Source organism: Culex quinquefasciatus, chromosome 3 (assembly GCF_015732765.1).
Source record: "Culex quinquefasciatus strain JHB chromosome 3, VPISU_Cqui_1.0_pri_paternal, whole genome shotgun sequence".
In the NCBI taxonomy this organism is placed as follows: domain Eukaryota; kingdom Metazoa; phylum Arthropoda; class Insecta; order Diptera; family Culicidae; genus Culex; species Culex quinquefasciatus.
This window is the reverse complement of record NC_051863.1, coordinates 99,676,366-99,820,544: the sequence shown is the minus strand read 5'-3', so window position 1 is coordinate 99,820,544 and position 144,179 is coordinate 99,676,366. Positions and strand designations below refer to the sequence as shown.

Below are 144,179 nucleotides of genomic sequence, written 5' to 3'. Positions count from 1 at the left end.
TTTACCTGTCATGTGAAAAAACACTGAAATAAAATTCTTAGAAGAATGGTGTATGCACGTAAATATGGATGCACATACGGATCAACTTATGAAATAAATGCAATATATTTGGAGTGACCACCTCGTGCAAAATGGCCATTTTCATCACCAGTATCAAAATCCAAGAAGTTTGATACCCATATTGTCCCGTCTCGTATGGCCTTCCATCGGAACACCCCTGAGGGTTCTGGCCACTCCGGGTCTTGTGGCCAGAATATTCCGGCTGGCCTGCCTCCGCTTGGGCTGCTCCATGCTCCAGGCCAGCTGCTTTTCGGCCAATTGCTTCTGGGCCTCCAGGCCATCTGCTTCCAGGTCCAGGTTGTTGTTCACTCCTCGGCGTCCAGCGATAGAATGATTTTCTAGGGCGGATCGAGCGGGGTTTATATTGGCTCGAAATGGTGACGCAACAGTGCCTTGTTGCGTCGCAGACCTCTTCCCCAGTACCAAGCATGCAACATTTTCGTAACGCGCGACATTTTTCGTTTTTCTGGATTGACACCTCATCAGAATAGAGCCCTTAGGACAAAGTTCTTTGTCAAAAATATTTAAATTCAAGAAGATTTGAAGTAATCTAATTATAAAGTTTGTTTGTAAACAAGTTTTAGATGTATGCAGAGTTAGTTAAGAATAAAAATGACAAATATATTTAGTCTTTTACTTACGGTTTTTAAAAGTCATCGGTTGACCAGGGTAGGCGTTTCCATCAGCGCCAAGGGCTCCTACAATAGGCGGTACTGCCATGTCCGGAATGATTCCGGTGTCGTGAGCGCATGCCGCACTTCTACTATTGATTCTCTTACTGGTCATTCGCAAATTGGTTGTGTCCCTTTCGGTTTTCGGCTGAAAAAGTGCAAAAACTCAAAACAAATAATTTTTAAACGGAGCAATTAAAACTCACCTTTGATGCTGATTCTTATGGAGCGAATAATAAGCAGACGTCGAGATTTACCGTCGAGAATCGGCGAGTCAGAACTTAAGGTTGATGATCACCTTAAAAGAGTAAATATGCTCACTGGGAATACTGACCGGTAGGGAATGGGTTTCGACTAGCGGCGTGCTGGGTTTCTAATCCAGAGGCCGTGAGTTTGATACTCGTACCGGGATGATGAAGTTTATCACGATGTGTTGAAGCCTCTTGAACCCACTTCCGGATTTCCGGAGCTCTCAACGGTGCAGGAAAAGATCGTGTGCTGTTGAACCTGCAGTTTAAGAAGAACATCAGAATCGCAATTTAAAGCAAAACACAATCACGACATTTTTAGCAACTCCAGCTGGTGCTGCTAGCCACCGGTGGACCGATTCCTAAAGGTAGCATCAGCAGGGGGACAGTCCATCCTCCAGCGTAAAAAAACCCTGAAAAGCAATCCGAAAACTGATCTGTGCACCGAACAGCACCAAACCAACTCAATGAAACGAAACAAACCAGAAAATTATAATCAAAACAAATCAAAACAAAAACAGGTATTACACGCTCTAATAGAATCATGCATAATCTAGCTAAACGAGCCAAATTCCCTTATCCAAGACACAAACCGTACTACTGAAGTTCACGTTTATGTCAAAATACAAAATAAGTCAAGAATTTTAGTAAAGTTTATTAACCAACTTCTCCGTAACGTGTACTTTTTTGGATTTTTTTGGTCAATTCTTTTGATTTGTTTTCTGACTTCATTGACTGAGGATCAAAACTTCAATTTTGATTTTCTAGCAGAGTGTTTTGTGTTCAATTGTGTTAAAAATTACGGAAAATAATCCTCTAAAGTCTCTTTTAACTTGCTAAATTAAACCTGTATTGAAGAGCTAACATAAAAGATGCGATCCGGAAACCTTTAACTCCCCTCGGAATAGATTAGACTCCGGTGGAAGTCATTTCACCACGGACCGCCATGGACAGCAACTCCCACACACCGGCCAAGTTCAGCGCACCAAACACCACTGTTGGTTTGTTACGGTAGATAAATCTGGTTCAGGGTCTGAGGCGAATCACAGCAAATGTCTGTGGGAGCGTTTCCGGTGACAAAGCTTGCCCAAGCTCCTGCTCAGCTCAGTTCCGGAACCATTGTTAAGTCTGTTAGACATACTCCTCAAGAGATTTGTTGGTGGCAGCGATTTCGTGACGTAATTTTCTAAGAAGTGACTGCAATTTGAGAAGTTTGTTAATTTAGATATGGGTCATTACATCTGAAGCGGAACAGCATTTGAAAATTACCAGAGCTGTTGAGACTATCAAAACATGCAAAAATCCCGAATTTCATCCAAATCGGACCACCCTCCATTTTGTACCCTCCCAAAAATCGACTTTTGGCGATTTTTGAGCGAAACCCTATCTTCAAACGACGATAACTCAGGAACCACAAATCTTAGAGGGTCGGTCTTAAACACAATTTTGAATTTGTGATCAAAATTCAGATTAAAATATTTTTCTACCTGTATTGCGCAATTGAAAACTTTAAATGTCCGTATCTCAAAACAGCCCTATTTATTTTTCAAATTTGACCTCACATCAGCTACACTCGCCGCATCTGCTAGAAGCACTCAGTCGTGCTGAACAATAATTACTACCTACACCAGGTAAGATGAATTATTTTTATAATTTTATACGATCAATACCTTGAACAATCTATTTATGTATAAGTAAGGCTACCAACTCTTGCTGAGCAAAAATCCGTACACTTTGCCGATATGACACCATGGTATAACAAAAACTGTCAATGAATTATTTATATAAATTAAATTTAATAAATTTGAGAATTAAAAACATAAAACTGAGTCGTTTTTACAGCTAACAAATTTCACACGTTGCACGTTTAAAAGTATTCATAAAATAAACCGTGATTTGAATCAAATCGTTATGTTCTTCAATGTTTTTTGTTAAACGTTTTAAAGTTTACAAAATGTCAAGTTTGCTTTTACGAATAATACCGTTCTTAGTGTTTTCACGAACACTTTTCCAGAGTTTTTTTTATTGAAAAGGTCCTATAACATGTAAAACACAACTGTTTATAGGACCTTAAAAAACTCTAGATTTGTTAATTCACATGTTCAAATGTTTTCACAAGTTTTAGAAAGCCTTTGGAAATTGATAAATATATATAGTAAGGAATTTCTAAAAGAACAATTCTAGAGTTTTTTTAAAGGTCCTATCAACATATGAAAGACAAAACTCTAGAATTATTGATAATCAAGTTTTAATTGAGGAAACCCAGGAAAACTCTCCCTTTTAATTCAAACTCACAGAAAAATAAAAATTTCTACACACAAAAATATTTCCGAATGTTACATCATTTATGATGTAACACTTTTGCACGTCATTAAACATTTAAATTTAAATGCAATTTGATGTAAATTTGTAACAAATTATACGTAAAAACATGATTTTACGTGTGATTCAACCGTTTACGTCGAATCTTACGTTAACATCAACTGAGTTTACATGTAATTCATTTTTTCCGTGTCAAGTAAATTCACATATTTTTTCTGTGTAGTTAACAAAAGCTTCAACCAAATCAAAAAAGCAATTCAATGATGAAAAAGTTGTTAAAATTCCGTAAAAATCCGTATTATGCGTAAAATTCCCTACAAAAATTCCGGCCTGTTAAAAATCCGCGAAGAGGTTCGAAAATCCGTATGGTAAGGAAAAAATCCGTACAGTTGGTAGCCTTATGTATAAGGAATATTTATTGGATAATTTTTAATGCAATGTTTTTCCTGATCTTCGTGTCATTGAACCATATTAAGTAAAATTTGAAATTTTCATATTAATTTGCAAATGCTACAGAGTTTTGCCTTCCTCACCTTACTGAGGAAAGGCTATAAAATCACTCGGAAAATGAACTTCTTAATTCGACCTTGTAGACCCACCTTCACGTATACCTATCGACTCAGAATCATGTTCTGAGCAAATGTCTGTGTGGATGTGTGTAGGTGGGTGGACAAAAAAATTGTCACTCGATTATCTCCGGACTGGATGAACGGATTTTGACCGTAGTAGTCTCATTCGATCCGTCTTGGGGTCCCATAGGTCTCTATTTAAAATCAGCAAGTTTAGTTAAGTACTTCAAAAGTTATGCTAAAAAAACGATTTCGGCGTATGTCCGGAAGATTGTAAAAAAGGGTGGTTTTTGCAAGAAACCCTATCATGTTATACATTTTCAGAAAGGTATTAAAAATACCTTTCCAATGAGCCCAAAACATTGAAGATCTGATAACCCTATCAAAAGTTATTAGTACTTAAGTGTTATTTATACACTTTTTGGAGGCCGGATCTCAGATATTTCAATGATAATGATGTCCGGGTCCATCATGCAACCCATCGTTAGTTAGATAATCGAAAGACCTTTCAAATGAGCCTAAAACATGTAACCAGTTTATCTTGGTCACAATCATCTTTACACTTTACCATTACACAACTTGAGTAGAAATGAAAAAAAATGTAAATAGAGTTAGTCAAAATTGTCAGTAAATGTCTGGGTATTTATTGAACGTGTTTCTCCGTGTTTACATGTTCGAAACTTTGTTGAATAAATACTCAATAGCTGAATGGTTGGTGTCTTTTGGTGTTATTTATTTATTTATTCCTATTAGTTTATCTTTTCACTTATTTATTGCTTGCAATTACAAAAATACCTACATTTATTATTCCATTAAATTCGATACCCAACCCTATCATCTGAGTCGACATTCATTTAAACCAAGACACCAACCCAAACATTGTGATCGCTGTGATGTTCGAGCTTCTACTGTCGTCATCGGTCATCGCCAGTCTGTCATCGCCAGCTGTCAGTGTCATCAAGGGGAACCGGACGTTTAGCCCGAACACGCGGGATTGGCGTTCGGCAAAAAGCTATAAAAGCCTTGAACGCCCTCATCTCGCTCTCTAGTCGCAAGACGAAAACCATACCCGTCCGGAGAGTGAAGACCAGGTAGCCACCCGATTCATCCATCAACACATGAACGGGTGAAGTTCCGCGGATTTTAAAAAATCTAAAAACGTTTAAAACTTACGAGCTAGTACAGTTAAAAAACAGTGAAACGCCATACGAATTAAAATCTAGCTTACGAACTAATAGTACGGGTCATTGTGAAGTGCACCACGAACGGTTAAGGGTGATCTAGTGCTGAAGACACACCCACGTGAAAAGTCGATCCCTAGCCGAGCTACCTTCCGTGGCCAAAACGTACGACCTGTCCGAGCGAGCGTGGTGAACTTTAGCATGCATGAAGAAAGTGTGGTCAGAGCGGGGCGCAAGATGTACTGCGGTACAAATTGCATGAGTGTGGCGTAAGTAAAATCTGACCTCCCCCGCTCGTGAACTGGTGTGTCCTCGCTCGGACTTGACCACAGAAGACAGTGCGCGCGCGTGTGAACCACTCTCCGGACATCGGAACGACCGCCATCCGTTACACATATGGCCTGCTACCCCCAAAACTATCGTGTTCGCTCGTCAAGTGTGTGAACCAGTGGCCCTGCGGGGTGAAGCTATCCGTCTCCGGCGGTGCGCCGAACGACGCCGTCGCGGCGGCGAAGAACCAGAGACACTGGCGGTGACCCAACCCGGTTCGAGGTAGCAGGAGAGCAGCACCAACAGCAGTAGCAGTTTCAACAGCAGCAGCAACGGCCGCAACGATCCCTTAGCCTTCACCATGCTGAGGAAGAATTTAAATAAAATTTGCGCAAGTATTTAACCACAAAAACCTCTCCTTTTGTCTCTTTCCCTTCTGGAATGACCCCCCTTTCGAGAAAACCACGTGGAAATCCCTGAATAAATATGTCTGGTCTAAATCTACTTCAAGTTGTGTCGTCTTTCCTTAAGTTATCGAACCAAAGTCTTGTAGTATTTCCCCTGACAATGTGCTGATTCCCTGGTAAGTGTAAAGTGAAAATTTGTAGTTTGTGTAGAAATCTCCGGAAGACACGTGCCGCCCTATGGAGCAATCCCCCTAAGGGACTCCATGTGCTCATCTCAAATCTAACCCCAGAATAGTTAATTACTATCAATTGGCGCCCAACGCAAAATTTTTCAAAAAGTAATTTTCTTCCATAGACCAGAAGAAAATTCCTTTTGACGGTCTCCCGGAGAATTTCAATAAATGTAAATTTATTTCAATAAAAATCAAGGTCAGCAGATGAAACCTACGAGACAGAAAGTCAACAACATGATCTCCCAAGCAAACTCTGTCGTACATGATGATAAAAACCTCAAATTATGCTTTCTGTTTCATTCGTGAAGTGTGAACATGAATCAGTAACAGTCCGTAAGAATTAGTTTCTCGACCGTACTGAAAATAGTTCAATTTTGTGATTTTTCAAGTCAAATTTAGTCGTTTTGTATTGATCTTGAATTATTTGTTCAATTTTGTTGTTAATTTATTTGCATGATCGATTCATTTGTCGCTTATTTATTCTTCAATGTTATTTATTTATTTATTCACACCAATATTTATTTAGGTAGCATTTATTAATAATTGTGCATGCCTACACGAATTATTTTCACATTTGTATTATCGTGAAACAAAAATTTTAATTTGTCATTCATTCATTGAAATCATGGCGGATTCATTCACTTTTGATGAAGCCTGTACGCTTTTGGGTAGGTGGTATCATCGCATGAGAGTGGAAAACTTAGCCGATGATGAAGTTTTGAATGAACTGAAAGCTAGAAAAGTCATTTTGAACCAACATCTCACAAATGATCAACGACGTGAGATGCTGAAGAACAGGGTGGCACAGGAGCAGTCTGGCGAGGCGGAGATCGGACTTCGTTACGTGATAGGACCTCCAGAGGACGAAATCGCCACGTGTACGGACAGATACGAGCTGCTGAAGACATTGATGACACCTGATGTAGACGAGGAACGGCGAAACATAGTTCAAGACCGACTCATTCACCTCGGGATACGTTTGGTTGCAGTCTTACGTGTGTCGCGAGGGTCGCCAAATCTTCATGGCTCGCTGCAGAACATGGTGGTGGAGTTGACTTCTCTGCTGTACGCGTTCTACGAAGAGCCACCACAAGAACCAGAGCCCCGACCGTACCAAATCCTCCTGTGCCGATCCCATTGAAAGAGGTGGGATCCTTGTTTACACAAGACGACCTGGATTACATGCACGATCTACAAGCGAGAATTGCGCATTTGGAAGGGCAGTTGGCGTTTGAAATTCCAGTGCGCGAGATGGGAACACAAACTCCAAAAGTGACGTTTTCCTCAAATCGTGATCGTCAAAACGAAGATGTAAATCCCAATCCTAATCCTAATCCTAATCCCAATCCCGATCCTATTCCACCTCCTAGTGAGCATTCTCATTTTGATTTCAACAACTCCTTTTCGAGTTTTCAAAACAACATCCCTTACGGAAACAACAATAACCCCAATAATTACCCTTTGGTTACCCCCACAAAATCAACAATATCCTCCACCCCCACAATACCCTTTAATAACAACAATAATAATGGCCACACTGGAATTATCAATTCAAGAAATCCACAGCCAAACAACAACAATTATCCCAACCAGCATAACAACCTGCATAACAACCAACATAACAACCCACCCCCACGAAATCCACAACAACGTAATCCACTTCCCGAATATCCCAATCAATACAACAATCGTCGTTCTCTACCGGTCTCAAGATGGGACATCCCCAAGTACAGTGGAGATGACCAAGGTTTGAGGTTGAACGAGTTTTTAGAAACTGTTTATGGTCATGCTCGAGCTGAACATGTGTCGAGCCAGGAGCTGTTCGATTCGGCCATTCACTTGTTCACCGGATCAGCCCTGAAATGGTACATGACCGAATGCTCGTTTGGTCGTCTCATGAACTGGGATCATCTTGTCTTTGAGCTGCGCAGGACGTACATGCACCCTGACTTGGACGCCCTGATGCGGATCAAGATCTACGGGCGCAAACAGCAAAAGAACGAGTCCTTCCACGACTACCACAACGAAGTCGAGAGCATGTTCCGTTCGATGCAATACCAACTCCCGGAGTTCGAAAAGGTTCAAATTCTGAAGCAGAACATGCGAACCGACTACAAGAAGCAGCTCACTTTCGTCCCCAAACAAACCCTGAGCATACTGGTGAACGCCGCACGCATGCTGGACGCACACAGCTTCCCAGCCTACAACAAGGTGTTTGGTTTGGAGCGAAATGTGCACGCTGTGAGCACCACGAACCAGTCCAACAAGAAGAAGCAGAAGGAATCAGCTGGGAAACCGTCAATGCCGTAGGTCAACCTGCACGTCCACCTCAGAACCAGAACAACAGGAATCAGCAGCGCATTTCTACATCTACTCCACAACAACAACAACAACAAGCTGGTCCATCTGGAAGTAACACCCAGAGACCTCAGGGAAACCAAATGGTCAATCCGGCCAACCGCCGAGACCGACGATGACCCTGGACGACTTAGTGAATGCTCACGCTCCTCCTCCTGAGAATTCGTGTTTTAATTGTGGTCGAGCTGGCCATCACTTTGTCATGTGTCGCCAGCAACGTGCACTTTTCTGTGGCAACTGTGGCCTGCGCGGATTTCCGGCGGAGCATTGTCCATATTGTTTAAAAAACGCGAACGCTGCGAACCAAAACCGCCGTTCGTAGAACCGTTTTTGCGTGACCCTCCAGAATTCTGGGAGCCCGCGAACCAGCAAGATTACGAATCCTCTGCTGAAATTTGTCAAATCACATATCCTTTTCTTAACGATAATCGTCCTTATGTAAATGTTAAACTATATGAAATTCAAATACACGCCCTCTTGGACAGTGGCAGTAATCACACCCTTATTAGCGAAAAACTTTTCAAATTATTCAAAAATAACAAAATTCAAAAATTGTCGAAACCTATCACGCTTCGTTCTGCCAGCGGTGATGAGCTCGAGGTTCTAGGTCAAATTCCGATTCCGTTCGACTTCCGCGGGTCCACGAAAGTCGTGACCACGCTGGTTGTGGCCAACCTCTCAGTTGATTGCATCTGCGGTATGGATTTCTGGCGTAAATACCGGATCCACCCGACGGTGAATGAGACCAACTTTGAGAACGACCCCCAGATGGTCACGACGATCGAACCCCCACCCACGGGTTCAATTCTGACGGAGGAGGAGGAGCAGGTGATCGAAAACATCAAGAAGAAGTTCATTCCCGCGTGCGAAGGCCAGCTGACGATTACGCCGCTCGCCGAACACCGAATCGTGTTGGCCGATGAGTGGAAAACCAAACCACCTGTCCGGCAATTCCCTACACCATGTCCCCGAAGACGCAAGAGCTGGTTGCTATCGAGTTACAGCGGCTGCTGGACACCGGCATCTTGGAGAGAAGCAACTCGGATTGGTCCCTGAACTGCGTTCCGGTTATCAAACCCAACAAGGTTCGGCTCTGTTTGGACGCTCGCAAGATCAATGAGAGAACTGTGCGTGATGCGTACCCGTTGCCGCACCCTGGTCGCATCCTGGGCCAGCTTCCCAAGGCCAACTACTTGTCCACAATCGATCTGTCCGAAGCCTTCCTGCAGGTTCCTCTCGCAGAAGAATCCCGGAAGTACACCGCGTTCAGCGTTCAAGGAAAGGGGCTGTTCCAGTACCGTCGTATGCCGTTCGGGCTTGTCAACAGTCCGGCAAGTCTCGCCAGATTGATGGACAACGTTCTTGGCCACGGTGAGCTGGAACCCAATGTTTTTGTTTACCTGGACGACATTGTCGTCGTCACAGAAACCTTCGAACATCACGTGCAGCTTCTAGAAGAAATCGCGCGGCGTCTGACAGCAGCCAACCTCAGCATCAACCTGGCGAAGTCCAAATTCGGCGTAGCGGAGATTCCGTTCCTGGGATATCTGCTGAGCACGTCCGGTCTCAGGGCCAACCCGGAAAAGACACGTCCGATTGTCGAGTACGAGAGACCTACGACTATCACAAAGCTGCGCCGGTTCCTTGGGATGGCCAACTACTACAGAAGGTTCATCTCAGATTTCAGCGGAGTGACGGCTGCCCTGACAGACCTGCTGCAGACGAAGTCGAAAACAATCCAATGGAACGAAGCCGCCGAGGAAGCCTTCTGCCACATCAAGGAGCTGCTGATATCGTCGCCGATCCTTGGAAGTCCAGACTTCACCAAGGAGTTCGTGATCCAAACCGACGCTAGCGACGTGGCCGTTGCCGGAGTTCTTACTCAGCAACACGACGAAGGCGAGCGAGTCATCTCGTACTTCTCTCACAAGCTGACCACGGCCGAACGGAACTACCACGCTGCCGAAAAGGAAGCGCTCGCAGCTCTCCTGGCGATCGAGGCATTCCGCGGCTACGTTGAAGGTTACCATTTCACGTTGATCACCGACTCCTCGGCGCTCACCCACATCATGACGACGAAGTGGAAGGTTGGTTCTCGGTGTAGCCGATGGGCGTTGGACCTCCAGGGCTACCACATGACCATTCTTCACCGGAAGGGTAAGGAGAATGTTGTCCCGGACGCCTTGTCTCGAGCCGTTGCGCAGGTGGATGAGCCAGCCTCGTCCTGGTACGCGACCATGAAGGCTAAGGTGTTGGCCAACCCCGACGACTACGTTGATTTCCGCGTCGAGAACGATCAGCTGTTGAAATTCGTCACTGTGCAGGACGGCCCGTACGATTCCCAGTTCGAGTGGAAGGTTATTCCTCGACAGTCCGAGATCCCAGCGATTCTACAGCAGTGTCACGACTCTTGTTTCCATCCAGGTTACGACAAGACGCTGGCGCGCATCCGGCAGCGGTACTACTGGCCGAAGATGACCGTCGAAATCCGTCATTACGTGCAGCAGTGCGGTACCTGCAAGGAAGTAAAAGCAGCATCAGTTCCGGTGGCACCAGAAATGGGCAAAATGAGGGTAGCCACAAGACCCTGGCAGATCGTATCGATCGACTACGTCGGGCCCCTCCCCCGCAGTCGCCGCGGAAACCAGCACATGCTGGTCGTGTCTGACTACTTCTCGAAATGGGTCATGATCCAACCCGTGCGGAGCATCAGCAGTTCGTCCCTCGTCTCGATCCTCAAGGAGCAGTGGTTCTTCCGAAACTCTGTGCCCGAGATCGTGATCACAGACAACGCTTCTTGCTTCTTGTCCAAGGAGTTCAAGGATTTCATCGACCACTTCAAAGTTACGCACTGGCTCAACTCGCGTTACCACTCACAGGCTAATCCTGTCGAGAGGGTAAACCGCACGGTCAACGCCGCCATCAGAACCTACTGCAAGGATGACCAGCGGATGTGGGACACTCGCGCGGTTGAAATCGAGATGATTCTCAACACTAGCGTCCACGGATCGACCGGATTCACCCCGTTTTTCATAACGCGCGGGCACGAGATGTCTGAAGTCGGAACCGACCATAAGTTGTCACGACACGGCGAAAATCTCACTGCCGAGCAGCTGGAGGAACGTAGGAAGGAAAGGTTTCAGGAGATCTACCGGATCGTCGTGAAGAACCTCGAAAAAGCACACGAAACATCCCGCAACACGTACAATCTTCGCCACCGTCAGTTCGCAAAATCGTTTGTTGACGGCCAGCTTGTTTACCGTCGAAATATGAAGCCGTCAAATGCCGCGGAAAGGTACAACGCGAAGTACGGCCCCCAGTTCCTTCCCTGCCGAATAAAGGCCAAACACGGTTCTTCGTCATACGAGCTGGAAGACCTCAACGGCAAGAATCTTGGGATTTGGCCCGCCGCACACCTGAAACCAGGATAAACGGCTTTGTTTCACTAGTTCCCTCCATCAGGTCGTCACCAGCAAACAGCAAAAACACGCAATCATCGGAAAAATCATTTTATTTCCAACTCGTCATCGTCCAAAAAGGTGGCCACGAGTAGAAGTCCGCTTCGGCGACTTCTCGTTGAACGATTTCGCCAATCCGCACACCGCCCGATTCGGCATGGCCCAGCAAATCATCAGCCTCAGCTGTCTGCCCAGGTGCGCAGCATAAATCACCTGGAAAACATAGAAAAAACGACAAGATTAGCAGCAACATACTCACCTGGTCCACCTCGTGCAACTTAATGTTGTTTTGTTTTGATTAGCCATCGTCATCGCAAGGTTCAAAGTGACAGTTTGACAGTTCAGCGAAAGTGGTGCGAAGCCCGCAGGGGTGTGCTGACGAGCACGCACGCAGCCACTTTTATGTCGACTAGTTACACTCTCAATGTGATTGATACTCTCTGTGCATTTCCAGTTTTTTTTCTAGATAATTATCATGAAAGTTTGTTAAATGCATTTGAGAAGTTCCATTCACAATTTAGTTAATTAAATCACTGAGACTTCGTACGTTCAGTCTTCAAGTGATGGTTTATTAATATAGGTTTGATATCGCCTACTATAATTTAGCTTTATGAATGAGTGAATGAATGTTTTTGAATGAATCTAGAGGAAATGAATGAATGGATGAGTGACGATGAATGAAGATCATGAATGGTAGAAATAGAGTTAATAATTCTGGTCCAAGAATATTCTTGTGACATGGTTGTTCAAATGAGATACAAAATTTGTTTGATCTCAGATCTATGATTAGGTTAAGGTCTAGATTCTAATAAATTAGTCAAACTGACACGATAGTTCGTGGTTTTGATTTCACTTTGCGATGGAGGTGGTTAGCTACATTTGAGATTGTTCTGATACCCCAAAATGGGAACGGTTAACAAAGGGTTCTGATCCTCTTCGAGTGACCAGTTGACAATAGTTGTTTGCTTTTGTATTTCATGTTGTTGGCTGATGAACTGTGTTGAATCTGGAAGGATCAATTACAAGATTGGTATGTTTTCGATGTTGTCTATCGTTAAAACATAAAACATTTATGTCTGTGTTTACTTTACTCATTAATGAGTGGTGGTCCTTAATTCTGACAAATCACAATGATTTAGTGAAGCAGAGCTTTCCTTCAATGGTACCAATCACTTTAACTAAATCAATGATTTGGCTGAAGCTAAGGATCCGAGCAATGTCTAGATGTGTATGTGCCTAGAATAACAAATTATTAAAAAAAATCAAATCATTAAAATATTGCCCGTGAGTTTACTTTACTCTTTGATGAGTGGTGGTCCTTAATTCTGAAAAATCACCATGATTTAGTGGAGCAGAGCTTTCCTTCAATGGTACCAATCACTCTAACTAAATCAATGATTTGCCTGAAGCTAAGGACTCGAGTAATGTCTAGATGTGTATGTGCCTAGAATAACAAAAAAAATAACTTTGTCATTTTTTTTCTCCCAACACCGGGAAAATTGTAACCAGTTTATCTTGGTCACAATCATCTTTACACTTTACCATTACACAACTTGAGTAGAAATGAAAAAAAATGTAAATAGAGTTAGTCAAAATTGTCAGTAAATGTCTGGGTATTTATTGAACGTGTTTCTCCGTGTTTACATGTTCGAAACTTTGTTGAATAAATACTCAATAGCTGAATGGTTGGTGTCTTTTGGTGTTATTTATTTATTTATTCCTATTAGTTTATCTTTTCACTTATTTATTGCTTGCAATTACAAAAATACCTACATTTATTATTCCATTAAATTCGATACCCAACCCTATCATCTGAGTCGACATTCATTTAAACCAAGACACCAACCCAAACATTGTGATCGCTGTGATGTTCGAGCTTCTACTGTCGTCATCGGTCATCGCCAGTCTGTCATCGCCAGCTGTCAGTGTCATCAAGGGAACCGGACGTTTAGCCCGAACACGCGGGATTGGCGTTCGGCAAAAAGCTATAAAAGCCTTGAACGCCCTCATCTCGCTCTCTAGTCGCAAGACGAAAACCATACCCGTCCGGAGAGTGAAGACCAGGTAGCCACCCGATTCATCCATCAACACATGAACGGGTGAAGTTCCGCGGATTTTTAAAAAATCTAAAAACGTTTAAAACTTACGAGCTAGTACAGTTAAAAAACAGTGAAACGCCATACGAATTAAAATCTAGCTTACGAACTAATAGTACGGGTCATTGTGAAGTGCACCACGAACGGTTAAGGGTGATCTAGTGCTGAAGACACACCCACGTGAAAAGTCGATCCCTAGCCGAGCTACCTTCCGTGGCCAAAACGTACGACCTGTCCGAGCGAGCGTGGTGAACTTTAGCATGCATGAAGAAAGTGTGGTCAGAGCGGGGCGCAAGATGTACTGCGGTACAAATTGCATGAGTGTGGCGTAAGTAAAATCTGACCTCCCCCGCTCGTGAACTGGTGTGTCCTCGCTCGGACTTGACCACAGAAGACAGTGCGCGCGCGTGTGAACCACTCTCCGGACATCGGAACGACCGCCATCCGTTACACATATGGCCTGCTACCCCCAAAACTATCGTGTTCGCTCGTCAAGTGTGTGAACCAGTGGCCCTGCGGGGTGAAGCTATCCGTCTCCGGCGGTGCGTCGAACGACGCCGTCGCGGCGGCGAAGAACCAGAGACACTGGCGGTGACCCAACCCGGTTCGAGGTAGCAGGAGAGCAGCACCAACAGCAGTAGCAGTTTCAACAGCAGCAGCAACGGCCGCAACGATCCCTTAGCCTTCACCATGCTGAGGAAGAATTTAAATAAAATTTGCGCAAGTATTTAACCACAAAACCTCTCCTTTTGTCTCTTTCCCTTCTGGAATGACCCCCCTTTCGAGAAAACCACGTGGAAATCCCTGAATAAATATGTCTGGTCTAAATCTACTTCAAGTTGTGTCGTCTTTCCTTAAGTTATCGAACCAAAGTCTTGTAGTATTTCCCTGACAATGTGCTGATTCCTGGTAAGTGTAAAGTGAAAATTTGTAGTTTGTGTAGAAATCTCCGGAAGACACGTGCCGCCCTATGGAGCAATCCCCCTAAGGGACTCCATGTGCTCATCTCAAATCTAACCCCAGAATAGTTAATTACTATCAAACATCAAGGATCTGACAACCCTATCAAAAGTTATTGGCACTTAAGTGTTATTTATACACTTTTTGGAGGCCGGATCTCAAATATTTTAGTAAAAATGATGTCCGGGTCCATCATGCGACCTGTCGTTAGTTAGATAATCAAAAGACCTTTCAAATGAGCCTAATACATCAAGGATCTGACAACCCTATCAAAAGTTATTAGCACTTAACTGTTATTGATACACTTTTTGGAGGCCGGATCTCAGATATTTCAGTAAAAATGATGTCCGGGTCCATCATGCGACCTGTCGTTAATTAGATAATCGAAAGACCTTTCAAATGAGTCTAAAACATCAAGAATCTGACAACCCTATCAAAAGTTATTGGCACTTAAGTGTTATTTATACACTTTTGGAGGCTGGATCTCAGATATTTTAGTAAAAATGATGTCCGGGTCCATCATGCAACCTGTCGTTAGTTAGACAATCGAAAGACCTTTCAAATGAGCCTAAAACATTAAGGATCTGACAACCCTATCAAAAGTTATTTGCACTTAAGTGTTATTTATACACTTTTTGGAGGCCGGATCTCAAATATTTTAGTAAAAATGATGTCCGGGTCCATCATGCGTCCTGTCGTTAGTTAGATAATCGAAAGATCTTTCAAATGAGTCTAAAACATCAAGGATCTGACAACCCTATCAAAAGTTATTGGCACTTAAGTGATATTTATAACTTTTGGAGGCCGGATCTCAGATATTTCAGTAAAAATGATGTCCGGGTCCATCATGCGACCTGTCGTTAGTTAGACAATCCTTTCAAATGAGCCTAATACATCGAGGATCTGCCACCCCTTTCAAAAGTTATTAGCACTTAAGTGTTATTTATACACATTTTAGAGGTCGGATTTCAGATATTGTGATAAAAATATTGTCTGAATCTTCCATGCGAACTATCGTTGGAATGGTTTTTTTTGCCGATGAGCCAGACAAATTGAAGGTCTGCGAACCCTATCAAAAGAAATTAGTAATAAAGTTGATTTGTAAGACATGCTTGTTAAGGGAATGTTGCTATTTTTACTGAATGTATTGACTTTATGAATGTGAGGAAGGCACCAACCACCTAAAGGTGGATTAAGTAACGAGAGTTTTTTCAATACAATTTACAATAATTTATCATTTTTCTATTATTTTCTTTTTTTTCCTAATTCCTCATTTCTTCCAACTTTATCAAATTATTTCTTCTATTTCTTCTTTTATTTGAAGCGAGAACACATGTAGAGCTGGCTGTAGTAGATGAAATAATTCTCATGGGTTCTAGGGCTTTTGCCATGTGCGGTAGCGAAATAGTGCCATTCAGCAAAAACCCCAAAATCTGCCTTACGGTTTGAAAGATTGATCATATTATACCGATTTTTATATTCTGAGCCAGTTTCATCTGAATAATTGATGATTTTTTTCAATTCTGGTACATTAATTTCAAAAACAAAACCATATACTTCTGATACAGTGGACAGCAGCTGTATCGTCTTCCAAGATTTCGAAATTATTACAAACAAAAAATTATATTATTGTTCGGACGGTGTCGAAATCAACACAACTAAATTTGATCTTAATCAGATAGTAAATCAGATTAATCTTTGTGATTTTCATACATTTTTCAGTTTTATACTTTCCAGAAATCCTCCTCCTTAATCATGCTTCACGAGAGTTTTCATTCATGTTAATTCATAATTTTTAACACGATAATGTATCATACACTTTTTCTTAAGTGTTACTTACAAGATCAATTGCAATTTCCTGCTAGCTCTGCGGGAATTCAATTCTGCCCTGTATTGCGTGTCGTTCTTGCTCTGTCCTGTGGACTAGCACACAAATTCACCGTATACTATTTTTTTTTTTAAATTAAGATTATACCTCAGTTTCCTACAGTGGTGTAGGTATATTCAACTTTTGCCTAATTTGCAAATGATTATTTGGGATGAAATCTTATTTCAATAAATAACCAGGTAGCAGTTATTGATCAGCGTGCCCGAGTGCTTCTAGCAGATGCGGCGAGTGTAGCTAATTTAGGTAATCTCAAATACTTAAAACTTTAAAATTCGATATCTCTAGAACGAAACATATTCCTTTCTGTCGATAAGTGATTCTTATGTAAAATTGGCCTGGGAATAAGATGGTGAGGTCAAATTTGAAAAATAAATAGGGCTGTTTTGAGATACGGCCATTTAAACACTTCAGGTGGAATGACCCATATACTTTTAGTAGTGTAGAAACTTACATCACAGTATTGAAGATACTATCGCTAACCGGAAACTAATCAAACTTCTCAAAAACCTCGCCCGGTTTGTACTGACTGCGCAAAAATCTCACAGAGAATTGAAACCTCTGGCATCCTGGCGACGTTCATGGTATCCCGTGATCATTGGAACCCTAATCCGCTTCCTTCCGATTGCCGTCATCCTTTTCGGCGGGACCAAGCGTTTGCACCGTTAAATATCCTCCAGGATGTCGCCGTTTGGGTCGTCCACTTAAGAATCAGACCGCGAGTGGAGGAAGATTCCGGCTCCGGTGCTTTGGAGAGACTGGTTTTCTTTGCCGGGTGACGGCAGCAATCCAGTCAAATCCATTCCCGGCTCTGCGGATACTTAGAACTAAAGAAGATGCTAAAAATAAACAATGTAAATAAGCACTTGAAACAAATCAAATTTACAAACCTCCAGCTTCAAAAAATCAACACACTCCGATTGTTTTGATTTGAATCATTTGAGGAGCGGCAATATTGCTTAGTTGAAGCCGCAATCAACTGAACCCGTTCAGGAACGACCGTTTCCAAACAACAAAATATTGTACGATCAGTACCTAGCTGGACTCGGTCACTGGAAACGACCGGCGGCTCAGTGACCGACGAAATAGGCGGCGGGCCAGATGCGGGCATAAAAATGTCAAAATCTCTTCCCCCCTCACTTCGTCTCACCGTCCAGCTGCAGCTTTGTTGACAAACAAACGGAGCACGCGGTCGCATGATGGCGGCATCGAGCCAGAATTAGGGGTGATCATGTGATTAAAAATAAAAGTGTTTTCAAGAAAATAATATTTTTCCGACCGAATAAAAAATTCCGAGCATGTTCAAACAATTATTCCTGATGTCGGAGAAGTGATAAAAAAGCAAAATGTTAATCCATATTTTTTCTATAAATTGATTTTTTTCACTCCAACTGGGAACCCCTACACAGAAAAAAATATTTCTGTAAATTTACATTATTTATCATGTACCAAAAGGTATCATGATAAATGATGTATATTTACATTAGGTTCATTGGAAATTGACATTACATTCATTGGAAATTTACATCAGTTTTGAAAATTTACATTAGTTTTGGAATTTACATTACTTTTGGAATTTACATTAGTTCAAATCCACTAATTCTGATTGGCCAATGGGAATGAGAAGCTCGACTTGGATTGCAGTAGGAAAAGGGTGTGGCCTATGTTCTATTTTAAAATGATTGAAGCGGGCAGCAAAAGGAAATTCGGATTTTAAAAAAGTTGTTTCACAGGTAGGGGACGCTTTCTCGTAGAAGGCCAAGTTGAATAACGCCGGACTGGAATCGAACGAACGACGGGTAGAATGTTCGGTGTTACTGATGCTACCCGCTGCCGACTGAGCCATCTTCGCATTTTATAAACGATCGGCTAAAGCATCACCTTGTTCAGGTCGAGGCTCAGGCAGTGGGCCAGCGAAGTATGAGAGCGATAGAAAGAGAACCAAATATAACTATTTTTAGTTCGGGTAGTTTTGAAGTCAACGTTTGGCAGAAATACATTGGATATATGATTTACATTAAATAGGAATTTACAGGAAGCTGAACACGGGTAGAAATTCATCAGATTTGAGTTTCCATGCTCAACGTTTCCATTAGATTCATGATTTACATTAGATTTAGATTTACATTGGAGTAATTTCCACGACTTTTTACTCTTTACATCATATTTCAAAATTACATTGAGTGAGTTTACATAAGAAACAGTAATTACGTGCTGTGTAAATTTACATATTTTTCTGTGTAGGTCTATCCACGAACGTTTTCAATGATCGTGAGAAGATGCCAGAAAATCCAGCTACGAGCTAAATCCACAATATTCGAACTGTTATATTCTGATTAGCTGTCACTCGGTGAACAGCGGTCGCAATTACATGCGTTTCTCATTTACATTGAATGATTTTTACATTAGTTTCAAGATTTACATGATTCAGATTGAATCATAAAAGCCTAATTCAATTCCATTTACATGAAATTTATTATTTACATGCAATTTTATTTTACATGATTGCATTTTACATCTGATTTAGCATTTTACATACGATTTAATTTTTACATGTTCCAAATTTACATTAAAAACATAGTTTACATGACGTGGAAATGTACATATTTTTTCTGTGTAGGCCACAACCGAGGCCACACCCTTTTCCTACTGCAATCCAAGTCGAGCTTTTCATTCCCATTGGTCAATCAGAATTAGTTGTCCGTCGGAACGGCAATTGTGGCCGATGTTACTGGAGTGATTGACGCCACCGGAAATGTTTCGGACTTGGCCAACGGGTCGTGGACCTATGCCGATTGTGCCCCGGAGATGTACTAGTACGGATTACACAACTCGTTCCAGGTCATGGAGTTGGTGTCTGGTCCGATCATCTACACGGAGAAAAAAGAGTTCCCAAAATCGTGAACAAGCGTTCATGAAAATGGGAACCTCGAACAAAGTGTTCAAATCCCATGGTACGATTTTGAAAAACGTACCATGAAATTTGAACACTTTGTTCGTGGTTCCCATTTTCATGAACGTTTGTTCACGATTTTGGGAACTCTTTTTTCTCCGTGTACACCGAGTACGCCGAAAAGGGTGTCATTTATTTCCGGCAAAAGGCACGGCATTACAAAGTGGTGAACAGTGGAATCATTTCAAAAATGTTAAAAAAGTATAAAAAAAAAGTTTGTGCTAATTAAAATTATTTTTTTTTATTTCCATCCGAAAAAAATAGAAACTAAAACCAGAAACTACTACTATAAAGTTCATATAACGTTTACTACAACATACATGTAGAAATCATCGATTGATTCATTTAGCTTTTACGTGTGAAACACGTAGAATCAACGTGAAGGGATCTGGCCAAACAAATTCCGTTTCCACTAGGGTCACCTCGTAGAAGGTACGTGAAAACCCTAGTGGAAAAATACCACATAGCTTTTCACGTAACTTCAACGTGAATATTTTTTTGAGTGTAGTGCGGCGTTGGCAGCAACCATTTTGTTCACTCCGGTGACTACGCCGGGTGTGTGTGTGTGTGCTACTGTAGCGGATCGGAGATGCCGTGCCGCAACCAAGAGGACCGAGAGCGCAAATTCTTCGGGTAGTTCTGGTGCCGGGATTTGCAACCGGTGGGAGGATTTCGGCTGGATTCGGCTGATTGGCTGCGGAGGTGCGGTAGTCGGTGGAATTTCACGCCATTTTGGACGCTGACTGGTCGGCGACGCGACACGGCGAGTTTTGATTTTCTTTTGTTGTTGGAGGAGCTGAAACGCAAGGTAAGGGCGATTGGGGTCAAACAAGCTCTTTTTGCCTTTTTATTTAAAAAAAAAGTGAAATTTCCTACGCAGTATCACCAAGGAAATTTTTGTTTCGACATTTTGGTGTACTAATAATTAACATTTTGCCTTGTGACAGTAAGTGTGTGTATGATTCTTTTGTTTAATAAGAACAAAAGGTCTCATTTTTATTTGATTATTAAGAGAGTTTTTCTTTTTATAATTGGGTACTAAAGCCCTATGTAAATTTTTATTTGCAACGATAAAAACACGATTAAAAACCATTTCTGATCACTTTTTTCATTTTAATGCAGATTTTTTTGAAAAGACAACATTTTTTCGATGGATCAACTATGGTCCCCTTGGAACGAGCTGTCAAGTAGGAGCTTTTCTGTCAAGAAGGACCGCGAGGTTAATTTTTCAAGATTGATTTAAAAATCCATTTTAAACTCTTTGTGGTCGTACAAAGGGTCATTGTACTTAGAAAATGAGCTTTATCGCTGTAAACAATAATATCAGCAATCTAAGCTTCATTTTAGGACCCAATTAGTGGGGCTTCTTGGCCACGGCGGAGTTCCTTCTGCTGTTCCGGGCACTGACGATTTTCGGTGCTGGTGTGCTGATCGAAGGACGAGTCATCTACTGGGGTTTGTGTTGCTTGCTGGCAAAGGCCGGGAAGGAGATCGGTGATTTTGATATTATTCGTGATTTTTTTTAAGACATGGGTTCGAACGGGATTTCTACCTCTATTGAGATGTTTAGGAAGGATACGTCATTTACGGATTGGTCCGATCGACTAGCAGGGGAAATTGGGGCGCATGGGTCGCCACACGTTCGATTCTATCGTCAAACGCCTTCCCCCGTGGAACCGAGTACCGGAACTGGTAGCTTTCACGTTTACCTACCGCCGTCATAGTCATTCCGGAAAGCACAGATTGCCTTTTTCAATCGTTTCTCTCGCTGGCTTAATTCCTTGTAGAACCGGTATAAGACGGTTGCAAATATTTGTCAAAGTTTTTGTATCCCCCTTGGGTTTTATATAAATAATGAAAATTGTATCCATAGTCACCGAACTAACTTTTTTTATTTGAAAAGTGGCACTGCAGTAGAACACAGAAAAGTACACAAAAGAGACAACAATCGGAACAAGAAGGTTATGAAGATTTTAGCATTTATTCTATCTCTGTTATTATAACTTCAAAGTGTGATATTTGTTTATTTATTCACTTTTTTACTGCAATAATCGTTAAATGACTGTTACAGAGTATGATGAAATCGAGTCAAAAAAGGTGCCTGTTGTAGTTGGTTTTCGGTTAGGTTAAACTATTGTAGACGGTTGTCGTTTAAATTAAAGCTAGGATTGATTCTTGGGTGGAGCTATAAATAAAAAAAACATGTTTAGTTAACGTTCTCAATCGCTGACCATACACGTAAACTTACGCCTAGTAAATTCCTCGGAATGTAGCCTTCTTTTCCTGTGCAATTTTTTGCCCACCACCATTCTCTTTCAGATTCGTCTCCTTTGCGGATGATTATCAACTGGTCATTTAGTGAGAAACCCAACTCATCAGGTTGTTGAGCTTCATACGAAAATACTGCATATACCTCTCCATTGTGTAATATTCCCAGTTTTTCTTGAATGTCTAAAAAGGATTTAAATCATATGTTAGGCAAACACGTCCATTCCTTGCAATTTATATAAAAAAAAACATACTATATAGATACTCGGAGCAACCATCATAGCCTTCTTCATCTTCTTCACATTTCTCTGCAGGAGTTTCGTGATCGGATAATGTAGAAGCAAACAAGCATGCACCAGATTCCACAAGAAATCTCACCATCGACAAATTGTTACAACTTGCTGCGCAATGTAAAGGAGTCCATCCATCTGAATCTTGTGCATTTACATCGCATCCAAATTCCACTAAAAATCTTTCAAAAGAAAACAGTAAAAATGTATCTTATTAGAATAGGTGAATAAAGTTCTTATCACGTACTATCAGAATTCTGTATCATTTAGCTATCACGTGTAAAAGGGTGCATTTTCATAACTCCAGAATTCATGTTCTTGAATTCATGTTACCGGTTCGATTTTGACAAGAATTATTTTTCGCTTTCTTTCGCATTATTTTTGACGAAAAATCTCGCAAACATGCTTGCTTACTCAAAACTAAGTAACCTATACATAATTTTTTTATGAATTTATCATAAAATACTTGAAAAAACTGATGTTAAAAATTCGAGGTGAGCGGAGCAAAAATTGAATTCTTGTTCGACAACAATTCAATTCTTGTCGTACAAGAATTCAATTCATGCCAAGCAAGAATGCGTTATAGCAAGCAAAAAATCATGCTATAATTTTTTTGACAGTTGTTTGTGTACATTATTATTACTTTCGTTTCGCTGTGAAACAAACTATTTGGGTGCCGGAAAACAGCGTCTCTTGCCCGGCCAGTTCTTGCCCACAAAAGGCAGGTTCCTTTACCGTCCAGCGCGACGGCAGAGTTTCAACGGTCCAGATCTCCTTTTTTCCGCTGGCCGTCAGCAAGTTCGGGGAAGCATTCGTCGATGCGTTGGTACTCCTATAGGTTTGGAACTTTTTCGTTTCGTTTGCGCTGATCTAAATCAGGGTTTTGACGCCGGCGGCCACTTGCACACGAATGGGATGCAAGAGTCGATTTGGGGTTCATTCTTGAAGGTGAGCAGCGTTTTGTCCTGTAGAAGATGCCGCGCAGAAGGTCGTTCCCACGAGAGAATCTTTTTCCGCCGATTTTTGGACAGATTTTCTATGTTATGGACATGGTGAACTGACGAAATTACGCTTTCAAAAACCTCGTTAGTTTCTCATGCAAGCCTCAAGGAGACTGCAAAGACGAAGGTAGAGTAGTACGCGGGGCTAAAGTGCGCACGGGGCAAAGGTGCCTATTTTCCAAAAAAAGTGTCCACATGGTTTGTTGATGGTCCCAACGTAATGTGCAGGAAATTCAAGTTCTAAGCCGGAGCCGATTGAGGAAAAGGTGGAGTTTAGAGGGTGACGAGCGGGAATTCCCGGGAAATCAATCATTTTTGGACCTCTCGATTCCCGGGAAATTTGGTCGAGACTTCCGGGAAATTTTCTACCAGTAAATATCGAAGCAAAATTGTATAAGCTAATCAAAAAACATTTTAAAAATTCGATATTGTTTAGAACATTGGATCTTCAATTTTGGATGGTCAAATTCATATAAACCAATGCTTCTCTTATATCCTTTTTTAAAACGTGTAAAATTTAACTTGTCTAAAATTCCAATAATTATAATTGAGAGAATAAAAAAAATGTGAATCCCAAAATTAACCTCAAAGCATATTTAACAGTTACACCTCAGAAATAAAAAACTTAAGTTTTTTAAAATATTATTTTATTTATTATTTCTTAGCGGAAAACCCTTTTCAAGATAAGTTCAATTTTAAAAACCTCTCTCGAGCATAGTGTAAAAGGTGGAGTGGCAGTGGAAATAAAAACCGCGTGTACGTTTGTCAAAGTTATATTCGAGAGTGGTTACAGCAGAGTGAAAATATCTGACAGGAGTTGAGCTACACGCTAAAGGGCGTTTACTCATTTCTTCTTGTTTACTAATCTACCACAGACAAGTGGACAGCTTAAATCTCCAACACACCTCCTTAAGCTGATCCGCTGATCCCCATCGCTGATCGGTTGCGCTCCAGCTTGATCCGTTCCAGAGACTTTGTCAGGCCGTCCGCCGTCTGCTCGTCCGTGCTGACGTAGGTCAGCTGCACGATCTTCTTGTCGAGGGCGTCACGGATATAATGGTGACGAATGTCGATATGCTTGGTACGTGTAACCTCCATTCTTGGCGATGCAGATGGCGCTTTGGTTATCGCAGCGTAGCTCGATCGGTTGCTTTCGTCCCAGTTGAGCCAACAATCCGTGCCACCACGAAGCTTCCTGAACAGTTGCAGCCAGAGCCATATACTCGGCTTCACAGGTTGACAGCGCGACAGTCGGCTGTCGTTTGCAGCTCCAAGCAACTGCACCTCCTTGCAGCATGAAGATGTAGCCACTTGTTGACTTCCGGTCGTCCAAATCCGATGCCCAGCTTGCGTCGGCGTACCCGACTAGCTCTGTGTTGCCGTGCTTCCTGTAACGCAGCTTCAACCCGCACGTGCCTCGTAGGTACCGGAACAGGTGTTTGACTGCTTCCCAGTGCTTCGGCCCAGGATTTGCGTTGAAACGACTCAGTTGGTTCACTGCGTGCATGATGTCCGGCCGGGTACAGGTGGCCAGGTACATCAGACTTCCTACGGCTTCGGGGTAGGGAACTCGTTTCATCTTCTCCGCCTCGTCCGCCGTTTTCGGCGCCATCTCCTTGATCAGCTTCACGCACGGGTTCGATGGTGTCGACACGGGCTTGGCGTTCTGCATGTTGAACCGGGTGAGCATCGATTCAATGTATGCTTGCTGGTCTAGCGCGACACAGCCTTGTCCGCGGGTGACGCGGATGCCCAGGCAGCTGCTGACAGGTCCCAAGTCCTTCATCCGGAATGTGCTGCTCAGCTTGGCCTTGATCTCGTTCTTCATCCCTTCGTCATTGGAAACGATCACGACGTCGTCGACGTAGATTGCAACGAACAGTATCTTTCCGTCGGCGATCCGGTTGTACAGGCACGGGTCGTACTTCGAGGAATGCAGGCCAAAACGTTTCAGTGCGGCGTCCAACTTTCCGTTCCACACTCGACTTGACTGCTTCAATCCGTAGAGCGCTTTGTTCAAGCGGCAGACCAGGTTGCGTCTGGTCGGGTCCTCGAAACAGGGTGGCTGCTCCATGAAAATTTCCTCTTCCAACTCGCTCTGCAGGAAGGCGGTTGTGGCGTCCATCTGGTCCATCGACAAGTCATATCTGGCGGAGAGCGCGAACAGATATCGCAGGGAACTGTGACGTACGACTGGCGAGTAGGTTTCGTCATAGTCTTCCCCCTTTCGCTGCGAAAATCCTTTCACAACCAATCGCGCCTTGTGCCGATCTACATTGCCACTCGCGTCGTGCTTGGTCTTGAAGACCCACCGACACTTGATGGCCTTTCTGCCCTTCGGTAGTTCCGTCAGCGTCCAGGTATCGTTCGCCATCAGCGCCTCGTACTCGTCGAACATGGCCTTCTTCCAGCTTGCAGAGTCCTCTCGAGACAGCGCATCCTTGTGGGACAAGGGATCGCCGTCGACTGCCAGACTCCTGGCTGTGGCCACCACGCAGCTCATGTCGCGACTCGGCGGGACCGGGTCATCGGATTCCTCCGACGATTTGTCCTCGCTGGCGTCGTCGTCGCTGGTATCGGTTGGTTCGACCTCCTGTAAGGGATTGGGACGCGGCAAACCTCTGAGCGAAACATGGAAATCATCGTACTTGCCTGGAAGTTTGTGCTCCCGACCGCTGCGCCTCAACTCCGGTGACAACGGAGGATTTGAAGATGATTGCGGTGGGAGCACGGAGGTCACGTCGGTCACTGAGCCAGCTGTTTCCTCGAACCCGAGAAACTCGTCTTCGCTGTTGTCGACATCCGGGACACGGTCCGTGTCGGGATTCTCCAGCTCGTTCTCGGCGGCGTCGTCGATTTCCACAAAGCGATTCGGCGAACCACTTGCTGTCGGCGGCACGTACGGTTCGATGTCCAGCCGCACCACTTGCTCTTGACGTCGATCCTCCTGCTTCTCCAGTACGCCTTCGTTGATGAAGCGGACCTCGCGGCTGCTGAAGACTTTCCGTGACTGCGGGTCGTAGAACCGATACCCTTTAACGTGTTCGTCGTAGCCGACAAAAATGTACTCGTGCGACTTCGGGTCCAGCTTCCGTCGTTTCTGTTTGGGGATTTGGACCATCGCTTTGGTGCCGAAGATTCTCAGGTGCGACAAATCCGGCTTCTTGCTTGTCCAAACCTCTTCCGGCGTCGATTCGTGACCTTGCGTGGGAGACCGGTTGAGAAGGTAAACAGCTGTGCCCACGGCCTCCGCCCAGAACTTCTTCTCCAGTCCAGCTCCGAACAGTAGACATCGAGCGCGCTCAACAATTGTGCGGTTTCCGCGCTCGGACATGCCGTTTTGTTCTGGGGTGTAGGGGTTCGCCGTCTGGTGCACGATGCCGTGCTGTTTCAGGTAGCTTCTCATACCGTTGTTCACGTACTCCTTCCCGTTGTCACTTCGCAGCACCTTCAGCTTGCGCTCGGACTGGCGTTCGACCATCAGGTGGAACTCCTTGAAGGTTCTCAAGACTTCCTCCTCCGACTTCGTCTTCAGGAAGAACACCCACATCTTCCGGGAACGGTCGTCCACGAACAGGATGTAGTATCTGCTTCCAGCCATAGATGGTACTTCGAACGGTCCGCAGATGTCGGTGTGAACCACATCGAGCATCCCGGTAGCGCGCGAACCCTTCTTGTTGAACGGCTGTCGTGTGTGCTTCCCCATCGGGCACACCTTGCAGTCCTCCTTGTCGGCTCCGACGATCTTGATCCCGTTGGCGAGTCCACTGGCTAGCTTTCGAACGCTCGGCAAATTCAGGTGTCCCAGGCGCTGGTGCCAGACCTCGAGACCAACCGCAGACGAGCAAGCGAGTGCGCTCTTCGTATCCTGCGATCGCAGATCGAGCTTGAACAGTTCCCGGTAACGAGTTCCAGTTGCCATGACGTCACCGTCCGAGTTCAGCACCTTCACTCCAGCGGAGTTGAAGATTACCGTGCAGCCTCGCTTCACGATCTGGTTGACGGACAGCAGGTTCGATGACAGCTCGGGGATGACTTGCACGTCATTCACGACGATCGGGGAATTCGGGCAACTTTTCGGGGTGAGCTGCATCCGCCCCTTCGCCACGACCTTCATCGCCCCTCTGTTGGCTGCAACCACGGTGCCTCCACACTGCTGAAGATCCTCCAGCATCGCGTCCGACTTCGAAAAATGGTTCGATGCGCCGGAGTCAAAGTACCAGTTGTCATCCTCCTCGTTGAGTGCCGACAACACGGTGCACCTAGCACTTCCGTCCTTCTTCGGCTCCTTCATCTTGCAATCACGAGCGATGTGACCGTAGTTGTGGCAGCGCCGACATTTCGGTCCTTTGGATGTGCTCGGGTGACTGCTGGGTGGATTGCTCTGTTGGCTTTTCGTCGACTTCTTGTGCGCCTTGTTGCTTGCGAACGCGGCCCCCTCCGACGGAACAGACACCTCCTGCAGCAGCTTCGTCTTGATTAGATCCCCTGTGATTGCTTGGCCGCAATTTTTCAAGGCCATAATCATTGGACGATACGATGCTGGCAATCCGTTGAGCAGGAACGATCCGACCCACTCGTCCGTCACGTCAAAGCCGATTCCGCGCAACTGGTGTGCGGCATCCAGGATGTCGGACACAAACGCTTGCATCGACTCGCTGTTGTCCAGCCTCGTCGAAGTCAGTTTGTTGATTAGCGCCATCCGTCGAGTCAATCCGGAATCCTCGAAGACATTTTCGAGCTTCGTCCAAGCTTCCTTCGCCGTTTGCACCCCCCTGAGGTGGTGGAAGTTCGATTTGTGGACCATGAGGATGATCCGCCCCTTGGCCAACTTGTCCATCACCGGGTCGACCACGGCGCCTGCTGCCGGTTCAACTGCGTCCCAAAGGCCTTCAACCTCCAACATCGTCTGCACAGCGAACTTCCAATCCGGCCAGTTTTCACGGCCCATCAGGAGCTCCATCGGCGGCAGATTCGACAGGGTTTGCTTTGTGGCAGCGCGCCCGGGAGCATCAGCTCCGTCCCCGCCCGTGGACATTTCGATCGCGAAACTTCCGAAAACTCGCGGCGAAAAACTTTTTAACTCGAACAAACGCGTTCGAACAGGCCCATAACCTGTAAAAGGTGGAGTGGCAGTGGAAATAAAAACCGCGTGTACGTTTGTCAAAGTTATATTCGAGAGTGGTTACAGCAGAGTGAAAATATCTGACAGGAGTTGAGCTACACGCTAAAGGGCGTTTACTCATTTCTTCTTGTTTACTAATCTACCACAGACAAGTGGACAGCTTAAATCTCCAACACATAGCAATCTTCATAATCTTGTTTTTTTTATATATATATATCAGGGTGCCCAGAAAAAATGACCCCCTGCTCCACAAGCAAAAAACGGTTTTTTGGGTTATTCTAAGTATATGTGTAAATTTTGAGCGAAATTGGTTGATATTAACCCATTGATACCCGAGCCTAAAGTTGGTGAAAAAAACGTTTTCCATACAAAAATGACTTTTTCAAATCGTTAATAACTTTTCAGGGTCGAGTTTTACAGCTTTGGTATGTTGTACGAAGTTGTATATCATTAAATTTCGAATAAGAATCTCACTTTTGGGAATATTTGGATGGAAGTAGCGCACCCTGCAGACCAAACCGTAAGAAAATTGGGTTTTCCATACATTTTTTCGAATTTTCCCATACAAACTTCACCTCCGAGTATCAATGGGTAAATGTTGACCGATTTAGCTCATATTTGGCTCAGAGTCCTAAAATAGGTCAAGGAACAATATTCAGCTTGTGGAGCGAGGTTTTGAGAAAAAGTCCCATATTCTGGGCACCCTAATATATATTCTAAGCAAGTTATTTTCGCTGTATACGATCTTTTATTTGCTGATTCAGGAAAAAAATCAAAAGATAGACAAACTTGCTCAAAATAATGAGGCTACTTAAGCTAACGTTTCATTGAATAATTATTTATTAATTGTAACTGAATTAATTGAGAAGAAACCAATTTATTACCTTTTTTAAATTTTTGGCACTTTTGGCAAATTTTCAAAAAAAATCCCGGGTCCCGGGAATTCCCGGGAAGTTGCAAAATTCAACTCTCGATTCCCGGGAAATTGAAAATCTCGAGAATCGTCACACTCAAAGTGGAGTGGCCATGATTAGCCGAATCCACAAGCTGATTTGAACAAAGATGGTCCCAAAGGTCCCCCCCATCTACAAATTACTTTATAGGAAAGTTTAAAGCTTTCCTCCTCCTTTATGTACAATTGTTCATACAACAACAAAAAACTTGTTTGTATCAAGCATTGATAATCGCTAGGGTTAGTGATTTTTTACGATTTCACGGACAGCGTGAAATTCCACAATTTCCGCGAAATCCCGTGAAATTCAAGGATTTTCTGAAATCATTGCCAAACATTAAAAAAAAAACAAATATTTTGTCCACAAAGGTATTAAATTTAAATTCAGCCAAAAATATGTTTGCCTAAATTATATATTTTCATGGATAAAAATAATATTGTACCGTAATCTGGGGTGAATCGGGACTACAGTCTGAATAGGGACAGCAGTTTTTAAAGCACTTAAAGCTTTTAAATTTGGAAAAGGGAGTACACATTTTGTTGGCCTGAGTCTGTTCTAACCGAAACCAACCAGACAAATCAAAATATTGTGCTCCTACCCAGTGAGAAAAATCGAGCCAAATCGGCTCGATCCTCGAGCCAAACTCGACTCGAGTCTCGACTCGATTTAGGCTCGAGTTTGGCTCGAGGATCGAGCGGGAATCGACTCGATTTGACACAAAAAACTCGAGCCAATCGAGCCAAGAAAACGTCAAACAACAGTGCCATCTGCATTTGGTATTCTGAACTATACGAAGCGCCTCCTAGCGGATTATAGTTAACCTAATTTATGATTTTTATGCCGGATTTACCTAGGTAAACTGGAGCATCAAATGAAAACGGCGGATTGACTTTACTAAGCCAATCGGCCCTTTTCATTGTTGGCACCAACTTATTAGAATGTATTATTATTTTTATTTGAATCGTATTTAAATTTACATTTCATTTAACAAAATATGTTATTAATTATAATTAATTTAACGCCAGATTGCTTTCTTCTCTTCCGCGGTTGTCTTCTCTGCTTTGGAAGATTTTTCTTCCTCTTTGTCAGGTTCACGACCTCCTCAACGTCATCATCCAGCGTAACCACTTCATCATCCGTTGAGCATACTCTTGGCTGATTCCTCCCCTTCATGACTTCGTCATCGACGACGACCTTCTTGACAAGTTGCTTGAGTCATTCCTGTTCCGCTTTGCGGTGCAGGATTTCCAGATAAGGCTCGCGAATGGCCTCGACCAACAGCTGTTAGCGTTCGCGGCCGTGCGGGTGACCAGCGCCAGCAGAGCTGCTCCGACGTAACCGGCGAGTTCGTCGTAGTCGATGGTCTCCTCGAGTTTGGTGATTTCCAGATTCTAAGCGCGCGCTTCGCGCTCCGGAGTTTCGAGCCAGATTTCCTGTTCAAAGCGACCGGAGCGACACAGGGCCGGGTCGAGCGCATCCCGCCGGTTGGTAGCACCGATGACGAGCACCTTGTCACCTTCTTCGATTCGCAAAGGCCGTCCAGGCTGCATAGCAGCTGCGCAACGATTTGTCGTTCCATGTCCTTCTGCGCGGTGACGCGGTTCGCCGAGATGGCGTTGATATCGTCGAAGAAGAGTAGGCACGGCGAGAGGACCGTTGCCTGATTGAACACCTCTTGGATGTCCTGGATGCGTTGTTCCGACTTGCTGGAAACCCCCGCGACCAAATTTGTAGCCCCCTTTGCCTGCCTGCATTAGAGAAAAGAAAAAGGTGGTTAGGTTAATCTTGAAAAAAGTGGGTTTTTGGAAGTTCGATGAACTTACGCTCTAAGCACGGTATAGTACTCGACGGCAAGCTCAGGCACTCTCGTCCGGGCGGGCAGGCTGGGATTGCTGCGGAGTTCGGCGGTGACACTGGTGCTGAAGTCCAGATGACGGAACGGTGACCGAGAGTTCGGGTTTGTGATTGATGGAAATCCGCTGACCAACTGTGGACTGATGCTGGCTCACCGATTCCGCCGCTGACTTAGGCCCCGTTGAACGTCATACTGTTGTGGTGGTGCGACAGTTCATCGATCGTTTGCTGTTGCTGTTGTTCGCGCCGAACCACACAGATCTTGCACAGGTCCCTAAACTGCGACACCTGGCTCTTGTCGGCGATTGGCGAGGGGTAATCTACTGTTTAGGGGGTGTTGGCATATTCGTTCGCTTCATGACTTTGTCATCGACGACGACCTTCTTGGCAAGTTGCTTGAGTCGATCCTGATCCGTCTTGCGACGCTCGACCAGCAGCTGTTGGCGTTCGCGTTCGGTGAGCATTCGCTTGATGGCGGTTGTGACTGCTGCGACGTAACCGAGGGCTAGATTGGCGTTTTCGTCGTAGTCCATGGTCTGTTCGAGTTTGAGGTTTTTGCAGATTATTTTCAGAATCTGAGCGCGCTTCGCACTTCTGAATTCCGAGCGAGATTTCCTAGTCAAAGCGACCGACGCGACGCAGGCACGGTTCAAGCGCATCCGGCCAGTTGGTGGCACCGATGACGAGCACCTCGTCACCGCTTTCGATTTACGCCGTGCAAGCTACTTAGCAGCTGGGCAACGACTCTTAGTTCAATGTCCTACTGCGCGGTGATGCGGTTCGCCGAGATGGCGTTGTTCTCGTCGATGAAAAGTAGGCACGGCGAGAGGATCGCTGCCTGCTTGAACACCTCCCGGATGCCTGGCTACAACTTGCTGGAAACCTCCGCGACCAACTTTGTGGCCAGTCCAATCTTAAGCTGACCAGCGATAGCGTGCGCAAGCAACGTCTGCCCCGAGCACAAATCCACGCGGAGGCGGCACTCCGGTTGCTTCACGTGCAGCAAAAACTCGCGCAAAATCTTGGCCATTCCACCAACATCATCGAAGTACGTGTCCACCAGCTTGGAATCAAATCGCTTTGGTCGCTCCGACCGACCTCCTCTGCCTGCCTGCACTAGAGAAGAGAAGAAGTTAGTCTTGAAAAAGTAGCTTTTTGGAAGTTCGATGAACTTACGCTTCCAGCACGGTGTAGTCCTCGACGGTAAATTGATAGTAGCCGATCCTCGGTGGTTTTCCTTCGCGGCAAGCTCGGGCGCACAAGCTGGGATTGCGACGGAGTTCGGGGTATCACTGGTGCTAAAGTACGGCTGACGGAACGGTGACCGGGAGTTCGGGTTGGTGATCGATGGGATCCCGCTGGCCAACTGGGGACTGCTGCTTGCTCGTGATCCCACGGTTAGTGGGAGGGCCGATGGGCCGGTCTTTCCAAAGGACGGATGCGTCTGGACGAGACCGTGCGTGGTCTGGAAGCTGTTCTTGGCGGCGGGCAGGGAGTCGGTGATGTGCGAGTTCCACTAGGATGGAGCAGGCGTCTGGTCGGCGGAGAATTTGTCTTCTGTGAAAGGGATAGAATTGGTAGTAGTTAGGACTAGTTAGTCATGTGTCCTTAAATAAGATTGTTGATGGCTGTAGAATTCGTACTCCTTGTCGTCCTCGGAAAGCGTTTCTTCGACCAGGTCGTGACGTCACTTCCCATGCGTTCCTTCGTGGACAGGTACGCTACAAACTGTTTGCCACTTTCGGTCATCACCCCGGATCATGGCCTGGAACATTTCCTCTATCCAGGCGGATGCGTTCTTGCAGATCGGAGCCGGATCTAGTTCGCACGGTACTTTCCGGTTGCCAAAATAAGCTGTCGCATGCTTCCTCGTTAGCGAATTGGCCGCTGAAACCCTGTGGCCGGTGGACTCGGATCCCCGTCGTCCTCGTCACTCCGAACTTCCGGCAGCTGTACCGGTACCATCGGCGTAATCAACAGCACCATATTTTTGAGCTCCAGCGGCCGGCTTGGGCGTCTCGTTGCAAGTGGCCGTCACCTCCTGGTCTCTGCTCACGCTGGAGGAACTTTTGTCGCCCTGGCGCGACCGCGATCAGCGTTTTCCTGCTGCTGCCTTTTGCTGCCGGAAATCGTTGAGGTAGATTGGACGACTTAAGGTTGGTGCGGATCTCTCAGATCTCCTCCACGGAGAACGAGTGCGGAATTAAGCTTGTGTTGGAACTCATACAGCTTGTGTTGCTGTTTTCGCTCGACTCAGCCGCCATCCCTGGATTGACCGAGGTTACTTTCCCACCCGCATTCGTCGTCGTCGCTCCGCCCCAGTTGACATTCTTCGCCTTCATCATCCGCACCGAATTGCCCTCATCCCTGTCGGACTAATCACTCAGACAGTAGCATGGATTCAGCAGCTGTGGTGCCCCAGTGTGGATTTTTGTAGTGTTGCCGCAGCTGGCGCAGGTTCCAGGTGCTGTTGCACGTCGCATCTTGGCTGTTTCTTCGCCCATTTCGTCGACGGCTCCCTTTTTGAGTTTCTTTTCCGACTTCATCTGCTCCAAGAGCTTCTTGTCCTTTTCAATCTCCTGCCGCTAACGGTCCTCGTGCTGCTTGAACGAATCGAGCATATCTTCGTCGTCCTTGAGGGCACAGCCCGGTTGGGCATACGGATTGTTTACTCCTCCAACGCTTCCGGCAGAGCTGGTGATCGTTGTGACTGATGGCGCTACCTCTGGTCGTCGTACTGGAAAAGATGCTCTTCAGATCCTATTCGATTTGCCGAACATATCCTCCAACGCGGAGGCCGTTGTTTGACAAGACGTTGGCCGTAAATTGACGCCAATTTTTCACGGTTTTACCGGCGTTCCAGGACCGCCCTAGGACAAAGTGCTGATCGCCGACTACGACTATTGCTGCAAAAGGAAAGATCAAAATAAAATTGTCCGTCGGACGCAGATTCAAAATTTACCAGTTTGATCACGAAAAAATCTTCCCGATGAACACGCGGTCGCGAAGGAGCAAACAAAAACAATGAAATTTTTGTCAAGTCCGAGTTTGACAGCTCAAAAAAGTACATGCGACACCTACACTTGAAAAATAGAACTAAGTTGGCTCGAGTAGCTCGAGTGGACCTTTCACTGGGTACATGGTTAAAACTCAAGGGGTTGGACAGTGAGCAACCGAGTGACTCAATTTCTCAAAATGACTCAATGTTACTCAAAGTTACTCAATTTTTCTCCTGATTTTTTTATAGTTTGGTTACGGAATTTTCGAATGTTGTTGTTTTGACAGATGGCTGCATTTTCAGAAAAAGTGGTGCTGAAGTGGCTGAAGGTACAGAAGGTAAATCAACTAATTGAGAAAAGATTCCGGAGATTATCGCCGGTGCGGACAATCTCGGATTGCATCCGGTCGTTCAATGGCATCCAGTTGGCCGCCAGTTCCCCAGTTCCATCGGTTAATCTTCTGCTCGTCAGTCGACTTCTCCAGCAGATTGTTCAGCAAGTTTTTCCCTTTGTTCATTCGATTTTTCAGAAACGCCCTGGAAGCAGCCACTCCCTGTTGGACACTGACCACGGGACGGAGATGTGGGCCAATTCGCTCGATAAGGCTTGGCACCGCTTGATGGCCGCTCTCGCGAATGAAAACGTGATCCTGCAGCACACCGAAACCGTCATCACCAGAACGGAACGAGAATCTCCGGGGAGAGCTGCCACATCCGACGCAAAAAGCATCATTGATGGGTTGGAGGACCTAATTACAACCACAGTGAAGACATCTTCGGTCAAAATTGGAATTGTGGAATTAAAACTACTTTTCGGGAAATTCAAGTCATTTTATTGTTACGCTACCTTTGATATGGTCTAGGATAAGGTACAAATTCATCCTCCTTGAATCCAACGGAATCTTCACCATCTTTGGCGACCCAAATGTCCAAACAATCATCATGCGCTTCTGAACCCGTTGTTATTCCAGAGAACTGTCATGCCCTGGCCACGATCTGAGTTCCGTCCATCCGCGTTCCTATTTCAGTTGAGCAACCCAGCCGGAAACCTTCCCGCAATCAGTGCCTTCAACAGGACCGGGACGTGGAGCAGTGGCCAGAGCCTTCCTGCCTCCCTCAGCTGGCTTCCTCTCAGCCGCGGCCGGTTTCTTATCAGCAGCTCTTCATCTCACCGAGCCGGAAGCAGCAGCGGCGGTCGCTAGCTTCTGCTCCTTCTACTCGACCGGTTGGCCCGCGGACTTTTTTGATGGTTTCGACGTGATGGAAAAGGATAGATGAACGGTGTTGAATTCAACACCTCGAGGTCCGGCCCGTTCCGCTTTTTTGCACTCGTTTGACCGTAATCGCCATCGCCACCTGAAAAAAAAACTACTATATTTTACACAGTTCTTTGAATGTCGCTTTTCTCCTTAAAGAACCTACACAGAAAAAAATATGTAAATTTCCACGTCATGTAAATTGTGTTTTCAATGTAAACTTCCCACATGTAAAATTTAAATCGAATGTAAAACGTTAAATCTGATGTATTTAACAATAATGTAAAATCTAATTGAATGTAATTGTTAAATTTAATGTAAATCTATCTGATCTGACGATTTTTATGTTTACGAAAGTCGTGTAAAATTTAAATCCAATGTAAAAAAATACTTGATGTATTTTTTGAACCATGTAAATGCTCGATCATATTGAAATGACAGCTGACCAAAACAAATCAGTTTATTTGTTGTTAAAGTGTTGCGCGCATCGAAGTGGAAATGTTTTTTGCATTAAAAGGTCGATATTCGACATTTCAGTATTGTTTGGAATTGTATTATGTGAGTATATAACATTTTATCGCTAACTGTTACCAATATCTATTCAGGGGCATGACGGTTTTCGTAGCGTTTCCGGAGGCAAATGCCGGATCAGCAGCTCATGTCGGTGCCCTCGATATGACAGGACGGAGATGGAAGGGGGATCATCCTAAGTAAGTTTTGCCAGCAGGATGTCCTTGTGGCTCGTTTGGTGTAGATCTCGCATAAGTTGATATCTTCAAAATGGCTGGCCAGGTTTGCTGGGTTCCGGTCATGTCCCCATGGCCGACTAGGACCGCAGATCGGCTTTGCAGTTCTGTTCGAGTGGTTTGAGTCCACGTTTAACCGCTCGAAACGACAACTAGCGTTCAGAAACTTCGTTTACTTATCTTACGGGAAGAGATCATTCGTACTGGTCCCTGGTCCGGTGGATTAACAGCAGTCTTGTTGGTGTTGCAACTGGTAAGCCACCACAATATTTCGTTGCACTTTGCCACTAATTAAAGTAATTCCGTGGTTTGAGGGTGAACATTTTTTCATTACGTTAAAAACAATGACTTCTGCTTTTTAAAAATCAAATTGAAATGCGAATTGATTGATTGTCAAAACTGTAACTGAAAATCGCACTTGCTGAGGTCATTTTCGCATCTCCTCATATTTCTTTTTCAATTAACTACGATTACACTTTTTTTTGGTAATTGTAGTCGATCTGGAAAATTCTTTTGAAAAAGTGCAAAACGTATTCAGCAAAGTGTAATTTTCAGTTACAAGTGTAGTACACTTCCCAAAATCAACTGTGGTAATCGCTGGCATTTTCTCAAAATAATCAATTCACCATTTGCGTGTATTGCCCTGTTTTGACATTTCTCCCCTCCTTCGCAGCCGCCCTCGCGCTGATTCATCTGCGCAACCGAAAAAAAACAACAAATTTAATCTGTTCAAGTTCTACAACGGTTTGGAATTTATTTACTCAAAGTCTTGCGGCAAAATAGTTAAACCGGTGCAAAAAACCGTCGGACAACGCTCCGCAGAAGTGCTGGTCACGTTTGTTGAGGCTGATTCGGCGGCCGAGCTGACCTATGACCGGTTTGAGGAGGCGTAAAAAAGTAAACGGAACTGCTGAACAAGTGCCAAGAGCAGCCGCACCTGCTGGACGATAGTTTGGAGAAACTCTTCGAAGGTATTTTAGGGTTAATTTGTTGAGGGGATCGGGAGAGGCTGATGAAGCATCGGCGAACAAAAATTTGTACCAAAATAACTATTGTAAAGTGCGGACGTTTTAGGCCTTTCAGAAGAAGGTACATGCCGCACGAGAAACTGCATTTGAGCTTTGTTTTTGGTCATTTCGAGCAGCAAGATTTGATACCTTGCCTGTTGTGACTTTTGTTGCTGCTGACCGGTTTATTTGGCGATTGCTTCGAATGGTCCCGGTGAGATCGTTAAGGAGTTTCTTCGCCCACAGCAGCTCTTGGCAGCCTTCGGCAAGGGCGACGAACTCGGCCTCGGTGGACGATAGGGCGATGCAGGTTTATTTGAGTGTCGACCAGCTCACCACTCCACCGCCGAATTTGATGATCAGACCATCTCCGTTACCAAGGTGCAGACGGAGGTCCTTGGTTCCTTTCAGATATTTCAGGGTGCGTTTGGCTTCTGTCCAGTCGCGATTGCTGGGATTAGAAACTTTCCTGCACAACAGCGAAGTTTCGATGCAGATGTCCGGCCGGGAGTTGACCGCGACGTACAACCAACAAACGGTACGACGTGTTCGTCGGCAAATTTGTCTCCTAATTTTTGTTTTACGTAGCCGGGGTAAAGCGGGATCATGGACGGTTTAGTTTCCTCGCATCCGAACCGTCCGAGTAGCTTCTCGATGTAGCTACGCTGGTTCAGATGGTAGTGGCCTTTGACCTTCTCGATGTGGATTCCGAGGAACTGGCGCAGCTCTCCCAGAGTAGACAACTTGAACTGCCATTCCAACGTTGTACGGATTTGGCTGAACTCGTTGTCCACGTATATCGCGATGAAACTCATCTGCTTGTCTGTTTTCTTCACATAGAGGCATGTGTCCGCCACGCCGGGCTGGAGTACGAGCAGCAGCTGTTCGCCTAAATTGGTCAGATAACAGGTATGTCCTGCTTTGAAGTACCGTAAGCAGGGGTGACATTGAGTCTGAGGGGTTATATAAATTTAGCCAATGTCACTCTTGCCAACGGTAAATCATTCTTGTAGTTTTAACATCACCTCTGAGATTCTTAAAGCATCGGGTGAAATTAACGTCTGTGAATATTTCAAATTCAATATAGCAATTGCTCCATTGAATCTAGAATTCAAAAAAAATCCAACGAATTCTAGATTCAACGGAGCAAAAAAAAATTTTTTGGTCGTGTAAGTTTACATTAGATTCATTGGACATTTACACGATTTCAAATGATTTTCAAATTGAATATTTACAATGAAAGTCATGTAATTTTCCAATGAATTTGATGTAAATATACATCATTTATCATGATACCTTTTGGTACATGATAAATAATGTAAATCTACAGGAATATTTTTTTCTGTGTACCTCACGGCACGGAATCGACACTAAAACCAAGAGTTTATTCCGCCGAATTTGTGCGTTGTGGAAAAAATTCCGCTCCCGCTGTTTTTGTGTTTGCGAAATGTCAGTGTCAACGTTCAAATGTCAATGTCAAAATTCGTTACGTCGTTCATGAAGATCAAGGTGATGATTGAGAAATTCTGTGGCTCAATTTAACTCAATGTTATTCAACATTTCTCAAAATCACTCACTGTCCTACCCCTTGTTAAAACTGCTGTCCCAATTCGCCCCATGTGTCCCGATTGACCCCAGTTTACGGTATTACGATCACAGAGAACAGATTGTTGCACTGCAGCAATCACAAAATGTGTTGCATACAATCTTGCATCAAAGAAATTAGGGTGTAAAGGATACGCTTGGCGGCGCCACCGTCGCAGCTGAGATTACTTGACTTAACAATGTAGAATGGCTCAATAATTTCCTCAGAAAAATAATATTTTCCTCGTTTATAAACTAAATTCACTTCAGTACAATTTCAATTGACTGCAAATAATGCAAAAATGCATTAACATTATCAAAAACATAGTAGAAAACCTGTTTAAAAATTATTTTTTTGAACGAGAGCTTAAAATAGTACCTTTCCACATGTTAACTCTGATTTCGTTTTGTTTACCTTCACAGCTGATTTTGTTATTTTCTTTCGCGCGTAAAATCGTACCCCTACGATGAAGGACAGTCAGACATTGGTCTGATTTCGTTCGTTCGGAATGTTTTGTGCAGTTAGTGGATGGTCCAACGTTCTGCTACTGTAGGTCATCATGATTTTGAAGTGGCGCTATCTAGGCGGATGATGCACACCCTAGCTCTTTTCAACGTATCATGGTTTGAATTTTTACACACGTTTTTCGATGCTTTTTGTTCAGTGATGTACATCTGTTCTCTGTGTTACGATTATCTCCGACCACAAGCTTGTTCAAATAAAGCAAAATCATCTTTTTTTTTGAATTTTAATACCTCCCGCTTTGTGGACAATCGCCAACTCTCGACTTTTTTTTTATTAGGTCCTATAAACATATGAAAGACAATAGCTTGTAGGACCTTTTAAAAAAAACTCTGAACTCAACTTTCTGAAAACTCTCCATCATCACTACTCCATAAAATTTCAGCTCTGGTTAAGGTTTTTGCAATCGCCTTATTTCGAGACTTTTGTAAAATTTTGTATCTTTATTAATTTTTAAGCACATTTCGTCAAAATGAGGCCTTTTTTACATTTTCTGCATAGACCAACATTTTATCAAGATCTCAACTTTGTGCGCGGTGTTAAGTTTTTCACCAGCTGATATTGACAGAAGCATGACATTTCTCGGGAGTTTTCACCGCGGACGCAACGCATTTCGGTTTGTTTGCTATAAATTGCATGCAACTTCCCAGATCGAAAGTCCTTAAACCCACGATGTTTTGTAAGGCAACGATGTTTTTGGAAAATTTCGATGAACTGTATGCAGCGCATTCCCAGATCGAAAGTCCGTAGACCCACGATGTTTTGTAAGGCAACGATGTTTTTCGAAAATTTCGATGAACTGTATGCTACGCGTTAGAGCGAAAGAGAAAGTATGCTTTGTATTTTCATCGAAGTTTCGCTAAGCATGCTATCTCGTTCTTTCATGTCTGCGAATTTTTCGGTACTTCTGTCAAACGCAAAACTTCTCACGTCATTTGCGTGTTTGGCTGGGAAAAAAAGTTAGGCCACGACATTTTTCCGATGCAGTTCCGGGGTTTCCGGTTCCTGGTGCAGTGCAACGGCAGCGGCTTGTGCTAATGGGTAAGTAAATTACGGATGCGGTCGTAAACATGAATTCCGGCAAAGTTGTTTACATACCTTTTTCCTCTCCAAGCTGGACACCGATTCTGACGTAGAGGACGCCGACTTGAGCAACGAAACGTCCCCTTTCAGAACCAGAACCAGTCAACAAACAGCAGCTGTGCCAAGTGGCCAACGGTGACCAAGTGGTATGTTGTGCTGGGGACGAAAACGACCAATCTGGCATTCGGTGGTAACAGAACCGGTGCTGAAGAAGCGTAGGTACAACAATTATTCTTGGGATCTCCAAACCCGACTAACCTTCCTTTCTTTTAGGCAAAAACATTCGGTAGTCGACTCCAGAAACAATAAAAACGGCAGTCGGTTGGAAAGTAGGGCGACGTGTTCCTTGGGGCGGTCAGTTCAACAGAAGGGGAACGTGGAATCTGCCCACATGAGTGTTTCCGGCGAGGCTCCCTGAACTCCGCGGCGTCATACTTCGAAGTATTCTTCCGAAACGCCAAATAAGACACCGCCCTCCAACAGGCGCAAAACCTACCGTATCTTCGGGTGATAGTTCCGGGCCGCGATAAGCACTACGGCTAGGCCAACACGCAAGTCGGTGTCCGGAAGCGCGCAAAGTTGCAGAAAAGCGTTACCCATCGACAAACTGACAACGATCAAGAGCGCGGAGAAGTTTGCTGGTCAACAATCTGCAGGACGTGCGCGTGAAAATGGCCAAGGCCGGGGTCGGTGACAAGAGCCAGCTGAATCGAGACGAGAGTGAGGTTCGGAGGCCATGCAGGCGTTTTGGTTTTGTTACGGAACACGATACAAGTTGTTGGGAAGCTTAAGACGCCGGTGGTGGTTTCTAAGAAGGTGGCCGGTAGGATCTGGTACAACATCGGCAGCATTGGCTCCAGCCGGGATTTCCCCGATGCCGGAGTGGCCAGCAGGGACGATGGTGATCAATTTCCGGACACAATCGGAGTGGCGTGGCGTCGGTGTTGCATGACGGATTTGGTCGAACAATGACTTGAGCTGGACGACGGAATGACAACGCCTCAACAACAAAAGTATATTCGCAACCATTTACTGTTTGCTGGTGAGTTGATTTAGGAAATGATTGTCCGTCGAACGCAGACGCAGAACTTTGTGCAAGTTCGATTTTATCTGATCTGTCAGTCCGAAAATCTTCAGGGGTTGCTTTGTTCAAAGGTCGATGACAGGTACAAAGTTCTGCGTCTGCGTTCGACGGATAATCATGTACCAATCCTAACAATTTGACTTAAGAGTAAAATTCCAATTTACATTACTCCTTTTCCAGTCTGTACACACGAAAAACTTTGAAACAAAGTGCCCTGCGAAGTAGTCCATCATCAAGCGCGCCGCGCTGGACGCGATTCTCGATCAACGGCGATTCCGCGAAGGTTCTCTGAACGCCGCGTATCGCCCAGACAGAACCAGCCGTTTCCCCGGGCAATAGCAGGATCCGAAATCCCCCACGATGTGTTACCTTCCGGAAAGCTCCTGAAGCTGCAGTTTGACCAGCGCGTGTTTTCAGCCACGAGATTAACGGAGCTCGTCGAATCTCCGCAAATGGTCCACACTGCAAAAAATAATCTTGCCCCAAAGGGCGGCAATTTCTCGTTCATAACGAAAGATGTTGGTAAGTTACTTGTGAGATTTGCTAGTTTTAGTGTAAAATTGTTTTTTTTTTCTTATCAAATAGGGTGATGGAACTGTCACACGGGATGGCCACGTTACTGCCAGTGCTCTAGGAATAACGTTACTCGCTTGAGGTTCCGCAGTAACACGCCTAGATTGGCAAATCGGAACCGGCCCACGTTCTTAGAACTTTTTCCCCGGCCTCTATCCGGAATTGACACCCACGACTGCCATGGCCCTGCAAATGTCCTTGATCCACCGCTGCACGGAGCAGTGTACCGAGGACAAAATGGAAGCTGACCTGCTGGTCGGTTACGGCGAAGTTGCGCTCAGATGATTTCAGCCGCCACCCGGCACATGAACCGCCGTAACCGATGAAGGTTCCGTGGCTGCGGTCAGCACGAAGACTAAATCCCGGCTTAACGTGAGTGTGGGTAGCCGGACATGACGAATACAACATTCATATGCATCGACCGCAGGCGTGCCGGAAGCCGATCTGTCCGAATGGGAAACGCGCAATCGTTCCATAACGAACACGCCGGTTACGAGAAGTTCGCCGACGACGACTGGCTCGATTTTGGGAAAAAAAATCTGAAACTTCCGTTGTTGAAAGCATCCCAGCTGGGTGGTTCCGAGTCCGACGATTGTACGCAGTGGCCGGGTGTTGTACGCTACAAGGCTACCACCTTAGCATAATACCTTTGCTTTCCAAGACACAAACTTCGGCTACTGTATCATTTTGTCTGAGATCAAAACTTTGGCCTCGTAGCTGAATCACCTGATAGGTGGCCAATTAGGAGCGGAGTCAGTGCTGAAGGTAAAACAATCATTATTTTATTCTTCTAACCTTAAATAATTTCCCCTCTTCCAGGTAGTCGGTTGTGAATTCGCAACAGGCAATATGTTCCGTTGTAGCTAATCCGGTTACGAGGACCGACGAGAAGCTGCAGCACACCAAGGTGATTGCCAATGGACAACGAGTTCCATTACAACCAGACGCTACAGTTTTCGGACAAGGAGTCGGAACCGAACCCGCCGAAGGAGGTGCCGGTGAAGCAGGATAGCAAGCAGCATCTGCAACGCGAACGCCAAGCGCGTGAATCGCCTGTCCGTCAACCGCCGCCGCCCTCGCAATAACATGGCAATGTCGGCTTTGGAGGACTGGACGCCGAGGCTAAGTCACGTCTCAAGTTGCGTCGTGAAGAAGGCCAGCGAAGGGAGAGGGAACGTGACCAGGAAGCTTCAGGAGCTGTAGCAAGAGCTGAAAAGTAAGAAGGAAGAAATCAGGGTCTTCACCGGTCAATGACGATTTTCTGGATCAGCAGCCATCGGCTGCAACTTACAGCGAATCGAGCAAGGGCCAGCCTGGATTGACGTTCATGACCCTGCAAGTGCGCTGGGATCAAACTAATAGCACACCATGGCCCACCTGCGCAGCAACAGTGCCGGGGAATCGATCGTGGCGATCGTGACCACGGTACAAGGTCCCACAGCGTCGCATTTTCTCCAAGGAGGACGATCGCTTCCCGGTGCCCGGAGTCATCCTGCAAGATAATCGGCAACGGTGGCCGTACAACGCCGCAGTCCAATCGAAGCAGATTATCATCGGATCTTTGGTTAGTGATGCGGAAAAGGAGGATCGTCGACTGTCAAAGGCAGCCGCTCCGTTGACCGAGGCAAACCACATGCAGCAGTTCCAGCAGCAACCAGATTCGCGTTGAATTTTGGAATCGTCAGATCCTAGAGCGGATCAAGGAAACTCCGGCAAGGCCTTGGGAAGATTTGGTAGTAGCTGCGGAGGAAGCTAGTCACGCAATCTCGTTGGACGAGATGACGAAAAAGTACACTTCCGGATCGGATGCTGGCAAGAACGACAGCGGTAGTGTGTCTGCGGACCGTTCAGGTGCAGTCTATTGAGCTAACGAACAACGAATCCAACTGGCGGTTCGGTTTTAGAAGCGCAAGACCTACAATCACCTCCGAGCTCCCGGAGGTTTCCCAGTACAGTACTAGTACCGAAAGCTGCCGTTTGAACAGGTCGTGTTTTCAACGACCCCAACAGTTTATGTACCGTAGCATACCAAAAAGTCCGACATCCAGCCACAAGGTTAACGGAGAATCTCAGGAACCGTGTTCCTAGAAGTTTTTTTTCCTCAAGATTCCCCCAAGACGTTCCTGGAACATTGCTCCAGCTGCTCCGGAAGCTATCCGGAAATGCCACTCGAACGGCCATGCCGACGACGAGAGCAACGCTGCACGGAATTAGCTCGGTCATGGCCCTGAAAGTGTCTTCGGAACAACGCTGTCCTCGAAACGGCGGGTGGCCTGTTGGTTCTCAAATTTCGGAAATTTATTTGGAACATTTGCATGATTTGGTTCACTAATTGTTTTTTTTTCTTTTCTAAATAGGTTCATGCAATCCGGAATGGCACGCGGTGCGGAACGGAAATGGACCTCGATGCCCCAAGTAAATTAACAGACTTGCCGGGCGGTCACCAACCTGCACGTGCCCTCGGAACGATGCTGGACGAAATAGGCTCGACCTTTATGGCCCTGCATGTTCCCTTAAACGTCGATGCGTGGATCAGGCTCGGTAGACGGTCACCGCCTTGCAAGTGACCTGGAACGAACCTGCACAAATACGCCAGGTCAAGTTCAAGCGATTCCGGTCCACGATCCTGGCCTTTTCTCGTTCAAAATAGGGTGATTTATTTGTAATATTTGCTTCCTTCGGATCACTAATTGTTTATTTTTCCTCATTAAATAGGGTCATACAATCCGGAACTGCCAGGGACCAGGGACGGCTATGGCTCAAGAATAGATTCGTCGGACAATCACCAACTGCAAGTTCCTCGGAACATCGCTGGATGGATCAGGCTCGGCGACGGTCGCCGTCCTGTGGGGAACTAGGTGGAACCGCTGCAGTCTACCGTACTGGATGTGACCGGTGAAAACGAACCCGGTCAATAAGTCGCCGGAAGATTGAAAGTGAACGGAAAAGCTCTACCAAACTGGACCAGCTCCCGCTCTTCCTTGCTCCGGACTATCAAAAGCAGCAAAACAAGTGAAAAAAAGATTGATTGTACGCAGAATTTAATATAAACGATATAATTTGATTAATAAAGTGCAAACACGCAAAATAATCGGATCAAAAAATAGAAATTCTTTCAATCAAAACAAACCCCTGATGACAGATGACGGAAAAAGAAGAAGAAGAACCATAAAAAAAGAGCTTGATGCGCGTCCGATTTTTCACCTTTACGTCGCCCTTACATCGCCCCCGCACGTAGGCCTCTTGCGATGTTCGAACAACCTTGACAGGTTGAGGTTTCGGGTGCAAAATACCTTGATTCGGGTCTGATGCGTGTCTCAAAATCAGACCCGCATCGGCCCCGGTAGGTCTGATCGTCGCTCTGACGATCAGACCCGATCGGCCCCGTATTTCTTACTGGGTTAGAGTGAAAGAGAAAGCATGCTTTGTGTTTTCATCGAAGTTTCGCTAAGGATGCTATGGTATATGACCCTATTTTGGACCTAGTACCTATTTTGGACCTATTTTTATTAATCGAGGTAGTTCAGGCTTTTAAAGTACGAATTCACTGAATCCAACCAACATAAAGTGTAGGCAGGATCGTTTTGTATCTTACCTCTTCCAAAAATGTTAACATTTTTGATTATTTCCGCATTTTCAGCCACTTTTTCCAACGCCATTCGAACTTCCTTTCATTTTCCTAGCACATCGATTAGGTCCAAAATTCCGGCCTCGTTGCTTATCAGATTTGGCTCGCGACACCTTGATGATTTTTCTGTTTTGCACTGACACCAAGCAATTTCGTCCGGTTTCCGAGCAATGTAACTGTTGTTTATTTAATTCTTTCTTGTTTTCCGTCACTAAACCATTGAAATAACTATTCTATTATCGAAAAAACTCATTTCAAAATATTTTTCCAAATCAACCGCGTTGGATCAGTTTTGGAGCTACTTTGCCGTCGGTTCAAGGCTATCACCAACACATGCATAACAAGGTGTTGCCAGTTTTGTTTATCAATTTATTTCGATATTTCATTGAAATTGATTGACATTTTTTAATTTAATATTTTGAATTGAATTTCTTTACTGTAATTATTTGAATGAAATTTAAGCTTTAAAAAGCAAACTATTAACAGAAACAATGAAAATATGTTTTTTAAACGATAAAAATGCAAATTGATGTTAGAGATTTAGATGATTGTTAGGACCGATTGCAAAGTATCCCAAAATTTAAACTGATGTTGTTTTATTTTTGTCTTAACATCATTATCACCAATTTAGCCGCATATATTTTTAACTTTTGCTTCAAAAAATGCAAACTGGCTACCCTGTTGGAATTGAAGTGGAAACGATTGAAAAACCTAAAGGGTCTAGTTCATTAAATCGTCAGCTGTCACCGTGACAGGAACTGTCAACATCGCTTACGAGTGGTTTTTGAAAAAGTCGTATGAATTAAATTTAAAAAATCTTGAGTTAGTTTTAAAAAGATCCTAAGCGCTAGTTGTAAACAAATCAATTTTTCGATTAGTTCTCGATTAATTTACGAATTATAAATAAAAAATGCTTTGAATTATCATCTGCACGTCTTTTAAATGCTCTTTACAGGAAAACAAACAAAATTTGGTTTGGTTCAGAAAAAAAAATCAAATAAGTGCCGGAGATCGTGATGGCTTTTACGACGTATTGCAATCTAATCAGAGAAATATACATATGGAAAATATATTTTTAAAAGTTTTAACTGATTTGTGCATATTTATCTATATATAATTTTAAAAAATACAGGTATAACGTATTTTTTCACAATTGGCAGCGTTGGCTTATATTAAATCACACTTTTAGATTTTACCGTGTCAATCATGTTAGAAACACAATTAAACCAGCTAGGAAAATAAAAATCTTCGAAAAAAATTAGCATAAGAGGTTAATGCGATGTTAACATTATGAATTTTATGATTTGAGACATATAGGGGTGACTTTGATAGGTTTGATATTTTTCCGCAAAATGAAGAGTACAAATTGAATTCGTACGGAATGGTATGGAATCATACTGACCGTGGTAGAGAGCAGTGCTCAAAGTACCTCATGAAGAACTTTTCATGAAATTTTGAAAAGTTTAAAAAGTTAGTTAACTATAACTAAGAAAATGTTGATAAATAGCATTATTTTCATCTTCTCAACGTGTCATGATTTTTTCAATGAACATGATTTTGAAGCGTAAAACGGAATGCATTTTCGGATTCTTCGGACAATCTTCTACTAGGAAAAGGTAAAATAAGTTATATAAATATTATTAAATATTATTTGTTTTTGAAACATAATTTAAAAAAATCTCATAATTTAAAGGCATTTCCAGTGAAACAAATTTCATATAAAATGTGAAAACTTTTGATTCGTTCTTTAAATTCAGTTATACATGTAATATAAATCCATAATTTAATAAACAAAACTAGTTTCAACGAATATCAGGCAATTTTTAACATCAGAATTTTTAACAATATTACCTAAAATTTATATGTATTATGTTAAAAAGCTTTTAAACATAGTTAACTAAGTATTGACATAAATGATTTTCTTAAAAATTATATCAGCAACCTAAGTGATGGTAAGTTCGAAGTAAAAATAATGTTTGAAAACCTCAAATCTGCTTTTAACAAGACAAACTATGACTATCAAAGGCACCCTGGTATTCAAAAAAAGATTTTTTTTTCAAATATTACATTATTTTTAAAGTGCAACATGTAGTTAAACTTTTTGTCAAGCAACTGTAAAGTTTAACATGACAGTTGAGAAAGTTTCACACCAAGTTACAAGCTATAATTTCCCTTTAAAATTTCTTGATTGTTTAATAATATTTGAACATAAGCTCTGCGTAGGGCAGTGAATGACCAAGAAGGTCAAAGCTGCCAGAAATAAATGAATTAACAACAACAACAACAAGCTCTGCGTAAAATTTAGAACCTTTTTTCATTGTAACTTGTTATGTATCTGTGTCATTCATTTAATTTTAAGATAAGGTGTTTTTATTGCGAGTAATAACAGGTTGTCTTTTATGTTCTAATGCTTGAACAATTAGGTCGTAAGAATATGCAAATTGTAAGTAGAACAGAAACCTGCTAAAGATGCGTGAGTTTCCATTCAATATGATTAAAACACGTTTTCAAATTCAAATCCATTGTTTCATCATAATTATTTAATTTGTGAAATAAATATTTTCCAAATTATAATCGTGGATAGGCCCTTTGGTTTATCAAACCGAGTTTTTGTAAGTGTGCGTGTTGCCGCCGCACGCCGCAATTCGAGTTGTCCAAATTTCGACCAATCAGAGTGTGGGTCCAAAATAGGTTCAGCGATGTCTCCAAAATACATTCAATAAGTCCAAAATGCATCCAAAAAATGTTTTACTTGAAATGCTTATTACAATGGAATGGTTGAATTATTTTAAATTTTCAATAGTACACTTTGTTAAGCATAAATTAAGGCACAAAACAATCCTGAAACGAGCCAAATTAGTTAGACCGTTCCTGAGAACTATGCGAAATATGCTGACGCTTTGCATAGTAGGTCCAAAATAGGGCCATATACCCTATCTCGCTCCTTCATGTTTGCGATTTTTTCGACAGTTCTGTCAAACAAAAAAAAACGTGGCGTGCACGTTTTTTTCCTTCGCGAAAGTTTGTCGTGTTTGTTGGCAGTTTGTATTTTTTTGTTTGCTGTAACTTTAACTTTTTAATTTATTTATTTCAGGGCATTTGCGAACCTCCGGTGATTCCGTTTTCCCGCCCTGCAAGTACCCTTGGAAAAAAAACATTGTACGGAACTTTGGCACTACAAAAGTGCTCTCAGAGCGACGGCCAGCAACCAAGCGAGTCCGGGCCCCAACGACCCAGTTCCGTACGCAAATGCCACCGTATTGTGGCAGCGGAAGCGCAGGCGGAAGTTCCGGATCGCCACCGCCTCCATCGGACGGTCCACCTTTGTCGGGACCGATGAACGATGACCGGGGGACAATTGAAATGCGAAACAACAGTGTTGGCGGAGGCGGATTAAACAGGTTGCAATCAGGATTCATCTCGGGCGGCCACAGTACGAATCATCAGCAACCACATGGACCAAACTAATGGCCGACGCATTGGTGTGGCAAATACCGTGACAAGGCTGTCGCGAACAAATGTAACCTCCAAGGTTGGCAGCACCAGGATCACGACTAACACCGGCGGGACTTTTCGTCGGCGGCGGCTTCGTTCATAGAGCCGGAGATTGTCGTTCAGCGGCCAACCATCGACCGTCAGTCAACCGCCACTGCCCTCGCCAAAGAATGGCCACGCCTGCGTCGGAGGTCTTGGGCCAAGGAACGTCTCGAGTTGCGTCGTGAGGAGGACCAGCGAAGGGAGATGGAGCAGCAGCTGAAGAGTAAGAAGGGTCATTACGGAGAAGCAAGTGTGGTACGGTCCGCGGTTCATCCACACCCAGCAATGGGCAAGGGTCAAGCAACGTCGGGGAATGGATCATGGCGAACGGGGGGTCGGGTCAATCGGCAGAAAACCGATCGGCAGAATGCCGAATGGCAGAATGCCAAATGGCAGAAAATCACATGGCAGAAAGGACAAATAGCAGAATAGGTCAAATGGCAGAATATTAAATGGCAGAAAAGGTCAATCAGCAGAAAATTAAAAAGCAGAAAATTAATTGGCAGAATAAGTCAAAGAGCCGAAAAATCAAAAGGCAGAAAAATCAAAAGGCAGAAAAATTAAAAAGCAGAAAAGTTAAATGGCAGAACGTTAATAAGCAGAAAAATTAATTGGCAGAAAATTAATTAGCAGAAAATTAAATGGCAGAAAGTTGATCAGCAGAAAAAATAAATAGCAGAAAATTAAATGGCAGAAAATTCAACGGCAGAACAGTTAGTTGGCAGAATAGTTAGTTGGCAGAATAGCCAAATGGCAAAACAGCCAAATGGCAGAATAATCAAATGGCGGAATAATTAATTAGCAGAAGAGTTGAATGGCAGAATAGTTAAATGGCAGAATGTCAAATGGCAGAATAAATAATTCACAGGAGAGTTGAATGGCAGAATAGTCAAATGGCAGAACAGTCAAATGGCAGAATAGTCAAACGGCAGAACAGTCAAATGGCAGAATAGTCAAATGGCAGAATTCAGACTGAAAAATACCATCAAAAGCAATGGTGGGGGGTAAATAATTGTGCCTGCTTTTCTTATAAGAGGTAAAACGTTTACAATTATTGTACTTAGAATTCTCACTTATATATTACATTATTTTCCACGGACTTGATTTAATATTAATAGTACGTTCGTTTGAAGTGCCGCACTCGTCGGTGCCAGTTTTGATTCAATCGAACATCATTTGTCAGTGTGCGTGGAACTCGCATGAAACAAGATGGCAGCGAAACTCGTGCGGAACTAGCACTTTGCTTATATTGTTACTTCAGTGTTTATTCAACATAAACAGTTTATCAAGTTTATCAAACAGTTCATGCAATAAAAGTAATAATTTTTAATAAATTGTACTGCTTAACATTTAGAGTCTTTTAGAATAGGTCCTTAAAGGGGAGATTAACTTTGCCACATATTAATTTCAACTTAAATGTTTTGAGTCCTATTGAAGATCAAATTTCAATAGAATTTCAGAATATTGTTGAACAAGAGTTTTCATCAGATGATGTTTTTAATACGGATCTGAATGAAATAAAATCTATTATCAAAAAATTTAAAAATATGAAAGCCCCTGGTGAGGATGCATTTTTACATTTTAATTAAAAATTACCTGAAGCAACTTTAAGTAGCTTGGTCAAAATTTGCAACAAATGTTTTGATTTGGCATATTTTCCCAGTAGTTGGAAAAATGCCAAAGTAGTTCCGATTTTGAAACCGGATAAAAATCCTGCTGAAGCCTCAAGCTATCGGCCCATTAGTTTGCTTTCATCTATTAGTAAATTATTTGAAAGAGTAATTCTTAATAGAATGATGACGCACATTAATGAAAATTCAATTTTCGCTGATGAGCAGTTTGGATTTCACCTTGGGCATTCAACTACTCATCAGCTGTTGAGAGTTTCAAATTTGATTCGAAGCAACAAATCTGAGGGCTATTCTACTGGCGCTGCTCTTCTAGACATAGAAAAGGCATTTGACAGTGTTTGGCATAAAGGTTTGATTGCGAAATTAAAAGGTTTAATTTTCCGATTTATATCGTGAAAATTATCCAAAATTTTTGACGGATCGTACTCTGCAGGTATGTTATCAGAATAGCAAATCTGATCAACTACCTGTACGTGCTGGCGTCCCTCAAGGAAGCATTTTGGGTCCAATTTTATACAATATTTTTACTTCTGACTTGCCTGATTTGCCCCAGGATGTCAGAAATCACTTTTTGCTGATGATACAAGCATCTCCGCCAAAGGTAGAAGCCTTCGTGTCATCACAAGAAGATTACAAAAAAGCTTGGATATTTTCAATTCTTATTTGAAAGAATGGAAAATTACTCCAAATGCTGCAAAAACTCAACTTATTATTTTCCCTCACAAACCAAGGGCTGATTTTCTGAAACCAAAAAGTCATCACATTATAAAGATGAATGAGGTAAATTTAAAGTGGGAGGATCAAGTGAAATATCTTGGACTTGCTTTTGACAAAAACCTTACTTACAAGGATCACATTGAAAGTATCCAGGTTAAATGTAACAAATATATTAAATGTTTGTATCCACTTATAAACAGGAATTCTAGACTTTGTCTCAAGAATAAACTGTTAATTCATAAACAGATTTTCAGACCTGCCATGCTTTATGCTGTGCCGATCTGGACAAGCTGTTGTTTAACCAGGAAGAAAAAACTTCAGAGGATTCAGAACAAAATTCTGAAAATGATTCTGAAACTTCCTCCCTGGTTCAGCACCAGTGAACTTCATCAATTAGCCGAAGTTCACACTTTGGATGTTATGTCCAATAAGATAATTGATGCATTTCGACAAAAATCATTGCAGTCTTCAGCTGCATTGATCCGCTCTTTATATAGTTTATAAGTTAGTTTTAAGGTATCCCTTTTCCCTTTTGTACATGTAGGACCTCCTACATTTGAAATCACTGAATAGCGAAAGCTAAATATTTTATGAATAAATGAAAGTTGCTAGTATTTAAAATTGAGGTGAAAAGTCATCGATTGTGATTGGACACTCAATAAAATTTAACTGAATGAATGTACATGGAAAAGAAAAACTGAATAAATATAAATAAATAAAAAAAAAAAAAACTTTGCCGCACAGGGTTATTTTTTTCACTGTTTGATTTTTTATAATTTTTGTATTTAAGATATCGTAAAACCCAAACAATCAATTGTTGTACACATCATGGAGAATGTTTGGTGAAAATATGAACATTTTTGGGGGTCATCCATAGAAACTGGGTGGTCGATAAACGACGTACTTTTGGTATTTTGATATTAACTCGTATCCAATCCGTTCAAATATAGGTAATATGGGTATCAAACTTCATGATTTTGAATGGCCCATTCAGACAAGATAATTTGAGGTCAATTTTTGGACCATGGCCACTTCGGAACCGTTTCTGGGTACCCCCGGGGAACCTATGAAGTGGCCAATATCATATCAAAGCAAAACCCATCAATATGGGTATCAAAATTCTTCATTTTGTCAATGCATCTCAAAAATGGTCTTCCAAAATATTTTTCTGGCCACTGGCCACCGGAACCGGTTCCGGATTTCCCCAGGTAAATCTTCGGAGTGGCCAACTCTATAGAGCTATCTAAGCCCGATCTCACGCACACTAGCTTACCATTTGTTTTTGCTGGCGGGTACAAAATTTAACCTCAATCTTTTTCGTGTACGTACACGCAATACATGCGCACGTAGATAACTCTGTATTACGCGTTCGCACATTAGGGTACCATTTCATTTTGCTTTTGTGAGAGTGTGTGCGTGCAACATGGAGTTAAACTTTTTGAAAAGCCTTGGTAAGCTTCACAGCAACTGCACAGAAAGTTTAACTCCATGTTGCGATTTGACAGCTCGATAGAGATATCCACGCGCGAGTTGCGCGAGAGTGTGTTAGTTCGTAACAAAATTGACACGCATACTTAGGCAAATCGAGTAGAATGATTCGTCTGTCAAAATCAGCTGTGGTGGTGCACGTGGTAAACAGCTGGTTTTTACAGGCGATTGATCTACTCGAAAATAGTATAAACAAAATCTAAGCTATCTAAGCCCGATCTCACGCACACTTTGTTTTTGCTGGCGGGTACAAATCTGGAGCAACACGAGAAAAGGGCGGATAAGCATTTTGACTGTTTGAACTATTTGACTTATCTCAAGTTTCAGGTAACTTTTTCTCAAAATTCAAAGTGGGAAACAATAGCTGGTCTCCCAGCTACCATTTAACAATGTGGTTTTGTAAAATAGTTTCATATTGTCTGGGATATTGCGAAATAGTTGCAGCTGTCAAAATGCTTATGCGCCCTTTTCAAATGTTGCTCCAGAAATTTTAACCTAAAAACCCTTCGTGTTCAAACACGCAATACATGCGCACGTAGATAACTCTATCCCACTCTTACACAACGATAACTGTCACCAGAGCAAGTGGGATAGACTGTTTGTTTACATTAATGGTTACGCCATTTTAAAAAGTTACTAAGGAACTATTTAGGACACAGAGCCAGTACGCAGCTCGAAAAGGAAAGTTTTTTTACGAACAGCAGAACAACGAAGCGATTTTTTGGGGAGTTTTCTACACCATCTCTGGCTTGCTTTCGCTGCTGTTGTTGCCCATTTGAAATTTTCCTTGACTGGTTTCTTACCAAGTGCATACACTGCTTCATGTGGTAGAAATCTCCCAGTTACGACGATCTAGCACAGTTCTATCAAAGCTGGAAATGCTTACAGCATTCTAGCAGAAATGCTCCACCGTTCTAGCAGGGTTTTAGCAGAACCAGCTCTGCTAGAATATTTCGTGACTGGGCTGGCTGGAGCAACATTTGAAAGGGGCGGTACTACATTGCGGTATTTCTCCCCATTTAAACACATGCACCGTCCGAATCGAAAATTTGCCACCATTTCAACATGCTTCTTGCATAGTTCTTGGGCAGACTGGTCATGTGTAAAATAACCTCAATCGGTTCATAGTTTTTTTTTTAAAGGTCTTATAATATATTGTGTTTCATATGTTTAAAGGACCTATTCAAAAGACAATTTATTAAAAATTATTACTTTTATTGCATGAACTGTTTTATAAACTTGATAAACTGTTTATGTTGAATAAACACTGAAGTAACAATATAAGCAAAGTGCTAGTTCCGCACGAGTTTCGCTGCCATCTTGTTTCATGCGAGTTCCACGCACACTGACAAATGATGTTCGATTGAATCAAAACTGGCACCGACGAGTGCGGCACTTCAAACGAACGTACTATTAATATTAAATCAAGTCCGTGGAAAATAATGTAATATATAAGTGAGAATTCTAAGTACAATAATTGTAAACGTTTTACCTCTTATAAGAAAAGCAGGCACAATTATTTACCCCCCCCCCCCCACCATTGCTTTTGATGGTATTTTTTCAGTCTGAATTCTGCCATTTGACTATTCTGCCATTTGACTGTTCTGCCGTTTGACTATTCTGCCATTTGACTGTTCTGCCATTTGACTATTCTGCCATTCAACTCTCCTGTGAATTATTTATTCTGCCATTTGACATTCTGCCATTTAACTATTCTGCCATTCAACTCTTCTGCTAATTAATTATTCCGCCATTTGATTATTCTGCCATTTGACTGTTCTGCCATTTTACTATTCTGCCATTTGACTATTCTGCCAACTAACTATTCTGCCGTTTAATTTTCTGCCATTTAATTTTCTGCTATTTATTTTTTCTGCTGATCAACTTTCTGCCATTTAATTTTCTGCTAATTAATTTTCTGCCAATTAATTTTTCTGCTTATTAACGTTCTGCCATTTAACTTTTCTGCTTTTTAATTTTTCTGCCTTTTGATTTTTCTGCCTTTTGATTTTTCGGCTTTTTAATTTTCTGCTCATTGACCCTTTCTGCCGATTGACCTTTTCTGCCATATTATATTCTGCCATTTGACCTTTTCTGCCATTTAAGATTCGGCCATTTATTTTTCTGCCGATTGAAATTTCTGCCATTTGGCATTCTGCCATTCGGCATTCTGCCGTTCGTTTTCTGCCGATTGACCCGACCCCGGCGAACGGGACGATCGTGACCGCAGTGCCATTGTCCCAAGATTTTATGATGAAGCGTCGCATTAACTCCAGTCTTTTTCAATATTCCGCTTCCGACTAGGTATTGGCTGGTCTGATCCGCAGGGAAATCGGTCGGATGATGACGACGAAGAGGATTAACAAAAGCAACCGGTAGCAGCGGATCCGATGCTGCTCGAGCACAGGTACAAACAGTAATTTCTAAAACCTCTTTACCCAATCTAAATATCCCTTTTTCAGGTCAAATAATTCGAACGTCAACACCAGGAAGCTGGGTAATGGAAGTAAGTTTTGGAGTTCCGCCACCATCGTTGAGCCACACGGAGCGACGTAGATCGATCAACCAAACAACTTCCATCGGGCCAGAGTGCCGAAGGTGACGCACCGTCCACGAAAATTTAGCTCAGGGAATGAAGAAGCTGCCTAGCTGAGTGGTTCCGGTGAATTTGCCGAACGTCGCGGCCTCTTGGCTTGCACCGCAAAGTTGAACGAATCCGCTACTTCGTCCCTGAACCAAGCTTTGGGTTCGTAGCTGGAACTCCTTGGAGGTGACTCAGCGGCAGCCGGTTGCAGCGAACTCAGTACTGCACGAGCAAAGGTACAACAGTATTTTAAAGTCTTCCACCCGAACTAACCTTCTCCTCTTCCGGGCAGAAAAAAAACAACGTTCGCCAAACGTCGTAGCGTTGTGACTGTGTAGCTGCAGAAGAAGATTCCGCCACGGCGGCCAGTGGGCGTAGGGATGCTGGAAGCCGACCTGGACATTCGCAAAAAGCGCAATCACTCCATTTCAAACTCGCCATTGAGATGACCCCAAGCAAGGCAGCGTAGGCCAAAACGTACCAGCCACGCAAGTCTGCGTCCTGAAACGCACAATCCTGCAACAGAGCCAAACTGACCTTGCTTCCGCGCCGGTTGAAACTGTATACCCGCGAAACCGTCGACCGAAAAGAACTTCAACTACCTTCCGGCTTCCGGTTGACTAGTGGCCGTCACCGGTCCAGCGGGCAGACAAGCCACCAGCCTTGGCCAGCGGTAAATGATAAATTGAATGATCTTTTGTAATATGATCACATTGCTTACTTTTGTTTACAATTTTTCACAGATTGGTTCGTTGTGGCCCGGTTCAACCTGGAAATGATTCGCGAGATGGCTTTGACCTTGTTGAATTCCCCGATCAACGCAACGCGATCAGCTGAAACTGATAAACTGAGACTGGTATCAGTCCCGGTAAGTACCTTAGTCACCGTGAGAGTGGTTCAGGGACTGGCACATTTAACCAATTTTGTTTGTATTTTTTCCCCGCAGATCTACTGCGATTTGAAGTGACCCGGAGAGAACAGTGAAAAAGTTGGACGGATTTTTTACCCCCGGCAGGATAAGCGTGAATACGCACGACGGGATGGCCTGCACACAGACGTTGACTTTTCTGAACACCTGATCAATGAAGACACGCGGGACACGATATTTAATTTCCGGGACTCAACTATTTCGTTCCAGAACGAAGGTTTGGCCTCGTAGTGGACCAATTGGGAAGTGACCCAGAGGCAGTTAGTGGAAGCGGAACCGGTGCTGTAGGAACAAAGGTAAAAGTATGTTTTTAACTCCCAATCCGAACTAACCTTCTTCATTTCTAGGTCAAAAAATTCGGGCGTCATCTCCACAAAGTAGGGAATTCGGTTAGCTCAGGATTTGCGCTCGGCGACCTGTTCCATTGTGCTCGGTCGATCGATTAGAACACTTTCATCGGGCCAGGACGCCGAAGAATGCGTCCGCCAAAAAGATTCCTCAAGCTGAGATCGCACTGGAACCATCAGTCTCGTGTCGCCTCGTTATCAGGAAAATGTCATGGCTCGCAGGATACTCCCGTTACGGTCCAGACGTCACCGGTTGCCACCCTTTCCTTGATCCGCCGTAAATATGTTGCTGCGAATGATGGTTCCGTGACGGCCATCGAGGTGAGGATGAAGAAAATTTGTCAGCTGTAGACGTCCCGGAAGTGAACAGCGAAATCGTTCTGTTTGAACTAGACGGTTCCGAGAGGTTCACCGACGGACTAGAACAGTTCAGGAAGGTTAGAACACTCGAACATTTTCGTTGCGCCTACATTTCCACAAAAGCAGCGGAACTCGGCGCACCATCGGGGTGCCAATCAAAACATCACCATTTCGTATATCGAGTCCGAACCCCGGAATCCGGCCTCATTCAACATTCGGTCGAATCGTGCAGGCAACAGCCCGGGACGCGTTGATGTACATCAGGGACGGCATGCTCCCGATCCGCGACTCCGCAACGACATTCACTGATAAGAACAATCAGCGAAGCGCCGCGCGAACTGACTTCCCAATTCACCGCCCGGTCAAGCCTGGTCATAAGAATCAGCAGAACGAACTTCCAAACGAATCTACCACCGAGGATCAAGAAGCGAAATCCTTCCGGAAATAGTGTGTAGGGAAGTCAACCGCAGGGAAGTGGTTACGGTAGTTGGGATCAGACCAATAGTCGCAGCACTACCAGCAACCATGGTTCACCGGTCCAGTAGCAAAAGCAGGTGATATTCCTTGGATGGCCCACCTCTTGCCCATACACATTATTTGTAGTATGGAAGGTTTACGAGCAGATATCTTCCGATAATTCTATTCCAGTGCTTGAGAGTATCCTTAAATCTTACTCGACTTCCGTGTATGCCCATCCGTTTCTCTCATTACATCACCTCAAGGCGCTCATACAAATCCTATGTTGAGTCTTTTATGTCACTCGCTGCTGCTTCCTTTTCTCCTATTTAGGGATTTGAGATCATTTGCTATCTCACACATATGAGCACATAGGGTTAAAACAGCGCCCAGATTCGCGTTACTTTTGATCAAACTTTTTCATATGCGGCCCAAGGTAAATCCCATGCGATTTGTACCGATAATGAAGATGGCCGGCCGTCATAACATGCTCTTCCTCACAGTACAATCGTGGGTACCTACTCCAGTGGTCTTCGTAAAACGAAAGTCTTGCAGTGCCTCTTGAACTCGTTGATGTTGCTGGTGAGCTTAGCTTCGCCGGGGAGTTGATTAAACAGGTTGTATCCTTTATAAAGTAGGGAGTTCTAGGTGCAAGCCTTCTTGCATTGCAGCAGTCTGAGGTCGTCAGCTTGTCTTGTGTTGGACTGATGAATGTCACTTCCGTGTACCACCGTTTCCGTCAAGTATTTTGGGGCCATCCTTTCCTAATCCTAAACACAAAAACTAAGGTGTTGTATTCGATGCGCTGCCTAACGGACATCCACTGCAGGCACTCTAGCATAAGTTGTCTTGAAGTCAAACGGTCACATTTCAGTATCAGACGCATAACTCGGCTTTGAAGCACTTGCATTCGTTTTAGCTGCGTCCGGGTTGCAAGAAACAGAATTGAGGCACAGTAGTCAAAATGGGGAGCAATCAAAGAGTTGTAGACGTGTATCTTTGCTTCTGAGGTCAGGTATCGGCTGATTCTGCACATAATTCCATACTTGCGAGCTGCTTTCCGTATCGTGTAGTCAATGTGTTCGTTAAAGTTGAGTTTTTCGTCCAGCATTACTCCAAGATATTGAACGGCCCGAGCGGTTTAGGCTTTCAGGATTTTTGTGATATTTACTTGTAGAGTCAAAACAGATCAGTAAACATCACTTATCTGTGTATTACATTTTTTTAAAGATTACATTTTTGTGGTAACACTTTCAACTTCTACGCGCACGATCACATCACTCAACTTTTTGTTGCTAATTTCATTAAGACTTTCGTTGAGCCAATTCTCTACGTTGAAGCCAGACTTGTCCTCCAGACCTCTGCGCCGAGCCATGCCAGACCCCGAACTCCGCTACGTCCCTGGTTGACTCTTCACAGCGGCTAAGTCCCGGCGGACTCTTCTCAAACAGCTAAGTCCCGGCGGACCGCGGCCTCCACCGCTAAGTCCGGCTGGACTGGGGCCTCTGCTACTGGTGGCTGCTGGCGGGTCCGGCTGGTCTGGGGCGTCTTCTGGAACTGGACTGGAGTTGAGCTGGCTGGAACTGACTGGAACTAATCCTGGAACTAACTGCCCTCCTCAAGAATTTTGGGGTTTTTATAGTCAGTCCCCGAAAACTCTACTAAATTTTGTTCTACTAAAAGTGGTCCGTTTCGATGAGAAGCATCGATGAACCTCATGAATTAAATTGTGCAGACCTCTGCAATTCTTCATGACTTTCCGTATGGTGTAGTGAGTTCACCTCAAAATCGGAAGTCATGGGTTCGAACCATTGTCGTGAAACTTTAAATTATGTTATTGGAATATCAAAATAATGTTCCTCAAATATTCTCAAAAATGTAAGTCAATAATGAGAAGGTCGAATTCTCCATTGAACAAACATGCCAATGAATTTGGTTAAGCCACACCTTCAATTTCCCTATGGAATAACATCGCACATTCATAATTGAAAGCTTAACCATTTTTGTGATTGCCTAATAATTGGCGAAAATTAATAAAGGGCTTTTCAGGTGAGGATGACTCATGATCCACACCTGTACATAAGCTTAATTATTTGTCGCGCAACGCGAGTCGACGGGTAAAATTATTTATGCTTGCGTAAGCGCGCATGGTCAGAACTGTGGTGAGGTTCGAAAAATGGACAAATTTAATGATTTAAATTTGAGGTCGCTGCATTCCCCCACACTTACCAGCTAGATGTTTGTATTCTTGAAAAGCATTAAGAACATCTATCGAAAGTTATTTGTAGGTTGGAAGAATATTCCCAAAGTTAATAATTTAAATTGTGAAAATTACTTTGCAAAAAATCATAAAAATATTTAAATGGCTGGCTATAAAAATTTATTTAAAAAATTGGTTCGGTTAATCTCCCCCCACACTTATCAGCTAGATGATCGTCTGAAAGAATTGATCATCTATGGAAAGAATATTTTCGGGTGTAGTGATCGTGCGGTTTACAATTTGTTCTTCTTGTGCTTTCTTGTAAATTGTTTTATAATTATAATTGCTCTTTTGATTTTTCTACTGTAAAATTATTTTCATTACTCTTTTGATCTTCTGTCCTGTTAAATTACCTGAATTACCGTTTTGAACTTCTATATTAAAAATATTTTCGTTGAAACTGATTTAAATAAACTTGCATTTGAAATTAATTTTCATTATCTATCCTAAAAAAAATCATTGCATTTTTCTCACTGTAAGCAAAATCTGTTGTAGAACTGTGTTGATCGGCTGGTTGTTATCGTTGTCGTCTTCCTTCAAAAATCGTCTCTATCGTGAGGCTATTCATTCCACAGTGACTTGGTCAATTGATCAGTTTTCGAGGCTAAGGTGTTGAATTTCGTCGATTAATGCAATTGTCGTTTCCATCATGAATTATGCTTCATAACCCAGCTGTGAGTTGACTATGGTCAGTTTTGAGAGTGCATTGACTTCTCATTTGCTGAGTAATGTGGAATTGATCGTAAATCCAATATTTTTTCAAAATTGGACTTTTCAAGTTAATTTGCACATTTGACTTTCTCGAATAATTTACATCGGTTGATGTAATTTTTTTTTTCAAATGTTTAGAACATGTTGTTTGTCCAAAATTGTCTTTTCGTGTAATTTGCAACTTTGGCTTTTGTAAATTAATGACATCGGAAGATGTTATCATTTGTTTATCATGATCTTCTCCTTTTCAATAGTTTCAGACGTGCAGTATGATCTCAACTTGCATTTTTTTTTTCCATAATTGATGTTTCGCATTTCAATCATCTTTACTTCGCTTAATTCCACATTTTGATTTAGTAATTTGTTTTACGTGAATGTTTCGTTACTAAACTTGCGTTTTAATTCGACTTGATCCTCATTGATATGACCTTTTACAACAACATCAACACCGTTACCTGTCCAACCTCCCGCATGACTTTGCCACTCCCATCTTGCCATCACAAACTTCTGCATACGAACGCGTAGAACTTCTCAGCATACGAACGCGTCGATCATCCTTGTGTCTCTGCCATACTTCAGTTTTTAGTTTTGTTTCTCCCACAAATTTCTTACTTGTTCTCTTCGCATGAATATCATTTAATTTATGTGCAAAATTAAATTTAAAATTTACTTACAATTTTATAAATCTTGTTGATATTTTTATATGAAATCAGTTCTATTATTTTCAATACTAAAAAAAATCAGTTCTAATTGACTATTATTTTTATACTTGAATAAAAAATTTACTCTATAAAGTTTTTAATTGATCTATACATCCTATCATCTTGTCATTGCAATACTGCGCATGTTAGAATATCCTTTCTGTTATATCAACTTTTTATGAAACTTGTCTGTCACTTTGTGTTTTCAAATTTGTCAAATCCATTCAATCAATTTGTTTATTTGAGCAATTCGCAATAAAATGCTGAATCATTATGATTTTTTTATCCCTCTGAATTTTATCAGTTTAAAGGTGTTTTTCCCTTGAAGCATTTTTTATCCCTTGAAAATCCCTTGAAGCATTATTTATCCCTTGATTTTCCCTTGAAGCATTATTTATCCATTCCTTTAATAATCATTTGACTATCCCCGTAAAGTGCAAATGTTTTGAAATGTTTTTAACATATTGAATCCCCCCATGGATTACAACTGTTTTGAAGCTTTATTCGACAAAAAAACTCTCCCCATAGAGTACAATTGTCTACTTTTTAATCCCTTTGGCGTTGCTTTATCAGTTTATGTATCCCTAGATCGGAACTTTTACCGTCCTTTCCGATTCCCCACGATATACTCACAAATTTTACCTTTCCTTGAGCTGTAGTTCATATTCGTCCTTGTTGAAATTGTTGTCTTCTTGATCGTCTTCCAATGGTTTCCTGTAAATCCTTCGTATTAGCGTATAAAAATCTGAAAATATATTCTTAATCCATTGTTAAGTAAATTATAAAACACAAGTTTACATTCAACATTCATTCTGGTTGGCCTTCCCTTGTCCAATTATTCTCACACACATTCTTACTTGCATACATGTTGTTTTGGAACATTTAATAATCACACCATCTCCATTTGCTTGTCGTTGAAATTTCATTATTGTTCAGTCCGTTTGATTTGTTTTTATTTGTAGTTAAAAATTGCGTAATTGTTTTTCTAAAACCCATTTAAGCTCAATTAAGTATATTCCCAAAATTGCAACCCAACAGCTTCTTAATTGTTTTAACGTGTTTCATCACTGCTTCATTATTATGTTTATATTTGATCATTATCGCTTCACGTGTTTTTCAAAAAAAAAATGTATAAACTCAGTACTGGTATTTTCTTAATCTGTTTCTTTTTTAAACCCCATCAATTCAATCATATAAAAATTATCTTTCATCCCCAATTCATAACATTCTTGTTTGCGCATTTTTTTGATAATAATCATTCATATTTTGTTTAACTCAACATTAATTCATTTATCATATCAAATCAATCATATATTCTTTTTTTTCATGTTTATTTTTCTATATAAAAAAATCGGTATTTGTAACACATTTGTTTTGATTCATTTAGTTCTCTTGATAACAATCGTTTTTTCTAATTCATCAATCATATCAATTCAATAAGTTTTATATTATTATTTTTTTGTTCAATATACATAAATAATCCCGTGTGTTAAAAATAAATATTTTCCTTCATTGTAGTCTTTTGATATTAATCGTTTATGATACTATGTCATTCATTGCATAAATCGCTTATTTATTTTTTTTTTAATTGTACTGTAATAGTCATTTCAAAATATTTTTCTTGTATTAGAGCATTTGATTTTAAATTATGTTAAATGTATGTTAATACGGGTACATTGTGAACTATCATTTAGTGTTATGTTAATCATTATATTTTCTTAGTCTATTATTATGTACATCTTCAAATTTGTTTCCATTTTTAATAGTGGTCGTTTGATCGCTGTTAAATTTAACGATATCATAAGGGCCTCGCCACTTATTTTGTAACTTTTGACCAATTCCTGTCTGTACCATTTGTACCAAAACTCTATCTCCCCACATTGGTACCCAATCATTTGTCTTTTTGTCATAAATTTCCTTTCTTTTTCTTTTGACAATATTAAGTTGTTTCTAGCAGTTTCATGAGCATCCTTGAATATATCTTTCATTGAACAAATATAGTCGTCATAATTTAAATCTGAATCATTGATTTTATAAATTGTGCTTGGTATAGTAGCTTTTCTTCCATACAAAAGTTCATAGGAGAATATCCAGTTGATGAATTTTCTGTAGTGTTGTATTCAAACATAAAATATGGTATTAATTCATCCCAACATTGTGGATCTTTGCCAATAAAATTTCGTAAATAAACTTTCAACTCTCTATTTGATCTCTCTACTAAATTAGCTTGAGGATGATATGCACTTGTAACAATCTTTTAATGTGTAATATTTTGCATGTGTGTTGCAATAATTTGCTTACAAAGTTTGTACCTCGATCGGTTACAACTTCTTTAGGAGCACCAAATTTACAAACAAAGTTTTCGACAAAAGTTCTAGCAACTGTAGTACTTTCTTGGTTTTCCATGGGAGCTACAATCAAAAATCTTGTTAAATCATCTTGTATCACAAGTCCACAATTGTTTCCATTATTAGAAATTGGTAACATAACCACATCCATATAAATTTTATCAAAGGGTTCATACGATGTTGTCGTAATTTTCATTGGCATCTTATTTGCTGGCCATATTTTATTCTTTTGACAAGAATCACATTGCTTTACATAATTCAAAACATCTCTTCGCATATTTTCCCATGTAAATAGAGGACTCATTCTTTTATCATTCGTTTACCTCCGACGTGACCACCCAACGGTGCGTCGTGAAAATCGTTAAGCACTTGATCTCTGTCTTCTGGCTTTACATAAATTCGTTCATTTTCTGTTGCATATAGTGTAAATGACTTTGAAAGTTTCATTGCAAAAAATCGTAATAAGTTTAGTTCCAACTCTGTTTTAAATATTCTATGAGAAATAATTTGTATAACTGATGCATCTTTAGCAAAATCAGGATAATCTTTAAAGCTTTCAAATAAACCATCGAAAAATTCTTCATTCTTAACTGCTGAACGATATGTTCCATTCAAAATTAAACCCCAAATTTTCTTTTGCGGGAATACAAATATATTTTCTTTGGTGTAATCCTTAATACCATGTGGAAGGTCAATGTATTTACTCAATTCTTTGTGTACCGTAACACTGTTTAATATCATAAATGTAGCTTCGGCTTGTTCAAATGGTATAATATTTTTAGAAAATTTTAAAACGTTAAAATCGATATCTGTATCTTGGAAATCCTTGTAGGTAAATGTTTTATCGTTGCTATCATCGTCATTATCTAAATTTATGTCAATTTGTTGAAGTCCATTCATATTATTATTCCAATTATTATTGTTTCTAGATGAATTCTGTCTGTTTGGAGTATTTGTTGAGTTTTGATTATCTGAAATATTTTGTCTATTTTGTTTTGCTTGTTGACGAGTTGTAATTGCTACTAATTTTGATGCTTGTTTATCATCTGCATGATCTTCATCATTATTTAAACGTGAGAGAAAATCTGCAACCACATTTTCCTTTCCTTGCTTATAACGAATTTCACATCCAATGCCTTGGATTTTCAAACGAAGTTTTGTCAAAGTTGGTGAAGTTTCCTTCAAATGCCATAGAGCTACCAATGGTCTATGATCTGTGTAAACGATAAAATCTTGGTTATAAATAAAATGTTTGAAGTGGTCTACTGCCCAAACAATAGCTAGTAGTTCCTTCTCAATGGTGAAATAATTTCTTTCAGCCCCGATAAGCGCACGACTTGCGTAAGCGATGGGGTGATCATTTGACTTCTCATTAGTAAGAACTGCTCCGATAGCATAATCGCTAGCATCAGTTGTCAAAACAAATTTGTCATTATAGTTCGGTCTAACTAAAACTGGTTCTGAAATTAAATAGTTTTTTAATTCTTCAAAAGCATTTTCGCATTCTTCTGTCCAAATAAATTTCACATTTTTCTTTAATAATGCATTAAGTGGCTTACGTTTATCTGCAATGTTTGGAATAAATTTTCCATAAAAATTAACAGTTCCCAAAAATGATCTCACATTTTTAATCGTCTGCGGCCTTTTCATGTTTTTGATTGTATCAATATTTTCACTAGTTGGTCGAATACCTTCTTCACTAATAATATGACCCAAATATCTGACTTCTTTGTGTAAAATTTTACATTTTGATGGTTCAACTTTTAAATTATGTTCATGCAATGCATTCAAAACTTTATATAAATTTTCATTGTGTTCTTCGATAGTTCTACCGAATACAATAATATCATCCAAGTATACAAACGCATTAACTGGTTGTATTTCATAAATAAGTGTGAATGTAAACTTCTGGAATGTTGATGGACTATTTTTCAGTCCCATTGGCATTCTTAAAAATTCATAATGTCCTAGAAATGTTGAAAAAGCAGTTTTCGCAGCATCCTTTGGGTTAATTGGGATTTGATAAAATCCTGATTTCAAGTCAATGGTTGAGAAATATCGAGCTTCTCCAATACTGTCCAAAATTTCGCTAATAAGCGGTATAGGTACACAAATGGTTTAGTAATTGTATTTAGGTCTCGAAAATCCACTACAATTCTGTAGCGTTTGTTGCCTTCGGCGTCTAAGTCTTTCTTTGGGATGCATAATACTGGTGCATTCCACGGACTTTTACTTGGGCGTATTATCCCTAATTTTAGCATTTCTTCCACTTGTTCTTCTACGTGTTTCTTGGTAGCTTCAGGAAATCTATATTGTCTTTTATTAATTGGAATTTCAGTTGTTGTCTCTATATCGTGCATGGTTAAATTGGTATAAGTCAACTCGTCACCCTCTAAATAAAATATTTCATTAAAATCATTAAAATATTATTAATTTCTTGATTGATATCACCTTTCAAGTGGTCTGTTTTAACCAATTCATAAATTTTTCTCATTCTGTCGTTGCCTGTAAGTTTCTCATGCTTCATGTTTTCAATCACATCATAATCCCGATCGTTTTCTAAATTCATCTCTTTTGGGTAATCTTGGTTATCATCATCAATTTCAATTTGATCGTCATAATACTCTTCAATGCACGGTTGGATTCTGCCATTGCAGCCATTGTCATTATCATAATTATTTCCATTATTTTCATCATAATTTGTATTAAAATTGTCATAGCTATTTGCTTCAATACCTGCCATATTTACTTTGTTTATATTTTCAATGTCATTGATTTTAAATAAATTGGTCATTTCATGATTATTATATTGCATATTATTTGTGTCAGGCGTTCGTAAAACTATGTTGTCGAAACTTTGACTAATATATAAGGTGTATTTCTTTAGAAAATGTGCTCCAAGAATTGCATCATCAGCGAAATGCTTCAAAATGTAGAACTTTTCCTCGTATTTTGAATTTCCTATAATTAAAATCATATTTACAGATCCAACTGTATCTTCTGCTATTCCATGAACTCCTCTAATGGAAATTCTATCGTTGAAATCAATGTTAGTTAAACGCATATTACTAACCACATCCCATCTTACAAAATTGTTACATGATGCGGAGTCAATTATAAATTTGTGAAATTTTGTTGGCCTTGCCAAGGTAGCAATATTTGCATAAAATATTGAATCATTATTGAAATTGATTTTTAATGTTTCATGTGGTGGAATGTATTCGTTAAATTGCATTTTAAAATTATTTGGAATTTGATTTTTATTGCGTCGACTATTTGTATAAGTTCGTTTAAAAGTGTTCTTTGCAGTATTCGTTTTATAACATTCATAAAATTTGTTAGCTTGATAATTATTTCTTTGATAAAAATTTGTATTTTTATTGTATCTGAAATTTCTGTTTTTCTGTCAAAATTAAGGTTTGAATTTTCAGTACTAGCAAGTAACCTTTGTTCGAGAGTTCTTAAAGACTCTCTGTCAATTCGTTCATTTTCTAAAAATTCTAGCAAATTTTCCAACTTCATATGACGGTTATTAGTGGCAATTGCTTTGATTTCATTATTTATAATTCCAACTATAAAGTGGCTTTTTAAGCAGTAAGCTGTAAATGAATTTTCGTTGTAACTTTGATCAATTTTTATGATTTCGTATTTTATGTCAAGAACTCTTCCTGCATATGATTTAAATGATTCATCCCGTCCTTGTTTCAGAGTTTCAATTTGTTCAATTATACTACCAAAAGTAGTTTTGATACCAAACTCTCTAATTAAGTTTGCCTTGGTTTCTTCCCAAGTGCTTGCATAAATTCGGTTAATACGTGCTGCTGCTTTAAATTTTAGTTTCATAAAAACAATATTTAAAAATTTACTCTGATCTTCGCCTTCAGGAATTTGATCAGCATAATAATCTATTAATATTACAAATTGCTCCAGTGAGTCTAATGACCCATCAAATTCTGGAATAAGCTGGATTAAATCCGTCATCTCCAAATTCGCCATCTTTAACGGTGCACATCAACAAGAGCTTTTGCACCAAGATTTTTGTTACAGATATTTTAGTATTTTCGAAACTAAAGTACTGTCTACTAAGTGATTTACAACAAAATTTGCCTGTTTTTACAATCAGATTTGTGCAGGATTGGGTCCGTAAGTTTGTCAATTTTGGCATTAGAAGACAACAACTTCCTTGGTTGCTGTGCACCCTTTTAAGCGTGTTTTTAACTATTTACATCAAATTTCGGTATAACTTTTGTTTACTCACCCTAAACTGCCAGATTTCCATGGTCGTCTTCTTGGGTGTTCGATGCGGCTGAATTTCGTCTCCAGTTGATCCAGATGATCTCGTCATTGTTGAATCCCTAGTGTTGTCCATCGTTGGCCGGTTTTGAAATTTTCGATGCTTCTGCCATTGGTCGAGCCCGTTTTGATTCCATCTCGTACTGCTGCACATTTGCTTCCATCTTAGAACTCCTCACATAACATTTTCTTCAATTTAACGTTTTTTTACACTATTTTAACTGTTTGTTACTTCGCGAAATCATTTTGTTCATTAACTTTCACACATAGTCACATTTTCAACTCTCGGTTCTGTCCAATCATAATGGCGTTCCAAACACACACAGCGTTGCTTTCCGCTAGTCACCACCTGAACGGCCCGAGCGGTTTAGGCTTTCAGGATTTTGTGATATTTACTTGTAGAGTCAAAACAGATCAGTAAACATCACTTATCTGTGTATTACATTTTTTAAAGATTACATTTTTGTGGTAACACTTTCAACTTCTACGCGCACGATCACATCACTCAACTTTTGTTGCTAATTTCATTAAGACTTTCGTCGAGCCAATTCTCTACGTTGAAGCCAGACTTGTCCTCCAGACCTCTGCGCCGAGCCATGCCAGACCCCGAACTCCGCTACGTCCCTGGTTGACTCTTCACAGCGGCTAAGTCCCGGCGGACTCTTCTCAAACAGCTAAGTCCCGGCGGACCGCGGCCTCCACCGCTAAGTCCGGCTGGACTGGGGCCTCTGCTACTGGTGGCTGCTGGCGGGTCCGGCTGGTCTGGGGCGTCTTCTGGAACTGGACTGGAGTTGAGCTGGCTGGAACTGACTGGAACTAATCCTGGAACTAACTGCCCTCCTCAAGAATTTTGGGGTTTTTATAGTCAGTCCCCGAAAACTCTACTAAATTTTGTTCTACTAAAAGTGGTCCGTTTCGATGAGAAGCATCGATGAACCTCATGAATTAAATTGTGCAGACCTCTGCAATTCTTCATGACTTTCCGTATGGTGTAGTGAGTTCACCTCAAAATCGGAAGTCATGGGTTCGAACCATTGTCGTGAAACTTTAAATTATGTTATTGGAATATCAAAATAATGTTCCTCAAATATTCTCAAAAATGTAAGTCAATAATGAGAAGGTCGAATTCTCCATTGAACAAACATGCCAATGAATTTGGTTAAGCCACACCTTCAATTTCCCTATGGAATAACATCGCACATTCATAATTGAAAGCTTAACCATTTTTGTGATTGCCTAATAATTGGCGAAAATTAATAAAGGGCTTTTCAGGTGAGGATGACTCATGATCCACACCTGTACATAAGCTTAATTATTTGTCGCGCAACGCGAGTCGACGGGTAAAATTATTTATGCTTGCGTAAGCGCGCATGGTCAGAACTGTGGTGAGGTTCGAAAAATGGACAAATTTAATGATTTAAATTTGAGGTCGCTGCAATATTTGATCGCTTCCACCCGTTCAACTGCCTCGCCATCTACCATAACTGATCTGCTAATGTCATTGAGCCGCCGTGTAGTCACAATCATGCTTTTCGTTTTGCTGACGTTAAGTTGAAGTTTCTTCCACCTCAGCCAATCGACAAATCCTGCTAGTTCAGCATTCATCACGTCAAAACATTCGTCCAAACTATCTCCCACTACGAACAGAACTGTGTCGTCGGCGAACAAGTTCACTTGTGCCTGCCGTAACGCTTGTTTTAGGTCGTTCATGTACAGAATAAATAACAGCGGTCCTAGTACACTTCCCTGTGGTACTCCAAGATTCACATCCGTAGCGGGCGATGTTGCGCTGTTGTACCTTGTCACTTGTACTCGGCTGCTTAGATAGCTGCTTAACCACCTCAAAGCTGTACCACGTATTCCGCAACGATGCAAAACTGCCTTCAACTTGGATCGGTCAATTGTCTCAAAAGCGCGCTTTAAGTCCACGAATACTGCCAAGATAATTTTTCCTTCTTCCACGTACTGCTTCCACTTCACAAGTAGGAGGTTAAGAGCTGACTCACAAGAATGGTGTCTCCGAAAACCAGATTGCTCCTCAACTAGTACTCCCGCTCGATCCACAAACGCCGTCAGCTGCTCTTTCACAATCTATTCTATGACCTTCTCGTACAGCGGCAACATGTTGATTGGTCTGTGATCTTCCGGACGCGTTGATTTCGGCACCTTTGGAATTGGAATTACCAAAGTTTGTTTCCAATGTTGTGGGAATTCACCTTGGCTCAGAGACCTGTTCACAATATCCAACAACTCTCCTCCTACGACATCCAGAGCATCCAACATCACACGCTTTGTCACGTTGTCGACGCCAGCACAGTCTTTTAGCGATCGAACGGTATCCTTGAGTTTGGCCATGGTGACTTGTTGGAATTCGTACAGCGACTCTTCTGGCTCTTCCTGCACTACTACTGGAACTACTGTTGGAGGCGGAATCTTCGCATGAATCTCTTCTACGCTGTCCACAAAGAAGTTGTTTAGACGCCTTGCTGTTTCTGCATCGCTGCAGCCGGTTCCAAAGGCGTCCAACTCGACGAAGACTCCGATATTGTTGAACCGCCATTTTTCAATGTGGAATGTCTTGCGTAACTTGAAATGCTTCAGGTTCGCGAAGACGTCATTCTGCTCCACCAACGAATCTCTAAGCTCGTCTTCGTCCATTTCGTCGCTCATTCCGATGATCTTTATCGACGGTTTGAAGCTTTCACGTAACTGGGCTTCAAATCGTCCTCCTAGCTGCTTTTCCACGTTTGCTGTGCTGCAGAGCAACGGATGCCTCATCTTTGAGCGACACGATAACTGCACCGCTCCTGCTGCTCGTCACCCGATGAACGTTGAGATCCTTGGCGTTGACTTTCTTCTGAACTTCTGCACGAACGTCTTCTACTTGCACTCCTTCTTTCGGCCTAATCACGACGACAGGATCTGGTTTCTTGCTCTGTTTCTTTTTTACTTCCTCCTCGGAGATTTTCACTCGTTTCCGCACCACTTCTGCAAAGCTTGTTTTTGGAGTTGAGAAGCTCGCTCCAGTCTCCTCAACTTCCTCTTCCGCCTTCCTCTTGTTTGCTGTCGCTGCTGCTTTTGCTGCCGACCGCGTAAATATTTTCCGAGATTGTTCCGTTTTTTCTGCCACTACAGTTTTCTTTCCGTTTGCACGCACTAATTCTTCCCGCACTATTTTTTTGATAGCCGAATCAAATTTTTTTACGAAGTCAATCACGCCCGCCAAATTGTTAAATTTTGCGTCAATTACTTGCAGAATTTTTTCCGTGTTTCCATCGTCAAACTTGTGTGAAGCCAAACACGCATCGCACACAAATACAGCGTTAGGCATTTGACTGAGCATTTTTATTCCCACTGCCGTGGCCCTAGGCAAGCATCTCGTGTGCATAGACAGTCTGCACTTGCCAAAACAATCGACCTTCTCGTCACCGTTTGCGATCGGCGCTGCGCATTGTCCGCACGGGTGTGCGAGAACAGCCGTTTTCCCTCATTCCTCCCTCCCGTGTCCATCTCCTCGGACATCGCGCCGGGAGAGCAAAACAAAACAAAAGCAAGGGTGAAAGCGGTACTTAGCTTGGTGTTGAAGGTAAATTGATTGGGCCAAAAAATCCACCGTTGGACACCAGCCGACGATTAAACTGCACCGTTCACGTAAAGCATCCACTTTACACTTCACTTTGAAAAAGTTTTAATCCTTTGAAAGGCACCAGAACACATTAAAAACTCAATCTAACGATAGGGCATTTAAAAAATTGCAACTCTCGTTGGATATCACTCTCTCTCTCGATGGTGATGGCAAGAGCGTTCCCTTTGCGCAGCAGTACGATCCGCGAAATTCTCACCCCAGCCGCAATCCGGAATTGCCACGCGTGACGGCCATGTCCTTGCAAGTGCCCTCGGAATGACGCAGCATGGAACAGATTCCAAAAACGGTCACGGCTTTACAAGTGCTCGCAAACGACGGATGAAATGCTGCACGAACGAACATTCCCCCTGCTGCTCTCCGGAAATGCCACTCGGGACGACCATGACCTGGTAAGTGACGACGAAAGCAACGCTCATCATCCTTGAAATCTTCCAAAGTAACCTTCCCCCTTTCCAGTTCAAAAACCTTTCTTTTGTGTGGAAATGATCCCAGTCCGTAACGCTTCCCACCGGAATTGGCCTTGCGAGCCGCAACATGCAAGTCGCGTCCAGATTGACGCCCCCGGAAAGAGGCAGCTCGGAACATGCTGGCTGGACGGCCGTCGCCCTAAAAGTGCCCTCATGACGACGGGTTAAATGCTGAACCGGTTCACGTTCCGGCCAATCCGTTTTTATAATTTAGGTAATTTTCTTGTTATATTTTCGTCCAGTATCAGAGCAATAACTGTTTTTTTTATCATTTTGAATAGGTTCTTGCAATCCGGAACCGCCACGCGCAACGGCCATGGTCCTGCAAGTACCCTCAAAAAGAAGCAACACGAAACAGGCTTGCGGAACGGTCGCCATGGCTCTGGATTAGGTTCGCCGGATGTCGGCCAATCTGTAAGAGCTCTCGAAACAACACTGCACGGTCGTCAAACTGCAAGTTCCTTCGGAACGTCGCTGGACGGAACAGGCTCGCCGGACGGTCACCGCTTTGCAAGTGCCCTCGGAACGACGGATTAAAAGCTGCACGGCCGAATCTTGTCCACGTTCCTGGCCTATTACTTTTCAAATTTCGGTAATTTATTTCTAAAATTTGCTTGATTTAATGCACTAATTGTTTATTTTCCTCCCAAAAAGGTTCGTACAATCCGGAATTGCCACGCGAAACGGCAATGGACCTCGAGGTTCCATCGGAGAGAGGCAGCACCGAATTGGCTTGCCGGGTGGCCGCCAACCTACAAGTGCCCTCGGAACGAAGCTGCACGGACAGACTCGGCGGACGGTGCCCTCGGAATCCAGGTTGAAATGCTGCACGAACGTGTCCAGGTCAAGATCAATCGGAGCCGGTTCTTACGTGCCATCAGCTTTCTCTTGAAGACCTGTCCTACCGGTGAATTCTTGTTTAATTTAACTTATTATTCATGAAAATAGACTAATAAAAACGCGAAAATGACAGTTTTAATATCAACAAATCCAATGACAGCTGCCAAAAGAAGAAGAAAAAGAACAATAAAAAGAGGTTGATGCACGTCCGATTTTCACCATTACGTCGTTCTTACATCGCCCCCGCACGTAGGCCTCTTGCGATGTTCGAACAACCTTGACAGGCTGACGTTTCGGGTGCAAAATACCTTGATTCGGGTCCGATGCGTGTCTCAAAATCAGACCCGCATCGGCCCCTGTAGGCCTGATCATCGCTCTTACGATCAGACCCGATCGGCCCCGTATTTCTTACTGGGTTTGCACCGGTTCGGAAACGGTTTGACAAGAATTCAGCAGCAAGAAACATGAATTCTGGAGTTATGAAAATGCACCCAAACACGTAGAAAAAACGTGAAATGTTCTGGCCAAGCAAATTCCGTTCCAACCACATTGGTTGTGAACATATTTTTTAGCGGTTCAGTGTTGGTCCGGTTGCAACCGACTTACTCGCACGTCTGCGGCTTCCCTAATAAATTTAGACATATTCAGACACTTACTTCACAATTTCAACGTGGCCTGCACAAATAGCGTTGTGTAAAGCAGTTATCCCTTCATCGTTCGCTGCACTAGGATTAGAAACCTAAAAAGCAAAAACAAAAGATTTTTGTCAAATTATTATTGTCCAGCTGGCTGCGTATGGCAATATACCTGAGAAGCAGTTATTTTAACAAGCTCTAATTCCCCTTCTAAACTGGCATCTAGTAGAAGGGCTAGAGGATCGAAACTAACTCTGCGAGCAAACTTAATATTCCCATCTGATGCTACACTAGGTACAAAGCTTCTTTTCGTCTAGTTGTTTCTTCTGTCCAGATGTGCTTTGTCCCCTCAGCTCGTTCGTTATGGACATCAATGTCTTCCTTTTCATCAGATGTTCTGCTGCACAAAGCTGATTTATTAGTTAAATTGGCTGATTCTCCCTGTTTATCAGATTCTGATGTTTGGAAACTCAAAGACATTTCTGTTGTTTGTTCTTCAAATTTATCCTTATCTGCTGATCCGTATGTTTGTGGCATTTCAATAGCACGATGTGGTGCTGTCAGTTGATTTTTCTGCATACCAATGTGGAAGTGTTTCAATCTTGGATGTTCCGAATAGGGTGATTTTTTAATAGTCAAAGGTCTTGCTTTTATGGGTAGACCATCGGATATGACACTGCCACTACAACTGGCTTTTGGAAAATGTGCAATAAATTGTGAGCTGTGTTCACATTGATAAGTTTTTTTATCAACAGTGACTTCAGATGATGTGTCTGCTTCAGACAAAACAACGTTTTGTTTTAAAGGTTTCGGAGGTAATGCTGGCTTTATTTTGTCTGTAGATTCCATACTAGTTGATATGTCTGTTATTTTAGTTTGAGGTACAACCATGTGAATCATTTTTTCATTACAATTAGCCGAGAGGCCTGGTTTTTTGGATGATAAAGTTTTAGGATAAAACTGAGAAGACTCCACTGATACGTGTTGGTCGTCAGAGATGGTTTCTTGATTTGTTGTAATACTGATGGCAACGGATCTATTTACTAATAATGGAATACTGTATACTGGTGTTTTCATTCTTGTACTTGGTAATGAATCGCAAACCTTATCGCTGTCACATTCATTATTTATTTCATCTGTGTTTCTATGAGTACTTTCAGAAATTATATCATTATATGTGCAGGGTTTTCGATTAGTAACATGATCATCATTTTCAAATTCTTGATCCATTTGACTCAGCTCATGTTCAGTTCTAGATTTAGCTCTCTTAGTCGAATTTATAGTTTCATCGACAGTCAATGCGTTAAGATATTCACTATCTTCCGCGTTTTGTAGATTAAGAAAGATTCTATTTTGCTTTGCAGCCAATTTATGTTCATCGCTTTCAGGAGCCATAGAGTAGTCCATTCCGTATGCTTTATCTAATTCATCTGTGTATGCTTGAGTATAATACCGAGATTTACTGTCCACAATGTTAAATGTCGGATGACAGTTCGAACCGCTTGCTATAGAATTGCTCAGAACGTTCGTTTTATTTCTAATCGTGCCTTGTGTAACAATTTTTTCCGGAAAGTGATTAAAAGGTCCAACAGCTACCACATTATTTCTTGGCCCATTATTTTGTGAATGAAAACTTGATGAGACAGATCTAAAAAAAACATATTTTTAATCAGACAGTTGAGAACAATATTTAAACAAAATTACCGGACATGATTTCCAGCATTATTGTTTGAATTTGAATGGTTCAGAATGACATGAGATGATCGTTTTTTATTTAACCGACCCTGTAATTCCAAAATGCGTTGGTCAACCGATTGAAGTTCAGCTTGTCTTTTCTGGAGAGCATCTCGTTGCAAATGTAATCGTGCATCTTGCTGTAGTGATAACTTGTTGCGGTACTTTAGAAAAAGAAAAAGAAAATAATTGAACACGTACTGCTTTAACACTCTTCACGAGAAATTATTTGCAACCCTGCGCAAAATTAAGGATACACGCAGAAAAATAAGGCATATTTGAATCAACAAAACATTTTGCTGATTTGAAAATCAAGATTTTTGTTGAATCAACGCTAAACATCAAAGCAACTTTTTCAAAACAACAAAAGATTTTTGTGGAATTGAGAAAATCAAGGTTTGTTTCAACGCAAAATCGGCGTTGATTGTATTCAACAAAAATTTTGTTGAAACAAACCTCGTTCAGGCTGATTCTACAAAACATTTTTCTGCGTGTAGAGAAACAACGGCTAGCTTTTCATAGTGTGGCATAACATCAAACAGAAGCAAACTTTTGCAAAATAAACATGCGTTTAATACTTCATGTCCAGACTTTTTTTTATTAGGTCCTACGAACTTATGAAACACACTAGTTTATTGGACCTTTAAAAAAACTCTAGATGTGTTTATTTTCGTTATTTCCGTATTCTCTTTTGCACGTCTGCTTCTGGTTGTAGAACTCTGCCTTGGTCCAACAATATTTTATTTCTTTAGGTCTGTTCTGAATGTTTCCGTTCTTGCAAAAGTTATCAGAATTCGAAAATATGTAAAAATAATAATATAGTTTTATAAGCCCGTGTAAATCAAGTTATTGTTAATTTGGTACATTGTTTTACTCTTACTTTCTCGTAGGATATTTGTTCATATTTTGGGCCTACTAAGCCGAGCGCACTTTTAATTTGATGTATTCTCAAAGGCTGCTATAGGCAGCCTTGCTTATATTACATGAATAAGTTGGGCCCAAAGAAAGCCATTTTGCATCATGTTTGTCCATATAATTGTCCATACAAATTTGGCAGCTGTCCATACAAAATTGATGTAGGAAAATTCAAAAATCTGTATCTTTCGAAGGATTTTTTTTATCGATTTGGTGTCTTCGGCAAAGTTGTAGGTATGGATACGGACTACACTAGAAAAAAAGGCTACACGGTAAAATTTTTTTTGATGATTTTTTATTTAACTTTTTGTAACTAAAACTTGATTTGCAAAAAAACACTATTTTTCATTTTTTTTATTTTTTGATATGTTTTAGAGGACACGGTGGCATTTTTCGAGACGAGATTTGTCTGATCACGCCTTCCGTCCGACGGGAAATAATTGAAGGGGCTTTACTTCAAAAGCCACCATCTAAAAGTATCTGTATCTTTAAAGGGTTACTTCCTAGCATGTTGGTATGTTCTACAAAGTTGTTCCCCAGTTCAAAACCTATCTCCTACTATAAGAATCAAGTCATTTCATCGATTTATTAAAAAAAAATCCTAATACAATGTAAAAAAAGATAGTTTCCCATGGAAAATAAATCAAAATCCCATATAAATTTCAAATTAAAACTGGAGCTCCTAGACCTTACCAAATGGGCTTAAATTTTCAGGAGTGCTTCTGGGGACATAAAAGAACGAAATTCCGGTTGATGCAAGACAAAATAACAACTTTTGCCTTTTTCATAGAAACGTGAACCACGCTAATGTGCATGCTTTTGCATGCGATTTTACCATCGGATTTTTCGCTGTGTCCAGGGATAGGTATCGAATTGGTATCCTTTGTTATTATATGTCAAGTAAAGCAAACAATCGTTGAAAAACTTATTTCTCTTGCTTTATTACAAATAAAATGATCAAATTAAATATGTTGACACTTACGGAAAGGTTAATCAATAATTTTTGCAGATGGATTCGATCACCAAAAGGAAAATTGACGGATTTGATGAGTGCGGATTTTCAGTTGCACCGGCGAGTCCTTCTTCTGCTCGTGCCTCGTCTGAATGTTGAGGTGCGGCTTCGGGTAGATCTCCTTCACGTTCAGGGACGACACTGAATCCACAATCAGTGAGTGCGGCCCCGTTTGCTGTGGCCACGATGGCACGATCGCAACCTGCCGACGTTCGGATGAATGGCGTTCGTAAAGGGCATCCGCTGTCCGGACGAGGGTTCCGCCATCGAGACCGACACCGGCACTTTGACGTGCTGCTGCGGGGGAACCTGCATCAGGGGGTTTCATCGACATTCCGAACACGATTACGTGCGTGGTCGGGCAGAATATGGTTTGGTATCCAGGCAGGAAAAGAATGTTCGACATAACCTGATGCTGAAAGGCTTCCGGTCGGCCGTCACTGACCTGGCCGGCGAAGTTACGACCCCGGTAGATCTGGTAGATGGTTTGGTGGTGGGCACACTCCTGTCCTGGGAGAGGTCAAGACACCGTGCAAGCGAAACGGACGTAAGTACAATCTCTTGTTACAAGTGGTTGACGTCGAGCATGGCCCCTCCTTTCTGCCCAAGCGTGCAAGTAATTGGGATTCGTGATGTAGAATCGAGGATTCGGGAGAGGAGTTTGTGGGCCGGGTAAACAACAAGTAGACGGACACAAATTTGTAAGTTGTAAAGTTGAAACAAAAAACAGTGAAATAAATAACACAAAATTCATGCTAACGTGCAAACACGAAACATGAACCACACGCGGATAGATCCGGGTGGTGATTCACGGAGGGAGGACAAGACGGTTTAGGACGACACAGGACAGAACCGCTGTTTGTGTACAAGTAAGTTTGAAACAGATAAACATGAACAACATAACAAAACATGCAAAATCTGTACAAACATGTAAAACCGAACACGCTGTTAAACATAACCTAAAATTTACAGCTACAACACAAACGTAGAACACAAATCCGGATCGGGTTGGACGGAAAACAGGAAACAAACAAATTGTAAGACAAAACACACACACACACACACACACACACACACACACAAACACAACATGTACTAAATATTAATCTAAATTGCAGCTTTGATCTGCCGTAATAAATTGGCTGATTAACAAAGAGGTTTTTTCGTTGGCGTCCGAACATCATCAAAGAATTTGTTTCCGACGCGGAACGGTTCAGGATGGCCCCAAACCCAAGCCGGATGTTCCTGCCGACTGCGTAGTCTGCGGCAAAGTGAAGGGTGACGACGCTGAGACGGTGGAGTGCGAAGCTTGCCGGCTTTGGGCACATTCGGCATGCGCTGGAGAAACGGGAAAAGTTGAGAACTACTTTTGCCCGAACTGTTCTCAGTCGCTGCAAGTGCCAAAGACCCGGAAGAACGCCAAGAAGCCGAAGAGCGATGCGGGCACTACTTTCGGCGCTGCTGACCTGCCAAAGGACGTGCTGGAACAGTTGGAGTTGGAAAGAGTGGAGCGGAGAAGAAGATGGCCCAGGAGGTGATGATTCGTATGAAGCGGATCGAGATGGAGAAGAAATTTGCCGAGCAGGAGCTCTGGATCGAGAGCGAAATGCAGGAGAGGGAGTTTGCGGCGGAGAAAGAGGTGCGCGCGCTGAAGCTCAAGATGGAGCAGGAGATTTTGGATTTTTTTTTTTCTGTTTGAGTATTAAGACACGGAATCCTGATTACAAGGACTATTGTATCGTGTTACCCATTTTTACTGTTATTAAGCATTTCCAGATCTATAACACAGTTCCTATTGAGAGGAAAAGTGCTGTTCCATCCAGATGCTGTAAAGTGCCTTGTGCGCTATGATCGCTAGAACCGCGGTGACAATTTTTCGTGTCAAGCTCTTCCCAGCAGCTATTATTTGCCGCGGGGTCTTGTAAAGACAATTGTCTTTGCGGCGCTACTCTTGCGGTGTTCCTTTGCTCTGATCTGGACAATGCGACTGGACTGCAGTGCAATACCGATCGGCTGGGCATTATTTACACGAAGACACGAGTATTTTGGGAAGAGGCGCAAAGGAATATCCCAAGATCGATCACATGCTTGAAGAGCACGTGAGGCAACCGTTTTATACTCATACAGTTGCTGCTACCTCTGAACTTAAACCTAAGGCTGCCACCCTGAGAAGAACCCATGACTTTCCGCTTATGAGGCGAAACCCGTAACCATTCGGCCACAGGAGGTTGGCTAAGAGAGAGATTTTGAGATTTTGGATAGGCAGAAGGCTGCGGAGGAAGAGTTCCTCGCGAAGCAGAAGGAGCTCAAGAAGCTCGTCAAGAAGAGCAAGCAGAAGCTTGAGAAGGCCGCGGTGGATCCACCGGCTGGCAAGGGCGAGGAGCGGGCGCGGGCTCGACGGACACTCGAAGGGGGTTCTAGGAAAGCCGAAGATACCCGTCCCCAAATTCAGCGATTCCGATCCCGACAGCAGTGGTGATGAGAGCGACGAGAAGGAGGACCCGATGACACCGGTTTCTGAATCGCGCGAGGTCTCTGACGGGCCGGGGAAACCGGTCACGAAGTTGACGAAGGAGCAATTGGCGGCTAGACAAGCCATGTTGCGACATCTGCCGAAGTTCTCCGGGAGCCGGAAGTGTGGCCTCTCTTCATAAGCAGCTTCAAGTACACCACTGAAGCCTGCGGATTCACGAATGTAGACAACTTGAAGAGATTGGTGGATTGTCTCGAAGGGCCAGCGCTGACATTGGTGTAGGGTCGGCTCGTGCTACCGGACCCGGTACCGGATGTCATCGAAGACTTGCGACACATGTTTGGCCGGCCGGAGAAGCTTCAGGCGCTTTTGCAGAAGGTCCGGAACGCGCCACGAGCGACAATCTCGACACGTTCATCCATTTCGGGATCACCATCAAGCAACTGTGTGATCACCTGGAAGTGTCGAGAATGAAGGATCATCTGAACAACCCGATGCTGGTCCAGGAGCTGGTTGAAAGATTGCCGACAAGTCATCAACTCGACTGGGTGCGCTACAGGCGGGGAAAGGTCAACACTCCGCTGAGAATGCTGTCCGATTTCTTATCGGAACTGGTTGAGGACGTGTCGGAGGTGGCCGAGTTTGCGGCGCTCTCGCTTCAGGAGCCGACGTAAGCACACGGCGGGAAGGGCAAGCGGAACGAGTTCGTGCACCTGCACGAAGCGACGAGAGAAAGCGGCGGGTGGCAGAACGAGCATGGCTTGCTACGTTTGTACACAAACGAACCACTTTATACGGAACTGTGACGAGTTCAGAGGAATGCGGGTGCCTGAGCGCATGAAGACAGTGGAGCGCTTGAAGCTGTGCACGGTGTGCTTGAGCAGCCATGACAACAGCGCGTGCCATTCGAAGATGCGCTGCCAGATCGGAAATTGTCGAGGACGACATCATCCGCTACTTCACCGCGAGGAAGCTGCGAGGCAGTTCCAACGGGTTGACTGCAACACGCACAAGGTCGACGGCGGGGTGATCTTCTGGACAATTCCGATCACCATGTACGCGGGGAGCAAGGCGTTCAACACTCTGGCGTTTTTGGACGAAGGTTGCAGAGCCGGTCAAGGAGAAACCGACCATCTTGATAGGGCTTGACAACATCCATCTCTTCGCGCCGCTGGAATCAAGAGTCGGTCAACAAGGCGAACCGATTGCTGTCCGTTCAAAGCTCGGCTGGACCGTGTACGGACCTGATACACCCAAGCCCTTGGTGCATACGTTCCTGAATCTGCATGTCGTCAAGCCGGCCAGCAACCAAGAACTCCACGACATGATGAGGGGCCAGTACGTCCTGGACGAAGTTGGTGTTGCGTCGTTTGCGGTGTCCGAGTCTGCCGAAGAACAACGAGCGAAGAAGATCGTGGAGACGACGACGAAGCGCACCGGAGAGCGGTTCGAAACCGGTCTGCTGTGGCGCGAGGACGAGCGGCGATTTCCGGATAGCTACCCGATGGCAACGCGGGGGCTGCAGGCGTTGGAGAGGAAGCTGAACAAGAACCCGACGTTGAAGCAGAACGTCTCTCAATAGATCGCGGAGTACCAGAGCAAGGGGTACGCGCACAAAGCAACGGCTGTGGAGCTGAAGACGCCCAGCAACGCCGTTTGGGCGTCGTCCATAAAGTATGTCACGCTCTAGGGGAGGGGGTCTGAGCAAGTGTGACCTTGCGTGTTTTAAGTATAGGAAAAGCGTGACAAAGGGGAGTAGGGGGGGGGTAAATTTTGGCTGATTTTAGCGTGACGTACTTTATGGATGAAGCCTTGGTATCTGCCACTGAACGTCGTCCTGAACCCTCGGAAGCCGGATAAGACAAGACTGGTTTGGAACGCGGCGGTGCAGGGTGTCTCGCTGAACTCACAGCTGCTCAAGGGACCGGACATATTGGTGCCGCTGCCACGAGTTGTGTGTCGTTTCCGGGAGAGACCGATCGCGCTAGATGGGGACATACAAGAAATGTACCATCAGATCAGGATCAGAGAGGAGGACAAGCAAGCTCAACGCTTCCTGTTCCGCGAGAACCCTGCCGACGCTCCGCAGGTGTACGTCATGGACGTTGCAACGTTCGGGTCGGCTTGCTCCCAAGTTCGGCTCAGTTCGTGAAGAACCTGAACGCGGACCAGTATGCGGAGGACTTCCCGGAGGCAGCTGCGGCGATTAAGGAGCGACACTACGTGGACGACTACTACGAATCGGTGGACACGGTCGAGGAAGCGATTCGGCGGGCCAACGAGGTGAAGTTCATCCACTCGAAAGGAGGTTTCAACATCCGGAACTGGGTGTCAAACTCGAAGAAGGTGCTGGACGCGATGGGAGAACAAAGCGTGAAGACATCCGTGCACTTCAACCAGGAAAAGTCGGCATTCTACGAGCGTATACTCGGCATAGTCTGGGAACCGGATCAGGGCGTGTTCTGCTTCGCGGTGGCCTTGAAGCCGGAGTTCCGCGACGTTCTGGCGGGAGAGCGACATCCGACCAAGCGGATCGTGCTGAGTGTGGTCATGGCGCAATTCGATCCAGCGGGATTCCTCGGACCGATCACCATTCTCGGAAAGATCCTGGTGCAAGATCTGTGGCGCACGGGGTGCGAGTGGGACGAAATGATCGACGAGCTGGCTTTTCAGAGGTGGCTGCGTTGGATCAACTTTTTGGCGAACGCAAATCACTTCAAACTACCAAGGTGCTACTTCGGGAACGCGCGGTGGGACGAGATTGAGGAGATTCAGCTGCACATCTTCGCGGATGCGGGCAACAAGGCATACGGATGAGTGGCGTACTTCCGAGCGATTGTCCGGGGCGAAGTGGTGGTGGCGCTGGTGATGAGTCGGTCCAAGGTGGTGCCGCTGAAGATGCTATCCATTCCGCGTCTGGAGCTGGAGTCGTGTGTACTTGCGGCGCGCATGTCCCAGGCGATTCACGACAACCACAGTTTCCCGATCAGCAAGACCTTTTTCTGGACAGATTCGGCGGTCGTCCTGTCGTGGATCCGCTCCGATCAGCGTCGCTACAAACAGTTCGTCGGATTTCGGATTGGTGCCATTTTGAGCATGACGTCGCTGATGGATTGGAACTTCGTCCCGACGCAACACAACATCGCCGACATCCTGACGAAGTGGAGTAAGGACCCGAACGTCCGGCCTGACAGTCCGTGGGTCTGCTGACCGAGGTTCATCCACGACCAGCAAGTAAACTGGCCGAGGAAAGGCCTGCCCCCACCGAACACCACGGAGGAACTTCGCGTGCATCTACTTCTACATGACGTGAAGGTGGTGGACACCATCGTGGAGGTGAACCACTTCTCAAGGTGAACGATGTTGGTGAGGACCATGGCGTGCGCTCACCGTTTCGTTTCGAACCTCAAGCGGAAAACGAAAGGGCTGCCGATGGAGACGCTGCGTGCGACGAAGGCACAGGCGAAGATGCTGAGACCGACGACGGTACCGTCGGTACGAGTGGCTCTGCAGCAGGACGAGTACAAGCAGGCGGAGGTGTACCTGCTGAAGATAGTGCAGGCGGAGAGCTTCATCGACGAGGTGAAAGCAGAGACGCATCGAGCTCTATAGGCTAATTAAAAACTCCTTACCTGCTTTGTATAGTAGAACAGAGCTAAGCTCTGTAAGCAGCGAGCAGAGCCAGCTCTGTATAGGGAAAAATAATATTGAATTGCATATATCTCAAAAACTATAAGTTTTAGAAAGTTGACATGTTCTAGAAAATTGCTGGTACCAAAAGTTTCTATATTATTATCTTAGACGTCATTATAATAGGTAATTGATATTTATTGCGCGTCAGTATCGTGCAAGCAGTGGTGATGGGAAGGTGGATTTTTGTGGTGTTCTCTTTGTGTTATGTTCGTGTTCATGTTCGAGTCAGAGTAGTGTGGTGCTTTTCGGGACGCGCAGTTCTGTTTTTTTTACCTTCTTTTTTTTCATTTTTTTTTCCACTCGCGTTCGTTGGCCGATGAGTTTTTTTGTATTGTTCTCTATTTATAGTTTTTTTTTATAAAAACGTACCTATTTTTTTTAGACTAGCAAGTCGTATTGCTGGATTAAGCCCTTTCTATATCATTTCAATAATCATTTCAATAATCATTTCAATAAATGAAGCCCTTCCTACATCACCGTTGATCGGAAGGCACGCCGACGGAGAATTTCTGGATAATCGCGGTCGAATTAATACTATATTTAAATCCCTAGATAGCTATCTTTCCCCAGCCGGCTGCCTAAGATTTTAAAATTTCAACCGATAAACAAATTGCTTATGGTCGCATCACCTACCACAGTGAATCCTGACCTCATACCCATCTTACTAACCCCTCAAAACTCATGTGATACTTTGTCGGAGACGCAGTCGATTTGGCGGTCCCATCACTCAAGTATCGGACTAACATTCCCATCCACTTCCCCGTGTCTTACCTCTGGTCGTGGCCGGCGTCGGTATTGATCAGCATGATAGGGACCTTTGAAAATTGCGAAGGGTTCCTACTTTTCATCTGTGGTCCACGGAGCAATGTTTGGGGGTCCTGGTCAATAACGAAGTAGCAGCTACGGGTAGACACCAATGCTATGCTATGCTATTATCTTAGACGTCATTATAATTTGATTGATTTTAGTTGTGCAAAACAAGAAAAAACTATTTATTTTCTAAGATACAAGGTATAGAATATTTTTGTTTTCGACAAAGTTGCTCAACTACCAAAAATGAACAACTCTCTCGAAGAAACCAAAGCTCTATCTTCAATTGATACCAAGAAAAAATTAAAACTATTTTTATAATAAATACTACTTGCGACAAATACAAAGCGACCGCGTCGTAGGCACAGGTAATATAAAGCATGTCTGGTAGAGATCGTCTGAAGTGAAAACTAGTATAGCAAAGTGTTCATACACACAAAGAAAAAATACTCTAAATTTAAAAAGATCGTTCGTTGGATTAAAAGTTCGCGTTGGTGAATATTCGTAGAAAGTTCAAACTTTTTAATTTAAAAGTTAAAAAGTTGTTGATACTACCATGCATTTCTGGAACAACATCGTTGTATAGGTAAAAGTTTTTTACTTTTGATATAAGAAAATACTTTTTATGGCAAGAATAAATAACATTTAACATTACAGTGATGATTTTCGAAACATGTGATGGATTTTATTTCAATATTTTAATATTAAAACAGTATGTTTTCGATATTTTTTTGTATTTAACGGATCTGCTTATGGTTGGCCAACTTCCGCGTCCAAGCTGTACCGATTCTTACGGTACGCCACCGGTCACGTTCGAAGGCCCCAGGCTGAGCAGGTTACGGATGGATGTTTCGTTGGGGAGCAACATCGCGGCCTTTATTTTGGAGCGCGACAGCGATGTAGAGAACAGGGTGGTCTCGTTGCCGGCAATCATCAGGACAGGCTTGGAGGAGTTGGCCATTGGTTGTTGATTCGGGAAGGGAAGTCGACATTTTCGGCTAGGAAGTGAAGCGCATGAACGGATAGTTCACGATCACTTCGTCGAACTATCCACAGATCACTTCGTTCCACAGATATTGCCAACTCGCCGTCAAAATTCATCCGGCCGAAGCTGCGCCGTTGCGAGATGAGCGTTTGCGGGCGGGAGTTGCTAAAAGAGCTTGAAAGTAAATGAAATTGGCTAGACACTGAACACATTCTCAATACTCACCTGTAACTTCTTCAGTATTCCAGGTTGATGTTTTTGATCAGGTTCGTCGGATCTCGCTCCAACCTCTGGAAGTAATCTGAGTACAACAGCTCCAGGACCTGCGGCTTTCGTACAGACGGTCCTTCCAGAACTAATGCAAACTGTTCTTCCGGATGTTTAGGTAATACTCGTCCCGCAACGAGAAATGGACTGCGGACCCTCAGGACATCCCACACTGTCCCGTCATCACCTCTGGCACATAATGCTGCTGATGGTCGTAAACCGCCGGCACCGAGTGCAACATCCGCGCTGACCACCTCCGATTATGCCGCTACTCGTCGTTTCCCTCTACCGTCGGATCCTTCTCCTCACCGTGAAAATTAACTTTTTCGTACTTGTTCAAAAAGCGGATGTAAATCTGTCTCAACGTCAATCTCGTCTACCCACCCCGGGCCACCACCACCGAATACAACCGGTGCAAATCCACATCCCAACCTCCGATCTTCGGCAACCACATAAACGGCGTCCTACAAAAACAAACAAAATAATCTCAAACGCCACCAAACACCCAAGCTTCCTTCTTACCAATTTCGGTCGTGAAACAGCAGGTCCTGCAGGAAGCTGCAGCCATGGCCTTATCCTTTTGAAAACCAACTTTCCCCTAATCTCCCAACCTTGTTCTGCACCCGCACCCGAGCCCGCACCATCCTCTTTCGAAGGTTTCTGCGTCCAAGTCCTGGCAGCGGCCGCGTTCGGTTTTGATAGTCGTCGTGGACCACCACTCACCGGAATCACCAAAACGTTTGTTTACATTTTGGACTTAGGCGAACACGGTTACACGAGAACGACAAAATGAAATAAATTTTACAGTCGAATTAAAAGTGAAAACTTTTAAATCAGTGAGCAATGAGATTTTCAAAAACTGTAGCAGTAAAAGTTTTCATTTTCAAAACAAGAAAAAAACTTTTAATGTAGCAAATTTTAACAACTTTTCAAATCTAAAGTAAGTTACTTTTGTCATTACCATAATATTTTTTTGTGTGTAGAGAGTTTTTGCTCTCGTCTGGATGGTTGAAAGAAATTTCAGATAAAATTATACAAATTTATATAATTATATTCTTTTTATTGTATTGGTAAGTAATTAATATTAGAAACAATATAATTACTTTACAGCTATTTTTATGTTTTTCTTAAAAAAATGTTCTACAAAATTACAAGTTTCGTGCAACAAATTAAGATAATATCAAAAAAACATAAAAACTAAAGATTCTAACAATTAATAAAATGTTATAAAAGGAAAATCAGTCAACAGCTTTTTAACATTATAAAGATTTTTTCGGAAAACTTTGCCATTTTATTTAATTCAACAAAAAAAAACTATTTTTTCCTTATTTTTGAAGCAAGATTGGAAAGTTTCAAGCTCTAAATGCTCTCAATGATTTTTGTTTTAAATTTTGTTACCATTTTTTTAAATAAAATAAGAAATTGAAATTTTAATAGCAAAAACCATTTTTCCTTTTTTTTCAGGCAAGGAAATCAGTGAAGAGTGTTTAGCTCTATATGCTCTCTATGACAATTTGCCACTTTATTACCTGTATTCTAAATATTTTTTTATTTTTCAAGCAAAGGAAACAGTGAAATGTTTATGTACTAAATGCACTCTATAGAAATTGCCCATTGTATTACCTGAGGGCTATTCTGAATTTTCTTTTTTTCAATGAAATCTAGGAAATCAAAATGTGTTAAGCTCTAAATGCTCTCAAACAAAGGAAATCAGTGAAATGTTTGCTCTAAATGCTCTCTATGGAATTTTGCCACTTTATTACCTTTTAAAAAAAAGCAATCGAGATTAAATAAAAACACATTTCTTTTAAATTATTTTCGAGCAAGGAAATCAGAAAATAGCAATAAAATGGCAAAATTCCTTTGAGAGCATTTAGAGCTTTAATTACTTCTCTGATTTCCTTTGTTTGAAAATTTAAAAAAATGTTTAGAATACAGGTAATAAATGGCAAATTTCCATAGAGAGCATTTAGAGCTGAAAACTCTTCACTGATTTCCTTTGTTTGAAAAATAAAAAATATTTTGAATACAGGTAATAAAATGCCCAATTTCCATAGAGAGCATGTAGAGCTTTGACTCTTCAATGATTTTCTAGCTTCAAAAAAAAAATACAGGTATTCAATGTCAAATTTCCATATAGAGCATTTAGAGCTAAAAACTCTTCACATATTTCCTTTGCTTGAAAAACAAAACAATATATAGAATACAGGTAATAAAATGGCCAATTTCCATAGAGAGCATTTAGAGCTTAAACTCTTCTCTAATTTCCTTTGCTTGAAAATTAAAAAATGTTTAGAATACAGGTAAGAAAATGGCAAATTTCCATAGAGAGCATTTAGAGCTAAAAACTTTTCACTGATTTCCTTTGCTTGAAAAATAAAAAAAGTTTAGAATACAGGTAATAAAACGTCCAATTTCCATAGAGAGCATTTAGAGCTCTGATTTTCTAGCCTGAAAAATAAAGATAAAATGGTTTTTGTTATTTAACTTTAGTTTCTTATTTTATTTAAAAAAGGTAACAAAATTAAAAAAAAATCATATCTGAAATTTCTTTCAACCATCCAGGCAAGAGCATTTAACATAAAAACTATCTATGAACACTCTGCTATACTAGTTTTCACTTCAGACGACCTCTACCAAACATGCTTCATATTACCTGTGCCTACGACGCGGTCGCTTTGTGTATTGCGCGTATTCTCGAAAAAGACACGCGGCATACCAGCCTCGAAACGACGCGCCGCACTTTCGGCAAATGCGCGCTGTCAAATCCCATACTGTGCCTTTTGTTTTTGTTGATCTTCTTCTTCGAATCGCATGGCATTGTTGCCGGGAATGTTTTTTATTGCACCAAAAGTGCAGAAAATCGCTGACAACAGTGTCTGCGGCATATTCTGAAATGCCGCGCGGCGTGTACCTTCGAGAGAAACGGACAAGTCGCAAGTAGTATTTATTATAAAAATAGTTTTTATTTTTTATTTCGGTATCAATTAAAGATAGAGCTTTGGTTTCTTCGAGAGAGTTATTCATTTTTGGTAGTTGAGCAACTTTGTCGAACACAAAAATATTCTATACCTTGTATCTTAGAAAATAAATAGTTTTTTCTTGTTTTGCACAACTAAAATCAATCAAATTGTAATGACGTCTAAGAGAATAATATAGAAACTTTTGGTACCAGCAACTTTCTAGAACATGTCAACTTTCTAAAACTTATAGTTTTTGAGATATATGCAATTCAATATTATTTTTCCCCATACAGAGCTGGCTCTGTTCGCTGCATACAGAGCTTAGCTCTGTTCTACCATACAGAGCAGGCAAGGAGTTTTTATTGAGCCTATAGAGGTCGATGCGTCTCTTGGTGAAAGTGCTGACCAGGAACAAGGATCGTCCGGCGGATCAGTGGCTCGCCCTAGAAAAGTCAAGTCCGCTGTACAAGCTGACTCCACTGGTCGACGAAGACGGCCTGCTGCGGATGGAAGGGAGAACCGAGAACGCGGAGTTTCTGCCTTTCGATCTGAGATTCCCAGTGATTCTACCGAAGGATCACCACGTCACCCGGATGATTGTCCAGCACTACCATCAAAGGTTCGGGCACAGATATCGCGAGACGATCAAGAACGAGCTGCGCCAGCGTTTCTTCATTCTGGGGTCAACACACTGGTGCGACAAGTGGCGGCGGCGTGCGTCTGGTGCAAGGTGCACCGCAATCAGCCGTTGGTGCCAAGGATGGCGGCGCTTCCTGTGCAACGCATCACACCGAATCTTCGCCCGTTCAGCTACGTCGGGGTTGATTATCTGGGTCGGCTCGACGTGTCAGTTGGACGCCGGTCCGAGAAGCGCTGGGTAGCGCTGTTCCCATGCTTCGTCACGCGCGCGGTGCATCTGGAGGTGGCGTATGGGCTGACGGCACAAACGTGTCTGATGGCGATTCGTCGTTTCATCTGTCGTCGAGGCCCTCCGGTCGAATTCTTCTCTGACAACGGAACGAACTTTCGGGGCGCGAGCAAGGAGCTGGTGAAGACGGTGCGGAGCATCAGGAACGACTGCGCCGAGGTGTTAGGGAGCATTTGGTCCGCTCTGTGAAGGAGGCGCTGGAGATGTTGGACGACGGACGGCGGCTGACGGACGAGATTCTGGTGACCTGTCTGGCGGAGGCGGAGGACATGATAAACTCACGTCCGCTCACGTACGTGGCTCAAGAATCATCGCAGGCGGAGGCCCTCACACCCAATCACTTCATCCGAGGAGTTTCACCGAACGAACCCAACACGGTCCCGCCATCCCCTCACCCTGCAGAAGCTCTACGTGACGCCTACAAGCGGTCGCAACAGTTGGCAGATGTGATGTGGCAGCGCTGGATCAAGGAGTACGTGCCGTCGGTGAATCAACGCACGAAGTGGTTCGGTGAGTCGAGGCCGCTGAAGGCGGGCGACCTGGTCTACGTCGTCAACGGGAAGAACAGGAAGTCCTGGATCCGCGGAGTGGTCGAAGAGCCGATCGTGTCCGGCGACGGGAGGATTCGCCAAGCATGGGTGCGAACCAGCAGCGGGCTGATGAAGCGCGCGACAGCGAGGCTGGCCGTGTTGGAGATCGAGGGTAAACCTGCTTCAGAAGCCTCGGAACCGGGTTTACGGGCCGGGGGATGTTGAGGCCACTCACTGCCGCGACGGGGTCGACACCATGCTGCTGCGTGGGAACGAACGCCGCGTCGGCATCACACGCGCGTGAGACGTGAACAATGACGAAACACACGAGTAAAGGGGCGACAAATCAAAACAATGTTCACAATCAAAAGTAACGAGCACAAGTTGGTTTCGGAAAGGAAAGTGGAGTGATTTTGGAAGTTTGAGGATTAGGAGGAGTTTGATTTAGAATCGAGGATTCGGGAGAGGAGTTTGTGGGCCGGGTAAACAACAAGTAGACGGACACAAATTCGTAAGTTGTAAAGTAAATTTGAAACAAACAGTGAAATAAATAACACAAAATTCATGCTAACGTGCAAACACGAAACAGGAACCACACGCGGATAGATTCGGGTGGTGATTCACGGAGGGAGGACAAGACGGTTTAGGACGACACAGGACAGAACCGCTGTTTGTGTACAAGTAAGTTTGAAACAGATAAACATGAACAACATAACAAAACATGCAAAATCTGTACAAACATGTAAAACCGAACACGCTGTTAAACATAACCTAAAATTTACAGCTACAACACAAACGTAGAACACAAATCCGGATCGGGTTGGACGGAAAACAGGAAACAAACAAATTGTAAGACAAAATACACACACACACACACACACACACACACACACAACATGTACTAAATATTAATCTAAATTGCAGCTTTGATCTGCCGTAATAAATTGGCTGATTGACAAAGAGGTTTTTTTTCCGTTGGCGTCCGAACACGTGAAGTTCTGCAATTCAGTATCAGCCTCGACCCAACGCGATCCCAATAACCTAATCGACAACCACCGCATGAAGGCTCACGTTGTTGAGTTGACCAGCTCCGGCGATGGACATCGTCATAAAGGTGTACCAAACCGGATGCAGCGGAAGTTATTTGGCGTCTACGAGCAGCCACGTAAGGAACCCCAAACGTCCAAGAGTGTCGTCCAGTCAACAACGCCAAATGGAGGAGAAGCTGTATCGGTTGCAGTTTTCGACGTGGTCAGTGTTGGAAGCAATGCAGCTCGATCGGCGCAAGGACCAAAACTGCTGAAGCTGGCAGGTATCACGGACATGCCGGCCAGGCTTAAGAGAAATACGATAGTCGAACATTAGGTTCAGAAGATTTTTTATTTTTTGTTTAAAGCAGGGAAGATGTTATATTATACACACAAAAAAATATTATGGTAATGACAAAAGTAACTTACTTTTGAATTAATAAGTGGTTAAAATTTGCTACATTAAAAGTTTTTTTCTTGTTTTGAAAATGAAAACTTTTACTGCTACAGTTTTGAAAATCTCATTGCTAACTTATTTAAAAGTTTTAACTTTTAATTCGACTGTATAATTTCTTTCATTTTGTCGTTCTCGTGGAATCGTGTACGTCTAAGTCCAAAATGTAAACAAACGTTTAGGTGATTCCGGTGGTTAGTGAGTGGTGGTCCACGACGCCAATCAAAACAGAACGCGTCCGCAGCCAGGACTTGGATGCGGATACCTTCGAAGGAGGATGGTGCGGAACAAGGTTAGGGATTAGGGAAAGTTGGTTTTCAAAGGATGAGGCCAGCTTCCTGCCGGATCTGCAGCTGTTTGACGACCGAAATGGGTAAGAAGGAAGCTTGGGTGTTTGGTGGCGTTTGTGTTTGATTTTGTTTGTTTTTGTAGGACGCCGTTTATGCGGATGTGAATTTGCACCGGTTGTAATCGATAAAGTTAATTTTAACGGTGAGGAGAAGGATCCGACGGAAGAAGGAAACGACGAGAAGCGATCGGAGGTGGTCAGCGCGGATGTTGCACTCGGTGCCGGCGGTTTACGACCATCAGCAGCATTATGTGCCGGAAGTGATGACGGGACAGTGTAGGATGTCCAGAGGGTCCACAGTCCATTTCTCCGCAGTTTGACACGTATTACAAAAACATCCGGAAGAACAGTTTGCACCAGTTCTGGAAGGACCGTCTGTACGGAAGCCGCAGGTCCTGAAGCTGTCGTACTCGGATTACTTCCAGAGGTTGGAGCGACATCCGACGAACCTGATCAAGAACATCTACCTGGAATAACGAAGAAGTTACCGGTGAGTATTGAGAATGTGTTCAGTGTCTAGCCAATTTAATTTACTTTCAAACTCTTTCAGCAACTCCCGCCCGCAAACTCTCAACTCGCGACGGCGCAGCTTCGGCCGGATGAACTGGCAACATCTGTGCCATTCTCGAAGGAGGACGATGCGATCGGGAACTATCGGTTCAGGCGCTTCACTTCTCAGTTTGAAAACGTCGACTTACCTTCCCGAATTAACACCCAATGGCCAACTCCTCCAAGCCTGTCCTGATGATGGCCGACAACGAGACTACCCTGTTCTCTACATCGCTGTCGCGCTCCAAAATATAGGCCATGATGTTAAGCAGCATAAGCAGCAGTTTTATTATAAAAATAAAAATAGAAATAAAATCCATCACATTTTTCGAAATGTTAAATGTTATTTATTGTTGCCATAAAAAGTTTCTTCTTATAATAAAAGTAAAAAAACTTTTAGCGATACAACGATTTTGTTCCAGAAGTGCATGGTAGTATCAAAAACTTTCCAACTTTTAAATTAAAAAGTTTGAACTTTCTACGAATATTCACCAACGCGAACTTTTAATCCAACGAACGATCTTTTTAAATTTAGAGTATTTTTTCTTTGTGTGTACGTCATTTGTGAACGGTCCTCTAACGTAGTTTGCGAACAAAACGTTATTCATTACAACCAGTCATCGGGTCGAGCATTCAATGCTAGAGTGTGAAAGAGCCAACACGGTGAATAAATGAATTCCTGTTATTCCGTAAACCAGTCTCTTGTTTTGGCTAATCACATCTACTAAAACACTGTTCTCCAGCCATATTTTTTGGGTCGCAAGGCTGGGTTGAATTCCGAGGAGTAATCGGGACGGAGTTGAAACTCCGTTAGTTCCCATGCAGCTGAGATTCCGTTGTATTTCCCGGACGGGAGATTCGCTGGCGCTCTATTATCATCCGGTAATGTCTAGGGCCAGCAGCTTCGTCGTAGTAAATCCGGATTTTCATTTGTTTTGTGTTGAAATAAGTGCGTGTTCCAGACTCAGTACGGCAAGCCAGCAAGCGAGATGGCGGTGACCCTGGGGACAAGTCGATCGAACTGATGGATGTGGACCCGCAGGAGACGGAGAAAGACGGGGCGGTGGTGGTGCTGGACTCTCAGCGGAAGGGCAAGCGCGCTGCATCAAGATTTCGACTCGGCAGACGTCCTTTTTGCCCGTGATTGGCTGGTTGATCCGGAGAAGTTTTTTTTTTTTTTTTAATTTGTATTTATTCAGTTTTTCTTTTCCATGTACATTCATTCAGTTAAAATATTATTGAGTGTCCAATCACAATCGATGACTTTTCACCTCAATTTTAAATACTAGCAACTTTCATTTATTCATGAAATATTGTAGCTTTCGCTATTCAGTGATTTCAAATGTAGGAGGTCCTACATGTACAAAAGGAAAAGGGATACCTTAAAACTAACTTATAAACTATATAAAGAGCGGATCAATGCAGCTGAAGACTGCAATGATTTTTGTCGAAATGCATCAATTATCTTATTGGACATTACATCCAAAGTGTCAACTTCGGCTAATTGATGAAGTTCACTGGTGCTGAACCAGGAGGAAGTTTCAGAATCATTTTCAGAATTTTGTTCTGAATCCTCTGAAGTTTTTTCTTCCTGGTTAAGCAACAGCTTGTCCAGATCGGCACAGCATAAAGCATGGCAGGTCTGAAAATTTGTTTATAAATTAACAGTTTATTCTTGAGACAAAGTCTAGAATTCCTGTTTATAAGTGGATACAAACATTTAATATATTTGTTACATTTAACCTGGATACTTTCAATGTGATCCTTGTAAGTAAGGTTTTTGTCAAAAGCAAGTCCAAGATATTTCACTTGATCCTCCCACTTTAAATTTACCTCATTCATCTGTATAATGTGATGACTTTTTGGTTTAAGAAAATCAGCCCTTGGTTTGTGAGGGAAAATAATAAGTTGAGTTTTTGCAGCATTTGGAGTAATTTTCCATTCTTTCAAATAAGAATTGAAAATATCCAAGCTTTTTTGTAATCTTCTTGTGATGACACGAAGACTTCTACCTTTGGCGGAGATGCTTGTATCATCAGCAAAAAGTGATTTCTGACATTCTGGGGGCAAATCAGGCAAGTCAGAAGTAAACATATTGTATAAAATTGGACCCAAAATGCTTCCTTGAGGGACGCCAGCACGTACAGGTAGTTGATCAGATTTGCTGTTCTGATAACATACCTGTAGAGTACGATCCATCAAATAATTTTGAATAATTTTCACGATATAAATCGGAAAATTAAACCTTTTCAATTTCGCAATCAAACCTTTATGCCAAACACTGTCAAATGCTTTTTCTATGTCTAGAAGAGCAGCGCCAGTAGAATAGCCCTCAGATTTGTTGCTTCGAATTAAATTTGAAACTCTCAACAACTGATGAGTAGTTGAATGCCCAAGGCGAAATCCAAACTGCTCATCAGCGAAAATTGAATTTTCATTAATGTGCGTCATCATTCTATTAAGAATTATTCTTTCGAATAATTTACTAATAGATGAAAGCAAACTAATGGGCCGATAGCTTGAAGCTTCGGCAGGATTTTGTCCGGTTTCAAAATCGGAACTACTTTGGCATTTTTCCAACTACTGGGAAAATATGCCAAATCAAAACATTTGTTGCAAATTTTGACCAAGCTACTTAAAGTTGCTTCTGGTAATTTTTAATTAAAATGTAAAAATGCCATCCTCACCAGGGGCTTTCATATTTTTAAATTTTTGATAATAGATTTTATTTCATTCAGATCCGTATTAAAAACTTCATCTGATGAAAATTCTTGTTCAACAATATTCTGAAATTCTATTGAAATTTGATCTTCAATAGGACTCAAAACATTTAAGTTGAAATTATGGGCACTCTCAAACTGCTGAGCAAGTTTTGAGCTTTCTCCCCATTAGTTAATAGAATATTATCACCATCTTTTAAAGAAGGGATTGGTTTTTGAGGTTTCTTAAGAACCTTTGAAAGTTTCCAAAAAGGTTTGGAATAAGGTTTAATTTGTTCGACATCTCTTGCGAACTTTTCATTTCGCAGGAGAGTGAATCTGTGGTCAATAACCTATTGCAAATCTTTTTGAATTCGCTTCAGTGCAGGATCACGAGAACGTTGATACTGTCATTTCTCAGACGAATCAGAAGCTGAAGATCGTCATCAATAATGGGAGAATCAAATTTGACTTGGACTTTAGGAATAGCAATATTCCTAGCATCCAAAATTGCATTAGTTATAGATTCCAAGGCTGAATCAATATCAGCTTTGGTTTCTAAAACAAAATCATGATTTAAATTATTCTCAATATGATGCTGATACCTGTCCCAATTAGCTTTGTGATAATTAAACACAGAACTATTGGGTCTGGTAACTGCTTCATGAGAAAGTGAAAAAGTTACTGGAAGATGATCAGAATCAAAATCAGCATGAGTCACTAAAGGACCACAATACTGACTTTGATTTGTCAAAACCAAATCAATTGTTGATGGATTTCTAACAGAAGAAAAGCAAGTTGGCCCATTCGGATATAAAACCGAATAAAGACCAGAAGTGCAATCTCTGAATAGAATTTTACCATTGGAATTTACTTTTGAATTATTCCAAGATTGGTGTTTGGCATTAAAATCACCGATGATCAAAAATCGAGATCTATGCCGAGTAAGTTTATTCAAATCCCCTTTGAAATAATTTTTATTTTCCCCCAGTGCATTGGAAAGGCAAATATGCAGCTGCAATCATAATTTTACCAAAAGAAGTTTCAAGCTCAATGCCCAAACTTTCAATAACTTTTAACTTAAAGTCACGTAACGTACTATAAGTCATACTACGGTGGATAACTATTGCAACTCCACCGCCATTTCGATTCATTCTGTTATTGGTTATAACTTTATAATCTGGATCACTTTTCAAATAAGTGCCAGTTTTTAAAAATGTTTCGGTTATAACAGCAACATGCACGTTATGAACTCGTAAAAGTTGAAAAATTCATTTTCTTTCGCTTTTAAAGAGCGAGCATTAAAATTCATAATATTGATGGAATTACTTAGATCCATGATTAAACTTCAGGGTAAGAACAACATCATTCGCAAATTTTAATCCAATCTGGATAGCTTCCATCATGGATGTAGCATTACTCATTGTTTGAATCAAACCAAACAGTGAGTTTTGCAAAAAGTCATTTTTCAAACGTAACATCGCCGAGATCAGAAGATCCCAAAGCGTTGCCAGCAGAAAAATTTTCAAATGAAATTTGAGGTACCTGCCCAATTTGAAGATTGGTAGAGGATTTAAAATTCGTGGATGAACCCGAACCCGAAACGACGTTGGCATAAGAAATACCATTGCTGTTACCTAACTTTTCCATGGTAGGGGTATTGTTCGAGCCAGATTCTGGCCATTACCGCCATGTTTCTTAAAATGCTCCCACTCTACCCGTACATGGAACAAAAACAGTACTTTGTCCAAAAGTTTCAAATTGTTGATTTCATTTCTGTTGAAATGAATCAGATAAAATTGTGAAGTCAAACCAAAGCGAGAAATATTCCCGTTTGATTTTTTCTTCATTGGTATTACTTGGGATGGGGCAAAGCCAAGCAACACCTTAAGTTCGTTTTTGATCTCATCCACCGACAAGTCGTTGGAGAGACCTTTCAGGACCGCCTTGAATGGACGAGCATTCTTGGTCTCATACGTGTAGAAATTGTGTTTGTGGTTTTCAAATAACCAACAAAAGTTTGGTGATCTTGTAAAGATTCCGTCAACAAGCGACATTCTCCTCTTCGACCAAGCTGGAACGAAACCTTCAAATTGCAAGTTTCCTTGCAATTCTTCAGTTGCGTTCGAAAGCTGGCCAAATCGGAGACGGAAGTCACTACAATTGGCGGAGCCTTTACTCGTTTCTCGACGGCAGAAGGCTCAGTACGAGGAGAAGGATCCTTGACAACAGTTTCGGATAAAACACCGAAACTGTTTGCCAATGGAATTGGAGGATTGACCTCACTTTCAGAATCAGAATCAGACCTCGGATGAGGCTGTTTTCTTTTCTGTTTCCGTTAGCCGATTTAGCGTTCAAACGCTTCACCGACGTAACGACCAAATCTTCAGAAGATTTGCGTTTACCTTTGTTTTGACGCATTTTGCAAGCAAAGTTCTCTTAAAAAGATGGCTTCGTTTGTAAAATACAACAAAATTTCAGGTGGGGTTAGTCTTGAAAAGACTGTTTAGAATTTTGGAAAGTAACTCAGGTAGTCTTTTAAAAGACTGTGAATTTTGTTTGAAATAACTCTGAGCTTAGGTAGTAAAAAATACCGCAGCTCTAGTGTCCGTTCACCACGAAGGTTCGCAAGACACTGATTCGGAGAAGCTTAAAACATGCGATTTGGTGGGCAGCGTGAACAATAGGGTGGTCCAAATCTGGACTTTTTTGGGGCTACCCCCTGAAATCAAAGATTGACCCATCACTAGGCTAAATTCCAAATTTGAGCTCATTCTGACCACGGGAACCCCTCCCTCCAATCGCTTAAAGTTTGTATGGGAAAATCGTCAAAATGTATGGAGAAAAGCAACTGTTTTACTTTTTACCTGTGGAAGGCGCCATAATCATCCGATTCTTACCGTTTCTAAGATGTAGAACCTTCATTAAATTTAGAACAACTTTCCCGAAGACACCATATTTTTAGGATTTTTCCCGCGAAGTTATTAGCGCCCAAAGCTGACCATTTTTGCGCGGCCAGCTGTAAGGGGCTACCTAACAACGATGTTTATTTCCAATTCGTACACGCACGTGCTCTCCCTCAGGTTCAAACTCTCTCACGAGCTTGCTCGCCTGCCTGCCTGTTTGCCTACAAGCGCGCGCGCTGTTACTCTGCTTGGACTTGTGTCGTCGTCGTCGTTTTCGTTTGCCGTCCGCTGCGCTGCGTTCCTGGCATATTTATTATAATTTTCAACTAAAATAGCAGGTTTGATTTGAGATATATTTAACATATAAATTCTTATACTATGTCAAAATAAAAAAAAAAACTGAAAAAACAATAATTTAAAGAAAATACAGCTTAGCAAATGTCAGGTTAACAGGGTTTGTTTGTTTCTCCAAGTACTACAAGCAGTTGTTCGTAAATGCTAAATAAACATAATAATAATTCTATTATTTAAAAAAAAAAATCTTCAGGTAATACAATTTTTGTAACATTAGGTAGTTTGCTTTAACAAAAATATACTTTATTACAAATCAATACAAATTCAGGCAATTTTACAATTATTGCTGCAAATTTTTATTCATGCTCTCTAAAATTATTATTTTTTGTGCTGTCTGGACATTTCTCGATTAAATTTTCAAAAGGTCCTATCTGCATAGGAAACCCATGAGGGATAGGTTGTTTTGAAAATTTAATCTAGATTTCTTTCTGTGGTCCTCGGCCACCTGCAAAAAATATTGCAACTTTTCTTCATTTTTGTCAGTTTACCTGTAATTTTTTTGAAGAAAATTCAATTACAATGTCCCTATTTACAAAAAAAAAAATATTACTGTAATAACATAAGTATCTTAGTTTTGATTTAAAATTAAAATTCGGTTGGAAGTGAGTTTTTTCTTGTTTAAAATATGAAAACTTTCACTGGTAAATATCCTTACTAACTGATTTAAAAGTCTTGATTTTTAATACGGCAGTATAATTTCTTTCATTTTGTCGTTCTCGTGTAACCATGTACGCCCATGTCCCAAATGTAAACAAACACTTTGGTGGGTCCGGTGGTTCTGGTCTTCGGCGGCAGCAGCAAGGACTCGGACGCGGAAACAGAAGCAGCGGAACGCCTTCGAAGGAGGGTGGTGCGGGTGCGGGACGAGGTCGAGTGCTCGAAAAGGACAAGGCCAGCTTCCTGCAGGAATTGCAGCTGTTCCACGACTGGATTATGTAAGGAGGAAGCATGGGTGTTTTGTGGGGCTTTTGATTGATTTTGTTTGTTTTTGTAGGATGGGCGGTATGAATGTGGATTCGCACCGGTTGTATTCGGTGGTGTTGGCCCGGGATTGGTAGTTGAAGGTCAATTCCCGCGAGGACTTGGATGAGATTATCGAGGAGATGGCGCTGCCAAAGCGTTGCATGATTGCGTTGAAGAAGATTAACGTCCGGTTTTTGGGCAAGTACGAGAAAGTTAATTTTCACGGTGAGGAGAAGGATGCGACGAAGAGAAGGACGACGAAGCGGGATAATCGGAGGTGGTCAGAGCGGATGTTGCACTCGGTGCCGGCAATTTACAACACCGGTGCGGCGAGATAGCGGTCGTCACTATAGCTTGTGATGTCTCTTCTTGTGTCTCGTGATTCCCAGCGATGTTATTCTCTCTCTATCACTCCTCTCCTTTTTCTTGACTAAGTGCTCCCACCACTGAGTCTCTCAAGCTCTCCGAAAACTGCAGTGAGAGAACGCGAGATGGCGATTAGGAGCCGACCACGCATGACTTCCCGTTAAACTGCGTTGGCAAAATTGGTTTGTGGCGGCTATGGTGGTTAAACGCTGTTACGATAGGATGATCGTGGATGCGAGAATGAGAGAGAAAAGGAAAATGTCAATCGTGAGTGTGTAAACACGAAAAAGTGTTCGGCTATGTTCGGCGTTGAGAGTTTCAATAAGGAGAGCAGAGCAGTTGTATTTGAGGCATGAATATTAGCCCGGGTCAAAAAAAAATAAAATTGCTCAAATCAAAAAGTATATGAGATTGCCCGAAAGAGTACTCCAAATGGGGCCTCCAGCCCAAATTTCAGCCCATTTGGTTGAAAATTGGCTTGCCTTGAGCAGGAACAAGTTTAAATGGGAATTAACCCGTAAAACTTAAGCAATTGGGTACATTGCTCTGTACAAGTCTGTCGTTGAAATTTAACGACTTTTGCATACCATGGGGTCCAAGAGGATGGTCTGGGGAACAATTCCCCTGAAGGGTGCAAGATGATCCGAGGCCTCTAATCTTGCCTAGAAGCAGATTCATTCCGGCGTCGCCGAAATTTTCATGGTCACAGCAAAATGTACAGGGATAAATCAAAGCACACTAAGAAGGCAGCCTCGATCAGAGGACGCCACATGTCAATCAGCCACCGCGTGGCAGGAGGGTTTCTCCAATTTTGGCTTTAAAAGTGGTTTTGTCAATGTTATATAATTTTATTTAGTCAGATATTTATGCAAAAACACTTTATAAACGTCAAATATAAATTTAAAACCCAATTTCCAGATACCCTCCTGCCATGCGGTGGCTGATTGACATGTGGCGTCCTCTGATCGAGGCAGCCTTCTTAGTGTGCTTTGATTTATCCTGTACATTTGCTGGGACCATGAGAATTTCGGCGACGCCGAATGAATCTGCTTCTAGGCAAGATTAGAGGCCTCGGATCATCTTGCACCCTTCAGAGGAATTGTTCCCCAGACCATCCTCTTGGACCCCATGGTATGCAAAAGTCGTTAAATTTCAACGACAGACTTGTACAGAGCAATGTACCCAATTGCTTAAGTTTTACGGGTTAATTCCCATTTAAACTTGTTCCTGCTCAAGGCAAGCCAATTTTCAACCAAATGGGCTGAAATTTGGGCTGGAGGCCCCATTTGGAGTACTCTTTCGGGCAATCTCATATACTTTTTGATTTGAGCAATTTTATTTTTTTTGACCCGGGCTAATGAATATTCAGACGGGATAATTGTAGTTGCTGAGAGCTGATATTTTGATATTTTAACAACCCTGCCGGCGAGTAATGATATTGTGTGCAGTGGCTAGCCAACTTCACTTACTTTCCATCTATTTTAGCAACTATAGTATACCCGCCCATAAATGCTCACCTCGCGACGGCGCAGCTTCAGCCGATGAACCTGGACAGCGAGCCAGTAAAATCTGTTTCATTCTCGAAGGAGGATGAAGTGCTCGAAATCGAATTCTGTTCCGAGGACCCCATCAACCCCAAGATCCGGATGCGCTTCCAGGATCTTTAACTCTCCTTTCAGGCACTTCTCTTCCCAGCCGGGAAACATTGACCACCCTTCCCGAATCAACAGCCAACTTCTCCAAGCCTGTCCTGATGAAAGTCCATCCGGATCCGTCCAGCCTTGGGTCCTCGGAAGCGACCGGTGGCGTACCGTAAGAATCGGTACAGCTTGGACTCGGATGTTGGCCAACCTTGAGCATAAACGTTAAAAACATTAACAATTTTTTTAACATGCTGTTTAAAACTTATAAATATAAAAACAAGGACAAATGTTGTTTATTCTTGCCATAAAAGCTTTCTTTTCCAATTAAAAGTAAAACACTTTTACCGATACAACGATTTTGTTCCATAAATGCATGGTAATATCAAAAACTTTCCAATTTTTTAAATAAAAAGTTTGATCTTTCTACGGATATTTACCAACGCGATCTTTTAATCCAACAAACTACCTTTTTAAATTTACAGATTTTTTTCTTTGTGTGTACGAGCAGTAAAAACCCAACTTATTCATGTAATATAAGCAAGGCTGCCTATAGCAGCCTTTGAGAATACATCAAATTAAAATAAATATTACTTATTATTTGGACTAACGACTTGTTTTTCTTTGTTTTTCTATAAAAGAGAGTTTCGAGAGCGTGCAAAAAGTACGGAAACGCTCTATTTAGCAACTCACCATTAGTTCACTTCTTAGATTTTCTAATTCTATGGCTGCTGAATGATTGGGAAAACTTGAAAAGTAATTAATATTTCCTCTTCGATTACGCCTCAGTTCTTCAAGTTGCCTTGTCAGTGCCTCAACTTTAGCGACAGCGAGCGTCAGTTCTTTCTCCTTCTCACTAAACAAAGCCCGTATAGAATCCAAATCGTTGCCTATGCAGATATATTGTAATATTAAGTTTCAAATATGCGTGGAATAGTTACAAATGGGTCATTTCACCCCAACTGTAAACGAAAAACACAAATTTGAAATCGACCTTTTCTGATCATGCTTACGATATGCGTGCTGTGTATTAGGGTGACTCGACATTTGTATGGAAAACTTCAAAAATTGTGCAATTCAATCAGAACAACTATTTCTGATCGTAATAAGGCCCCAAAACAACCCCCTAAAGTTTGGGAGCAATCGGTGCAGACCCAGCTTACACCTTTTAATTTGCTACCTCCGGTGTCTTTCATGGTTTAAATTACAATGAAAAGAAAATCTAAACATAATATACCGGTTGTCCACATGATGATGTCGTTCTCTCGTTGTCGTCTCGTTTTGTCCGTCTCAGCGTTGATATTCCGGCGTTGTCCAGGGTTCATCCGAGGGGCTGGGGGTTGCCCCCTTATGAGCAATTCTCTGAGATTTTGGTCATTCGTTTTTTTTGTAGTTTTTAATCCGGCTGAAACTTCTTTGGTGCCTTCGGTATGCCCAAAGAAGCCATTTTTGGACAAACATGGGCACTAATAAAAAAAATGAATAACTGCTACTATTTTCAAAAAAGTTACCTGAAAATGGCTATAACTTAAAATCGGTGCATTTTATCAAAATTTCACTCAAGTACTTTTTGATTGCAAATTCGATTTTACATTTAAAAAAAATGGAGTTGAAAATTTTTTGCGACCAATATTTAGATTTTTTGAAAAAAATCTGTATAGTATTGATCTGTATTGTATCGGTCGAAGATTTTTTGCCCGTTCTGAAAATTTCTGAAAAGTTGGCATATGATGTTCCCTAAAACATATCAGAAAATGAAAAAAAATCAAAAATATTTTTTTTTTGCAAATTAAGTTTTAGTGACATAAAATTAAATTAAAAATCACAAAAAAACTAATGATGCAAAATGGCTTCTTTGGGCATACCAAAGGTACCAAAAATGTTTCAGCCGGATAAAAAATTACAAAAATTAAAATTAAAGAATATAGACCTATTTAGGAGCAGTGCGTGGCCGAATGGTTACGCTGTCCGCTTTGTAAGCGGATGATTCTGGGTTCGATTCCCATCTGCTCCAACCTTCCATCGGATGAGGAAGTAAAATGTCGGTCCCGGCCTTGGTTGTTAGGCCGTTAAGTCATTCCAGGTGTAGGAGTCGTCTCCATGCCATAAGTACAAACAACACACCAAACCAAGCCTACTCCGGTGGAATCGCTGGCGGCGATTGGACTCGCAATCCAAAGGTCGTCAGTTCAAACACTGGGGTGGAAGGTTCCTTGGAGTAGAAAGAGGTTTGGGTGCTCTCCCCATTCAAGCCTTCGGACTCCTAGGTTCGAGCAGAAACTTGCAATAGAGACCACAAAAGACCCGGGGGTCGTTAATGTGGATGGTTTGATTTTTTTGACCTATTTAGTAGAGAACTGCTCTTATGTGATCTCATTCAGGGGGCTCGGATGCCCGGGGGTTGTCCCTATTCCACTCTTTTTGTAACTTGTGGTTTGGGGTGCCCCAAATCACTCGAGCACATTTAAATTTTGTATGGGAAAACATTTTTTATTTTCTTTTCTACCAATTGAAAACATGACACAGTACCTTGAACGCTAAAACTTTCTCTAAGAAAGTATGGTGCTCTCTTGCTCGTGGCAAAGATATATCTTTCTCAAAATTGATTTAAAAGTGTTTTTTTAAGTTATACCCGAGGTTATACCAGTTTTGAGCACCCTTGTATTAGCCCGGGTAAAAAATTGCTCTAATCTAAAATTAAATGCGGTTGCCCGAAAGAGCATTGGAAATGGGGCCAGGCCAAGTGTATATATTTGCCATGATTTTTTTCAATTTATGTCTAAAATAAACTACTATAGTTGGGATCTGGCTGATGACCTCATTTAATGTTGAACTTTTATCACATGAAATGTATAGCTAGCCAGTCCGATTTGCGATGCCTTTTCGTCGGGTCGCTAGATGTTTCGCGACCGTCGTCGGTGTGCAACAACAACAAAACCCTATCATACCATTTCAACTTGATAAATATTGTAACTTGTCGTTCGCAACGTTAATCAGTACCTCACTAAACATCAATCATTTAAAACTCGTAAAATCATCTCAAGTTATAAATTGCACTGTTCAATCCTTCATTCTTTAATTACAAATGATTTTGGTTCTATCTTTCCACAGCCGGCTGTCTAAGACTAAACCATTTCATTTAAAATTTAACAACCGATAAACGGGAAATGTCTCATCCGATTGCTTGCCCTGAGAATAATATATAATACCTTTCAACATACTTTTTGATTTTGGGTCGCATCATCATCTTCTGTGGTGGTGCGCTAACTAACATTCCCGTCCCATACAATTGAGATCTACTGACATGGCGGGTGTCGTTGGTTGCCAATGACTGTTACATATTCGCAACTGATCTAGCTTTAGCAATCATGGTGTTTTGTCTTTTCAGCGCATTCATAAATGCTGTTGATAAGGGAAACACCACTAGATCGTCGAAGCCTATGATCAGTAGTGCTGAAAGGATATTACGGTTCTGTTCAGCAACGGAGGGGCAATCATGGCTGATCTCTCTCATGCTCATGAAATGTTTAACTTAACTACTGTGTAATTTAACTTTTAATATTCTAATTTAGAATGAACGTTATTTTTTTATTATAAATAAAAAATATTTTTGTTTTTACTGTGCGCAGTTTGCGCGCAAAATCAATCTCAACCGTCAAGATGGCTGCCTTTAGCATCCCCCCGGGATCTAACGGGAGCAAATCATCTGTCGGATGGGGTTTTCAAGCAAAACAATATAATTGGGTCAATGTGAGTTTGTAAACGTCAGTAAATGTTTACAGGCTAGTACGCTGATCGGAAGGATAGGGGTCAAGAAACAAGCTTTACGAACAGCAGAACAAAGGAGAGGAAACGATTTCTTGGGGCTTTTCCTCACCCTATCTGGCTTGCTTTCGCTGCCGCTGCTGCCCATTTGAAATTTTTCTTGACCGATTCCTTCCGAAGTGCGTTTACCGCTTACATTAGGAAAGATGCTTGATTTTTCAATTTCAATTCTTCGAGTTCAGAGATATTTACCCTCCTGTGCTGCAAGTTTACGCATGAAAAATGACTTTTGGCAATCTGGGGTGTTAATTAGTTTGTTTATGTCGCGTTGAAGCAGTGTTTGATTAATTCTAGATAACTTTTTCAAAACAACGAATGCCCCATGTGTTTCCTATGTACATAGAAACCCTTTTGAAAAAGTAAGCGAGAATTTGACATTTGAAAAGGTCTTTTGAATTGCGTAAAAAGCAAAATTCAAGCAAAACATTTTGAATGAACCAATATGGATTTGAAAACAAGCAAGCTATCCTACTCATTCTAAATGTAAACCTTCGCTGACGTGAGCTGGATCGACTGTGTGTTTGCAAATCCAAATTTACCCAATGACATTGTTTTGCTTAAATTATTATCAAAAATGGAATTCAATACAGCATACAGAGTTGTGAGTATTGTGCCAACCTTGTTGTATAGGACCCCAGTGTACCGCTGTAAATAGAGCCCAAATGACAGTTTGGCTGTTGGACCGACGCTCAGTCAGCGAGCGCATTCTCTCCGCAACAGCGGCCGCGGCTACTCCGGTGCTGGGGATTCTTCCCGGACGATGTCCAGTGTTCACATTTATCGATTCTGCCAGGAGGAATAACTTCCGGAACACTGCCGGTAAGTTTTAAAGCCTGCATCAAGTCCTGGAAAATCCCCAGCACGCGGATGGATTGTGTGTTTTGCTTGACAAGGAGGAAGAGGAGCTGGTGGAGGTTATTTGTTAACCCTTGACTGACCAGGGTGAGCATCGTTAACCTTTGGTAAGCCGGGAGCGTTTAAATGTTATTAAAAGAAATGGAAGAGTGAAATTTTGTAACATTTGAAAAATTGTAAAGCTTACAAAGTTTCTGGTCTGAAAGTGAGCTGGAAATTTCATTGGTGCAAACTTGGTGAAAACTGCGGCAAGGCGAGTCTTTGATGTTATGGAATTTAAAAACAAACACTTTAGCGTAATGTGTAGTTCTCCGAGCATGTACTTCCAATGTCATCCGTTGAGTGCACCAGTGTCGTCGCCTACTTCGGTAGCGGCACGTACTCATCACTCGGGTGTGCACAAGTGCAAACAGATGGTACGTTCGTTTGAAGAGCCGGTGCGGCACTGAGTGCCGCACTAGTCGGTGCCAGTTTTGGTTCAATCGAACGTTACTTGTCAGTGTACGTGGAACTAGCATGAAACTGAAAAAAATATCGAGTGCGGCACTAGAGTTTCAGTTCCAAGATGGCGGCGAAACTCGTGCGGAACTAGTGCGAGTTTCTTCAAAGAAACACTTTGACAGCTCTGAGTGCGGCACTCAGTGTGGAACTAGCCATCAAACGAACGTACCAAGAGGATGCAGGGCGAGCGTGCGGCAGGTTCGCCTATGTCCGCATACACGCTTCGCTATCACTGGTTCACGTGGTTCGTGCATTCACGCTTGGTATAGCAGGTCGTCTCGATCAGTTGAGTTGAACGAAAGAGACTGTTATTCGGGCATGTACTGTCAGTGTCATCCGTTGAGCACACCAGCGTCTTCGCACGGGATTGAAACTCGTCTGAAAAACCTGTATCATTTTCTCATTCGAAACAGTGGCGCCACGTGGTGGTAGCTGCCCTGTTTATTACACTGTGAAATTATCCATGGCTAATCCAAGGAACCAGAAGGTGACAACAAAAATGTCCGTCCAAATGGGGTGCTGCAAATTTTTTTATTATTTTTAGCAAATTTTCGAACAAATCAGCAACGAATTACAAGTTTGACAGTCAAACTACACTTAAAAGTTGGTTTTGTTATTTGTTTTTGCAAAACCGCACATTTTTTAACAAAATTGCCAAAAATATTCGTAATCACCTTTTGCCTCTTGGTGGTGCTTTGTGTTAGAATGTGTGTGGTCGATGTTTGCGGACGTGCACGCAGAACACAGAACAGTGAGAACTAGCGAAAATGCCTCACTTTCTTCTGATACAAGTCGCCATATTGAAATTGCTTGAAGATTCATACCCGTGGTCTTCGCCTACATAGGTCATGGCTTTCTACCTAAGGTACTCGCGATTGAGTGTGTAGTAGTGCGGTTGTCAAAATCGTTATCTCTGACTCTCTCACTCCACTGACACTGACATTGTTTATGTTTTGGTTTTCCTGGCACGGTCCATTGTTCATTTGTTATTGTTTTGGTTTTAGTGGCACGGAGTTATGCACTCACACTAATGCAAAGCAAGATCGCGAGTACCTATGATATACAGCCTTGTACTTAGGTGGCCTCGGCGCGTACTCGTCACTTGGTTGTGCACACGGGCTAACAGAAGATTGAGGTTTCACGGCCTAAATCGCGGTATCGAGCGAGTGTGCGGCAGGTTCGCCTATGTCCGAATACTAACATGCTTCGCTACCACCGGTACGCGTGGTCCATGCACTTCTTTGATTCTTGTTGAAGCTTCAGACTGACCGTAGGAAATGTTCGTTTACGAATCGAACTGGAAAGGCCTCTTGGAAATGTCTATTTACGAATCAGACTGAATGTGGCCGGGGAAAGGAATCAAGGAAATGTTCGTTTACGAATCGAACTGGAAAGGCCTCTTGGAAATGTCTGTTTACGAATCAGACTGAATGTGGCCGGGGAAAGGAATCAAGGAAATGTTCGTTTACGAATCGAACTGGAAAGGCCTTTAGGAAATGACTGTTTACGAATCAGACTGGATGTGGACCGGGATGCATTGCATCAAGAAAATGTTCGTTTACGAATCAGACTGGATGTGGACTCTTGGAAATGTCTGTCTACGAATCAGACTGGATGTGGACTCTTGGAAATGTCTGTTTACGAATCAGACTGGATGTGGACCGGCGGCCGCGGCTACTCCGGTGCTGGGGATTCTTCCCGGACGATGTCCAGTGTTCACAAGAGTTAAAAACGTTGCATTGTTTTTTTTTTGACAAAACAGAATTTTGATAAATTATTGCCAAAACCAAAACCAAACCACATTCTTCAATTAAGTGCGTTTGGGTCAATGTTCATCTTCCTTTTCGGCCAGCTATTGTTTTATCGTTTGAGTTTTATTAGAAGGTTACCTGCTGTCTCTGAATTTGCAAAACAGTTCCAACTGTCAAAGTCTCAAAGTGAAATAAATAGCATTTTCCCGAGATTAAAAATGTTGCATGAGAATATTGGTCAGCTTGAAATAAAAAATATCCAAACACTATTTATGAAATGTGTTTTTACATTTAAGTCAAATTTCAAAGCAAGATATTGAAAAGTAAATCAGAAAGGACTAAAAATGATACAGATAAGGTTTGATTTTTTCATGAATTATTAAAATTATTTTTAACATATAACAATTTTATTACATAAAAACAATAGTTAAAAACAAACTTGAAATTACGAGCAGTTGATCCATTTTTTTGGATTGTACAATCATCCCAACAGTTTACAGATTGGCCAATGTTCAAAAATCATAGCAAATCGATAATTGAACTCAATGATTCGCTTTTGCCTTCATTTGAAAGCTTTTCTTGCGATCTTTCGAATGCTGTATCGAACAACTGCAAATTTTAACTGTTATATCAAGTTTTTGAAGAAAAACTTTGACCCTTGAAATCCACAAATTCGGAACACTTTTTTCTTACGGATGTGAACAAACATTGGATATCTCCAGAAGTACATATTTGTAACAAAATAATGACTTCACACACTGCAACCAATGAAACTCAAGCTTAGTGATGTTTTATCCATGGTCTGATAACTTTTTTTGTGAAAATATCAGTTAAATTCAAGTGTTCCACAACTGTGGGAGGCACAATAACATCCCGCAATCATGGAACAGGCAATTTGGAGGCAGTGTTTTGCTGCTCAGGATAAAATAGACTTGAAATGAAGTTTTTTTGCTGCTCAGGATAAAATAGACTTGAAATGAAGTTTTTTTTGTCCAAAAAGTACTACTTTTACAAGTGAAATAGCAAGAAAATGTCCAAATAAAGGTCCTAAAAATAGTGGGGTCGAGAGAAAAGCTGCATTTGGCATGCTATTGACAAATTATCACAAAAGTGTTCCGAATTTGTGGGTGTTCCGAATAGGTGGGATGACTGTATTAAACACATTCACCAGTATTTTAACAATCACACATTTTCAAAAATCTTTTATTACGCAACGCAGCCATCCCTCATATTTGGAACAGTTTACAGATCGGCAAAAAAAAAATCAAACCATCCACATTAACGACCCCCGGGTCTTTTGTGGTCTCTATTGCAAGTTTCTGCTCGAACCTAGGAGTCCGAAGACTTGAATGGGGAGAGCACCCAAACCTCTTTCTACTCCAAGGAACCTTCCACCCCAGTGTTTGAACTGACGACCTTCGGATTGCGAGTCCAACCGCCGCCAGCGATTCCACCGGAGTAGGCTTGGTTTGGTGTGTTGTTTGTACTTATGGCATGGAGACGACTCCTACACCTGGAATGACCTAACGGCCTAACAACCAAGGCCGGGACCGACATTTTACTTCCTCATCCGATGGAAGGTTGGAGCAGATGGGCATCGAACCCAGAATCATCCGCTTACAAAGCGGACAGCGTAACCATTCGGCCACGCACTGCCACAGTGCGATCGGCCAATGTTCAACAAATCATAGAAAATCGATAATTGAACATAATGATTTACTTTTACCTTCATGTGAAAGCTTTTCTTGCGATCTTTCGATTGATGTATAGACCGGCTGTACAGTTTTACGTTTTATATCAAGTTTTTTAAGACAAACATTGACCCTTGAAATCCACAAATTCGGAACACTTTTTTCTTACGATGTAAATAAACCTTCTTTTTCTCTCCAGGAGTACATTTTTGTAACAAAATAATGATTTCACACTCTGAAACCAATAAAACTCAAGCTCAGTGATGTTCTGATATCTTTTTTAGTGAAAACATCAGTTGAATTCAATTGTGGGAGGCACAGTAACATCCCACAATTATGGAACAGCAATGTTTTGCTGTTCTGGATAAAATAGTCTTGAAAAAAAAAGTTTAAAGAGTTCTACTTTTACAAGTGAAATAGCAAGATAATGTCCAAATAAAGGTCCTAAAAATAGTAGGGTTGACAGAAAAGCTGCAAGTGTTCCGAATTTGTGGGTGTTCCGAATATGTGGGATGACTGTATGTAGTTTTCACAAAAAAAAAGAATTTCATAAAGCGTTTTGATAAATTGTTATTTTAAAAACCGGGGTTATTTTGATAGTGATTTACTATACAACTTGTGGTACTGAAAATGCTAATAAATTTAACGGTGCACATCAACCAGAGCTTTTGCACCCAGATTTTTGTTACAGACATTTTAGTATCTTCAAAACTACGAGTACTATCGAAATATTTTTTTATTCATTCCCTAAAGTACTGTGTACCAAGTAATTTACAGCAAAGTTTCATTAATTTTACAATTCCGTAGTTGCAGGATTGGGTCCGTAAGTTTGACAATTTTGGTATAAGAAGACAAAAACTTCCTTCGTTGCTGTGCACCCTTAAAGATATTTTTGAATTTTGTTTCAAAAACAATTTGAACTATTTTAAGAGTAAAATTGTTGAATAAAATCTGATAATGCAGTCTGTTTTCCAATTCAAACTTATTTTCAATGACAAAAACATTACATTTTCAAAGTAATAAAATAATGCTATTTATTTAATTATAGTTTACTAACCTTTAAAACTTTTCAAAATTTGTCGAAAACAGCTTCATAAAGTACTTGGTATCTACCAAGGTCAACATGGTTTCATACCATTCCGTTTGCATTTAATTCGTATTTTAAATTTTACAATAGAATCATTAACCTATCATAGTCACCTCACGGCTATCAATGTCATCCAGTTTTATGGTATGTGCAACTATTCAATATATTTTTAAATGAAATTAATAAAAAATATTAGAAAATAAGAAAAACGTAGGTACACAGCAAAAAATCCGAAGGTAAAATCGCATGCAAAAGCATGCACATCACCTTTGTGAGCAAAAGCATGTAATATTGTATACGAAAACGTGTACACAAAAAGCATGTACAAAAGAAAAATAAATTAATATTGCACACCCCAAAAATAACCATCAATCTGTTGACAGTCATATCCAGATTACCAAGTCCGCGCCCCAACCGTCTCGGCTATCTCACCGTCTTGTAAAACTTGTGTACAACGCCGATGTAGCAGTAGGTTTCCCGTACGTCAAATACTGAATTAACTGTATACGATGTATGGGGAACGCACAGCTACATCGGTGTTGTTCCAGCGAATTTCACAGCGGCGAGATAGCCGAGATGGTTGGGGCGCGGACTTGGTAATCTGGATATGATTGTCAACAGATTGATGGTTATTTTTGGGGTGTGCAAAATTAATTTATTTTTCTTTTGTACATGCTTTTTGTGTACACGTTTTCTCATACAATATTACATGCTTTTGCTCACAAGGGTGATGTGCATGCTTTTCCCTTCCGACGAAAGGCGTGATCAGACAAATTTCGTCTCGAAAAATGCCACCGGGACCGTCTATAATCGAACCCAGGCCGACTGGGTGAGAGGCAACCACGCTTACCCCTACACCACGGTCCCGGCTTTTTGAATTTTAAAACATAATTCAAAAATGTTAACTTATATTAAATGTAGGTAATTTAATAATGTTTATTAAAAAAAATATTAGCATAGCATAGCATTGGTGTCTACCCGTAGTTGCTACTCTGTTATTGACCAGGACCTCCAAGAATTGCTCCGTGGACCACAGATGAAGAGTAGGAACCAATCATCACCACTTCGCAACTTTCAAATGTCCCTAGCCAATCACAGTGCCGGCCACGACCAGTGGTAAGACACGGGGAAGTGGATAAGATTTTAGTCCGATACTTGAGTGATGAAGACCTCTAAATCGGCTGCGTCTTCGACAAAGTATCACGTGAGGTTTGAGGGTGTTAGTAAGATGGATGTGAAGCCAGGATTCACCATGGTAAGTGATGCGGCCGGTCAAATCTATTTATAGTCTTCGTATGTTCTTGGATTCATTTTGGAAGCTTTTCAATTCAGTTCACCAAGCTTTTTGTGGTGAATTCTGGTCGTGTTGAAAGTTCAATATTCGCCTAACAATTATGCAACCAGTAAGTGACTTGAATTCAACTTGCATTCAATATTGCATTTCCTGTTCTTAGGTTCACACAGATTCCAAATAAGTTTCTTGGATTCTTATAGCATTCTTAATCCTTCTAGACAACTAAGCCTCGCTGGTCTGGTGGTTAGCTCGGGTTCAATCGGTTGTTTACTGCTTTTTTGGTTCACCTTTTTACTCGAATCCGCACATTTTTTGTTCTTTGCTTTGAGTTTGCAAAGCGATTTTTTGCCTATAATCGTCACTGCTGCAGCAGCATTGTTTACAGTGATTGATTTCGGCGTTGGCTGTTTCAGCAACATCCGCAAGGTCCGAACTCCATTTGAGATCCCTGGGAAGAAGTTAATCCAGCGGTCGTTGGTGATGGTCAAAACTTCGCCGTATTTACTCATCACTTTGACTACGTCATCATTGCTTATGCCTAGAGGTAGGTCAAGCACACGAACTTCCGTAGCGTTGTTGTCCAAGTAAATCGGGATTTTGCAACCCTGATATACCAGAGTTTTGTCGATGATGGACGAGGCCATTGCTGAGTCGGCGAACTGCAACACGGCTATTTTTCTTCTATTGCATAATAGCAATGCTCGCAAGTTTTCTTGGTTTACTTGAAGGTCTGCGAGAATTTTTTTTACAAGCTTTGGGCTTGGTTGGTTTTGGAGTTGACAAAAATCCAGAACCACACTGTTTTTGTGCGTTGACCGAGCCACGTAGCCTAGTGGTAACGCTTCCGCCTCGTAAGCGGTAGATCGGGGTTCAAATCCCGGCTCGGACCAACACAACTGGTGATCTTTTCCCTTCTGGAATCAATTGCTTAGTAAAGGGAAGGTAGTGTATCGTCACAAACTGGACCTTATCACGACACCTTAGGGAGGCGACCTATGGAATGTTAACATTAACCTAAACATGTTAACATTAGTTGAGTGAAAAACTGCCACTGAATCCGCTTTGTAAATGCCGGCCCCGATACTCTTCACGGGTGTTCCCCTCAGGAACTGGGAAAGATTTACTTTTTTTACACTGTTTTTGTCTACGGTGCACATTTTAAAAAAAAGCGGCGACGCGCACACAAACTGCGGACTGGCATTGAGAATGCGACTTGTAAGGTCGGCGGTTACTTTGCAACTGCCTACCCCTATTTGAATTTTAAAACATAATTCAAAAATGATAACTTATATTAAATGTAGGTAATTTAATAGTGTTTATTAAAAAAAATATTACAAAGAAACACAATTTTTTAATTTAAATTTAAGTCGTTTTGAACCAAACTCCTGATTACTTTAATATTTACTCAAATTTGATATTCAAGTTAAAAGCATCTTCACTAGCGTCTTCATTTATTTACTGAAACTTAAATTTTATTTCTTTTGGATTTTCTTGTTCAAATGCGCTTTTTGCAACTATGCAATTTTTGATGACAAAAACAACAACAAGCAAATACAAATAATAATTCAAAAAATCGCTGAAAAAATTTGCCACCCGCAGCTCGGGGACTTCTCGAGTACCTATCTTGGCTACTCGACGGATCCCCGATGAACTTTTTCTTCGCTGAATGAACTCGAATGCTAATTTAGTTTTAGCTCTGCTACCCGTGGTGCGAAAGTTGGGGTGCAAGCATGTCGGGAGCAAATCGGATGAACTCTTTTAAAATTTTGAAAATGATATTTTATTGATGTCAGCAAACAATTAGGACATATTGTCGCCGCGGCACTAAACCGAATTGAGCGAGTTTCACTCTCGCGAAGTTTTTCTGTCGCGAAATAACTGTCAAGCATGTTTGGGCTGTTTTGAATCAGTGTGTTAGCTTTTTTGTTTTGATTGCTTGGTTTTGCTTGAGTCGTTGAGAAAATCGTGGAGTTCTACGTGGATTTATGATGAATTGAGATAATTATGTTTAATCAGTGATTAAAATCATGTGCTCCGGTGCATCAGGGGTTCAAACTAGCATCCGAACTGTTTTCGTTAGGTCATGAGATAATTTTCAGTTTGTTCCCAGCTTCAGGAGGAGACACGAAATATCAAGAATTTTGGTCACAATCTTGGGCTGGGTTGCTATATGGCCTCAAAAAAATGACCGAGTGCTCAAGAAAATATAAAATCTGGATTGACCTTTTGAAACCCGAGCTCGCCGTCATCAGCCTTTTCTGGCTGGACTTCATGGAATTATCCATCAAATTCACACCCATAGATCGATTTCTGACATTCACAAATGTTTCATATTTCAACATTGAAAATCGGACCATTAGTTGCTGAGATATCAACATTGAAAAATGGTGGGCTGTTTGGGTGAGACTTAGAAAACATCAATTTTCCTGTTTTTAAACCTTTGCATTGCAATATCTCAGCAACTAAAGGTCGCATCAACAAAGTCCGAAGAAGCAAAATATAGAGAATTGTCTCAGCTTTAAAAAAATATTTTTTTCAAAAATGGGCAAACATGTGCACTAATTTTAAAAAATGAAAAACTGCGACTATTTTCAAAAAAGTTACATAAAAATGGCTATAACTTGAAAACGGTGCACTTTATCAAAATCTCACTAAAGTACTTTTTGATTGCAAATTCAATTTTACATCGAAAAATGAAGTTGAAAAATTTTTGCGACCAAAATTTCAATTTTTTTAAAAATCAGTATTGATTAAAAAAATCATAACTCGGTCAATGTTTTTTGCATAACCTGGAAATTTCTGAAAAGTTGGCATTTTATGTCCTCTAAAACATATCAAAAAATAAAAATAGTGTTTTTTTGCAAATCAAGTTTTAGTGATAAAATGTTAAATAAAAAAATCAACAATTTTTTTTACCGTGTATCATTTTTTTCCAGTGTAGTCCGTATCCATACCACAACTTTGCCGAAGACACCAAATCGATCAAAAAATTTCTTCAAGAGATACAGATTTTTGAATTTTTATACATCATTTTTGTATGGACAGCTGCCAAATTTGTATGGAAAATTATATGGACAAACTAATGATGCAAAATGGCTTCTTTGGGCATACCGAAGACACCAAAAAAGTTTCAGTCGGATAAAAAAATACAAAAATTAAAATTGAAGAAAAAAAAACCAATTTCGTAGAGAATTGCTCTATATTTAATAGATTGAAATAACATATTTTTAAATAGGTTTTGTTTTATTTAACTCGCAAGTTTTGAGCACCCCTGACTGTAGTATAATATGAAATTGGTTTTAATATAGAATTAACGTTTTTTTAATCTAAAAAAAATGTCCAATAATACTTCCCACATAAAATTGAACTGCTTTGCGGGATTTGTTAAAAGAACGCTCCCAAAGGAACTGAAAAATAGCGGCCCTCCTTTGGACAACTTTATTTTTTTGCTGAAATTCTGTATTATTGCACATTTGAGCATGATCAGAAAGAGTTGATTTAAAGTAATGTGTCACATGAAATGACCCATATATATATATATATACAGAGCTTTTCCATTTGAAAAGAGCCTAAACCGAAAAAAAAGTTCTCCGATCGGGCTCAAAATTTTTCTGGGGGTTCCTTGGCCAAAATAATTAGACCCGTATTTTTTTGTTTGGCCATTAGGGTGACCTACATCGTGCTAGGGTGGTTCGAAAAATGGCAATTTCCGTATTTTTTCGCAAAAACCTTTTTTTTCGAAAAATCATATCATAAAAAGTTTTGGGTTTAGGCTCTTTTCAAATGGAATTGCTGTATATATATAAAAAAAAAAGAAAAACATACCTAGTGAAACGTTATATGTTTTTTGCAAATCAACTTGGCCACGCAATGCTCTTAGTCGACGTAATTTAGATTCTTGCGCTTCAACCCGTTCTCTTAACCGTCGGAGCCGCTCTCCTTCAGCAGTAACAGCAGTTTCATTTGCTTCTTGTGTTTTCAGAAATCGCAACCTTTGTTCTCTTGCTGCTAACAACTGCTGTTGTTTATCAATCTGATGTTTTTGCCTTAATGCCATTGTTCTTAATTCTGAAGACCTCATATGCGACTGAAATATTTAAAAAATATATGTATTATTACTGACAAAATATCTAGAGTTTTTATATTGAATGAAGACAATAGTTCATAGGACCTTTAAAAAAAAAAACTGGTTATTACCTTTTTATTGAGCATTGATTCCTGACATTTACCTTCATTTATTTATGATACCTGATCACTTTTTTATTGTGGATTTAGCTCGTAGCTGGATTTTCTGGCATCTTCTCACGGTCATTGGAAACGGTCGTGGATAGACCTAGGGGTTCCCATTTGGAGTGATAAAATTCAATTTGTAGAAAAATTATGGATTAAAATTTTGCTTTTTTATCACTTCTCCGACATCAGGAATAATTGTTTGAACATGCTCGCAATTTTTTTTATTCGGTCGGAAAAATATTATTTTTCTTGAAAAAAATTTCATTTTTAATCAAATGATCACCCCTAATTCTGGCTCGATGCCGCCATCATGTGACCGCGTGCTCCGTTTGTTTGTCAACAAAGCTGCAGCTGGATGGTGAGACGAAGTGAGGGGGCAAGAAATTTTGACATTTTTATGCCCGCATCTGGCCCGCCGCCTATTTCGTCGGTCGTTGAGTCGCCGGTCGTTTCCAGCGACCGAGTCCAGCTAGGAACTGACCGTACAATATGAAAATATCAGTTAAATTCAGATGTTCCACAGGGAGAGTTCTTTTATTACATAACGCAGTTAGGGGGGAAGGGGGGTGTGTGATGAAAAATGTTGTTACGTAACGCAAAATTAGCATATAAGCACTCATAAGAGTTCTTTTATTACGTAACGCAGTTAGGGGGAGGGGGTGTGATGAAAAATTTTGTTACGTAACGTAAAATTTGCATATAAGCACTTATAAAAATTTGCAAAAAGACCTTGTGTTACGCGTTACAGGGGGGGTAGGGGGTATCGCTCATCTGTTACGATTTGTTACGAAGGGGGGGGGGGGTCTTGAAATGCAAATGTTTGTTCCAAAAAGAACTACTTTTACTAGTGAAATAGCAAGAGAATGTTTGGACAAAGGTCCTAAAAATAGTAGGATCGATAGGAAGGATGCATTTGGCATGCTATTGACAAATTATCACAAAAGTGTTCCGAATATGTGGGATGACTGCACGCAAGAAAAAAAATATTTTGCTCTCCACAAAAATAACAACAATCCGGTGAGAGTAACAGGTCTTCAATTTTGCAGACATTTTAAACTGAGTTTTTCGACAATCTGACACCATTAGTAGTGGTATAATAAAGTATACCATCGCCGATATGCGGCGCCACTTGTTCTCGAGAAAGGGCCAAAACGCACCTCCCAAGAAAAGGGGTCACGATTTCTTGGGGCTTTTCTTTACGTTCTCTGGCTTGCTTTCGCTGCCTTTCGACCGGTTCCTTCCGAAGTGCGTATATAGCTAAAACCACACGGAAAGGGGATCCATCGCCAAATCAGCAGAAGAATTTTCCTGCTTAGATTTTGCTGATATTTGCGAAAAAGACACTAAACCAGCGAAGTTTTTCGCTGAAATCAGCGGCTGAGCAAATTCAAATCCAGCAACTTAGTTCTGCTGGTTTGGTTTCGCTAATTACTGGCAAAAATATGCGACAGCAGAAAATCTAGCGAAATTTTTCGTTGTTTACAGCGTAGTTCTCTACTACTCTGGCAGAAATTCTACTGTAAGAGGTAGCTGCAGAAATGACAGTTGTCATTCACTTCTCAGAATTGATTGATGGATACTGAACAAACTAAGTGAAACTAAAAAGCAAAATGTGTATAGTGAAGAGGTAGAGTGCAGTGAAATCAACCACTCAATTGAAATTTAATGTTCACACAGTGCTGGTTTATCAAATCAACAAATCGAACGAGTAAGTAAACAAACACTATTATGTGAAGAGGGAATTTATTTGCAAACTCGTCAAAACAAACAGAATTATGTTTGGAAATCGTTTTCAACAAACTTTCACTAATTGAGAAACATTATTATAACTTGTAAAACCATCCAACACCCCAAATCTGCTAAAAAAGCAGATCCAATGCAAACAACCACTTTACTAGCGGAGTTTCTCCCAAATCCAGCAGAAAATTCTTCTGTTTTATTTTGACACGAGCTACTGCCATAAAAAAACAGACGTCAGCAAAACAAAACGCTGATACACACAGAGAAAAATATTCCTGTAAATTTACATTATTCATCATGTACCAAAAGGTATCATGATAAATTATGAATATTTACATTAGATTCATCGGAAATTTACATTAGATTCATTGGAAATTTACATTACTTTTGTTGAAATAAATCAAATAAACTAATTCTGATTGGCCAATGGGAATGAGAAGCTCGACTTGGATTGCAGTAGGAAAAGGGTGTGGCCTATGTTCTAGTTTAAAATTAATGAAGCGGGCAGCAAAACGAAATTCTTATTTTAAAAAGATGTTTCACAAGTAGGGTAGCTTTATCGTCGACGGCCAAGCGGGCCAAGTGGAATTACACTGGACTGGAATTGAACGGACGACGGGTAGTATGTTCAGTGTTACTGCTGCTACCCGCTGCCGACTGAGCCATCTTTGCATTTTGAAAACGAGCGTCTGCAGCATCAACTTGTTCAGGTCGAAGCTCAGGTAGTGGGCCAGCGAAGTATGAGAGCGATAGAAAGAGAACCAAATATAACTATTTTTAGTTCGGGTAGTGTTGAAGTCACCGTTTGGCAGAAATACATTGGATATACCATTTACATTAAATGAGAATTTACAGGAAGCCGAACCCGGGTAGAAATTTATCAGATTTTAGTTTCCATGCTCAACGTTTCCATTAGATTCATGATTCACATTAGATTTAGATTTACATCGGAGTAATTTCCATGACTTTTTGCTTTTTACAGCATATTTCAACATTACATTGAGTAAGTTTACATAAGAAGCAGTAATTACGTGCTGTGTAAATTTACATATTTTTTCTGTGCAGTGCCAAAAACCACTAGACCTGCAAAAACCCCACTGGATCAGCGCATTGCACAAAAAAATATGTAAATTTACACAGCATGTAATTCGAGGAGTGGCTAACTTCCGCTTTGACCTAGCGATAAAGCAACACAGAAAAAAATATTCCTGTAAATTTACATTATTTATCATGTGTGTGTGTGTGTGGTCCAATCCAATACCCGCTAACCGGTAGCGAAATTATAGTTTGTATCAGACTTTGTATATGCCGAATGCTGATACAACTTATCTCAGTCCCGGGTATTAGGTGGTGATAGCCCTCGCGCTGCTTCCAACGACCCATTTCAGAATGACAGAGCTCCTAGCGGCCCAATTCCGAGGTCGTTGGGCATTGTCCGGCCCCGCCTTAACATAGAAGCAAGCACCAGACGGATCCTTGATCTATCTTAAGACTCCCAATCATTTCAGGCAAATCAGGGATCAGAGCGTATTTAATATGAGAAGTATACAAGTCCAAGTCCGGTTGGGTAAAGGAACGGTAATGGTCGTGTCAATCACATGTGGATCGCTCGCACTCCATGGGAGCGGGGATTGAGGCCATGATTGGGTAGGTTAAAATGAGATTGTGTTTGTGAGAGTATGTAATCGTGTAATGATGTAAATAAGCTAAATCGAAACTTCGTGCTCAATCGCCGCCCCCAATGTTCATTAAAAACCCCATTCGCACAAGCTTCCCAAAATCAGTACTGTAGGTTTTAACTGTCGAGACTGTTAAAACCTACAGAACTGACCCCAAGGAACTCGAGCGAACGGGGTACACTATCCACACACCAACGGACTTTTACTATGTGACCCTTAACTGTTCCAACAAAGGTAAAATTATTAAAATGAATTCATATGTTGAGGTTTAAACTCAGTCAGCAAAGGTAATTATTTAACAAATGCAAAGAAACACACGTCGGGCAAAATTTTCCCACATAAAAAAGTCGGAACTTGTATAAAATGTTTCACAGTCCCCTGTCTTGTCACGTTCGTCAAAAGTCTTGTCAATTTTGCTGAAAATTAAAGTGGTTAGAGTTGCAGTTAATCGTATTCAACATGACCAGAAAAGGCAGGCCTGTAATAATTATCATGCATGAGTACTTAGATTTAAAGAGGACGACTCCGCAACCGCCGTCAGATGTCCTCGATCACCTTCGCCAGCATAAGTCGCAATTGGCCAGTAACGAGTTTGTCCTGCTTGTCCTTTGACCAGCTCCGCCGTGGGTACCATCATATCGAAATCGGAGTTCCATTACGCTACACAACCCGGCCGCTAGGTACGCTCCAGTTGCTCCGAATTTTCCGACGACAGGAAGCATTCGATCATTCGGTTCCGTCTGGATTTATTCTTCAAAACTGTGGCACTGTAAATATTCTTCAAATAACTAATAAAGAACTATTAATATTTCCAGACACCACTCGGCAAAGATCAATGTGTAACATCTTTGACTGGCGCTAGTATGGGGAACAAATGCTCCCCTGCTCTTTCCGTATTGGTAAAGTGCATTACAAGCCCTCCGACCGTCCCATGCTTTCCATGGGGGCAAGGTCCCAGCCGTGCGGAGGGAATATTCACTCAAATTGATATTCAAATTAAATGCTTCTTCACTAGCATCTTCATTTATTTACTCCAACTTAAATTTTATTTCGTGATTTTCATTCCAATTTAGATTTTTTTGTTCAAATGCGCCTTTTTGCAACTATGCCATTTTTGAAGGTAAAAACAACAACCAAAACAAATACAAATTATTCCAAAAAATTGCTGAAAAAATAGGCTACCCGCAGCTCGGGGACTTCTCGAGCACCTATCTTAGCTACTCGACGGATCCCCGATGAACTTTTCCTTCGCTGAATGAACTCGATGGCTAATTTAGCTTTAGCTTTGCTACCCGTGTTGCGAAAGTTGGGGTGCAAACATGTCGGGTGAAAATCGGATGAACTATTTTAAAATTTTGAAAATTATATTTATTTAAATACGCATCCAATTTGGACATATAATTCAATTAAAAGCATGTTCTATCATGCTATAATGTAGTTTCGTTGATTTTGATCAACAAAACGGTTAGAATTTGAAAATGAATAAATTTCGTTATTTTTATTCCAATTTAGATTTTCTTTTTCAAATGCGCCTTTTTGCAACTATGCCATTTTTGAAGATAAAAACAACAACCAAAACAAATACAAATAATTCCAAAAAATCGCTGAAAAAATTAGCGGGGACTTCTCGAGCACCTATCTTGGCTACTCGACGGATCCCCGATGAACTTTTTCTTCGCTGAATGAACTCGAAGGCTAATTTAGCTTTAGCAGTGTCTTGCGAACCTTCGAGGTGAACGGACACAAGAGCTGCGGTATTTTTTACTACCTAAGCTCAGAGTTATTTAAAAAAAATCACAGTCTTTTAAAAGACTACCTGAGTTATTTTCCCAAATTCTAAACAGTCTTTTCAAGACTAACCCCACCTGAAATTTTGTTGTATTTTACAAACGAAGCCATCTTTTAAGAGAACTTTGCTTGCAAAATGCGTCAAAACAAAGGTAAACGCAAATCTTCTGAAGATTTGGTCGTTACGTCGGTGAAGCGTTTGAACGCTAAACCGGCTAACGGAAACAGAAAAAGAAAACAGCCTCTTCTGAGGTCTGATTCTGATTCTGAAAGTGAGGTCAATCCTCCAATTCCATTGGCAAATAGTTTCGGTGTTTTATCCGAAACTGTTGACAAGGATCCTTCTCCTCGTACTGAGCCTTCTGCCGTCGAGAAACGAGTAAAGGCTCCGCCAATTGTAGTGACTTCCGTCTCCGATTTGGCCAGCTTTCGAACGCAACTGAAGAATTGCAAGGAAACTTGCAATTTGAAGGTTTCGTTCCAGCTTGGTCGAAGAGGTGAATGTCGCTTGTTGACGGAATCTTTACAAGATCACCAAACAGGCCCGTGATACTGACGTAGCTTGCTGAAGCCGCCACCAAATGTTTGGTGGCGCTGTTTCGGGAATAACATTTCAGAGGGTCACAAATCAAAATATAATAAGTCTTATTTAATTTTTTGGGAAATAATCCTGTAGCTGCTCATATTGATTCTTTTCATCAAAATAAACCATAAATGCCGCTAACAACAAAATATATGTTTAGCATCAGGTCTCAGGCAAAGCTTCCCAGCTGGTGTCTTTTTCAAATCCTCTGAAATGTCTTCCGCAAATTCTTATTTGGCCAATGAACTTACAGATCATCATAATTTTAATTTTAATCTACAATTTGAGGCGGTTGAGCTCAACCATGTTGTTGGGAAACCTTAAGAGCGAGTCCACGAACAGGGCATAGCTCATTGTTAAGGACGTTGTGGGGCTCACGTTGTGGGGCTTTACCAAAAAGCATGTTTTTGAGTCAAACAAACCAACTTCTATGGTACCCCGTGGTTTGAATGTGTTGGTAAATTTTCGACAAGAAAGCCAGAACAGCTGTTTTTAGACATCAAAGTTCAAATTTAGAAACTAATTTTGTTGTTTTGTGTCTATACCTACTGAAACAAATTAAAAAATATTCAAATATTGTGCAAAAACATTGGGGTCCGGTGGTTTAGTGGTTAGCGTGGTAGCCTCTAAATCCCAGTATGGCCTGGGTTCAATCCCAGACGGACCCGGTGGCATTTTTCGAGACGAGATTTGCCTGACCACGCCTTCTATCGGATGGGGAAGTAAAACGTCGTTCCATTAGCGTAAAAGAGGTTTTGAGTGACTCACCACACATAACCTTCGGACGCCTAGAAATGAGTAGAAACTTGCAACAGAGCCCACAAAAGACCCGGGGGTCGTTAAAGTGGATTGCTTTGCTTTGCAAAAACATTGCTAAAATCACTTCTCAATCCACCCCATGTGTCTCGATTTGCCCCGGATAATGGTACACATTTAATTTCATTTTAACTAACGAAACAAAAATAAAGAAAAAAAATATTTTCGTCCTTTCGATTTTGCGCACTTTTCTTCATGTTACTCCCCATAATTTTGACACTAGACACCAAAACTTTGGTACTTTTTAGTCTTCAGTGACATTGTATGCAGATGACAGCCGAAGCATCCCCGTGTCACCAAACTTTCGTTGGTTATTTGAAAAACCACAAACACAATTTCTACACATATGAGACCAAGAATGCTCGTCCATTCAAGGCGGTCCTGAAAGGTCTCTCCAACGACTTGTCGGTGGATGAGATCAAAAACGAACTTAAGGTGTTGCTTGGCTTTGTCCCATCCCAAGTAATACCAATGAAGAAAAAATTAAACGGGAATATTTCTCGCTTTGGTTTGACTTCACGATTTTATCTGATTCATTTCAACAGAAATGAAATCAACAATTTGAAACTTTTGGACAAAGTTCAGTTTTTGTTCCATGTACGGGTAAAGTGGGAGCATTTTAAGAAACATGGCGGTAATGGCCAGAATCTGACCCAGTGCCGGCGTTGCCAGGCATTCAGTCGCGGTACTGATCATTGCGCCATGGTTCCAAAATGCATGGTTTGCGGGGATTCATCTCACGACAAGGACAATTGTCCCGTGAAAGAAGTCACCCAATTTAAATGTGCAAATTGTGGTGGAAATCACAAATCAAATTTCTGGGATTGCCCCATCAGAAAAAAGGTTTTGGATTCTCGTGCTAAGCATCAGCCGAAATCCAAACCGATTTTTTTTCAAAGTCAGGTTGTACCTGCATCTTTAAATCAAACGTTCGTGCTGTCTCACTCGAACAATGCTAGAAATACCCCTACCGTGGAAAAGTTAGGTAACACTAATGGTATTTCTTATGCCAACGTCGTTTCGGGTTCGGGTTCATCCACGAATTTTAAATCCTCTACCAATCTTCCTGAAATTGGGCAGGTACCTCAAATTTCATTTGAAAATGTTTCTGCTGGCAACGCTTCGGGATCTTCTGATCTCGGCGATGTCACGTTTGAAAAAATGACTTTTTTGCAAAACTCACTGTTTGGTTTGATTCAAACAATGAGTAATGCTACATCCATGATGGAAGCAATCCAGATTGGATTAAAATTTGCGAATGATGTTGTTCTTACCCTGAAGTTTAATCATGGATCTAAGTAATTCCATCAATATTATGAATTTTAATGCTCGCTCTTTAAAAGCGAAAGAAAATGAATTTTTCAACTTTTTACGAGTTCATAACGTGCATGTTGCTGTTATAACCGAAATATTGAATGTTTGGCCTTTTTGAAATGTTAGTCTTGATTTGAAAATTTTGAAAATATTGTTTTCGAAAAGCTCGGAAAATTTCACAAATGTTTCATATTTTAACATTGAAAATCGGACCATTAGTTGCTGAGATATCGACATTGAAAAATGATGGGCTGTTTGTGTGAGACTTGGAAATCATCAATTTTCCTGTTTTTAAACCTTTGCATTGCAATATCTCAGCAACTAAAGGTCGTATCAACAAAGTCCGAAGAAGCAAAATATAGAGAATTTTCTCAGCTTTTCAAAAATAAATATATAACTTGAAAACGGTGCACTTTATCAAAATTTCACTAAAGTGCTTTTTGATTGCAAATTTAATTTTACATCGAAAAATGAAGTTGAAAAATTTTTGCGACCAAAATTTCGATTTTTTGAAAAAATCAGTATTGATTAAAAAATTCATAACTCGGTGAATGATTTTTTGCACAACTTGGAAATTTCTGAAAAGTTGGCTTTTTATGTCCTCTAAAACATATCAAAAAATAAAAAAAATAAAAATAGTGTTTTTTTGCAAATCAAGTTTTAGTGATAAAAAGTTAAATAAAAAAATCACCAAATTTTTTTTACCGTGTACCATTTTTTTCTAGTGTAGTCCGTATCCATACCTACAACTTTGCCGAAGACACCAAATCGATCAAAAAATTCCTTGAAAAGATACAGATTTTTGAATTTTCATACATCATTTTTGTATGGACAGCTGCCAAATTTGTATGGAAAATTATATGGACAAACTAATGATGCAAAATGGTTTCTTTGGGCATACCGAAGGCACCAAAAAAGTTTCAGCTGGATTAAAAAATACAAAAAAAAAATCGAATGACCGAAATCCTAGAGAACTGCTCTGTTATAACCGAAACATTTTTAAAAACTGGCACTTATTTGAAAAGTGATCCAGATTTTAGAGTTATAACTAAGGCTACCAACTCTTGCTGAGCAAAAATCCGTACACTTTGCCGATATGATACCATGATACCATTGTATAACAAAAACTGTCAATGAATTATTTATATAAATTAAATCTAATAAATTTGAGAATTAAAAACATAAAACTGTGTCGTTTTTACAGCTAACAAATTTCACACGTTGCACGTTTAAAAGTATTCATAAAATAAACCGTGATTTGAATCAAATCATTATGTTCTTCAATGTTTTTTGTTAAACGTTTTAAAGTTTACAAAATGTCAAGTTTGCTTTTACGAATAATATCGTTCTTAGTGTTCTTAGTGTGAACACTTTTCCAGAGTTTTTGCCTTCCTCACCTTATTGAGGAAAGGCTATAAAATCACTCGAAGAACGAAATTCTTAACCTGGCCATGGTCTTCGTTTTCTACATACACGAATGGTATTCCGGGTCCATAGGACCCAGAAATGTTTTCAGCTGCCAAAATTCGAGATTGTAACCGATTTTGGATGTCTTGACCGCAAATGAAAGGCTAGGATGTCTACTTTCTGAATCCGACCGGCAGAACCGGGTTTGGACACCGTGGCCACCGGGAACCTGCTATAACCGAAAAAAGTCCTTTTTGAGGCCCCTACTTTGAGGACCTGTATCTCCGAAACGATTGCACATAGTAGGTTGCTTCCGGTTGCATTCGACAGATAATAACCTGAATTTTAAGCCCCAGAAAAAAATAATTGGTCCATAGTGGCCACCGGTTCCGGTAACCCGGAACTTCCGGAAAACTTGATTTTTACAGTTTTTGACATAAAACCGTCACACAGACCAGTATTTTGAAACCGATTATTTTGTAAATCATTGCAGAAGGATACTATATACTACCCCTGACTGTTTGGTATCGGTTCTGGCCAACTCTGGCCAATCCGGAACCGGTTCCAGGGTACCACTAAAACGGTTCCAATAATTGTCACGCTAGAAACCCGTCATGTTGCATATCAAACTTCATGAAATTGCATCTTATGACCATTTGAGGTCATGCCGATGTCCTCTGACCCATCCTGGTCACACCGGAACCGGTTACCGGTGGCCACTGGGGGACACTATCGGAATATGCAATGAACCCTATCATCCGACATATCAAACTTCATGAAATTGAAAGTTATGACCATCTGAGGTCATGCCGATGTCCTCTGACCCATCCTGGTCACTCCAGAACCGGTTACCGGTGGCCACTGGGGGACACTATCGGAATATGCAATGAACCCTATCATCCGACATATCAAACTTCATGAAATTGAAAGTTATGACCATCTGAGGTCATGCCGATGTCCTCTGACCCATCCTGGTCACTCCAGAACCAGTTACCGGTGGCCACTGGGGGACACTATCGGAATATGCAATGAACCCTATCATCCGACATATCAAACTTCATGAAATTGAAAGTTATGACCATTTGAGGTCATGCCGATGTCCTCTGACACATCCTGGTCACTCCGGAACCGGCTACCGGTGGCCACTGGGGGACACTTGTGGAATATGCAATGAACCCTGTCATCCGACGTATCAAACTTCATGAAATTGAACATTCTTACCATCTGAGGTCATGCTAACGTCCTTTGAACTTATCTGGTCACTCCAGAATCGGTTACCGTTGGCCACTTGGTGACACTCTCTGAGTATGTAGTAAACCCTATCATCCGACGTATCAAACTTCATGAAATTGAATGTTATGACCATCTGAGGTCATGCTAACGTTCTTTGAACTTTTCTGGTCACTTCGGAATCGGTTTCCGATGGCCACTTGGGGACACTTGTGGAATATGCGAGAAACCCTATCATCCGAAATATCAAACTTCATAGAATTGAAAATTATTACTATCCAAGGTTATGCCGACTTCAACTAACCTTACCTGATCAATCTGGAACCGGTTACCTATGGCCACTGAGGGCCACTCCGGGACCGGTTACCAGTGGCTTTGGGGAACATTATCGTAATATGCAATTACGGCATATCGAACAACATGAAATTGAACAATATTACATCTAAGGTAATTACGCTAACATCCCCTAACTCTATCAGGCTTTTGGAATCGGTTACCGATGGCAACTGGTGTACACTTGTGGAATATGCGGAATAGAAACCCTATCGTCCGACATATCAAACTTCATGAGGCCGTCTTTCTCTCAAACCGAGTGTTGCCGAGATTTGGGTGCAGAAACTCTTTCATCTAACCTTTGATTTTGATATTTTAGAAATTATAGACACGCAAAAATCGGTATTTTCTCGGATAGCTAAGCTGCACTATTGGCGTTAAAATCCTCTAAATGCGAATCCAAACATGTTTGGAACTTGCTACTCGGCATGTTGTTTTGGGTACCAGGATACTGTGGCATTGAAGGCATTGAAATGGCTGATGAACTTGCCAGACTAGGCTTATCAAGCATATTCGTGGATCCCGAGCCGTTCCTTGGAATCTCAAAAAGTGCCGCGAAGCAAGAAATAACTAATTCGTCGCTTGTGTGCTATCTATCTCCTATCTTTTTACAGCAGACGTGTTACAAGATAGCACAAGTGACGAATTGAGGACAATCGCAAATTGCTTCAATCTGGGGCGAGATGCGTGGATTGAGACAAGCGTAAACTTTTATCACTCCAAGTCCTTCAATCACCAAGAAACTTCTTGGCTTAAACCGTAGGGAACTACGAATACTCGCAGGGCTTCTAACAGGACATTGTCCTGATTGATATCACCTGCACAAAATCGGCATGGGGCCTAACACCCTCTGTCGTTTTTGTTTAACTGAGCTAGAATGCTCGGCACATGTACTCTGCCGGATAAATGGATAAACAATGGCTGCAAAATATCCCCTCGTCTACCGATCCCATGAATACGAGGACTGTAACCAGAGTACATTACAAAATATAGCCTTCTTAGGTGGTCGCACAAATGCCCAATGTGAAAAAAAAGTTTGATATTGATAGACAGATTAAAAACTATAGTAATGAGAAAATAGTGAAAGATTTCGTGTCAAAAATATGTGTAATATTACATCAGGAATTGGTGATTTTCCATCAGTTTCTGGTGAATTTTCATTAGGTTCACATTTTTACACATTTTTTAGGTAAAATTACTCATAAAAGTGGTTATCCAAATTTTCAACATTCCAAAATTCACATATTTTTTGCTGTGCGATATAGAAGGATACAGATGTTGGCATAACCTGGGATAGTAAGAATGTTCAATTTCATGAAGTTTGATAAGTCGGATGACAGGGTTCATTGCATATTCCACAAGTGTCCCCAGTGGCCACCGGTAACCGGTTCCGGAGTGACCAGGATGTGTCAGAGGACATCGGCATGACCTCAAATGGTCATAACTTTCAATTTCATGAAGTTTGATATGTCGGATGATAGGGTTTACTACATACTCAGAGAGTGTCACCAAGTGGCCAACGGTAACCGATTCTGGAGTGACCAGATAAGTTCAAAGGACGTTAGCATGACCTCAGATGGTAAGAATGTTCAATTTCATGAAGTTTGATACGTCGGATGATAGGGTTCATTGCATATTCCGATAGTGTCCCCCAGTGGCCACCGGTAACCGGTTCCGGAGTGACCAGGATGGGTCCGAGGACATCGGCATGACCTCAGATGGTCATAACTTTCAATTTCATGAAGTTTGATACGTCGGATGATAGGGTTCATTGCATATTCCGATAGTGTCCCCCAGTGGCCAACGGTAACCGGTTCCGGAGTGACCAGGATGGGTCCGAGGACATCGGCATGACCTCAGATGGTCATAACTTTCAATTTCATGAAGTTTGATACGTCGGATGATAGGGTTCATTGCATATTCCGATAGTGTCCCACAGTGGCCACCGGTAACCGGTTCTGGAGTGACCAGGATGGGTCAGAGGACATCGGCATGACCTTAGATGGTCATAACTTTCAATTTCATGAAGTTTGATACGTCGGATGATTGGGTTCATTGCATATTCCGATAGTGTCCCCCAGTGGCCACCGGTAACCGGTTCCGGAGTGACCAGGATGGGTCAGAGGACATTGGCATGACCTCAGATGGTCATAACTTTCAATTTCGTGAAGTTTGATACGTCAGATGATAGGGTTCATTGCATATTCCGATAGTGTCCCCAGTGGCCACCGGTAACCGGTTCCGGAGTGACCAGGATGGGTCAGAGGACACCGGCATGACCTCAGATGGTCATAACTTTCAATTTCGTGAAGTTTGATACGTCGGATGATAGGGTTCATTGCATATTACGATAGTGTCCCCCAGTGGCCACCGGTAACCGGTTCCTGAGTGACCAGGATGGGTCAGAGGACATCGGCATGACCTCAAATGGTCATAAGATGCAATTTCATGAAGTTTGATATGCAACATGACGGGTTTCTAGCGTGACAATTATTGGAACCGTTTTAGTGGTACCCTGGAACCGGTTCCGGATTGGCCAGAGTTGGCCAGAACCGATACCAAACAGTCAGGGGTGGTAGATAGTATCCTTCTGCAATGATTTACAAAATAATCGGTTTCAAAATACTGGTCTGTGTGTCGGTTTTATGTCAAAAACTGTAAAAATCAAGTTTTCTGGAAGTTCCGGGTTACCGGAACCGGTGGCCACTATGGACCAATTATTTTTTCTGGGGCTTAAAATTCAGGTTATTATCTGTCGAATGCAACCGGAAGCAACCTACTATGTGCAATCGTTTCGGAGATACAGGTCCTCAAAGTAGGGGCCTCAAAAGGACTTTTTCGGTTATAGCAGGTTCCCGGTGGCCACGGTGTCCAAACCCGGTTCTGCCGGTCGAATTCAGAAAGTAGACATCCTAGCCTTTCATTTGCGGTCAAGACATCCAAAATCGGTTACAATCTCGAATTTTGGCAGCTGAAAACATTTCTGGGTCCTATAGACCCGGAATACCATTGGTGTCAGTTTTTTTTTGGTGGGCACTTCCGGTGGCCACCGGAAGTTCATTTTTGGCCAGAATGTGTGTCTTAGTAAGATACACAAAGTCACAAAATTTCAGATCTCTAGGTGTTTTTGGTCAAAAGTTACAATTACTTTTATAGTGCTACTGGGTCCTATAGACCCGAAGACCATGCCCGGGTTAAGTATTCCAGGTGTTTCAAGTTTTTGAAGTAATTGAAGCTTTTGAATTATTTTACGAATTAAAAAAATATTTAAAATGTAATAAACTATAAGTATTATTATTCTTACTTTTGAAGGGCGTTGCATACATTTTTTTAATGGTGACAAAACCGAATCCAATCAAAGAATAACAGAATTTAAAAAAAAAATTAAGCGGCGCGTTTTAAAATTTTTGTATTTATGCATTTTTGTATTTTTGTATTTTTGTATTTTTGTATTTTTGTATTTTTGTATTTTTGTATTTTTGTATTTTTGTATTTTTGTATTTTTGTATTTTTGTATTTTTGTATTTTTGTATTTTTGTATTTTTGTATTTTTGTATTTTTGTATTTTGTATTTTTGTATTTTTGTATTTTTGTATTTTTGTATTTTTGTATTTTTGTATTTTTGTATTTTTGTATTTTTGTATTTTTGTATTTTTGTATTTTTGTATTTTTGTATTTTTGTATTTTTGTATTTTTGTATTTTGTATTTTTGTATTTTTGTATTTTGTATTTTGTATTTTTGTATTTTTGTATTTTTGTATTTTGTATTTTTGTATTTTTGTATTTTTGTATTTTTGTATTTTTGTATTTTTGTATTTTTGTATTTTTGTATTTTTGTATTTTTGTATTTTTGTATTTTTGTATTTTTGTATTTTTGTATTTTTGTATTTTTGTATTTTTGTATTTTTGTATTTTTGTATTTTTGTTGCAAATCCTGAAGTGTTCGAATTGAGCCATGACATCAATTAAAATGGCAATACATTTTAATTTGAAGGATTTTGATACGTTACATGGCATGGTTACTTGCAAATTACGAAGTGGCCAGGTTGTGCATAGTTTTTGTTTTCAAGAATTTTGATACGTCACATGACAGGGTTCCTTGCAAATTCCGAAGTGTCCCCAAGTGGCCATCGGTAACCGGTGACTCGTTCCGGAGTGGCCAGGTTTGGCCAGAGAATATTGGTATTACTTATAACGGTCACAGTTTTTAATTTGAAGAATTTTGATGCGTCACATGACAGGGTTCCTTGCAAATTCCGAAGTGTCCCCAAGTGGCCACCGATAACCGGTGACCCGTTCCGGAGTGGCTAGGTTTGGCCAGAGGTCATTGGTATCACTTCAAACGGTCACAGTTTGTAATTTAATGATTTTCGATACGTCACATGACATGGTTCCTAGCAATTTCCGAAGTGTCCCCAAGTGGCCACCGGTAACCGGTGACCCGTTCCGGAGTGGCCAGGTTTGGCCAGAGGACATTGGTATTACTTAAAACGGTCACAGTTTTTAATTTGAAGAATTTTGATACGTTACATGACATGGTTCCTTGCAAATTCCGAAGTGTCCCCAAGTGGCCACCGGTAACCGGTGACCCGTTCCGGAGTGGCCAGGTTGGTCCAGGGTCCGTTGGCTGCCTTCGAATTGGGCAGGTTCCCGGTATTTGTCATTTGCGGCTAAAAAATCCAAAATCGGCTAAATTATCGAATTTTGCCATCCTAATAACTGACTGTAGAAAACTAAAACCGTACCCGAGCCAGAATTAAATAGTTCGTCACGTAATCAGTGAATGATTCCCTACAACTGTCACTTTCCCGTTAAATGTTTTCTGAACGTTCTTCGTCTCTGTTTCAAAGCTATGGCTACGCCCACAAATTCATGCTTTTTGTTCGCATGAGCGTGAACAAATGTATGATTTGTTTCCTGTTACCATGAACGATGTTTATGATTACGGGGGCAGGAGAAACGTAACCAGACCAGGCGTTATGGTTTTTCGTGAACAAACGTTCATGAAAATCGATTGCAAACATGCATTTATTCACGGTGCAAAATCTTATCATAAAATTTGCTTTGTTTCCATTTCCATGGTACGTTGTTCACGTTTACGGGAACGGACTTTTTTGCGTGTGTGAAGTTCGATGTTTCGGTTCCCGTCACGCCAGCGTAGAGTTCAACGATTCTAAAAAAAATGCTCGCCATCCTCTTCCAGTCTCCTCGAAAGTCTCTTCAATCAGGAAATGCCGAAAAAGGTGCCATGAGAGTGAAAATGACAGAGCACAATTAATGGATATCGTTGTGATATGTTCCTTCCGAAAGTTTTTGTGCATAATAAATGTCTTGTTTTTTTTTTCTACTGAATTTAAGCAGAATTATGTCTATTTTTTTTCTGGTAATTTTAGGTAATTTCAAGCAGATTTTTTAGCTGTAACATTCTAACACAATTCTAGCAGGACGATCTGTCGTTATATTCTAGCAGGATTCTTACAAAACCGGTTGATTTCGCTGGCTTCTGCTAGAACCGGTTATTGTATTTGAGCTAGAATTCTTGAGAAAATCTGGCAAGATGATGGCAGCGTTCTGGTAAGAATATTTTCTTTTATTAAAACTCCCACTGTGCATCCAACTGTTACAACGTCCTAAACAAGTTCCGCGAAAAGACCCGTTGAAATTTCGAAAATCTGCACCCGCAAGCTCAGGAAACCAGCTACACTGAGCAAAACTCCCACAGCGAATCGAAGTGTTTTGCACATGATCTGACCCTGCAGTATAGAGCACTCAAATATCAATCGCAAAACACTTGAAATTGCGGTGATTGGCCATGAAATAATTTCAATAGCCAAACACTTGAATTTTAAATGGTGTTGAAAAATAATAGTACGTCTACGTACAAGCGATATACAGGTTTTCGCTTGCTAGTCGTGCACGCTACCACTGCGCCGGCCGGCCAGTTGAAAACGGAAGAGTTTTTTGTGCTACTCGTTCTAGCCATCGATAAAAGTTACGCTAAAATCAATCAGTGAAACACATTAAATTCAAGTGGAAAATCACGTTAACTTCACGTAAGATCAATTTCAAGTGTTTTCCACGTCACTTTGAATAGATCAAGACAGTGGAACAAATTCATAAGCAAAACACTTGAAAAGCTTGAGCCACCCGAATGAAAATAACGTGTCGAAAAATACCAAAAAGTCAATCGCCCAAACAATTGCATTTGATTGTGATATGGATTGATGTTGAAACACAAACCAATTAGATCTATGATATGGCTTTATTCAATCATTCATGTGTTTGGGCACTTGAATAAAAAGTGTGGCGTATTTTCAGTGTATGTCTGTGTTGTGTACTTCTCCGATCATCAGCGAAACCCAAACAACAACAAACCAGGTCAAGCGTAGCCGCTCTGATGATGTTGTTGATGATGGAGTTCGGCAGCCGATGACTCTGGATTACCTGGTCACTGTGATGACCGAACAGTTCAAGCTCACCCAGGAACGGATTGAAGCAGTACCACGATCTCCGAGAAAATCGAGTCAGTCAAGTGTGGAGCAGTTTCTCGCAAATGCAGGCGCACTTAACGCACTGGACGAGAGGGTCAATGGAATCATGCTGGAAATTGGTGGCCTTGAGAAAAGCAACGAGCTGGTCATTCCGTATCTGCCAGGTAAAAATCTTGCGAATTACTTTCAAACTATGTGGAAGCATGTTGGTCTGAATGAAGCTCACACACCAGTTGATATTCGACGTAAACTCATCAGACTCTGTTGAGCGGCAGGATGGTCTTATTCTGGTAAAATTTGTCCTGCGGAACCAGCGTGGCGATTTCTACAGCAGCTATCTGAGGAAGTGCAATCTACAACTGTCTCACCTGGGCATCAACTCAACGCGACGATTCTACGTGAACGAGAGTTTGACTGTTGCTGCCAGTGCTGAAAATGTCAGGGGTCAGCTGCAATGCGAGGCAGTGGTCGACCAACGCTCATTCGCACACACATAAAGAAACAAGTTTTTACACAAAAAGTTCGTATTTATGCGTGGAAATGTAATTTTGAATATAAGTCATGGTTGTTTTATGAGTTTTGCATAGTCTACAACCATTCAACTGTTTGAAAAAAGTCAAAATAGTGTTTAAAGAGGATTTTACGAGTCAGTCATATGACACGAATTGAGTGAGTGTAGCTCATTTTTTCACGTCTCTCATTCTCCAGCAGCCGACCGGCACAAGTCAGGCGACACTGATTGAATAGACACAGTAGGATTGCAGTCACATACTGGCAGTGAACAGACATTTTGGTTTGCTTCATGTGTACGCTGGGTTGGAAACTTTTTGCAGGCCTGGTTGCTGCACGCAAAATCAAGGCAGCTGCTCTACGGCTCAAGAAAACTGGAAATGTTCACAGTGTACACGAAGCAGGGAAACGTTTTTCTAAAAGCGTGACGATTTCTACAGCAGCTACATATATGAGGAAGTGCAACCTACAACTGTCTCACCTGGGCATCAACTCAACGCGACGATTCTACGTGAACGAGAGTTTGACTGTTGCTGCACGCAAAATCAGGCTTCACTGAACACCAAGATCTGGTGCGCCGTGGTGCGGTTTTCGTGTCACTCTAGAAACCAAACCGAGCTGTTTGTTGTCACACCATAGCAACTGTACCGAAAGCACCTTGGTACACCACCGGTGCACCCAAACTGTATACCAAGGATGCAACTCAACATATGGTTGATCCAAGTAAACCGGAGGCGACATTGTTTTGATTGAGGTTTGTCAGGCATCATTCACTACTTCGGGATGGCGTGGCGGTTGTTGTCTCCGTCTTTTAACCACGAGGTTCCTGGTTCAATCCTAAGTACAAATATTTTTGAGGATTTTTTTTTTCAATATTTGCTGTCAAAATTACTGATTATATACATTTTTAAGTAACTTATTCGAACCTGCGACGCTTTAGTCAAAGAGTTAGAAAATTGAATGGATTTTTGTAGTGGAATAGAGAAAACATTCCATATTATGCAGGCAGGTTTAAGTGAAAATGCCTATTTCAGGGTTATATGCACGAGAAGTTAAAGTTTATATTTCATGACACTACGAAATTCTATTCCTAACGAACTATTCTAAACAAATAAAAAACATTCAAAAAATAAAATAATAACTGTCGAGATTCGAACCAAGAACCTTTAAAATACTAATGCACTCCCTTTGACAACCACACCATTAAGAACTGTTGAGTTCAGTAGGCTTGAAAGGCATCAAGAATTCCAAACTTCTCCCGTGTGGTAGGCGCAGAAACCATGTCAGTTTTGTGTACCCGATCCACACCGCCGTCACACCAAACTTCGGTTTGGTGCACCGATCAAGCTACCGAGTTGTGTCGGGTTTTAGGTCGTGACGAGAAATGGTGCGCATAGAAAAACCGGTATCATAGCAAACCGTTGTCGCACCCGTCAAAAGGTAAGTCTGCGCAAAATCAAGGCAGCTGCTCTACGGCTCAAGAAAACTGGAAGACTGTCCACAGTGTACACGAAGCAGGAAATCGTTTTTCAAAAGGACTCGGCGATTAACAAGCGGTGGCGGTGTACTCGGAGAGCCAACTTGAGCAGTTTGCATAATATTTTACTTTGTAATTGTAATTTTATTTGGCAACGATATCCTGTTAGTCATACTTTTAATCAGGGCAAGGAGGTGTACAAACCGGAAATTTAAATTAGGACAAGTAAAATTGAATAGTTACAAATCATGTACACACAAAAAAAACTAATTTTGACTTTGACGAACAATTGCACGCTTAAAAGCATTAGTACGTGTTTCTCTCTCTATAGCCAGAGGTAGTTGGTTCCAGCTGGACGTCCCGTGCACCAGCAGGCTTTTTCCACTGGAAGTCGTGTGTCGTGGAACGATAAAATTCGAGGCGCGATCGAGTTGTCCACGTTGAAGGTGTTGCGCGATGTAGCCGGGTAGTCGTCCTTCGTATGCTTGCTTCATGAAGCAGCATATCCTTATTCTGTAGTTGATGGGTAGGTCATGTCCGAGTATTGTGTCGCGGACCGCCGCTGTGGTGTCACGACATCGCAGATTGTGCACGAAGCGAATCGCCGATTTAAAGCACCGATGCAGACGGTCGCGGAGAGTAGCAGTCAGGCCAGGGTAGTATATCACGTCGCAATAGGTGAAAAATGGCATCACAGCAGCTTGTACTAGTTTGCGACGTGTTTCCAGTGACAAGACTGGTCCAAAACGGCGGAAGGTTCGAAGTGTGCTGTAGGTCTTCTGCAGGACATCGTCTTGGCTGCTCAATGGGATCTTGGTGTTGCAGAAGACGACGTCCTCCGTCGGAACAACCGCGCCGGTTTTGCAGAAGATTACAGCTTGCGTTTTCTTTGGGTTTGGGAACAGTCGATTAGCCCTCGCCCAGTGCGCAATCGAGGTTAGGTCTTCGTTAACGTCACGCACCAGTTGATCAGCATTCGCGATCGGCCCCGACAGATAAATCTGGAGATCATCGGCGTAAAGCTGCCAGTGACATTTCAGCGCTCTTGGTAAGCTGTTTACGTAGAGGCTAAACAGCAGTGTGCTCAGACACGAGCCTTGGGGTGTTCCGTCGGTGACTTGCATCGCTGCTGACACGGCGCTCCCGAGGCGAACCACTTGAGAGCGGTCGCATGCAGCTCGAGAAAAGCGGAACTCATCGCGCAGCTTGTTCCTCAACAGCCGGTGGTCAACACAGTTGAAGGCCAGAGAAAAATCGACAAGGACCATGACTGTGCATCGATTCTCGTCCAGGTTGCTATACAGGTCGTGGACCACTTTGGTCAAGGCCGTCGTCTTTTGTTAAAAACTTTTTGTAAACTAATCATGTACTATTGTTGAACCATGATCTCACTGATTTCTATTGGACCGAAGAAGCACCTCAATCAATCTGTGTTAATACATTAATGTATTTAGATTTTAATGTTATGTATCCCTGAACAATCGAAATGTAGCAATTTTTAAAAAAGTTTCTTATACGCTACAAGAAATAAACAAACAAAAACTAAATTTCACTCTGTTAAAATTCTTTGAGAATCCTGCGAGACGCCGTGACTGGGCAATGGCTTAGAGACCTTATCTGGTCAATATTTTTGACGCTTGAAGCAAAAAAACGCATTTAAATGACATTGATGTTATTGAATCATTATAAAAATAAAATATTTCATTAAAAACAAATCTTTTTCATTGAAGGACATAATAGTTCATATTGCAAATTTCTTACCTCAATACTAATATCTCAATTCAATATATCCAGCAACAAAAAAAAAAACACTGCTACGACAAAGTAAGCCACGAATCAAAACCACTATTTCCAGGAGTTGTACGTGCAAAATTATTGAACAAAATCGTAGAGTACACTATTGTTAACAATTTTTGATCAATTTAGATTACTTTTCCAAAACAACCAATTCACCATGGGTTACCTATGTACATAGGACCTTTTGAGAAAGTAAGCGAGAGTTAATAAATCAAAGAAATATTTGACAATATTTCTCAATCAAACTTTATTTAAACTTAACATACAGAATGCTTACAAACAATGAAACGATATCGTCATCAGGAGCATGGGTGTCAGAAAGTCGAATTGAAGTTCTGTAAGTTCTGTTCCCGATTCGATACTATCTGTAAAACACATGACCCAGTCAGTGCGTTCCGATTTATTTCAGTTAAAGATTCTGTTTGATTTAACAAAGTTCCGATTGACAGGTTAATTCCGCTTCGAAAATTGCTTCGAAATTGTCTAAACGGAATCTTCGGTTAGATTCCGTTTAGATGAGCCATTTTGACACATTAGCGACACCTGCTGGTGTACGAAAGAACTTTTGTGACATTTCGCCGAAGCGGTTTTCTTGTATAATCAAACGTCAAAGTTGTTCGGTCCTTAGTTCGGTCCTGTTTTCATTCGCGCGCCACGAGTTTTCGAAAAAAAAAAACATTTGCTGTGGAAATAATCGAACTGGTGGGTTACGTTGCGTTCCTGAAGTTTCCGATCAATAATCAAAATAGATTTTTCAGTTTTCCCGCACTATCCACAAATCGAAGTGCCTTACTGGAGGAACTGATTGACTTGCTGCTGCACAACAAACCGTTGAAAACAGTCAGTTAAATCACCTCCCAGCTCACGAACGCGCGTACATCGAGGATTCACCGCCAAGGGCAATTCAGTGAGAAACTCTGGGAGTAACTCTGAGTTTCTCTCGTTCCTCTGCTTACTCTCGGGAATTTTTAATTCCCACCCGATTACGATACCTTGGTATGGGCGACGTCAAACAATCAGCAAAATATTTTGTTTATGTTTTCTTTAGAACGCGCATCCGTCTTACAGATTGTCAAGGCAAACAGATTGGCCAATGTTTCTGGACACCAAACGTGCTGGACACCCAGCAAAACTGGCAGTGTTGCCAGTGCCGATTTATTTTGCATCGGCCAATCTGTCTCCCTCGACAATCTGTAATCCGTCTGGCCATTTTTGTACAGTTTTCTCTGTTTTTTCCAGCCGGCGGAAGTAGTCCGTACCGAGTCACTGATTGCAAAGATGGCAACCTAGGAGACGCTTATGCGATGACCCCAGTCACGGCGTTCTCACAGGATTCTTACAGAATTCCAGTAAAGCAAAAATATTCGTACTAGAACCTGCCATCATACTGCTAGAACTTTGCGAGAATTCTCAAAGAATTCTAGCTCAAATGCAATAACCGATTCTAGCAGAGGTCGGCAAAATCAACTGGTTCTGTGAGAATCCTGCTAGAATGCTGCTAGAACTGTTCTGACAGGCCATCTTGCCCAATCACGGCGTTCTCACAGGATTCTTACAGAATTCCAGTAAAGCAAAAATATTCGTACTAGAACTGTGCCATCATCCTGCCAGAACTTTTCAAGAATTCTCAAAGAATTCTAGCTCAAATGCAATAACCGGTTCTACCCAGTCACGAAATATTCTAGCAGAGCTGGTTCTGTCAGAATCCTGCTAGAACTGTGAAACATTTCTGCTAGAATGCTGTAAGAATATCCAGCTCTGTAAGAACCCTGCTAGAATCCTGCCAGAACGTCGTGACTGGGTAGCAGTAGCCGGCAAAATCAACCAGTTCTGTAAGAATCCTGCTAGAATTTTGCTAGAACTATGCTGACAGGCCTGCTGCTAGAATTCTGTTAGAATTTTGCTAGAATGAAATGTCTAGAACTTTGTAAGAAAAGACCACATGAGATTTGATTTGTTTACGAGTTTTGCTAGATTATCTACCGCAAATCGGTTCAAGCGGAATTCAAACGGAATCAAAAAGGAATTGGACGGGTTAGTTTTGACAGCTACTTCTTCTTATTCTTGTTTTTACTTTTTGATTTCTTTTTTGTTTTGGCTGAATCCAAAATTAATTTGAATTCAACCAGAGAGGTTGATTAAACTATTTTTTCTTATTTTGAACGAATTTTATTCATTATTATCCATTATTATTAAAATTTCTCGTTAAATGAAACGCCTAACACGAACCCAACCCCCCCAGTCCTCTTATTGTTTATTTTTCTTTCAAAATAAACATAAACCACTGAAAGGACAGTTTGTATTCCTCGGTGCAATCCGTAACGACGTCATTGTTGGTGGCCCCGGTCAACTTTCGGATCCTTTGTCACTGACGTCGTGCTGCTCCATTAGGTTGGCGATCTGGGCCGGGCTCGGCGTACCAAACTGGCTGTACTGCATCGGGAACATGATGAAGGAAGCTGCCTGCTGGAAGCATTGTGGACCGGCGGTTGCACCACCCGTCTGGTACCTCCCACGACGCAGGTTGGCGTGGTCTTGTCGTGAGCGCGAGGAAGGGCGGCCACTCCGGTTGCTTCCGACGTGTTGTCGCCACTTTCTATCAAGCTCATGTCGGCAGCAGACGCGGTGGTGCGAGGACGATCCTGGTGATGTTCGAACTTTACACCCGTCACACAGGCCGTCGACGTCGACGTGGACGCCACCGCCGTGCTCCTAATCTGCCCCAGCGATGAAATTCCGCGACGCCTTCTTTGCCCTGGAGGATGGTTTCGTGGGCTTTGTTGAGTGTGGTCACGCACGCTGTGCTGGCTGAGGCGGGTCTGTGTCAGGCTGGAATTTTCACGAAGTAGCTGCTTGAGCAGATGCAGCAGGGACAGACGGGTAACCGGAACCGCAGTCTTGCGAGCGTTGATGGCGGTTTAGAAGCCGCCTTTCGCCCGTCCCCCAGCACCACCTGCCGGAAACACTTGATCGCCACCTCGATCCACAGCGAGGACTTCTGGGACGTGTCGAATAGGGAAGCTCCCGCCATGTTTGCAACGCTTCCAACGCCTCGGAGATGATACACACAAAGAAAAAAATACTCTAAATTTAAAAAGATCGTTCGTTGGATTAAAAGTTCGCGTTGGTGAATATTCGTAGAAAGTTCAAACTTTTTAATTTAAAAGTTGGAAAGTTGTTGATACTACCATGCATTTTTGGAACAAAACCGTTGTATCGGTAAAAGTTTTTTGCTTTTAATTTAAGAAGAAACTTTTTATGGCATGAATAAATAACATTTAACATTACAGTGATGATTTTCGAAAAATGTGATGGATTTTATTTCAATATTTTAATATTAAAACAGTTGCTTCCGTTTTTTTGTATTCAACGCATCTGTTTATGGTAGGCTAACTTCCGCGTCCAAGCTGAACCGATTCTTACGGTACGCTACCGGTCACGTCCGAAGGCCCCATGCTGAGCAGGTTACGGATGGACGTTTCGTTGGGCAGCAACATCGCGGCCTTCATTTTGGAGCGCGACAGCGTTGTAGAGAACAAGGTGGTCTCGTTGCCGGCCATCATCAGGACAGGCTTGGAGGAGTTGGCCATTGGTTGTTGATTCGGGAAGGGAAGTCGACGTTTTCCGGCTGGGAAGTAAAGCGCCTGAACGGATAGTTCCCGATCACTTCGTCCTCCTTCGAGAATGACACAGATGTTCCAACTCGCCGTCAAAGTTCATCCTGCCGAAGCTGCGTTTGTGGGCGGTAGTTGCTGAAAGAGTTTGAAAGTAAATTGGTGAGACACTGAGCACATTCTCAATACTCACCGGTGACTTTTTCGGTATTCCAGGTAGATGTTCTTGATCAGGTTCGTCGGATCTCGCTCCAACCTCTGGAAGTAATCCGAGTACGTCAACTCCAGGACTTGCGGCTTTCGTACAGACGATCCATCCAGAACTGGTGCAAACTATTCTTCTGGATGTTTAGGTAATAATCGTCAAACATGTCCCGCAACGAGAAATGGATTGCGGACCCTCAGGACATCCCACGCTGTCCCGTCATCACTTCCGGCACATAATGCTGCTGATGGTCGTAAACCGCCGGCACCGAGTGCAACATCCGCGCTGACCACCTCCGATTATGGCGCTTCTCGTCGTTTCCCTCTTCCGTTGGATCCTTCTCCTCACCGTTAAAATTTACTTTATCGTACTTGTTCGAAAAGCGGATGTAAATCTGCTTCAACTTCAATTTCGTCCACCTGGCCACCACTACCGAATACAACCGGTGCAAATCCACATCCCGACCTCCGATCTCCGGCAACCGCATAAACTGCGTCCTACAAAAACAAACAAAATAAATCACAAACGCCACCAAACACCCAAGCTTCCTTCTTACCAACTCCGGTTGTGAAACAGCTGCAGGTCCTGCAGGAAGCTGGCCTTGTCCTTTTTCGAAAACCAACTTTCTCCCCCAACCTCGTCCCGCACCGGCACCACCCACCTTCCGCTGCTGTGTCCGCGTCCGACTCCTGGCTGTGGCCGCGTCCGGATTTGATTCGCTTCGTGGACAACTCACTCACCACCGGCACTACCAAAATGTTTGTTTACATTTTGTACTTAGGCGTACACGGTTACACGAGAACGACGAAATGAAAGAAATTATGTAGTCGAATTAAAAGTAAAAACTTTTAAATCAGTTACGAATGAGATTTTCAAAAACTGTAGCAGTAAAAGTTTTCATATTCAAAACAAGAAAATAACTTTTAATGGAGCAAATTTTGACCACTTTTTATTTCAACAGTAAGTTACTTTTGCCATTACAGTAATATTTTTTTGTGTGTACGATCCTCGCTGTTGCGCCAAACCCCGGTTGAGGTCCTTTGTGGTCGAACTTCTGTTAGTGTGCGGGAAAAACTTGAAAAAAATCGAAATAAACTGTTACTTCATATATTGTTATTACGAGCTCAACTCACCAGTCCGATTAATTCCACGGCAAATATGTTTTCCGTTAAAACACGAGGCGCGAAAGAAAACAGGAACGAACAAGTTTTCCTACTTGTTTTTTCCTAACACTTTGACGTTTGATTTCCAAAAATCAACAAAAAAAACCGCTTCGGCGAAACTCGGCGAAATGTCATCGAGGTTCCACCATACACCAGAAGGTGTCGCCCTTGTGCAAAAATTGCTCAAACGGAATCGAAGCGGAACCCAATCAGACAATCTGTTTAGAAAATTTCGAAGCAATTTTCGAAGCGGAATGAACCCGTCTAGCGGAAAGCGGTTTGATTGGGAGCGTGCATCGCACAACAGCTGTCACTGTCAGCCAAAAACATCAAAACAAAACCAAACCCATTTTTTTCCTGCGAAGATTGAACGCGTTTTTTTTTTGGATCACCCGGATGCCAAGCGGTGCCCGTCGGATCCCAGCTGCTGACCACGTCGACCACGATCTGCCCTAAGCACTTACTCGAGCAGTGCTCAATCAACGTCAACTGGAGTTTCCTGTGCTGCAAGGGCGGAAGTATCATTTGCTGCAAAATCTGTCTGACGGCCTACAGCCTCGAGTGCCTCCAGTTCAACCCGCCGGAAGGTCGCCGGCCGAATGCACATGTACGACGAGATCGTCTGGGCCAAATATTCCGCCAGCGGTCCTGGACTTAGTGTTCCGGCGGAAACACGAGCAAATGGACATTTACGTGCACTTCTTCGACACGCACGACTTTGGGTGTATTAACCGGAGGTGAATCTACCTCCATCACGAGGGCGAGCCAGAAGCGGTCGGACATGATGGAGTGGTACAACGAGGCACTGCGCTTGGCACGGCAAGTTTTCGAACGGCTGTAGGCACAACCAAATTACGCCTTGGAATCGCCAATGTACGTGATGTTCAAGTCCTACAAGTATGTTGCTTCGCTGAGAGGGCAAAACGCGGCCGGAGACGAGGAGGTGAGTTTGTCGAGGGGATGGTTTTCCGTATCAATTGTTATGTCTGTTCTATTTCAACAGGAGGATTCAATCTGGGAGTGCAAATCGTCGAACACGGACCCGTGCGGGCTAGACTCGAACTGCATCATGCGTGCGGTGCTCGTGAAGGGCAATCCGAAGATTTGTCCAGCTGGCGAAAGTTGCCAGAACCAGTGCTTCGAACGGGAGCAGTACCCGGCACTGGCGGCCCAACGGATACCCAACAAGCGGGGTCTGGTCGTATAGAAGGACATCCACCATGGTCTGTTTGTGATCGAGTACGAGAAGTGATCAACAATAAGGAGTTGACGCGGCGGATTAAGTAAAAGCAGGAGCAAAAGGACAAAAATGTCTGCTTTCTGACGGTGGACTCGAAGCTGACGACCGACGCGGGGCCCAATTGCAACTTGGCCCAGTTCATTCATTGCAACTTGGATTACCTGCTCGAGTGCTCAAACGCCAGGAGTGACGACGACGGCGGCAACTACAGCACCTCCGCCAACCACGCCTGCGGCAAAGTACCAAGAAAATATTGCGATATTGACCACTCGATGACGGACTCGAACATGGTTGAATACAGGACGAAAATGGTCGTAAAAATTCGGTGGAGGAGATTTGGACCT

At 41.9% G+C, this 144,179-nt stretch overlaps 2 protein-coding genes across 2 annotated transcripts; both read right to left on the bottom strand.

Annotated features, from left to right (window-relative positions):
• Positions 1-32,004: 32,004 nt before the first annotated feature.
• On the bottom strand, positions 32,005-37,984 carry LOC119769145. Its single transcript, XM_038261047.1, has 4 exons — positions 37,806-37,984; positions 37,506-37,737; positions 32,339-32,678; positions 32,005-32,278 (listed from the first exon to the last, which is right to left on the bottom strand). Exons 1-4 carry the CDS (start codon positions 37,982-37,984, stop codon positions 32,028-32,030), a joined length of 1,002 nt encoding a protein of 333 aa, XP_038116975.1. The 3' UTR covers positions 32,005-32,027.
• On the bottom strand, positions 34,977-116,548 carry LOC6045760. The gene is made up of 7 exons (XM_001863029.2): positions 116,413-116,548; positions 116,041-116,302; positions 101,905-102,101; positions 75,298-75,491; positions 73,766-75,241; positions 73,615-73,697; positions 34,977-35,516 (listed from the first exon to the last, which is right to left on the bottom strand). The coding sequence occupies exons 1-5, from the start codon at positions 116,425-116,427 to the stop codon at positions 73,879-73,881; spliced, it is 2,031 nt and encodes a 676-aa protein (XP_001863064.2). The 5' UTR covers positions 116,428-116,548; the 3' UTR covers positions 34,977-35,516; positions 73,615-73,697; positions 73,766-73,878.
• Between the last annotated feature and the right edge of the window lie 27,631 nt (positions 116,549-144,179).

Bases quoted from the DNA above. Each gene is read 5' to 3' on its own strand.
- LOC6045760 (XM_001863029.2), bottom strand. The intron at 75,492-101,904 runs GTGAGTTGCTAA...CTTTTTCTAAAG, and splicing joins ATCTAAGAAGTGAACTAATG to TACCGCAACAAGTTATCACT. The intron at 75,242-75,297 runs GTAATTTTGTTT...TGTTTTTTTTAG, and splicing joins AATGCTGGAAATCATGTCCG to ATCTGTCTCATCAAGTTTTC.
- LOC119769145 (XM_038261047.1), bottom strand. From the start codon at position 37,984: ATGAGTTTCATCGCGATATACGTGGACAACGAGTTCAGCCAAATCCGT. The intron at 32,679-37,505 runs GTGAGCTGGTCG...GCTCCATCCTAG, and splicing joins TCAAATTCGGCGGTGGAGTG to TGGAACTCGCACATCACCGA. The intron at 32,279-32,338 runs GTAAGTTCATCG...TCTCTTCTCTAG, and splicing joins GACTACACCGTGCTGGAAGC to TGCAGGCAGGCAGAGGAGGT.